At 36.1% G+C, this 144,179-nt stretch overlaps 1 pseudogene; it reads right to left on the minus strand.

Moving 5' to 3' along the window:
- Positions 1-17,904: 17,904 nt before the first annotated feature.
- LOC149183399 (putative methyltransferase At1g29790 pseudogene) lies at positions 17,905-18,417 on the minus strand (annotated as a pseudogene).
- Between the last annotated feature and the right edge of the window lie 125,762 nt (positions 18,418-144,179).

Genomic DNA, 144,179 nt, shown 5'->3' on the forward strand with positions numbered 1-144,179 from the left:
AGGCTCTTGCTAAGAGTCTTGACAGATTATCTTTACAAACAGGGCAGATTGATAAGAAGACCCATGATGCTACCAATGCTAATGGAAAGGAAATAGTAAAGATCAGTAATTCCCTTGATATTGTAAAGAAACAAGTTTGGGAAGTAACTCAAGGGATAGAATCCTTGAAAAAGAAGCCTAAGGTTGAAACCTATAAATCAGCAACTATATTTTCAGAACCTAAGACTTCTGTCCCATATTCTATTACTCCTTCTGTGGAAAGCCTTATCAAAACTCCAAACTCTATAACCTTTCCACCACCCACCTCTTCTCATCCATATTCTCTGTTTGCAAACCCCAGTTTCTTTAGTCCACATCCTGTCATAAAACACTCTAAAGAGACTAGTGAATCCAGCAAACCAGAATCTTCTAATCTGGTGAATGAAGATTCCTATACTAGAGAAGAAGAAGAAAGTTTTGATACAAGTTTTCACAAAACAGAAACATCCTTTGGTGATATGACTCTTCACAAAATAGAGGCAGAACCACAAATGGAAGAGCTTGAAACCTGTATCAATAACTTATCTTTGACAGATCAAGAACAAGATCAACTTGATAATGAAAATCAAGTCAATGCTACATCATCCAGGTCAAGATGGCAAACTACCTGGAATCCTGCTCCTGACAGAAGAGATCTTATGAAGTCTGAATACCATAAGGATTGGTCTGCAAATGCTACTTACTCATGGAATATTGATAATTGCACAGAGGCTGAGATCATGTCTGTTTTACATTCCATGCTTGTATGTTATAGGACTTATCTTGCAGATGACATAGGACCTATCAATGCTACAAGAAGAATAATAGGAGGATTTGAAGGAACATTGGATTCTTGGCTAAAAGCTGAGACAATTAAAGATCCTAATCTCCTTGCAGGATGGGAACAATCAGTTGTTGAAAATGAAGATGGATCTACCCACATAGATCCTGTCACTAGTTTGCCTGTCAATAATATGATAGGAAAACTTCTTTATGCTATCACAGTTAATTTCATTGGATTCCCCCAGATAACCAATGATATTACAACTATCACTCTGCTGGCCATGAGATTGCATAATATGCAACATTTTGATGAATATTTTAATGAATTCCTTCATAGATTGCATACTTTGACTCCAGATCTCATTCTTGAGCCAAAATGGAAGGAAATTTTTGTTGCATCTCTTCCCCAATGGGTCTCTTCAGCAATTGTAAATAAATTACCAGGCAAGATTGGAGACTATAAATTTGGCATAATCAGACAAGCAGTAAAAGCAATCATTGTTGAATTATGTTCACAAATGAAGATTGCAAGAGCTGCCACAAATCCTAAAAAGCCACATGGATATCAACAGCTTTGCAAACAATGGCATCTTGGTAAAGTTGGAAATTCTGAGGGGCATAAGAGGAGAAAACGACAATTCAAGAAGAATACCCAGACCTCCCAAGATAAGCCAAAAGGAAAACATTACAAAGCAAAACCTTACAAGCATACAAAGATGTTTTCTAAGGATAGAGAAATAATTTGTTACAACTGTAACAAAAAAGGTCACACAGCTCCAAATTGTCCAAATAAAAAGAAAGACTCTTCTAAAAAGAAAGTCCAGTATAGAAATAAGAAAGGAAAGATAAATTCATTCGATCTTCCTAGTAGCTGTGATGAATTGGTATCTTCTGATTCAGAATCTGAAAATGAACTTAATTTTGTTGATTCAGATGAATCATCTGATGAAGAATTCTGTAAAGATCCCCATTGTACAGAATGTAAATATTGTGATTGTGATGATCCTGATATTTGTACATGCAATGCAGTCAGGATGATGAAGACTGATTATGATGAAATCAGTAAGAACATTTTTGCACAAATGATGGCTGCTACAGATCCGCAAATGAAAGAAATGTACAGATCTTTGCTGACAGAACATTTGAAGAAAGCACCCTCTACTTCAAAGAATTCTCCAAATAAAGGGTATGTGCCCCCTGCTACTCTTTTCTCTGTTGAAGCCTTAACCAGACAATTTAAGAATGAAGATTTTGGAGAAGACTTGCCACAGACTTTACCTGCAGTGCATCAGGCAATAAAAGAACTGAGGAAAACAATCAAAGAGAATAGAAGATTGTGTGTTGAAAGCCATAATGAGTTAAGCCTAAAGATGCTCAATGCACAAGCTCCTCCTGCTTCTTCATCACAAGGTCCCATTTCAGGAAAGACAGAAAATTGGACCTATCATATGGGGCCAGTTCAACAGCAGCATAACAAAGAAGAAGAAGAAGAAGAAGAAGTAGCAAGAACAGATTTTGGATGCAATAGCATGAATAGAGATGTCATGTATTGTGTAAAAATGAAAGTAAAGATTGGACACCAGTATGAATTTTGGAAGGTACTTATGGACACTGGTTCCAGATTAAACATCGTAAGTGATACAGTAGTTGGCATGCATCACAGAAGGCCAACAACATGTCCAAGGGTGATCACAGCAAGTGGAGACATTCCCACAAAACATGAAGCAGAAATTGATGTTCTGCTCACAGACAAAATAGGAGTTCATCTGGTTTGTCCTGTTGTTCCAGGACTGGATTGTGCAATGTACCTTGGGACACCATTTTTTCAGAATTTCAGCATGCATGGAGCAAAATTTGATGCAAGAACCCAGAGGTATGGATATTTTATTAATTTTGATGATAAGGAAGTCTTTTTCCCATTCATCAATTCTAATTCTCCAATGAGGATTAAGAGAGTTGAAAGAATGGAGAATCTTTTGGCAAAAATGGAAGTGAAAAGGGAAGTATTGAAAACAGAAGAACATCTAGATAATGGAAAGTATGCTTCTGAGATAGCAAATCTCACTTCCCAGTTTAAAGAATGTTGTTCAGATGATCCAAATGCCTTTTGGCATATTAAGAAACAAGAGGTAGAACTTCCTCTCAAGAAGGATTTCAGTGGAAAATTAAGAAGATCTAAAGCAGTAGCAATGAATGAAGAACAAATGAAACTCTGCAGAGAAGAAATTAAATATCTTTTGAAGAAAGGGCTTATCAGGAAAAGTAAAAGCCCCATAGCATGTTTTGCATTCTATGTAAATAAGCATGCTGAAGTTGCCAGAGGTAAACCAAGGTTAGTTGTGAATTATAAACCTCTGAATAAAATTTTGGATTACGATGCATATCCTTTGCCAAAGCCATCTTCCATACTTGCTCAGATATCAAAGTCCAAGATATTTTCCAAGTTTGATCTCAAATCTGGTTTCTGGCAAGTAGGAATTAAAGAAGATGATAAATGGAAGACAGCATTCTCTGTACCAGAAGGGCATTATGAATGGAACATCATGCCATTTGGCCTGATTAATGCTCCTTCGGCTTTCCAGAGAATAATGGATGAAACTTTCGAAGGAATGGAAAGTTTCTTGAAGAAATATATTGATGATTTACTAATTCATTCTGATAATATTGCTGACCATATCAAACATTTGAAAATCTTTCTCCGCAGGGTTAAAGAAATGGGCATAGTATTATCAGAATCTAAGTTGAAATTATTCCGGCCAATGATAGACTTTTTGGGTTATAATATACAGTACGGATCCTATACTGTAATCCAAAGAAGTTTAAATTTTGTTGATCATTTCCCTGATGAAATCAAGGACAAAACTCAACTGCAAAGGTTTTTGGGAAGCCTGAATTACATTTCAAAATTTCTGAAGCATTGTGCACAAGAAAGGAAATTATTGAATAAAAGGCTTCAAAAGAATCCAATTCCATGGAATAATGATTGCACACAAGCAGTCAGGGCAATAAAAGAAAAAGTCAGAAATATTCAACCACTCTCCCCTATCAGAGAAGAATGGGAGAAGATCATCATGACAGATGCCAGTTATGAAGGATGGGGAGCAGTTTTATGTCAGAAAAATCCCAGCAGTAAAAAAGAGATTGAAATTTGCCAATATGCATCTGGATTATGGGCAAAAAATCAATTGAATTGGTCAAGTTTGAAGAAAGAACTCAGAGCAGTTTGCCTAGGAATAGAAAAATTCAGAGATTTTGTTATGTACACCAAATTCACTGTTAAGACAGACTGCCAGGCATTGAAATTTGCAATTCATAAATGTGATTTTGAGGATGCTGCTATGGTCAGGTGGATCATGCAGTTAAGCCAGTACAATTTTGATGTTGAATTTGTTAAAGGCGATAAGAACAATTTCGCAGATATGCTGAGTAGAGAATTTCTGTCAGAACATTCAATTTTGAGCTTGCATTGCAATTTTATCAGGAGAAGGGAAAGCACTGTTGAAATAGAAACACCAAATGGTTGGGTAAGTTATATGCTTGAAACTCCAGTACTTATCCATGATGTAGATTGGTACCCAATCAAAGAAATTAGACATAGGGAGGATATTCCTTACCTATGGACAGAAACAATTCAAGACGAAATGAACCAAGAAGCAGTAGATGCTCTGGACTATTTGGAATACATTGACAACATACACTATACTCTTGAGAGAGATGATGAGGATGATGAACAGATGACAAGCTGCCACATCACACTGAGAAGATTTGATAATCCTCTCCACAGAGAAAATTATGACCCTGACAGACAAAAAGAATGTTTCTATACAGCTATGAATCTTCAAAATTGCTCAGCTAATTTATTTTATTCTATACAGTCCTCATTTTTATTTGAAGGCATGACAACAGAAGCTTTGGAACAAGAAGATCCTACACCAGAATGGTTCATTGAGTGGTGGCAGATATATGGTCTTTCAGCTCTAATCATCAAACCCTATACACTCCAAATGCTTAAAATCCCTGGTTTCAGTGAACCGTTTGCCCATATGAATGGAATTGTATACAAAGATATTGAAAATGTTGCCGACATCAGTGATTTATCTTTTCTACAAGCAATCAGACGCTGTGGTCACATCAGATGGTTTGTTACAAACCAGTACAAGGCAAGGATGATATCTCATAGTACTAATTATGAAGATTTCCACCATCAGGTTGATATCGCATCAAATCCTTTCCAACCTATCAACTTTTTGGAACCTCCCAACCAAAATATTTCACAGATGTGGGAATCAGAGAAAGAAATAAGAGTACAATACTTCAATAATTCTCTGATTGAAAGATTCAGATATCAGCATTATACACATCCGCAGATAGAATACTATACTATGGATTGAGTGACGTCTTTTTGGCCGACTATGGTGCCGGACGAGCTTTCGTGGATTCCCTCGCTCTGGAATCTCCACTTTGTACAAATCATGGATTTTGCAAATCTAATCTTTTATGACATGATAAGTCTTTCGAGGGTTCACTAATGAATTTCCTCTTTGTAAATAGTACGTTTGGTACTAAGATTCGGTCCCCACATGCCTCAGGCTCTCTGATAAAGAGTAGGGACGAGATAACATAGGACGATAGTGTCCTATGCCCGAATCTTACTTTCGGCGATCTATTCAGATCTGTCTAAGTACTTGTGTCTTTGAGTCATCAGTCTGTACATAGCGCACTCATGAATGTTTGTTCCCTTCCAGCTTATAAATAAGAGCTAGCTGCGAAGTAAGACTCATTCGGGTCGAGAGAGTTTAGAGTCATAGACTTTTCCTGCTCTGCATCTGCGCACATTTGTGTCTGATCTGCTTGCATCACAAAGAGTTTTCTAAGTCTTAGAGTCTGGTTTGGAAGCCTGCGCATCAGTGTGTTCGGCACTGGTGAGAACCTAAAGTGGCTGAACCATTAGGAAAGTCTGACAGTTTGTCTGTAATCTCTGAGGCAGAGCCTGTCTATTGCCAGGAGCTTCCGGTAATACTTGTTCCTTGAGAACGGTAGAAAGTCCGGTGAATGCGTAGACAGTCAATCTCTGTAAGGAGATTTTCTTATGTAATATCTGCATCCATATAATAAAAATTCCAGTTCAAAATTCCGCAATCTTGCTGTGTTCATTTGCTTGTTAAAGGTCCTGTGGCTTTTTAGGATTTGTGGCAGCTCTTGCAATCTTCATTTGTGAACATAATTCAACAATGATTGCTTTTACTGCTTGTCTGATTATGCCAAATTTATAGTCTCCAATCTTGCCTGGTAATTTATTTACAATTGCTGAAGAGACCCATTGGGGAAGAGATGCAACAAAAATTTCCTTCCATTTTGGCTCAAGAATGAGATCTGGAGTCAAAGTATGCAATCTATGAAGGAATTCATTAAAATATTCATCAAAATGTTGCATATTATGCAATCTCATGGCCAGCAGAGTGATAGTTGTAATATCATTGGTTATCTGGGGGAATCCAATGAAATTAACTGTGATAGCATAAAGAAGTTTTCCTATCATATTATTGACAGGCAAACTAGTGACAGGATCTATGTGGGTAGATCCATCTTCATTTTCAACAACTGATTGTTCCCATCCTGCAAGGAGATTAGGATCTTTAACTGTCTCAGCTTTTAGCCAAGAATCCAATGTTCCTTCAAATCCTCCTATTATTCTTCTTGTAGCATTGATAGGTCCTATGTCATCTGCAAGATAAGTCCTATAACATACAAGCATGGAATGTAAAACAGACATGATCTCAGCCTCTGTGCAATTATCAATATTCCATGAGTAAGTAGCATTTGCAGACCAATCCTTATGGTATTCAGACTTCATAAGATCTCTTCTGTCAGGAGCAGGATTCCAGGTAGTTTGCCATCTTGACCTGGATGATGTAGCATTGACTTGATTTTCATTATCAAGTTGATCTTGTTCTTGATCTGTCAAAGATAAGTTATTGATACAGGTTTCAAGCTCTTCCATTTGTGGTTCTGCCTCTATTTTGTGAAGAGTCATATCACCAAAGGATGTTTCTGTTTTGTGAAAACTTGTATCAAAACTTTCTTCTTCTTCTCTAGTATAGGAATCTTCATTCACCAGATTAGAAGATTCTGGTTTGCTGGATTCACTAGTCTCTTTAGAGTGTTTTATGACAGGATGTGGACTAAAGAAACTGGGGTTTGCAAACAGAGAATATGGATGAGAAGAGGTGGGTGGTGGAAAGGTTATAGAGTTTGGAGTTTTAATAAGGCTTTCCACAGAAGGAGTAATAGAATATGGGACAGAAGTCTTAGGTTCTGAAAATATAGTTGCTGATTTATAGGTTTCAACCTTAGGCTTCTTTTTCAAGGATTCTATCCCTTGAGTTACTTCCCAAACTTGTTTCTTTACAATATCAAGGGAATTACTGATCTTTACTATTTCCTTTCCATGAGCATTGGTAGCATCATGGGTCTTCTTATCAATCTGCCCTGTTTGTAAAGATAATCTGTCAAGACTCTTAGCAAGAGCCTTATCATTTTCTGCCAAAGTATTAACACTGTTATTCAAACAGACTGTATTATAGTCTTGTTTTCTCAAGATACTTTCAAGCATAATCTTCATTTCAGAATTGGCAGTTTCAATATTTTCAAACTTAGAACTGACAAATTTCTCTAGACTGGATAGAGCTAAATTTGTCCAATTTGTAGCAGCAACAGCATCTCTTGCTACTAGATTAGGATCATCTACATGAGATGGGAGTAATTTATACAATTTCCCATCTTGACTTCTAATCACAAAATTTTTCCAAGGAGGGAACTCTGTGTCTGTTTCTAAAAGATTTCCATCAAGGAGTTCCCACTTGTGTTTATTTGGGGTCCCAGTCCGCATCATATTTACTTGGAACTGAGAACATATTTTCCTTAGTAATTTTTCTCCTTCTATTTGAACAGCAATCAGAGATCTTGGAATGTTTGACTTGCTTAACATACTCTGAATCTTTGGCTGAAAAACATGTGCTTTCAAAGGAGGAGGAATTACTACTGGATTTTCTTTCAGTTTTTCTTCTACAAATTTTTCTGGATCCTTGATTTTTTTCTGTTTAGCCTGGTTCCTGAATTGCTTCATCAAGGATTGTTCTATGATATTTGCAGAAGGGTAATACCATTCATAGAATGATATCCATTGATTTTCTGCCTTCATCCATTCTTTCCATTTTTCAACATTCTGTCTGTTGAAGGCAGGACGATCATTTTTTGGAAGAAGCATTACTTCTTCAAAATACAAGTGTTCTTTTTCATGTGTAAACATATCCCAATTGAACATTTTCTTTTTCCATTGATCATCAGGATCATATGGACTGATTCCTTTAAAGATTTTTAAAAAGGCGATTATCTCTGAATCAGAAGGAATTTCAACATGTCTTGGAATCTTATCAATGGGATTTTTTCTGTATTCAGGAATAGGTGAAGAATCAATATAACCTAAACCGTAAGTAGAAGAACTGGATACAGTATGTACAAGTAGTTCTTCTTGTGGATTAAAAAATACAACCTTTTTGTAATTTTCTTCAGATGAGTCAGATGAAGGAGTAAATCTGATCATATTTATTCTATGCCGATCTGATGACTCACCATGTGGAGTTGGTGGTTCTGAAGAAAATTGACAGAAGGTTTTGGAGCAGTGTGGATGGTCACAGACTGAGCTAAAAGGCTGAGATGAGCTTGGCTGTGAAAACATTCTTCTGATAGAATCATACACTGCTTGGTCTATTACAAACTGTGGGGGTGCAGGAGATTGACCCGGATGTAACTGACTGATTGTAGTAGGAATGGCAAAGATAGAAGTAGAGGGTCCTTCATTGTGAACTCTAGGGAACCTTGTGGTAACTTTCCCATCTATCTCTGTTATTATTGACTGTGCAGCAGCAACAGGTTTCTTCATAGGCTTTCCCCAATTGGTTACCCAATCATCAGGTGGACATAAATCATTTCTGGAGACATAGACTGGGGCTACTGGATTGCAAGATGAATCATACTGGATAAGAGTAACTCGGCCTTCATCTTTATCAGGAGTATGCAGAACAACAGGGATTGTTGTGTTATAAAACCTAACACAAGTAATATAAAATATGGCCAAATTTTTTGATTTTGCTTTGAAATTTTGATACCCAGCAGTTTGGATACCTAAGGTTAGGCATTGCAGGACATTTGGGTCATCAAGTGCAACAGAGAAATCTGGAAAAACATCATACTGTACTGGGCCTTCAACAAGGCTTGTTTCAATGCCACCTATCATAGCCTGGGTGAATGTGGTCCATCGATTGTCGAATAGGGCTGAGAACACATAAGCTTTTTGTCCTTTTCTATGTAATGCATTCAGTCCTATCCTCACCATCCCTAGATGGACATACTGGTAACCAGCTTTGAGGGCTGATTTGATATGTTTAGCTTCCGGGAGAGATAATTTCGCAGATATGCTGAGTAGAGAATTTCTGTCAGAACATTCAATTTTGAGCTTGCATTGCAATTTTATCAGGAGAAGGGAAAGCACTGTTGAAATAGAAACACCAAATGGTTGGGTAAGTTATATGCTTGAAACTCCAGTACTTATCCATGATGTAGATTGGTACCCAATCAAAGAAATTAGACATAGGGAGGATATTCCTTACCTATGGACAGAAACAATGCAAGACGAAATGAACCAAGAAGCAGTAGATGCTCTGGACTATTTGGAATACATTGACAACATACACTATACTCTTGAGAGAGATGATGAGGATGATGAACGGATGACAAGCTGCCACATCACACTGAGAAGATTTGATAATCCTCTCCACAGAGAAAATTATGACCCTGACAGACAAAAAGAATGTTTCTATACAGCTATGAATCTTCAAAATTGCTCAGCTAATTTATTTTATTCTATACAGTCCTCATTTTTATTTGAAGGCATGACAGCAGAAGCTTTGGAACAAGAAGATCCTACACCAGAATGGTTCATTGAGTGGTGGCAGATATATGGTCTTTCAGCTCTAATCATCAAACCCTATACACTCCAAATGCTTAAAATCCCTGGTTTCAGTGAACCGTTTGCCCATATGAATGGAATTGTATACAAAGATATTGAAAATGTTGCCGACATCAGTGATTTATCTTTTCTACAAGCAATCAGACGCTGTGGTCACATCAGATGGTTTGTTACAAACCAGTACAAGGCAAGGATGATATCTCATAGTACTAATTATGAAGATTTCCACCATCAGGTTGATATCGCATCAAATCCTTTCCAACCTATCAACTTTTTGGAACCTCCCAACCAAAATATTTCACAGATGTGGGAATCATGAATATCTTCACTCAGACAATATTGTATGAGGACCAGTTTCCCAAAAATTATAGGTAGATGGGATGGACGAGTGACTTATAGAATATGCTGGCGATAAGCGAATAACTAAAACTATTGGCAAAAATATTATAACTATGATCTATCCGGGGAACTTATCGATTTTGTAAAGTGTAGCGTTTGATGGTCTGAGCTTTTAGACAGGCATATAGATGACTCTGTCTCTAAACATAGATATTAAATTATTCAAGATTGTTGTGCATAAATAGTTACACAAAGCGATAACAGCAAAATTACTACACTTTATCATTTATATCATTGTTACATGCATGATTAAAGGAAAAGGCAAATCGAAAAACATCCAATAGTGGGCTGAGATAAAGATTTGCTGTTACAGCGCAAACATGTATTCAACAATAGCAAGAATATATGACATAACAATTCATATAAAAGGAATGACTTCAGACGTAGATAAAAGTACCATATGAGCTGCGGGACATTCCCAAATATCAATCGCTATTAGCAGTTCTTCCTCCAACACAGAAATCGTCCTCCACAAAGGCAATAGTGCACAATTGCATTAGAAAATTTGATGTCAAATTCAGAACAACTGGTCCAATTTCATAAAAGAATAGCGACTGAAGCACAGTAGTGCAAACTTCAGCCTATTAAGTCTATTACAAAATTTTACGACCCTTTCCAAAACAATGAAAGGGTCTATAAATACTAATCTAATTTAAATATCTACTAAACAGAAATCCTACTAAGCTGGTATCAATAACTCTTGATCCTATTTTGGCTGGCGATCTGGCAAGCGGGAGGGTGACTCATTAAGTCAGCTGCTTTCCTTTGAATCTGAGCTGATTTATTGCAAGCATTGGCTCAACATCCGGGGGTTTGTTGAGGCGCGAACTGAGCTGTGCAGCGTAGGTGGCATCTTGGATATCGGGAATTATACACCCGATTGCGTCTGTAAGGCACTTTAGGGCAGATCTCTCTGTATGTGGCTTGATTAAAAAGAACCAATATGCATCTGAGGTTAAGCTTTTAACTCCAGCGATTAATCTTCCTTTTTCCTCTAATTCAGGGTAGCATGTTTGCTCTAATGTATTTGTAGTTGTCATCTTTCCCGGTTTACATTGAGAAATCATATTGGCCAGGTAAAGAGTGTTATTGACTAGATCCACTAGATTGCTAGCGGTTGATTTACATCTTGAAGCTGCCCTTTCTGCTTTCATCACTTGAGTGTGCCATTCTGTGAAAAGTATATCTTTATGTGTTTCTATGATCCTGGGAAAATTTGCTGCTTTTCCTAAATCAGTATCTTGCCAGTCAAGATATCCAGTAATGGCTTCGTCTACTTGATCTAGTTCAGTCCTGGCCTTTTCTACCTGCTGATTTATTGCTGTAGTTAGCTCACACAGTGGCTCAGCTTGATTGATCTGTTGACATAAGAGTCTGACCTGAGATATCAACGCATTGTTTATCAATAATGCCTCTGATTTAAACTCTTTTACCTGCGACGCGCCCTTCATCTTTTCCAGCTGCGATGACATTTGAGCAATTTGCTCATCTTTGGTCTTTATCATTTGCTCATTCGCCGCTCTCAAATTTTCCAACGCCTCCGACAATTCTTTTTGTTTCTGGATCGCACCCTGATCAATCCTTTGCCTTTCCGCTTGCAATTGCTGAGTCAACTGATTGTTCTCTTGCTGTTGCGCCTTCCACTATTCTTCTGCTTGTGCTGCCCTTTGCTTTGTTTCAACCAATTCTGCCTGTAACGCAAAGATTTCTTGGTCCTTATTCTTCAATAGAAGGCTCACCTCTGATGCTTTGTCAATTGTTGCCGCCGAATAAGCACCCGCATACTGTGATAGCTTTGTTAAGTCATCGGAGGGATCCAATTCCTCCTTCCATACTACATTACCCGTGACCGTTTGTTCTGGGAAGATAGAAGGTTGATCAATCCTTCGTCTCTTCCTTGATCGCTTTACAACTGCCCTGTGTCTTGGGCTGTAGAAAACATCCAATGGCGGAATATCTTCTATCTATAGAATAATCTGGTCAGAGGGGTCTTTTGGAATAATTTCAACTTGCTTAGAACTTGGTGGGCCGCTGGTTCCACTTAGAACCTGAGGAGAGGTAACATCCTGTGTATCAGTTGTTTTGGAGGTGTCCATTTCTTTTGAACCTTCCTTTCCACTGATAATAAAGTCAAATTGCTTCCACTGTTGAAGCAATTCAGGATCAAAGGTGGTTTGTTTCTGTTTTTCGGCATGGGACTCGCTCTGTTCTTTTTCCTGCTCTTTCCTCTGCTGCTCCTCTTTTTCTCTCCTCTGTTTTTCTTCTTGTTCCTTTTTCTGCCTATCTGCCAGTTCTTTTTTCTGTTTCTCTTCTTGTTCCATTTGTGTTCTCTGCTGTTTCTCGGCTTGTTCTTTCTTTAGCCTCTCTGCCTGTCCTTTTCTCTGTCTTTCTGCCTGTTGCTTCTTCTGCCTCTCCTCCTGTTCCTTGAACTGTTCCTGAACAGGTCCGCTTGATGATGTCGTTGGGGTTGTTGCCAGTAAATCCAGAGGCAGAGTTTGCAACCTCTGTTCTCTGAGTTTATTGAACTCAGTTAATCCCTCATCATTATATCGCATCCTAGCGAGTTCTTTAGCATGACCTATTGATTGGGAGGCAACGAACAGGTCATCAAACATATCTTCCTGATGCTCAAACCTTGTTAATTTGGCCTGTTCTAATGCAGTGTAAGCAGTCTTTTTTGGGTCGTATGGTCTGTTTGGGATCGTGGCCAGAGTTAAAGACTGAAGCTTCGTGGCTTCCTTTTCTACATGTTTAAGATCATGCAGAGTATAAACACCACATCTGAAGGGAAAAGATGGCCATCCCTTCTTCTTTTCTCTTTTGAGAGTCTGTGTAGTACTCTCAGCCATGATTTGATATGCAATTTCCCTTGCTAGCAGCTTATCTGGAACATATAGAGGAAGAACATGTGGGTCGGCTTCACTGCCGAAAACTCTGATATAGGTGAAATTTTCTTCTCCAAACCAACTTGCTACTGCTGGTAAATCAATGGAAGCTTGATAGGAAATTTTTGAAATGGGTTTATCAAAAATGGAATAGTAAATGGGTACCATAAAACCATTACAGATTTGATACAGGTGGTGTTTATAAGAAGACTTCCACAATTTTTGATGATATATATGAATGGGTGAAGGGTCCTGTGCAGTCCACCTCCACCCGAGAACAGGAAATTCGGAATTGAAACAAAGGGTGTCTAAGATATATGCACTATAGTAGAATGGGGGCATTTTCCTTTCTGAAACAATAGTCTGAGATCTAAAATCACGAACAGCTACTTCTAATTTATCCGAAAGAATAGTAGCCCAATCCATAATCCAACTGTTTACTGCTGCCTCCATTAAAGGAACCATTTCAATGGTAAAATTGGGAGAATCATGCAATCCCCACAGCCTACACATCATAATCCCCGCATAACAATAAGGAGAAGCCAAAGAATCGACCGAGTACTTACCGGAGGATTCGTGCTTGTGTTTGTTGGGATTTTGCCTCCAATCCTTGATAGGTTCAGATTCGATCTCATTCTCGCTTGCAAACTTCTCCAGGAAGGCCTTGTTATATATTTTCTCTGGCTCGGGCAAATGATACATTTGCCTTAGGTCATCTGGCTTGAATGATCCGAAAATCCTCCCATCTCTGGTATTAAAAGTTCTATCCAAGATGGGGATATCTTCAATCGCCCATCGCACAACGTCTGTATAGGGAAGAATCTGTTCTCTGGCCGCTATCCTGTGAAGGAAAGAGTCGGCCAAATCTTTGAGAGTTGCATCAAACTTCTTGAGTAAGTCCACACTAGCTTCTGTCACTGTCTTTTTTAGTTGCTCAGCTTCAATTAGGTTATAAGTGCCTTGCCAAGTAACTCTGGTGAGCCCCGTGCATGTAGTATCGGATATTAGGCCCTTCTTCTTGTTTGCGGCCGCTTGTCCTGCAATTGGTGTTGCGGAAGCACTTGCAGTCTTCTTGGACTTCTTTCCCATCTTCTCAGGCCTAGCTTCTATGAATGAATTCTGCACAAAGAGGCAATTGGGTGTTTTGGCGGTTGAGCATAGATGAAGGATTGCGTGAGTGATCAAGCTTTTATTACAAATGAATTGTGCCATCCCATCACTTAACGGCTCTTCGTTGAAAACCGCGCTTTATCGGATCGCAATCGGGGGTATGATTAGTGCTCTTTAATGGTGTGTATTGGATATCACCGATCGCCGAATGCGATATCGCATCGCTGAAAAGCTTTGAGCGCAATAAGACTTGGGTGAGATTGTCGCCGATACCCGATTCCCGATTGCGCATCGCATCGGGACAAGTCTTTGGGAACATCACAACTGTTGTAGCGTGTCGCCGATCGCTGAATTCGCCGAATGCCTATCGCGTCGGGACAATTGGCATGGGGCATTATAACATGTACATGGAATATCGCCCGATCGCCGAATGCGTCGAATGCGCATCGGCGGAAAGCTTTGGGGTGCTTAATTATAATTCATGTGTCATTGCGATATGCGATCTCGCGATCGCTTTATCGCAATGACAAATCATTACATGATTTCTTTTTAAGGGTCTGTCCAAAAAGTTTTATAAAGTGCATTTATTCATTTATTGGACTTTTTGGATTATAATAGCATTGATACCAAATTAAATTCTAAAGGGACCCATTTCATACGTTAATATTTATAAGTAAAGATGATATGAAATGGGGGGTTGTTGTAGAGCACAACAGTCACATAAAGAACTGCTATATACTATCATGCGCTGTGAATTTGGCTGACCAGTATAGGTCATTGTAGCTGTGATTTCTTGATCTGCGGGCTATAAAAGAAGAAAGGTGGTGGACTTGTCATTCCACATATTTGTAAGGAAGCGGAGAATCTTTTAAAGGACAGTTCTAAGGCCCTTCATAATTTAAGGAAGTCGAGATTTTGTATGCATATATTTCCAAGCCTTGAAAAGATAATCAGTGGGCATCCTATGTCATCTATATTAGTAAAATCAAGGAACCCTATTTTGTGTATTGAAGAAGAAGCCAAGTCCTTATCACTGTTAGAAAGAGTTTGGACACAGCACACAAATTCTAAATTTCACAGCCATAAAAATAACGCGATTTTACTGTATACCGTATCTGCTTGTTATTCCATTCATAATTCAATCTCAATGAATTCCAGTTAATTTGCAGTTTCGCCATTGCAGTCAAAACCTACTAAACATGGCCATTGAATTTCAGCCCTTGACCATTACAGACGAACCATCCACATTTTTTCAAAAATCAATGAAAACCATGGCACGGTAGAAAATCCAGAAATTCAAATTACAGATCTGTTTTATATATTAATATGAATATGAAAATCTTGGAGCCCTAAATCAAACCCAGATACATGAACCATACACTGAAAGTGGCAAATATCTTAAAAATAGGCAAGGGCATCATATATATTCCCATAATTGAAAATTAAAATACATTACAGAGAGAAATGTCTATTTGTTTTAAGTTAAGGGACCTTAAGCCCATGAAACTTAAAATTGCATCTACAAGTAGCCTGCTCACTGCCTCTTAAGTGGCTTCTCCAAGACAGCAGAGATATACATTTCTTTGAGCTCGGGCCCTCTATCCAACCTAGGGGAAGCAGACCATTTAAGCTTCTTATACCCTAGCTGCTCAATGATGGGCACATAGATCTTCAGCTGATCCTTTGTGCAGAAAAAATGATCTAGCTAGAACAGGCCTCCAGGCCTCAGAATCCTGTAGATATCATAGAGTACAAATTCCAACAGCCGTGAGGGAATCCAATTACTCAAGACATGCATAGAATGAACAATGTCCAAAGTGTTTTCAAAGAATGGCAGCCTCTATGTTATAGTGATATACATGGGAATAACCCCTCTGGAGGCAATGAAACTGTTGAAGGGCCCGTTCAAGTTGATGGAAGTCGTAATAATTGTTACATTCTGCTCCCTCATTCTCACGACGAAAGTTCTTGTTCCTCCTCTGATGTCCAACCCAATTCGAATTGTCTCCTTCTTCAGATTCAAGACCTCATCGACAGAGTAATCCATGGAGCAACCGCCATTAGGGTGGGACAGACTACAGGAAGAACATAATCCTGGTGGACTGCTAGATATCCAATACGCATCATCACCCAGCCTCACCCCTTTGAGACTCTTGCCTTCAGATAGAACACACTACAGCAAGAATGTAACCCTGGGGGACTGCCTGGGATTCAGTATCCACCATCACCCAGCCTCATACCTTCGAGATTTAGTAGACACGCCTGAACTTCTCAAAATACATTATACCCCATCTCCCAGCCTCCTGCCTTTGAGATTTCCTACCATTTGGGTAGGGTCCATTACAATAAGAATGTAATATGGGTGGACTGCAGAGTATCCAATATGCATCGTTACCCCAATCTCATCCCCTTTGAGATTCCTACCATGAGGATAGGGCATACTGCAGTAAGAATGGAATCCTCGTGGACAGTTTATTTTTAGAAAGTAGACACACCCACTAATCAAAATGAATATGCACCATTTCCCATCCTCATTCCTTTGAGACTTCCTGCCGTTAGGGATCAAGACAGGGCACACTACATTATGAACTGAATACTGATGGAATGCTTAGTGTCTGACATGCACCATCGCACAGTCTCATCCCTTTGAAACTCCTACCATTAGTTTAGGGCAGACTACAACAAGAAAGGAATTCAAGATGACTGCATAGTATCTAATATGCACCATCACACATCCTCTGCCCTTTGAGACTCCTGCCATTTGGGTAGGTCACAGTGGACACAACAGTGAAAAATAAAATCCTGGTGGACTGCTTAATATTAGAAAGTGGACACACCTGCACTTCTCAAAATCCAACATGCATGATCGCTGGCCTCATCCCTTTGAGGGTTACTGCCATTAGGGTAGGGTACACTACAGTAAGAATGGCCAGATGACTAATGCCCTTATGATCTTAATTAAACAAATAACTTGTTGAATTAAATTAACCAGAAATTAAATTTCAGGCCATATCACCAATCACACAATAGCTGGAAATTAAATAGTGGAAGCATAAAACAGTTTCACACATACAGAGGTAATTTCTCCTTCAAAATCAGATTTTCATTCTTTCAAAAACACTTACGAAGAAACCTTCACAGTGCGCTAAAATCCAACAGCTCTATGGTCAACAAATCACCCTAAACTGAGCAACATAGTTGGCCCAAGAAGATACGGCATGATATATGTCTGGACTGTGTTGCTTTATGGATTGCACGGCCCTATTTGCATGAACATATGGAACTGTTTTGTAAACTACATGGAACTGCCTAGATCCGTATGAATTTACATATCTACTCTGCATGGTCTCCTCCTGCTGTCATATATTCTCTCTCACTCTTCAATTCAGACAGTGAATCCGACCTATTCATGCCTCTTTCTTCTCTGAGTTATTGAAGAGAAAAAGTTTTGTTAATGTCGATTGTTTTATCTAAGAAGATGCCTACTTATTCCTTGTGCTTGTAATAAGGCCAAGAAGACTATGTCACTGAAAGTGGAAAATATCTTAAAAACAGGCAAGGGCATCATATATATTCCCATAATTGAAAATTTAAATACATTACAGAGAGAAATGTTTATTTATTTTAAGTTAAGGGACCTTAAGCCCATGAAACTTAAAACTGCATCGACAAGTAGCCTGCTCACTGCCTCTTAAGTGGCTTCTCCAAGACAGCAGAGATATACATTTCTTTGAGCTCGGGCCCTCTATCCAACTTAGGGGCAATAGACCATTTCAGCTTCTTATACCCTAGCTGCTCAATCATGGGCACATAGATCTTCAGTTGATCCTTCGTGCAGAAATAATGATCTAGCCAGAACAGGCCTCCAAGCCTCAGAATCCTGGAGATATCATAGAGTACAAATTCCAACAGCTGTGTGGGAATCCAATTGCTCAAGACATGCACAGAATGAACAATGTTCAAAGTATTTTCAAAGAATGGCAACCTGTGTGTTATAGTGATATACATGGGAACAACCACTCTGGAGGCAATGAAACTATTGAAGGGCCCGTTCATGTTCATGGAAGTCATAATAATTGTTTCATTCCACTCCCTCATTCTCACGACAAAAGTTCCTGTTCCTCCTCCGATGTCCAACCCAATTCGAATTGTCTTCTTCTTCAGATTCAAGACCTCGTCGACAGAGTAATCCATGGAGCCACCGCCATTTACCTACCTGGTTTTCTCCCGGCCTTGAAGATCAAATCAGTCTTTGCAGTCATCAAAGCCCTTCTGGTATTTTCTCTGAATGAGGCAAGAGTAATTCTTGCAAGAATATGCAGTCCAGACGACACTGGAATCAGGGGGTTTTCCACATGCTCGGTGCACAGATGTCAAGTGGAAAGTGAAACATTTTTAAAGGTTTTTAAATGTTTTAAAACATTTTTTATTAAATCAGACGGCTGATTTTTGTTCAATCGTCTAACAAAAGATCTAACGGCTACGATTAGGACAGAAAGGCATTTGGGGGAGTTCATTCAGAGGGAAACACCTTATGGCGTAAATATGAAAAGCATGTTGTTGATTGTATGTAGTTCATATATTTTGAAATTAATTGGATATATAATATGGACTATGATTTATGTCATGGATGGCGCAAGCATGACTCTAGATATGATATCGAAAAGGTATGATCACTGATCATAAACGTAGTGGGAAACTGGTGAGTTAGGAGACTCATTTCTTAATTCACTCGATTGTTTTTCACCTTACATAGACATGATATCATAATATTGATTATCTCACTTAAGGAATAGACCAATTAACCTCTAAACGTTCGGGCTTCCATTGTATTCCACAAGAAGGCTTATTATTATTTTATTGGATTCATGTATCTAAGTGATTGGAATTGGATTTATAACGAAACTTCCACAGCTCATACACGTGGAATTATTCAGCTTTATTAGAATGCATTACAATTTTAGTCCATTCTAAAAATTAATATGATTTCTTATGTTTAAATAAATTTTTAATTGAAATTAACTTCATCACCAACCAATAAAACATGATTCATAATCATTTAAATGTTTAAATAACATTAAATATCACAAATATGAATGATGTTCCTCACTCTTAAACCTAGTTTATTTAACAAACCATTAAACTGTCAAAATTATGCAATTATGGTTTTACGAGGACCAAAATTGACCCAAAGATCACCTCATTTGGACAAGCAGAAGTTGGTTTTTGAATTTATGTTCCCACTCATTTATATTGTATCAGGTCAGCCCTATGCATATGTGCAATTGGAGAGGTCTATCTCAACACCAAGTGGATCCTCATGGAAGCCTATAAATAGAAGAGAACTCAAACTCATTTGGACACATTAATCAAGCCATCTTCTCTTCTCTTCTATTGTCCTGGTTCACATAGATCTGATGGAGAAAATTCGCACAAGGATCTGAAACTATAGGGTTGAAGCTTGCACAAATGTAGGGTTTTTTTCTAGGTTGCACACACATAGCTGAGTATTTCTAACACTATACGCATACACAGAGTGGTCGAGGGTGTGACTGGGAAGTCTCAGTTGCTTGCACATAAGTCTGAAGGGAGCTTCTAGGGTTTCTAAAGAAAATTATGTGGTTTGGTCCCTAGATGCATGCACAGAGTAGTCAATGGTGAGTCATGGAATCCTAAATCGCTCATACGATAGATTGAAGGGTGTGACTTGGGGTATGAGACATATTTGAATGTATTTGTACCTAATCGTACATATACAATTTACCAGGTAGCATCCAGGACTGCCATAGTCATTTGAACAACTCCTATGTGTGTTCAGGACTAAGAGATGAAATTTCAGTATTCTGAAGACTTCGCTCAGTGACAACGATGTTCAGAAGTTGACTAAAGACAATGATAGTACATCACAATCCTCATACTCATGGTTTATAGTATAAGCATGATTAAATTCGTTTCATGGATGTCATAGTTGTTTTATTGGTTAGTTACATAGATGAAGACATGGATCATTGTACTCGTTTTTGTTTAATTATTTGATGTTGATCTAAGAATTAGAATAATTTTGAAGGGATTTCCCCATAGTGTGTTTTTCCTTGGTCTCAGACCAATCTAGACGTCTCTATGTGTGCATGCTTTTCTTCTATTGTTCCTTTATGTTTCATTGTATTGATGATAATGATGTTTTTCTTCCTACATAACTCCATATGTTGATGAATAATGATGTAAATATGAATAATTTAATAATGATTTGGGGTGAAATTAATTTGTTAATGAATAAATGAAATTATCTAAGCAAATAACAATAAGTCCCTATGAAAATTTAACATGGTTTTAGAGTTGGGCTGAAGCAAAGCCATGGAGATCACCTTGATGATGACACGATTGATGGAAGCAGGAAGAGGATGGTGGAGACTTAAAATAATTCTAGGGTTTGAAGAAAACCTTAGAAAATTTGTGTATTGGACTTTTATGGAAATTATGAGGATAGGGTTTTAGATAAATCCTAGATTATGAAAAAAAATTATGAGATGTGACACCTAGTATGGTCAATTCGAAAGATTTGATGAATCCCTAGATGAGATATTCCCTAGAAGGCCTGGTTGGTTGATTAAAGGTAACATTTTTATGTGCACTATGGATGGTGATGGCTGGTTCAGGAGGGAGAGGATCACCTCGCATAGAAGATTAGTATTTCTTGACTTATGATGCCTCTTTCTTTTGTTTGGACCTATGGATCTGATTATTATGTTTATTGTTTATACTTCCTGCATATGTATTTGAGTATATGGATGTTTCTAACCTCATTCAAGAGATGTGATGAGTGGATCCTAATTTGTGCAACCTAACTTGGCCTAAATTTTGGTAAATACTCTGCATTTTGAGGAACGAGGTGCGTAGTGTAGAGTGTAGCGAAGTGCAAAGTGGACCACGCAATAGAGCAGTAGAGCATCAAGTGGATCATGCAATGAAGAAGTTGGAATATACCAAACAGTATAAGGGTGTTGGAGTGGGTCGAAGCTCCTCCTTTTTGTAAAGCGTGTAATAATGTAAAATATCAATGGGTTTTGGGACCATAACTGCTTGCTTTAGGGAGTTCATGGTATTTGGACCATGGTACTTTAACAATGTAACCCTTGATGTAATAACATATATAGGGTCAAATAATAAGAAAAAAAATCATCTTCTGATCAATATCTATGTTCTGGTTGAACTTTTTTGATCTTTTGTTTGGGAAAATAAGGTGAGGCTATGTATTTTAGTGCATAGAGGTCTGAGTCTGCACTTGAGTGCATAGACTACTTGCAGCTGAGTGCATAGGTCAACAACTATTTGTCGTACAAAGAATCATTGTATGAGTAAAATTTATTGTGGGCATAGCCCCACATTGGGGTGAACAACTATAATTTGGTGTCTTCATGTGTATATTTGCTTATTATGTATTGTAGCATAGAAATTTCTTACATTTTCACTTTATTTCAGTACAATGATAATTAATGGCTTGATATGGTATGCTTGAATGATTAAATGAAGGCGGTGAAGTGATTAGTGAATGTTAAGAATAAAATATAATATAAAACACCACATCGCATCATCCTTCAAGGCTATCTAAACTTGGTTCTTCATCCTCCCATAATAACTTTGGGTGAGACTAAGATCTTCTTGTAGGGTGTTGCTGAAAGGGACAGTGATTGAGCGTTTGTTGGTTCGCAATATACATCAAACCTGGGTCAGCCCAAATCATAACTAACAAATGGTTTCATTTCCAGAACTGAGATCTGTTGGAGGGATAGGAGGATGTGGCACCCGTTGAAGAAAGAAATTAAAGACTGGATAGAACAAAAAGAGGGAGAATTTGTTTATCAAGAGAACATAAACCCTCGTTTGATGTCTAAAGTTTGGTTAGAGAAGTATATTTTCATACATCAATATGAAATTTTCCTAACACCATTTCCTGTCGAATTATAGGAGTGCATATCAAGGTTGACTGAAACAAAGGCATGTTTTAAAGGTGGAGAACCTATCATGTGGACTCTTGAACTAATGCAACGACTCAAGAGCACTGAAAATAAGATTTCAAGGGTTATTGATTTCTTGATTGATAGCATCGTGGGAGGCTTTATTACTGAGTTCATAGTAGACTCGACTATGTCCTACAATAAAGCAAAATGAGGATTCTTCAAAGGACCACGAGGTAAGTATCTAAAGTCTTTGAAATTTTGGATTAAGATGCTTCTGTGTGAAAATTGAATTTTACAGATGCAATCGTATTGTTAGTTTATTTATGTTTGTAATAAGAGATAATAAATCTGAGTCAAATATCATAGTAGCACGAAGTGGAAACAGATATACAGTAGATACCCAAAAAGAGAGCTCGTGGACAAGACCCGAAGGCCTTTGTAGAGACTGAGTATAGTCCTCTTTTTAGTTAATTTGAAAGTGAAAGAGAAGATAGCCACTTTGATAAACCCCAGGTTACTTTGCAATATTCACCTTCATAGGCTCAGAGTTTGTAGAATCTAGAATCAACAAATAGCCAGGGTGTTTTTTCCTCGCCCCCTACTCTCCCTACGTCCCATTCCCCTCCAATTAAACATCCCCCTCCCCCTCCAAGAAGCAATATGGATGATGATATTAAGCTGTCTAGTTTCAAAGGAACTAGATCAGAGGATCCATGAAGGTTTTGGTTTTTATGTGAAGCTATATGGACCACGAAGCAAATAAATGATGAAAATATAAATAAAGTGCAGCTTATTACGATGCTTAGAGATGGAGCATTGATATGGTATATGAAGTATTAAAATAATCAGATTAGAACATCTGCAGATATTAAATCAGCATTTGTAACAACCCCAAAATTAAAACATGCAACTAATTAGATCAATTATGTGATTTACAATCAACACACCTCTATTCACTTAATTAGCATAGATTTTTTGAGAAATAGGAGTAAAGGAAACTTACTTGTAGCAATGATATTCCTTACTTGTAATTTTGGATTTGAACACTATTTGAATCTCGCTAATCGCAACAATGCTTTAGTGATGACACTCCACCCAACCATAGGCTCAGTTGCATCTAATCTTTTTACAACTGACCACCCCCAAACCCTCAGTCAACGTACTACTGCCAGGGAATCCTTTGTCTCACAACACTTTTCTCCCAAGAGAATGGATGATGGAATGATCTCTCATCTTGCTCATCGTCTATTAAATAGACCAAACATTGGAATGGGAACAACATGTACACATTCTATGTGTCAACATGTAGCTTTTATTTTAAGTTTACTTTTTAATTGAAGTTTACTTTTTATTTTAAGTTTTACTGAAGTTAAATTTTCTCTTAATTTATTTCTTTCTTATTTTATCTATTTTTGCTTTTTGATAGCTTTACTTATTTTTTACTAGTTTTATACTTCTTTTTGTTAACTCTTCCTTATTTCATTTTACTTTTTCTTAACTTTACTTATTGTTACTATTTTATATTTTACTTTTATATATATACTTATTTAGCACTTTAGTATTTTATTTATTTGTTATTATTATATTTCTTCATTATTTATTATCTATTTACTATTATTATCTTTTATTTATTCTTTAAAATAAATTAAACAGAAACCTACTCAGACTCTTTGGGAATTTGATCAAAGATTTAAGGAATTATTGGATCAAGTGAGCTTTCACATACCTCTATAGCAACATCAGGGATGGTTTATAGATGCGTTATTACAGCATATCAGATTACCATTGTCACAACAAAAGATAACCAGTCAAGCTCAACCTTTACATATTGCGATGAAGTTGGAAGCTTCAACTGTAGGAGATACTAATTCAAGTATCCAATAGATTCAAAGTCAGTTGGTCAACCTAGCCCTACAGATACAAGATATCAAGAAAATAAAATAAGTTAGAGAAGAATTATGGTGTACAAAGTGCAGATCCAAGGCCCATTCTAAACAACATTGTGCTATATTTAGGGATTACATGGCTAGTGGGGCACTGAATCCCTTAAATGCAAGATCCATCCTATGGTGTGAGATATGTAAGACTAGAGGGAAACATATCTTAGAAGACTGTTACCCATTATAGAAATATGTGCAAACTCCAAGGAACCTATATTGCAAATTTTGTAAATCACTAGGAAATGATGAGAATAATTGTTTAGATTATGAACTAATGATGGAGCGCGGTGCTAACACTTATAGAATGACAACAAAAGAACATGGACATTAAGGTAGTGGATAGTGAAGTGATCCAGGAGGCTACCAATGAAGAAGTCGAGGTGTTGGAGATGGTTATGGTCGTGGATGTGGAAAGATCATTTGTTATAACTGCAGCCAGGCATGTCATTTTTTGAGAGATTGTCAGAACCCTACAACGACATGTAAGTATTTTAAACCTATTGACCATGTAATTGAGGAATTCCCTATGATTATTGAAATAAAAAAGGAATCAATAGCTGATACAAAATATTCAAATGATGATTGGTGAAAGGAGGAATGACGAACCTCGAATTAGTATTGTCAGTAGAAGTGGAATTACAACTAGAAGTGATAGAGCAGATGATAAGAAAGAACCTGAAAGGACATGAGTGAGAAACATTGTTGAGAAAGTTCCTATTTTTGTTATATTCAGAGGGAAAAAGATATATTTATGGAAGCAAAGAGAATTTTTATGGATGTTGGAGCTTCGAAGTCTAGTACATAGTCAAAACAAAGAACTAGTTGCAACGTGTCATTAGCTTTGACACAGAATCAATCTTCGATGCAGAATCGAGCTTCGATATAAGATCAATCTTCGACACAAGATTGAGCTTCGAAACAAGACCAAGATTCACTAGATAAAGTAGGTATTTTAAAATATTTTTTGTAGGCTTGTATAAAATTATTAAGAGATCAAAAGGTGGTAGAAGGTCCTCAAGAGTTGATAGATTCCTGTGAATCCAAAGAAACGTTGAAGAGCGAGATGTGTACAGTCAATAATTTTCATCGACAGAAAAGAACTGGAAGAGAGAAGAGGTTTAGTGCACAGATAAGAGTATATGAGATGGATCAATCTATCCTAGATCTGGGATTTGAGGCTAATGTCTTAATCAATAAGATATGGGAGTTAATGGGTAAATCAAAGCTACAGTGGTCACGTATTTAGTTAAGGATGGAAAACCAACAAAATATCTCCCCCCAGGAAGAATACCAAGTGGAATAGTGGACATTGAATGAGTTCGCACTACTGCTGATTTTGAAGCAATAGAGATCGTTGATGACAATAACCACTATCCTGCATTACTTGGACTTGATTGGGAATTTGATAATAAGGCTATAATTAATCTAAAAAAGAGACAGATGATAGTTGAAGTGAATAATATTAGAGTAATTGTTCTCTTCGATCCACTAAAAGGGGTAAGATATACAGAACTAGTTAGAGAAGAATACTACACCATTGATATCGATAATATATATCAAATGACAGCAATCAAACGAGATTAGGTTTACACTACTGCATAAGGAAAGTTGACTTGCGAGAACAATAATACTTGTACCTCAGACTCAGAAGAAGAGTTGGAAAACTGAAAAAATAGGCTGCATGAAGTATCCAGAAGGTTCTATGCAAGAATTACAAAATTAGTTCATTGTATGGGATCCAAGATATGTAACCTACCTTCTTATGATGGCTTGGGTGATGTAAATACTTTTCTCAATGATTATGAAGAATAATTTCCAAAGAATAAAAGGTTGTTATCCTTGGATATAGCTATGAAAGCTACACCTACTAGATGGTGGGGTGCACACAAGAAGAAAATAGAAGGGTGGCATTAATGCCGAAGATTTATGTGGATACGGTTTGGAAAGATAGATACATAAATACAGATAAAATAGGATGGTGAAACTAATCCTAGGAAGAAAATCCAATTATTAACTACAACATGGAAAGAGATTCCACAGCAAGAATGGGTACATGGATTCATTCATACATTAGAGACAATCACTAAGAACTGGTTCTTAGAAATAAAACTTTGACATGGTACTGTAAATTGGGAAGACATGGTTAATGGCTTCATATTAACATTTGGCTTTGAGGATGATTTCCCATACATAGATTTGGACTTTCAAACAGTTAAGAATAAGATCTTTGAGAATACAAGCCCATTGACATGGCAACAACCTAATTTGGCTGCACATATATAAAATGCACTAGAATGTTATATCCTTACTGTAGAAAAAAAAGAAGATACTTGCAACATTGACAGAGTAGAATGACAAGGATATCCCCAAGAAACTGGACCTAAGGCAGAAATACTAGATTTAACAAAGCCACTAAAGAATGAGAAGGTGAACATAGGATTAGGGAAGGAACCTAAATTTCTGATAGTAGGACAATATTGGGATGAAGAGACAGTCAGTAAAGTTACAGGGTTACTCCATGAATATCACGAACTGTTTCCCACTAACTTTACAGAGATGAAGGTTATAATAGGAGATATAGGAGTTATGAAGATTCGCCTTAAGCCTGATGTGAAGCTAGTCAAAAAAATACCTTACAAGTTGAACCAAAAATATTAGGAGAAAATGAAGGTAGAGCTTGATAAGATGATACTAGCAGGAATTATTAAACTAGTACAAGAATCTGAATGGGTGAGTCTTATGGTGCTACAATAAAAGACGAATCAAGGAGAGATTATGATCTATGTGGTTTTCAGAAAGTTAAATGATGCATGTTTACATGATCCCTTCCCTACACCTTTCACAGATGAATTGCTAGACAATATAGGAGGTCAGGAAGCTTACTCATTTATAGATGGATTTTTAGGTTATCATCAGAAAAGGATTACACCTAAAGATTGGCATAACACCATATTTTCAATAGAATGGGGCTCATATTAATATAAAGTAATGCCTTTTGGATTAAAGAATTCCATTGCTATATTTTCTAGAGTGGTGGTTGTATCTTTTAAGGAATATATCCAAAAACTTTTAAAGGTATAGTTTGATGATTGGACAATATTTAGATTGTTGAGAAAACATATCAAAAGTTTAAGATGTATGCTTGACACATGCTGTTGGGCTTCCAATTTGTCATAATTTCTTTGATGAAACCATCCATTTTTGTATCGGTCCATTCAACCATTGTCATCATTTTTAACCATATTTCTTCATAAATACACTAGGTTCCTGCATACACATTTACATGGTTTATTATTATTATTTCCATCATTTTTAATCAATTAAGAAGAATTTTGCATGGTTTTACTAATGATCATTTAACATTTTCAAGTTGTTGTAGTTTTGTTAAGTTTTCATAGATATCTCCATGGTTGAGGTAGTAGCACCACTCTAGAAGGAAATCTGACACATGGACATTGTTTCTAGAAGCTCCAATATAGAATTGTATTGGTCAAATTCCACCCAAATCGCACATGTTGACCTCCAGCAAACAATCAAGGGAAAAACATGGCACTTTTGACTAGTGAACTTCAAATGCATTCTTTGAGCAAATGCAACCGAATTACAGAAAATAAAACATGGTCTTTGTTCCAAAACAAGACAAATTAAGTTCTCTATGATCCGTTTTCTCAAATTAGTTACCATTTGAGACATTTTCAAAGTTTTTGGAGTCTTATTTTATAGATTACATGGATATGAAATTTTTCAATTTTTCATTTCATGCATAGTCAACAAAAACACCTAAGCAAGCTATTTGTAAATTCATGGCATAGAGATAAGTTTTGTAGGTTTTAACCCTGTACATAAATTACCTAGATACGAATTCTAAAACATAGAAAATAAACAATGTGAGAGCATAACACATAAAACACATATACATAGAGACTTTCCCCTATATCCAAAAACCGAGACTACTAGCTTGATTTTTCATTATGTTCTTTTCAATGCTATAATACATATTTATACATGTCAAAGCATCCAATACAATGGACCAAAAACCATCGCGTCCAATACCATGGACCGAAAACCATCACGTCCAAAAAACATGTGTGAAAATCATGCACAAAACCATATGTGGGTTCACCCAACCTAACATAGGGTCAGAAACCAAAATTTTCTGGGGCACTACCCTTGACCCCATAAAGTGGGTTACGGGTACGCCTCAAACCCCTTGTGACCCTCCCTGCTACATAATGGATGCAATGAAGGAGGGCTCCGCCCCCCTCTAACCCCCTGGTTAACTACGTGGGCTAGTCATGGAAAGAATATAACACAACCCAACATTCTCCCACTTGTTGTTTTCTTTCCATAGGGGGCCACAAGAGAGCTTAGTCATTTATCTAGCACTGAAATGCCCATTGTCTCTCTACACCAAGAGAACTTCTCATAGCTCACAGATTTTGTCAATGCATCTGCAGTATTATTCAACGTGTCCACCTTTACCACTAACACCTTTTTGTCTTCTATCATATCCCTCACAAAGTGATACTGAACATCAATGTGCTTTGTATTTGAATGATATGCGAGGTTCTCTACCAAAAAAATTGCACTTTGGCTGTCACAATCTATCCTTATAGCTCCCTATACTAACCCCATACTTGAACACAATCTCTACAACCAAACTTCTTACTTGCTTGCATGCGTGGCTGCCATGTATTCTGCCTCTATAGTTGATAGTGCCACTATAGATTGTTTCTTACTCATCCAACTGACTGCGCCTCCAAATAGGTTAAACACATACCCACTTGTAGATCTTCTCTGATCCAGATCTCTAGCCGAGTCTGCATGAACAAAGCCACGAATATCCAACACTCTGTCAAATCTTGGTCTTCCTTGGTAGCACAAACCATAATTACTAGTGCCATGCAAACACCTGAAAACCTGCTTCACTATTTTCCAATGCTCCTTCCCTGATTTTGACATAAACCTGCTCAATACTCCCACTGCATGTGCAATGTCTGGTCTAGTAGTGACCATTGTATACATCAGGCTACTGACTACACTTGCATATAGAACATGGGACATGTCCTCTTCCTCTTCTTGTGTCTTGGGACACTGTTAAGTAGATGACCTCACACCTACAGGAATAGGAACCTTCACCATTTTACTATCCTGCATATTAAACCTCTACAATATTGTCTCGACATACTTCCTCTGGTTAAACCAGAGCTTCCTCTTTGTACGATCTCTTTTAATTTCCATGCCCAAAATATAGTTTGTAGCACCAAGATCTTTCATGTCAAATTTGGAGGAAAATTGGGTCTTCAAATTCTGGATAATTTCTTTTTCATTTCCAACCAGCAACATATCATCCACATACAAGACCAGATAAATAACATGGTCACCAATTAATTTAAAATACACACAGTGATCTGCTTCACTTCTAGTGAAGCCAAGTCCCCGTATAAATGTATCAAATTTGTAATACCACATCCTTGGTGATTGTTTTAATCCATATAGAGACTTCCATAACTTGCGTACTATTTCTTTCTTACCCTTCACCGCAAAACCTTCAGGTTTCTTCATGTAGATCTCCTCTTCCAGATCCCCGTGAAGAAATGTTGTCTTCACATACATCTATTATACCCCAAAATCAAAAGCAACCACAATAGATAAATGTAATTTAACAGAAGTTACCTTGGCAACAGGAGAAAAAATATCACCAAAATCAATTCATGGCACCTGGGAATAACCTTTTGTTACCAACTGAGCTTTGTATTTCTCCACTTTTCCTTCTCCATTTGTTTTCTTTTTGAAGACCCATTTGCTGCCAATGGGTTTCCTTCCAGTTAGCAACTCCACCAGATCCCAAGCCTCATTTTTGTGCAAATATGCCATTTCATCAACCATGGCCTCGTACTAGAGTTTTCCATCCTCTGAATCTACTACTTCCTTCAGAGTTTTGGGATCATCATCAGTAATAGATAAAGCATAATTTGAACAGAAAGCAGATGGACTATACCTTTCTAGCTGCCTTCTTTCTCGAACTGATCTTCTCACACCCAGAGTTTGTGGCTATTCATCATCTGATTCCTCCTCTACTGTAGAGTCTGATTCGTCCTCCTTTAGCTCAAACTCTATATTCTCAGGTTCCTTTGGTTTGATTTCATGTCTAATAAAATCTTTTACCTCTTTGAACACCACATCTTGGCTGTGCACAACCTTCCTTGTTACAAGGTTCCAAAGCTTATAACCCTTTCAACCATCCTTATACCTAATAAAGATGCACTTTTCATATTTACTATCCAACTTGGTTAGTTTCTCCTTTGGAACATGTACATATGCATCACATCCAAATACCCTTAGATGTGAAAGAGAGGGTTTCTTACCAGTCCATACCGCTTGTGGAGTCTTATCCTCCAATACTGATGAAGGTGACCTGTTGACTAGGTAACATGTAGTATCCACTGCCTCTGCCCAGAATTCCTGTCCTAACATGACACCAGTAAGAATGCTTCTTGCCCTTTCCATCAACATCTTGTTCATTATTTCTGCAACTCCATTTTGCTGAGGTGTATATGGAGTAGTCTTCTGCCGTGTTATACCACATTTCTTACAAAATTCTTCAAATTCCTTGTTGCAAAACTCTCCACCATTATCTATCCTCGGCACCTTTATCTTCTTCTCTATCTGATTTTCCACGAGAGCCTTAACTTCTTTAAACCTATCAAAGATTTCAGATTTCTTCTTAAGAAAATATATCCATGTATTCCTTGAGAAGTCATCTATAAATGATACATAGTACACAAACTTACCCAGTGATGGAACCTTCACAGGTCCAAACACATCACTATGCACAAGCTCTAATATCTATTTTGGCCTCTCACTACGAGAGGGGAAACTCACCAGATTCTGCTTCCCATATACACAATTTTCACAGAAATCAAAATCCAAAGAGCTATTACTCATACTTTCTACCATACCTTTACCATGAAGTATTCGAAGGCCCCTCTCTCCAATATTTCCAAGCCTTTCATGCCACATCATGGTCTTCTCTCTAGAGACCACCAGATCTTCAGCTCCACTTTCAGGAACCATAGAACTATTGCACCCATCAATAATAGTGTTACCTTGCAGCTTGTACAGAGTTCCAATCCAAACTCCCTACATCAATACTAGTGCTCCTCGAACCATCTTGCAGGTGTCCTTCTCAAACACTATTTTTACACCTACATCCTCCAGCTTGCTTACAGAAATCAGATTTCTGGCCAATGCAGGAATATGCAAAACACCCGGAAGTGTTCTAAGCCTTCCACCTTGTAACTTCAACTTTAATTTTCCGCGACCAAAAATTCTAGCCTTCCTGTCATACCCCAAGAAGACATCACCACCTTCATATTTCTCATGCTCGTAGAACCACTTTCTTGGGGAGTGAAGTGAAAGGATGCACCTGAGTCAATCAACCATGCCTCATGATCTACATGTGTACTTGAAAAAGCCAAGTACACATCCCCACCTTCATCTGAGGTGGTTTTCGCCTCTGCAGAAGGAGCATCATCAGATCCCTTTCCTTTATCAAGAGCTTTAGATTTACAATCCCTTTTGTAGTGCCCTTCCTTTCTGCATTTCCAGCACACCACCTTTATAGGTTTTCCTAGAGATTTAGATCTCCTTCTAGATTTAGATCTCCCACTCGATGACTTATTTTCATTTCTGTTCTGCGACAGTCCTCGTATAGACAAGGCATCACCATTCTGGCTTTCCATATTTTTTCGTCTCATCTCCTCCATCAGCAAGGATGAGACTATTTCATCAAACTACAAGGCAGTTGCATTGCTACCTATTGCAACAACCAGACTCTCCCACGAATATGGTAGAGAACACAACAAACTGATGCACTTATCTTCTTCTGAAATTTTAATATCAATAGATGCTAACTAACTTACCACAGTATTAAATGCATTTATATGCTTTGTCATCGAGTCTCCATCTTTCATCCTTACGCTATACAATGTTTTCCATAGGAACAATTTATCCACCAGAGACTTAGATTGGTACAAAGTCCCTAACTTGTCTGACAAAGCCTTTGCTGTAGCCTCCCCTGATACATTCAGCAATATTCGATTTGAGACACACAATCATATTGTGCTCTTTGCCTTCCGATCCAACTTCCTCCACTCTTCATCATAAACTCCTGTTGGTTTAGTACCCGGATCTACCACAATCCATTGTTCTTTATCCACCAATAGATCCTCCATCTTGAATTTCTACAACTCAAAACTCTGACCATTAACTTTCTTGATCTCTATCTTTCCATTGCTTGCCATCTTCTTTCACCACCAGAATCAATCTCACAGATCTCCCACTGAACAGGGTCTACCACAGGCCCGAGCGAAACCTCTCAGCAACAAAGGCGTCCCCTGAAGCCAAATCTGGTCTAATAGCAAATGTAGGTTTTAACCCTGTATAGAAATTACCTGCATACGAATTCTAAAACACAAAAAATAAACAATGCGAGAGCATAACACATAAAACACATATACACAGAGATTTTCCTGTGGATCCCAAAACCAGGACTACCAGTTTTATTTTTCATTATGTTCCTTTCAATGTTATAATACATATTTATACATGCCAAAGCATCCAATACCATGGATCGAAAACCATCGCGTCCAATACCATGGATCGAAAACCATCGCATCCAAAAAACATGTGCGAAAATCATGCACAGAGCCATAGGTGGATCTACCCAACCTAACATAGGGTCAAAGTGGGGTTACGAGTATGCCTCAAACCCCCTATGACCCCCCCGCTACACAATGGATGAAACGAAGGGGGTCTTCGCCCCCCCTCTAAGCCCCTGGTTAACTATGTGGGCTACTTGTGGAAACAATACAACACAACCCAACAAGTTTGACCAGATATGGGTTGATCTTTGATGCAAAAATCCATGAAATTTTATTTGATTTGATCTAATGACCAATACTTAAGCAAGAAAATTATTAGTCTGTTAGTTGTCTGAAAAGTCTATAAATTGTAGTCTATTTGACGAGAGGGATCATCAGAGATGTCAAGGATGATCATAATTTGTAATTGTTGTTGTTGATTGAAGGAGAAAAACTCTATTTCTTTTCCATTAAATGTATGTTTTTTTAGTATGGTGCAACTCTGAATGAATGGTTTTCCATTTCTTTTATATTCTCATGAATGGTTATTTTTACATAGATTAATTGTTTATGCTTATCATAAATGAAAAACTAATGCTTTCCATAGATTAAATGTTTATGCTTTCTTAGATTAAAAATGTTCATGATTCCATAGATTAAAGTTTGTAAGTTCTAGAACAAAATCTCCATGCTTTCATAGGATAAAATCTCATGTTTTCTTAGATCAATAATCTTTATGGTTTTTTATCTAGTTTAACATAAATTTCCTTTCCAAAAACTTAATACTTTCACAGTTATATTAAAGAATCTAATGAATCTAAATTCCTCTTGAAGTTTCCAATTCATTTCAGTTTTTCATAAATATTAAAAGATAGTCTCCTAGCACAAACAGTGTAGTGTACCTCACAAACTGACGTACATGGATTGACATATAAATTAAAGTAATTTAACATTCAATTAAATTACCCAACACATATAGACAGTATCAAATCTCTTTGAACGTAAAGAAGTGCATAATTTGTGTACCCTTCGGCATATTGTTGGGACATAATGTTTGAAAGAAAGGATTAATTGTAGACCCTTCTAATATTGCTATCATTGTGAACTCACCCCCAACTAAGATAGTAAGATAGCTTGACACTACGTTGGGACATGCTGCCTATTATAGGAAATTCATCAAGGGGTATATTCAAATCATTGCGTCCATGGAGAAATTGTTAAGGAAGGATGTAACTTTTCAGTGGAATGAAGAATGTAAGAAGAGCCTCGACATGTTAAAAGAGAAAATGGTAGATGCACCTATATTAGTGTTTCCTAATTGGAATAAGGAATTCCATGTCCATGTGGATGCCTCTTGTATATCTTTGGGAATAGTGTTGGCACAACCTAGTGTAGGAGAAATAGATCATCCTATGTTTTTTGCAAGTTAAAAATTATCTAAAACAGAGAACTACACCACTACATAAAGGGAAATACTAGACATGGTGTATGCTTTGAATAAATTTAGACACTATTTGTTGGGATCACACTTTAAAATGTTTACAGATCATTCTTCACTGAAGTATTTGGTTAATGAGCATGTCTTATGAGGAAATATTTCTAGATGGTTACTATTATTCCAGGAATATGACCTTGAAATCATTGTTAAACCAAGAAGACTAAATGCAGGACCTCATCATTTGTCAAGGTTAGAAATATGTGAAGAACCCAACATCCTAGAGGATAATCTCCCTAATCCACAGTTATTTGCAATTAGAGTTGCAGATGACCATTTTGCAGATATCATTCATTTTTTTACCACAGGGATGGCTCCTTCAGAGTATACTATGTAGAAACAGAAAGAATTAGTGGTTAAGGAAACTAACTTTTCATTAAAAGATGGGATCAGATGAAATATTGCATGAATATGTTCCTAAACATGAAAGATAGGTGATTCTAGTAGAAACGCATAGTGGCGCAACTGTGGAAACAATGCATAAAAAGCTACTATGAAGATGATTTTGAGAGAAAAATTGTGGTGGCCTACACTACATAAAGATGCAAAAGACTATTGCAAAAAGTGTGATATGTGTCAAAGAATAGGCAAACCTTTAGGAAGAGATGAGATGTCATTGGTACCTTAAGTTACATTGCAGGCCTTTGATAAGTGGGATATTGATTTTGTTGGACCCATCAACCCACCTAGAAATAGGACATGTGCGAGGTACATAATTACAACAACTGACTACATGACAAGATGAGACGAAGCACAATGAGTAAGGGACTATAGCACATAGATTGCTGCGAATTTTATTTTTGTGTATATGTTGTCTATATTTGGATCTCCAAATGTTTTAATGAGTGACCAAGGTTCCCACATCCTGAATAAAACATTGAAGCACTGACTAAGAAATTCCAAGTTTATCATCAAAAGAGTATCCATTATCACACTCAGGCCAATGGAATAGTAGAATCATTCAATAATATTTTGGAGAATCCACTAACTAAGGTATGCAATGTGAACACAGACTATTGGTACCTTAGAATCTTAACAATTTTATGGGCTTATAGTACCACATGCAAAAAGCTGACAGGTCAGACACCCTTCAAGTTAGTTTATGGGTAGGAAGTTGTGATGCCCATGGAGTATAGCATGCTTAGCTAGAGGATTGAAGCTTTTACAGATATGGAAGACCTTGATACATTGAAGGAAAAAGTGTCACAGTTGATTGCTTTGGACGAAGACAAATATATAGCAGGATTCCATCAGCAGGTACAAAAGGAAAGAGAAAAGGGTTGGCATGAAAGACATATTAAGCATAAGAAGTTTGAGATATGATACCTTTTTCTCCTCTATGACAGTAATTTTATGAAATTTCCAAGAAAATTCAAGATGCATTGGTTGGGCCCCTACATTATCAAGCATATTACTGATGGAGGTGCAATTCAATTAGTAAATTTAAATGAATAACTGTTCCAAGGATGTGTAAATGGTAGGAGGTTGAAGTTGTACAGGGACCACCCTATCCCTACAACCCCACTCTAATGAAGAAAGGAGAAAATTCTTAGTGCCACTTGCAATTGAAAGTGGGCACTAGATTATAAACTACGCTGAAGTGAGCTTTGAAGTAGAAAGTTACTTTGCTATAGTTTGTATTATGCCAAAGTACATAGGAGCTACAACATAACAATTATTGTTCACTGCAATATGATTGTGTCAAAGTTCACTGGAAAAACAAAAATATGACCGTTAAAAGGGAAAGTTAACATTAAAACACATGGAAAGTTGCATTTATGAGGACAGCCTGGCAAGATGTAGGGATAGATATGCAATTAATGAACATAATATGGATAAAATCTAAGCTAATGATCAGGTTAGATATTTATAATTGCTATAAAAAGTCGTGTCCCACCGAGATTTGGAACTATGTTGAATTAAGAGTTCAAGTGTTCATAGTGCGAAGAAATTCTAGAAATTCTTGCTGTTGTGTGTCGTTTGAGCATACTTGGGAAGAAATTATTCACAATTTTCATGAGAAGGGCTTACCTAGAATCATCGAAGCAGTCACAACAATGGTTGGTATGCCTGCAACAACATCAACTGCAGTAGCATCATCAAAGAAACAATGGATATATCCATAGAAGAAACCAACCAAGGAAGAGAGAAAAAACAAGAGATAAGATAAGAAACATGTTGAACCTCAACAAGATGTCGAGAAAGTTAGAGACAATGAGGAAGAAGAGGAGCACACTGAGCAGATCAAAACAAGTGCAACATTTTCATCACCTCTCCCACCATACATTCCACTAACAAAATTGAAGAAGACTTGAAGGATGCAATGTTTGGTACCTTCACACATGTATTGCCAGAGGTAGTAAAATTTATCTGGAAATTACTTTGGAAAATACCACAACTAAAGTTTGCAGATTACAACTTCAACGATAGGAAGAAATACCTACAATTTGCACCAGACTGATATATAAAACAAGTAAACTACCTAGAGAGTGCTGTGACAAGGTTAGAGCCATAGTAGCGAGAAAATGGATTGGTGCAATCTAGATTGATGAACATGCTGAATGTGGCACACTTCATCTAAAGTCCAAGGAACACGACTTGTGTGTAACAGTTCCTTGTGCTGGTGCATGATGGATTCTTATGGATGGGAAATAAAATCCATATAGAAGACTACCATGAGGTACAGGAAAAAGGTACACCATTTAATTATGCATGGTTCATTTTGATTATAGCAATGTTGGCATGGATAGAACCGGAGGATTCGCAGTTCCCTCCAGTAGCTTCAAATGTTTATGAAGCCGCGTGGTATGCCTAATTGTGGTATACTACCCAAATTTCATGAGAAATGGAGAACAAGATTTTTTCCATGCTATATCACATGTACTTACATATGTTAGTGAACCAAAACCCTCACCTATCATCGAGCCTACACGAACATTATATCATTGTTCCAAAGTTCAAGGCCGATTTTCTCAAAGTGTATATCTAGGCATGTAGGGATACGAAGAAGAAATGGCACCGCCTACCATACTTAGTCATAGAAGATGATCTCCTCACACTAGTGCACCAGTGGCCCACATAATGGATGACTGCACCAAAGGGAGAGGGAGAGGCAGAATATAGTTCAACAAATGAGGAAACCTTGTAGCATGGCGAAGAGAGTGGAGAGGATCAACATGACAAGGGTGACCAAGATCCTCCTAAACGAGATGAGTAGAATATGGAGGATGAAAAGATAGAAACCTAACAAGTTTTCATAGAAAAGAGGAGGGCATAGGGTGAAGCTGCCATAGAGATCAAGAAGAAGAAGAAGGTGGATAAGAAAAAGGATATCAAGTCAATGCTTCTTACTAATGGGGACTTGGAGAAAATTCAGGATAGAATTTAGAAGGCAACAATAGAGTCATGGAATAAGGGGGAAGATTGATATGATGCACTTCTCACAGGTGTGCAAGAGAAAACTGTAAAATTAAAGACACTAGCATAGGTAGTAGGATAGCCAACACAGATGGAGGAAAGCATTGGAGATGAAAGGAAAATAGAGCCTACACTTTCCGCGAGGTAAGCACCAATACCCATCGAAGCCCTATAGTTTGAATCCACCAAGGTACAACTATAAGAAAAAGGGTGGAAGCATGTCAACATGAACATCACAATAATATCATTGCAAAGACTACAACAGTTGCACATGGAGATAATAGAAGAGAGGAAACTACCTGAACACCACACGTCGTAGCTAAACATTCAGGTAGAAAAAGAGTGGGCTTCACTACAACAAAAGCTTGATGATCCAGGAAAGCGATGAAGCAGTCTAGAAAAAACAAAAGATCAAGCAGTCGAAGCCACATGTAGAGAAGTTTCAGGCCTAGATGTCTTAGAAGAGAAGCTAATAGAAGACAAGGTCATGAAGATTGAGCTTGCAGTGAAAGGATATAAGCAGAAGATTACATATGTGCAATTTAAATATGAAATGTAGATCAGTGAGTGGCATATGAAGTTGTAGCCAAGCACACCACATAAATTAAGAGAGAAGAAGGAGACTGACCTGAAGAATGCAATGGCTAGCATATCTACAGCAGTGGTAGACTATGAAACACTATTATACAAGAGTTTAAATATTTGTACTTCGCTGCAAGAAAATCCAAATGTAGAGAAACTGCAGGAAGAAATTTAGCTGAAGCAGCAACAGAGGGAAGAGATTTGAGCATCTGCAAAGACATTACCAATCTCATAAAATCTCACCAAAATCAATGAGGGAAAGGCCCTCCAGAATAAGATTGAGGAACTGAAGAAGGAAGAATAGGTTTTAACGTACAGGACTTAGCCATGGAAGGATGAGACTATTCAACTATCATTGGAAGTAGAAGAGAAGTTGCAAGATCTTTTATAGAAGTAGACAATGATGGTGAAAAAGGATGCAGAACATGTGATAGAAGCACTTTTGGAAGATGTATAAAATGAAGAGAAGCAGGTCACATAGATTATGCAAATGTTCAATGAGGCCTACAAAAACATTGCAAAATACATTAGAGGAAAAGTGGCTGAGTGAATTAGGACAAGTCACATGTGAGTGTTGGGGGCTTGTTGGGTGCAACCTAATTTGGCCTAAATTTTAGTAAATACTGTGGATTTTGAGGAATGAAGTGCATAGTAGAGAGTGCTCCGGAGTGTGAAGTGGACCGTGTAGTAGAGGAGTGGAGCGCGAAGTGGAACGCACATCAAAGTATTTGGAATATACCGTGCGGTGTAATGCTATTGGTGCGGGTCGAAGCCCCTCCTTCTTTTAAAAGCATGTAATAATGTAAAAGATCAATGGGTTTTGGGACCATAGTTTCTTGTTTTAGGGAGTCCATTGCAGACCATGGTATTGTGACGATGAAACCCTTGATGTAATAATATCAAATAATAAGAAGAAAATCATCTTTTGATCTAGATCCATGTTATGGTTGAGCTTCCATGATTTGTTCTTTAGGAAACAAAGGTGGGGCTCTACACCTAAGGTTGTAGAGCCATGATTCTACAGCTGGGTGCACAGACGTCCTATAGCTGAGTGCAAAGATGACTCGAAACTTAGTGTGCGGGTCAAGAAATGTTTTTCGTATAAAGAATCATTATATTAGCAATGATTATTATCGATGTATCCCCAAATTGGGGTGAACCATGGTAGTTTGGTGTCTTCATGTGTATATTTTCTTATTATTTGTTATAGTGTAGCAATTGGTTATAGTTGCACTTTAGTTTAGTATAGTGATAATTTATGGCATTATATAGTATGTTTAAATGATTAAATCAGTGCAGCAAAGTGATTAGTGAATGTTAAGAATAGAAGATAATATAAAACACCACATCACATCATCATTCAAGGCTGCAGAAACCTGGTACTGTAGCTTCCCAGAGTCACTTCAGGAGAGACTGTGATTTGCTTTCAGGCTGTTACAGAAAGGGCCAGTGATAGAGGGTTTCTTGGTGCATAGTATAGATCAAACCCAGGTTAGCCTAAATCATAAGCAAAACATACTTCTTGAGGATAATTTGAAATGCAAGAAGGATGAATAGAACTAGAAAAGGTAAAGGGGCACTATATGAATAGGTGACACAAGTTGCCTATTTTCTAACGAGAAGGTGCACATGTATTTGAACACTAGAAGGTATTGTTTCAATGTTATTTTTCAGCTATTAAGCCCCTAAGGTATGATGAGATGTCTCCTTCTCAAACGGTCCATATATATGAAAGTGACTTGGATTTGTGTTTCCTATGATGAAATGGTGCACCTGGTGTTGAACATTTTGATCATCTTAAATTTAATGAGGCTACCTAATGTTGATATATTAATATACTTGATGTTTGGCAAAGATATATCTGTTGGATATCTTGATCCTATAAATAAGGCTAGCAACTTGCCTCTAGTAGAAGATATTCTTGACAATTGTCATACTTAAGACATGATATATTTCATATAAAACGATAGCTCATTGACTCTTTATAATTTTTGTGATAAACATGATGAAAGTATGGGAAGAAGAGTTGAAAATCTTGTTATGTTGATGAAGTTCTCTTGAATGACCTTACTTAATCATATTGATAATGAAAAGCATGGTAACCTTGAAGATAGAGGTATAAATATGAGGTTGATATTCTAGATCATGTCTTTTAATGATGAGTAACTATGAAACTGAATTCCCTAAATTGATGGATTGACTTGATAGAAAGTATGAATCTTTGAGATATGATGTTACATTTGTCTATTTACTTGAGTATAATCACTTGATAAAAGATTGATGTCATGGATATATGTTTGATTTGATGATATAACAAACCTGATATTACATGACATTAGTATAGAGAAGTTGATGACATGAATGAAGAGGAATGAAGTGGATTCCCATTTAGAGGGAGAATCTCTCCTCAATATTCTTACTCATATTACCATTTTCATTATATATTATGTATTGTTGAAGTAATATTTATATGCATTTGACATTGTTGAATTGCAGCAAATTTCTGATATGAGATAAGAAGAGTTTTATCTGACTCAAAGCCTCAATCGCATGAATAAAAGGCTACAGGTGTGACTATAGCCTCCTAGTTGCACGGATGCAAGCTCAATGATGTGACAAAGGCCCTGAGATAATTTCTGGGTTGATTCGACCATAGTAGCTCACATAACATCTTAAAGAGTGTGACTCTGGGTCCCAGTCGCATAGAGGAAGGCCTATGGGTGCAACTATACTTGGAGAACACAGAAAAATTAAGTCATGTGCATGAAATCATATGTTCACCTCGAAGATGTCAGTACCACCGATGTGTTGCAGATGACAAAAATATTTGAAAGAAGGAAAAGATTTAATGTTTTCTATAATATTAATATGTACACTGAACTTGTTTTTACAGGTGACTGGGATACATATATGACATTATGTTCATAGTTTGTGTTACAAGAGTTTGACTATATTTTGTTGAGTTATATGGATGAGAAATGTTCAGACTTCTGACATGATTCTTGATAATGACTTAGAACTTGGTCTTGATGATTAATATATCCTTTGGATTTTCATATGATAATTAGTGCTTCGATTTGAAGACTGATGATTCTCCTTGATGAGAATGATATATGAGCATAATGACTTCCAATGACTTATATGGGTATTCGAAAAATGGTTTGGTATTGGCCTCCTTCTTCCTTGCAAAATTGACAACTGTGATTCAGTATAAAGATGGAACTTCCATATGCCTTTGTATCTAGTGACATAAATGACTTTTATTATGATTATGAGAATGACTTGATAATGTTTGAATTGGTATTGTGTGATAGATGATAACTTTTTGGCATGATAATAATTGAAGTCAAAACATGATATGAGCCCTACCTGTCACTAGTTGAAAGAATTAATACTATGATACTAATGACTTAGATAATAGTTTTGATCTAGCTTCTAAAATTCGATGAGTTGATGGTACAATAGTGAGTTATGAAATGCTAAATAATTTATTTTGGTAAATTGTTATGTTTGCAGAGAGCATTTCATGCAACAATCTCCTTGATCCAGATATGTCCATATTTGACTATTATCTGATGAAGCCTAGATGATGAGTTGCAAGGTATGGTTTTGATTTTGATTATGGTTTGTGTTTTATATACTGATGGTCTACTCCTAACATGTGATGAGCCTCTCATGATCTAAGTAAGAGAGAAATGGCTTCTGAAGCTTGAAATGATGTATCATGGCATGATGAATTGATTTCTAGAATTTTGGAACGAAATTCTATATTTCAAATCTATTGAAGGATGTTCTTGAATAATGGAAATGAAATTCCTTGGATACTCCGATTAAATTACAATATGTTGTGAAGAGATACTATTAAACTTGACTTGCAAATTGATAGTTGATTGAAGCATTGGTGTTCTATTTTTAAACATTCGTCCATATACATGATGTGCAAAAAAAAAAAAAAAAATTCATGATTGAGCCGCTTCATTCACATAGAGTAACCACCAAGCATCCTTTGAAATATTTGCATAAGATGTTCTATTTTTTAGTCTGAGATATTTCTCCACTGATATGTCACTGCATGGATGTATTGTTTTTGATAGAGATGAATTTTAATGAGCACATATGTGTGCTTCCTTAATATGAGATATGTCATGATATTATTAATGAAAGGTCCATAGATTTACAGTTAACCGACATTGAGTATGATGTTCCTAGAATGGATAAATGTGGGGCAAGATGAAGAAGCTCCTTAGAGATCTGTATGATCAAGATCTAAATATGACATGGATACATTGCGATGACAAATAATCCCATATATATAGTTGGGACTAAGATACCTTCATATATTGAGATAGTGCAGTTTTCTGAGACAAGCTTAGGCTTGTGATTGACACATCCTTCAGAGGGAGGATGATTATGGTATCCTTTTGTGATTTATATGATTATTTATGATCTAGCATGATATTTGATTTGATTTCTTTTATGAACAAGAAACAACTCACATAGAAAATTCTAGCGGCTAATATTCGCATGTGGGCTAATTTTCCATGATTTTTCCAAAAAAAAGTTTCACCAATTTTCATTTCTTCGAAAAGCGATTCACCCAAATTTTACAGTATAAAATTAGTTTACCCTAAAAATTGCCAAAATTATATGGAATCTACCTTTAAAATAATTAGAAATTTGGATATTTTTGTAAAGGTATCAACAAACATTATATAGTTTTCATATTAGACTTTAGTGAGATTTGGTGAGATTTGTAAACTTTAAAATACATTTCCATCAAACTTTTCTCTCACAACTGCTATTGAGACAACAAGACACCATATTTATGATGATAAGAGAAGTGTTGATCAAGGACACTGAACCAACTCTTCCACCCTTTCTAATCTCCCAAGATGAGAAATTGAGATAGAGGGCTCCTGCGGTTGAAGGAACTCTAGACAATAGGGTATCACCCATATCTATTACCCATTGGGTTGGAGAAGTTTCTCCCCTCTCTTCATATGTTCAAAGAATGTTTCTCCCGTGTCTAGTCTTTATAGAGTATACCACAGTTGGCATCATACCCAAAAGCATGGCTTATCGGGAATATTGCTCCCCTTTTGGCCAATGGGTTGAGAGTGCACTTGGGGTGTATAACCCAAATCGATTATGATGTAGGTGTTGTAATAAACGATTATCTAGGGTCATTGATGGGAAGATCAGTAGGAAATAGGACGGGTTGAGATAACCCTATGCATTTCTGAGTTGTGATTGAGCTCCTCAATGTGATCCAAGGGTCGACATGTGCTCACCTATATGTTTGGAAATCCTATTGCTCGACATGCAGTGAGAGTGTCCCTTAAGACCTTCCCCACTGTCATGCGCATGAGGTAAGAGTGTCCATTAGGACCTTCCTCATTTTCATTAGTTTGGATGTGATGATACACTCCTTGATGATGATTGAAGATGGGATTTCGTGTAGTAGCCCACTGAAAAAGATTTAGGACCATAGTCCAGATAAAAAAAGTTCTTTTAGATTTGAGAATGTTCAACATATGAGCAGGAAGAATAAAGAGATAAGTAGGAATAAGCAAGTGATAGATCGAGGTATACATTGATGATATGTGATAGTAAGATACTTGAGATAGTCATGGCAGGATGATTACATGACATAGATGATTAGTGACAATACGTGATGACACTTTAATGGAATATTGATTGAAGAACAAATATTAGTAGGCACAATTCTCCCTGGTTGAGAGGGTGTTAAAATTATGCAACCGTGGTCAAATTCCACTTTGGATAACTCATATGATGAAGATAATAACTTCAATATATCATGTTTTCCGAGAGGACCAAATCTACCTAAGGATTACATTGTTTGGACAAGATGAACTAACTTTTTTGTATTTATGTTCCCACTCATGTATATTAGATTACGTTGGCCCTATGCATACGTACAATTGGAAAGGTCAGTCTCAAGATCAAGTGGACCTGCGTGGAAGCCTAGAAATAGAAGAGACCTTAAGATCATTTGGACATATTGATCAAGCCATCTTCTCTTCTCTTCTATTTTCTTGGTTCACGTGGGTCTGGTGGAGAAAGTTTGCACAAGGGTCCAAAACTACAAGATTGAAGCTCTCACAAATCTAGGGTTTCTTTTTCTTGGTCGCACATACATAACTGAGTATATTTTAACATAGGCCCATGCACATAGTGGACAAGGTTGCAACTGGGAAGTCTCATTCACTCACACATAAGCCTGAGGGGAGTGTCTAGGGTTTTCAAAGTAGATCGGACAATTTTGTCCTTGGACACATGCACAAAGTGGTCAAGGGTGTGACTGGGGAGCCTTAGCCACTCACATAGTAGCCTAAAGGGCGAGACTAGGCATTTGAGAGAGATTTGAGTGTATTTGTCCTCAGTCGCACACATATAGTTCACCAGGGAGCATCCAGGATTACCATAGTCATTCGCACCCAAGACTAAAAGATGAAAATTTAGTATTCTAAAGACTTTGATTAGTGACAACAGCGTTCAACAGTTGACTACAGATAGTGATAGTAAATCACAGTCCTCAAAATCAAGGTTTTGAGTAGAAGCATGATTAGGTTCATTTCATGGATGTCATAGTTGTTCTACTAGTTAGTTGTATAGATGAAGACATGGATCATTATACTCTTTTTTGTTGAATCATTTGATAGCGATCCAAGAATAGAAGAGTTTGCAAGGGTTTTCCCCATAGTGGGTTTTGCCGTGGTGTCGAACCAATCCTGGTGTCTTTATATTTGTATGCTTTCCTTCTATTGTTCCTTTATGTTCTAATGCATTCATGGTAATCATGTTGTTCTTTCAACATAGTTACATATGCTAATGAATAATAATGTAAATCTAAAAAATATAATAATGATATGAGATGAACTTAATGTGTTAATGAAGAAATGCAATTATCTAAACAAAGAACAATATAAACAAAAAAAAAACATAAACATTATAAACACAAATAAACAATTAAACATTAAAATAATTAAAACTAACCTCTAAACTATTATATATATCACCATAAAATACTTTTATGTGAAATTAAAAAAAAATGAGATTCTTTTATCTAATTAAAATCATCTTTGACATGCCTAAGCTTAACTTCTCTAAACAAACCATTAAACACTACAAACGTTACGATGAAGATCTAAAATAATTATATATTCAATATTAGAGAACATTTAAGACAATTATATAAAATTGATGTAAGTCTTAAATTTTTTACCTTTATTCTTTAATTTAATTATATATTATTCGAATAAATTTAATAAATTGAATAATTTTACCAAAGAAAATTGATCATCTCGTTTACTACATTTCTCATTAAAAAGTTATATATCTCATCTTCTCGAGATTAAAATTTACCATATTTCCGTCCAGATAATTGCGGAGGAGAGATGGCTATCCATCAATTGTTCTCCATTAATCATAGCCAATAATCATTAATACCACATAATCTCGGATTACGTTCAACTGAGAGAGTGAGCGAGTGAGTCCATGTTTGGAAGATGATAAATCCTTGTAAAAACTACTTGACCTCTCCATCTAGAGGGAGAACTTTTAATTGTAGAGCTAGGTGACTGTGTACGCGTAAAAAAAATATATTATTAACCATTAAAATAATTAGTTAGGAATATTTTAAATATTAAAATTTTAAGTTTTAAATAAAATTACAATTATTAGTTATTATTATATTGGTTTTAAGTTAAGTATTTAGTTCGTTTTTTTATTATGTATTAAATTGTTGACTAAAAATTTATGTGGTTTATCTTTGAGAATTTGTTTTTTATTATTTTTTATTGTTATTTTTTTTTTTTTTTTTAAAGTGATTGGTTGAGGTTTTAGTATATGTTATTTAGTAACTTCTATTTATATAAGTTGCTAATGTTTTATTTTTTGTTTTATTTCATTTTTATAATTTTTTCTTCACATTTTCAATTTAAAATGACTTACTATTATATTAAAAATATATTTTAATAAATTTAATAATAAAAACTATATATATTAATAAAAAAAAAAAAAATACACATATACACAGGTTAATATAAACAATATTACTCAATGATATTTTTCAATTTTATTTTATGACATTTAATAATATAATATTTTATTAATTATTTTATTTTTGTGATAAAATTTGTTTTTATTTAATTAAATTATATTTTAACTTATTATATATATATATCCAAATTTATATATTTTTAAAATATTTTATCTTAATAGAATTTGTGTTAATATGAATTTTATAAAATTATTCATAAATAATTACTGACTATTATGCTTTCCTATTTCACATGGAGCATTCCTTATGATAAGCTTAGCGTCATTATGCTTTTCTATTTCACATGGAATTATCTTAGCGCCATTATATTTTTCTATTTCGCATGGAGCATTCCTTATGATAAGCTTACCATAGTGCAGCATTTTCAATGATAAACATTGCATAGTGTTTACCAGTTTTAGATGTTATGATAATTGTCATGAAATAATTTTTAATATCTATTAGTTAAATAATTTTTTTATAATGTTTTAAATATTAATTATTTAATTTTAACCATTTAATTAGATAATTATTAAATTATAATAATGTTTTTTATTTTAATATTTTCTACAAATATAAGAAAGGTCATTACTGATATTGATTTTAATCTTTTAAATATTAAATATTATATTAATTATTTATTTATTTTAATATATTAAAAAAAAATGATTATAAATTTCTTCATTCTTATATAATTTTTTTTATTAATCTATAATAATATTTTCTATCACTATAATAATAATTAAGTTGAAGACTTATATAAGATGTGAGGATTATTTATTAAATTGGTAGGATTTGTACCATTTAAATAAAGTAAAATTGTGTGGTCATAAAACTATAAATAAAATAATCTTCATAGAAAAGAAGAAATGGATCCTTAGCTAGTATATGATTCTAAGACTAAAAATATATTTTCCAACAAATTTATTTTCAAATATAGTTTTGCTTTCTTAATTCATTGGTTCAATTTTTATTTTGAAATCATTATTTATGATGGTTTTATTTTCATTTTGAAATGATTGTCTATATTGAAATTAGGATGTATATTGATGTTGAGTTTTAAATATTAATAAATTTGCACAAAATTTCCTTTTATTGTTTGATTTTTAGTATATTTTATAAGGTTAATTATTAAAATCTTGATCTATATTAATTTTAATTTCAAGGATCAAGAAGATTGCCTCACTTATTTTTTATATTAATATATTTCATATTAATATATATTTTATAGAAATTATTTTCAAAATGTTATTTTTTTTTGAAATGAAGAGTGTTAGTCTTATTTTGTCTTTGAATTTCTTCTTAATTAAATGATTTTTTTGTCTTTGATTTTTTTTAATCAAATTGGATGTTAAGCTTATTTTCCAATTTCGCCAAACTTTTATCATTCAAACTAAATCAAATATTCTAGTCATAAAATTATAAATGAAATGATATTCACAAAAGAGTAAAAGATGAGTGCTTGGCTTTTATAAGAATGTGAAAAGCTTTCCCTAAAATGTCGTTCAAAGTATGTTTTTCTAACAAATTCATTTTCAAATTCATCCATTATCTATTATGACAAAATTGATTCCAATTCAACAACACTGTAATTGTCACAATTGTGTACATTGATTTGGAAAAGGATCTTACATTTCTATTTGGTTAAGAAAGTATTTAGAAGTACCTTTATAGATACATAGAAACATCTTAATTTCATATCTCTCATGTACAAAGAGGGATCAAATCGTTTAAGGTATAAATTTTTTCTTAAAGTACAAAAATTTATATGTTCTTTGTATCTAGAGCGATTTGATTTCTCTCAATGCATAATAGATGTACATTGGTTCCAATCATGGGTGGCCAATTGGAAAAAATTATGCATAGATAAAACATGTTCAATTATTATTTTTCTACAAAAACTAATACAATACACTTATATAAGTGTTTGTTGGATCCAACTTATTCCAAACTTTGAGATAGAGGTTGAGAGAATATCTCAACAATATCCAAAAAATCCCAACTAACTATAAAGTAAGCATTAATTATGATGCTCTCTCTTAATTATTACATGACAAAGAACAGTACAAAATTCACATAAAAATAATTTTGGACTTTGATCACTATCTAATATGTTCTCCCTCAATGTTTATATCCACTTCTCAACTCTTGTAGAATATGCCCCTCAACTATTCACTTTAGGTTTCCAATTCATTCATTGAAGATATATTTGCTTCGAACCATCAAACGCATATTGTTAATCACTAAAAGTTCTTTACATACTTCAAAAAATAGTATAGATGTCAAATCAGTCTATGACACACTTCGATCTATCATAACATAGTGAACTACTATTTTTACAATTATATAGGAAATTGGAATAGATATTGAATGTGTCCAATCGTCAATAGCTAGATTCCAGAAAACTATGAGAGGTCATATAGATTTCATTATCATTGTATGAACTCAATGTCTTCAAAGATGTTATTTAGAGAATATTCACACATTGTTGTGTTGGATGATTCTTTTTCTTTTCCATTTGTAAGGTCTTTGGTGTTAATTTATAAATTCAATATTGTATGTCCATGTATTTAGTAGTATAAGCATTCAATTGATCTCCTATTTGTATTCATCCTTCCCATGGAAAATAGTGTAATTTCATCTTGTGAACTACTTATATGTGTTTTTCTTTCATCCTTTTGTATTTTAGTAAGGGGGTTACTATCATTTCATCTAGTGTGAGAGAGGATAATTGACCTAAATTAAAAATAGTATTTTCCTAGTTTGAAGATATACTATTTAATAAAATTTCCTTTGCATCCTTTTCATCTATGTTAGTCTCAATTTTTGGAAAAATACATTATAAGAGACTATAATTTTTTTAAGTGAGTAGAAAAGGATGTCTCATATTGAATTTTAATTTTTAACTGTTGGACTTTTAATTAAAACTTTGCATTTATAGATTTTTCACTAAATATATTACTCAATTATTCCCATTTTTTCTAGTAGAATATTTTTCTAAATCTATAAGATGTAATTCAGAATCTAAAAGAGATAATCCAAGGATAGACATAGCTCTTTCCTTCCATTTCTCCCATTCAATTAATTGTTTGAAATTTGTACATATATTTCTTGCATTTTACTATACCCCAAAAACTCTTATGCATCATCTGCAGTTGAATCTTTACCTTCCAGCTATGGAAATTAACCATTAAAATTTTCCATTCTTATATATTACACGTTCACAGAAATTAATTGAAAACTATTATCTCATGCAACAAATAGAGAGGCAATGACTTCTCCACATAAGTGACTCTTTTATAGCATATCAGAAAAGATATTAGTGCCAACAATGAAACCAATGGTGATGGGATCAATGGTTCCCAATTCACCCTCTCTTATCTAGCAGAATCAACTCATGCCTTAATATTCCCTCAATAAATGGAAAATGCAGACAACAAATGTAAATAGAAAATAACATATGAATAACTTGTTTGAATGGGATAATTGAGTACCAATAGGGTCATCCACAGAGAAACACAACAATTTCACACTACTTTTGCTTCACACGTAAGCACAATTGTGATTAGTCATGCATGCAATATAAGTTGTCATAGATTTGAGCCTTATTAAATGAACTAGACACAAATTCATTGAACGTTGATCACTACCATCAAGTTACTATGAAGAACCTCCAAACATTAATATCGTTTCCCAACAACATAGGGTTTATCACTGACATAACAAACCCCTCAAGTCAAAAATAGTGCTAAATGAGGCCAGAGATGCAACACATAAAATATTTAAAAAATTGCATAAAATGATACACATACAAGTCTATCTCCATGCAATATCCACAACACTATGTCACTAAGTCTCTAGAAAAAATCAACTCTAGTTTACACTGCCAGAAAAATAAAAACATTGTAAACTATTATTTTTACACATGCTGCATATTCATGGGCCCCCCATTACATGAGTTACACCTAGAGCTACCTACTCTAACACCAAATTGGAAAAAATTATACATAGAGAAAACACTTTCAAGTATTTTCTAAATGCAATACATTTATATAAGTTTTTTTTTGAATCCAACTTATTGATGTATTTTGATGTTGAGAATTGAATATTAATAAATTTGCACAATATTTCTTTTTAATGTTTGATTTTTAGTATATTTTATAAGTTTAATCATTAAAATATTGACCTATATTAATCTTAATTTGAGGGGTCAAAAAGATTGCATAACCTTATTTTTATATTTGTTTTAAAGAATTTCTTTTCAAAATGTCATTTTCCTTTCCAAATGAAGAGTGTTAGTCTTATATTGTCTTTGATTTTATTCTTAATCAAATGATTTTTTTGTCTTTGATAATTTTTTTATCAAATGGGATGTAGAGCCATTTTTCTAAATTGGCAAAACTTTTACCATTAAAACTAAATAAAATATTCTAGTAATGAAATTCTAAATGAAATAATCCTCATAAAAGAGTAAAAACTGAATTCTTTTCTTTTACAAGTTTGTGAGAAGTTTTCCCTAAAATGAAATCCAAAATGTGTTTTTTTCACAAATTCATTTTCATTTTTTTTACCGTTTCCTAATTAACATCCATCTATTATTTATTATGACATAATTGATTCCAATTCAACAACTATGTAATTGTCACAATAGTGTACTTTAATGTAACAACCCCAGGTTAAAATTTCATCTAATAAAATTTAATAAGGGGAAAATCAAAACAAGGTCATGGGACACGTATTGCAAGATGAATGTTGGGCAAAACATCCTACTGGGTGTTCAGTTGGTGCATTATGGCTAAGGGAAATTGGCAAAGGCTTTGAAAAGGCAAGAGGAATTAATTGGCATTTATTTTATGAAACAATTGAAATTAGGAGAAAAAGAAGGTGGACATTCACAAGTTGCATGTGAGGATGAAAATTAAGGAAAAATATTGGAAATTCAAGAAAATAGAGGCCTAATTGATAAAAAGGCTTTTGAGGATCAGTTCACATCTTTTTGTCGGTTTAGTTTTGGAGCTCTCTCTCCACTCTCGCATACTCTTACACACTTAGAGTGTTCTTGGAGCACTCAAGTATTTGTGAAAGGAAAGAAAATAAAGGGAAAGAAATAAAATAAAATTAAAGATCATGTAAGGAAGAGTTGGACCAAGCAGTGACAACATGATTACTTGTAGGTATCGAGTCGCATGTATGATTTTCTTACTACTTTTGGCATGCATGGTACATCCATGTGTCTATTTGGTTCTCTTGCTATCATTGGCATGGGTTTTGCAAGGTGTGAGAGTGGTTTTTAGCCTTTCCTTTCCATTTCTAGATAGTCATGGTGTGATGTATTTCTTCTACTTGGTTAAGATGGATTGTCGGATGGTCTTGAACTAAGTGGGGTGGTCTCAAGAAAATTCCCAATGGCCTAGGAATACCTTGAACGGTAAATGGGGGAATACATAGTAAATACTAAGGGTGGGGACAGGAAAATTCGTCATGGCTTAGGTGGAGAGATACAAAGGAAACTATGCTTGTATAGGGCCTAGTGATCCCTTGACCAGTATATGGTGGATTGAGTTAAATCCTGGTAGTGTATGGTTATTGTTTGGGCCTAGGAATCCCTTCACCAATATATAGCGGGATAGATAGTAAAGCATGGTTGTATAGATGATGTTTTTGAGGCTATGAATCCCTTGACCAGTGATGGAGAGGTACATAGTAAAGCTTGAGAAGCCTTGATTGGTTTTTTTGTGACTCCCACATTTATATTTGGAATATGACATAGGGTGATTGGCTGAAAGAAAGATTTGGTTCAGCCAAATATATGGTCAGGTGGTATGTGGATGTCACTGATAGGTTGGTTTTTTCATATGTTAATAAGGGCCATTTTCCCTTGTATTTCACGAGTAAATATATTTTTTATTATGTGGCTTTGATGGTTGTTCTATCATTGTTATTATTATGGTTATATGTTGGCTATAAGCATTATTTTATGACATACTTGAGTTATGACTATCATAATGTTTTGATTATTAGATGAAATGTTAATGAATGTATGATGTAATAGATGATAATGCAGCTATTGTGAGAGGACATCAGAACTTCTTTGAAAATATAAGATAAGTATGAGGCCCTTATGTTCATGTGTGTATTTATGGCATGTACGTTAGATTTTTATGACGTGTTTTAAAAAATGCATGTCATGGTTAGGATGATTCAAGTCAGGTAATTGTTTATATTTTACATTAGAGGCCTTGTATTCTTATTATCTATCATTTCTTAGAGTTTCATTAAGTTCTGGGCAGAGCCTTAGGTCCTACCCCTAAAAAAGTGGGTTAAATCATGCGATCGAATTCACAAAACTTGCTTAAAAAGTCTACAGTCACATGGAGACCTTGTTTTGGGAGTTACTGGAGGGTTTTAGTCACATGGAGGGCTTTTCATGGGAGCGACTAGTGGTTAGTTCAGTTAAAATTAAAGTTAACTCAGGGGTTGGGCACCTCAAGTAGTTGCTTAAACTTTGGGGGTCTTGTAGCTCCTAAGGAAGACTAATTTTGTTTTGGTTTGTAAATTCCACTTCTTTACCTATACTTGGGGAGTTTAATCACATCATAGTAAATATCCATCACATGTTTACCCCAACACACCCATTAGCTTGGGTAAATGTGGCAGGAGTGTGTTAGAGAGTGGTATTAGAGCATGGTTCATTCGTTGGACTAGATGGGCAGAATGTGGTTGTTGTATATGCATGTAGGTTGCATATGTGTTTGTTATGTATGCATTGTGGTGGTTATTTTTACAATTATGTTGTCATGTAGAAGTGGATGAATTGTTGTTGGGAAGTGTTGTCATGAATTCATGACGATTGTATATGAATTTTTTATGCATGTCGGCCTTTGCATGTTCTTATGCATGCATTTTGTCTCATTGGTGTTATAGTTTGTGGCACCATGCCTGGTAACTAGATGATGATTGAGATGATGTCTATATATTGTTACAATTATTATTATTATACATGTATTGTGCTAATCTGGATTGATGTTGCAGATGAGATATCCTCCCCTGAGCTAACTAAGGTATGTTGGTTATGTTTATATTTTGGTTTATCTCACATGATATACTGGAAGGAAGAAGAAGATCAAAATGACTAGAAAAATCGTGGATTATAATTCATTTGATTCTCCCTATAGATTAGATGACTAGCATTGTGATGAGTATTCCCCTCACATAGTAAACACTTTGATAAGCTTGAAGGAAAAAATAAGAAGTTGCAAAGAAGCTAACGATAGAATCATTCAATCACAAGATAGACTTTCCAGGGCATAAGAGAAAGAAGACAAGGTCAATGAAGTTATCCTTCATAGTTTGTCATACTTCCAGAGATAGGGACTACTTACGATTAGTCATGGACAGGAGGATAGGACTAATGGAGCCTATGGTAGCATATATAATGATGGACACATGTTGGATAGGGTTGATACTATCAGAGATGACATATTATTGGACACACCTGATAGGAGTAGTAGCGGACATGGGAAATATTCTAGTTTTGGTTCCGACATGTACCATGGTCATCATCACTATAATATTGACACTAGGAATGATAGGGAATATTTTCTAGATGAGTTCAAGAAAGATAAGCCACCTACATTTGATGGAGAAATAAATAATTCAAGGGATGTATAAGCTTGGTTGCTTGGGATGAATAAGTTCTTCCAATTGCATGACTATTTAAAGAACGTGAAAGTCGGGATAGCTACCTTCAATATTAAAGGTAGATCAAACATTTGGTGGGGAGACATGAAGAAGGTTAGAGGCATTCGTGAAGAGGAGTTGACTTGCAAGGAGTTTGAAATAATTTTTAAGAAGAATAATTTATCTCATGGATACTATGATGAGAGGGAAAATGAGTTCTATGAGTTGAAGATGGGATTTATGACCGATGAGGAGTATACAAAAAAATTCTTGGATTTGTTTAGGTATGTGCCTTATTTGGAGGAGAAGGTGAACATTCAGAGATTCATAAGTAGGTTGATAGTAGAATTCAATGAAAAGATTTAGATTGATGAGCCTAAATCATTGGAGGAAGACATTAAAAGGTTGAAACATTGTTATGAGAAATCGAAGCATAAAATAGTGTCTCGGCAAGGTTGGAAACGAAAGACAAAGATAAGTGCAAGTGGCCACCAAAGAGAACAAAACATGAGGATGCAGGTGAGAAAGATAAATTTGTTCCTTACAAGAAGTTTAATGTTCTTGGAAAGGGACATAGATCATAGCCTGGAGGGTAGAAGAATAAAGGTGAGGGTAAGGGAGAGTTGTAGTGTTGGATATTTGGCAAGGATCATCTCAAGAAGGATTTTCCATCGTATCATAGTGGTAGGACTCATATCTATAGTGCAGAGGAAGTGCAAACAATTGTTTATGTTGGATAGAGCATTCCTCAGATCTATGCAACATTAGATAACAAGGAGGTGGATAACAAAGAATCTATTGTTGAGATGGATGGTAAGATTTGTGATCAAGTTGTTTCTATTTTTATTCACCCTAGATCTAATTATAGTTATGTTAACTATGACCTGATGGATAAGTGTGGTTTCAGTAAAGAAGTACATGCAGAATATTGGTTAGTGCAGTTCGTTACAGGTACAAAGAAGTGAGTTCATCATTGGGTAAGATCTTATGAATTTAAGATGAATGGTATGCCTAGATCAATGCATCTGAATGTACTTCCATTGGGATCATACAGTATGATTTTCTGTATGGATTGGCTATACCTTCACAGGACCAAAGTAGATTGTTATCACAAGGCTATTAAATGCTTGGATGCCAATGTAGAACATAGAAGCTTGCATGGTAAGAAGAAGGATACATAGTCAAAATGGTTACAACAATGGAAGCAAAGAACAATCGTCAGAAAGGGTGTGTGTTATTTGCAGTGCATATCACTAATGATAAAGGTAAGGATGTTCAAGATGAAAATGTATTCAACACGTACCCAATTTTACAGCAGTTTCAGGATATGTTCGTAGTAGAGATTTCAGAGTCTCTACCTCACAGGGAAGTGGAATTTTCTATTGAGTTAGTAGAGGTGGTAGCACCAACATAAAAGGCACCTTATAGAATGAGCACTTCAAAGCTAGTGGAATTTAAGTTTCAGTTGAAGGAAATTCTTGACGACCGATACATTATGCCAACAGTATCACCTTGGGGTGCACTAGTATTGTTTGTAAAGAAGAAGGATGGTACTATATAAATTTAATGTGTACAATCAAAACTGCTTATGAAATTGACTAGATCAAAGGACTTGATGCTAATCTACTTATCGATGGAAATAAAATCATGATCAAGAACTCAAATCATTAACATGCATCAACATTCGACACACATAAACAAAGATTTATATAGGGGAAACCAACTGCTCAAAACCCCTTACCATATGTACTCCATCAATCAAAGAATATAGAAGAAATACAATGATTTCTCAAGCCTGAGCAACCTCTCCACTAGTATAATTTATCTCATTGCATCACGGACTAGCTAAAGCTAACACTTAGCTAATGTTTCAGCTTGCCAAGCTCCTATTTCCGTGGGATTTTTTATTAGGAACTAGCCCGCTATAAATTAGGTGAATTACTCATTAATAATTGTGCAATTTCTTTAGGCCCTTCTTTGGCTGCATGCACCACTTGTACAAGTTGGAAAATTATACAACTTATAGTAGAGTGCCCTTGAACTCCAATCTCAGTTGGGTAACTTGAATTCTTTGCACGCATGAGTTAATTTAGGATGATTTATCAGTTTAATTGGATGATCACTTAGTGTGAAAAAAGTTACACACCCTTGACTGAACCTCCACTAGTTCTACTAATAGTGAGAACTAGTTATGTTGACAATAACTCAAATAAAGTGAAATAGGTTGCTACATATTAGCATTCAATCATGTAGAACTGAACTCAAGTTCCTTCAACTTGAATTTATTGAGTTAACTTAGTGAAAAGACCCATGTCACTCACTTAACTACCTCCAAGTATTCTGCTGAAATTGAAATTCGAATTTGTCCTAATCTAAACAAGGAAAAATAAAATTAGGATTTTTTTGCTACATTTTCAATGCTCCCTCTCAGCAAGAAAGGGATTCACATATACCTCGACATATCACCTTTTGAATGTACTACATGAAACACTTATTTTTGTTGCTAATTCTACTGCAACATTTGCAGCTGAGAAGGATAAAAAAAAACATTGAATCAATATGCAACTATCTACTAGGAAAATTGTGTTTCTATTGATTCTGCTACTGAGCCTGCTTCCTTACTTTCAACACTCCTCTTCACTCCTTAGTATCTAACTCAAATTTATCCTCCTCATAATAAATATCGTGGACCCCTTTAACAAGGGTAATGATCGATCAGACAAACATACTTTCGTAGACCCTGCCCAAATTTGCAACTCTTGGACTAAGGATCTGCATCACTCGACCTTACTCATAGAGGTATATCTACATGTGTTCCCTCTTCCCACTTGGCTCAAATAATCCTCATACAGGAGTTCTCCGACTCGTCCTCTTGGTCATCATCGTCCTAGTCAAATTGACTACCAACTAGATGAGGCTTCCTCTTGAAAGGTAAATAACGTTCCCTCTCAACCACAACATCTCTAATTGCTCCCTTACTCCTCAACGATGTGCATTCATATTCTTGTAATGTATATAAGCTCTCGATCTTAACACCAAATTTCTTGATTTGAAATGAGGAAATATGCTTGAGGTAGGTCTTCCCATCTCTGAAGTCTTCCTCGTACCCTTTGTCTTCAATCCTCAATTTCTTCATCAGTTCAAGTTTCTTTCCTTCATTTCTATTTCTAAATAGCTCATTGAATGTCTTCCACATATAAAAGGGACTCTCTTTTCCATTTAGTTTGAAGACTATGTGGTCTCGCACACCTTCCAGGACGATCCTCTTGGCTCTAGCTACACACTTCTTCTAATCTGTTAGATTCTAAGCACGAATTGATGTCGGTTTGGTTAAGAAAACATTTATAAGTATCTCTATGCATACATCGAACCATCTTAATTTCATATCAATCATTTACAAAGAGGGATTAAATCCTTTAATGTAAAATATTTTTCGTAAAGTACAAAACTTCATAAGTTATTTGTATCTAGAGGGATTTGATCTCTCTCAATGCATAATAGATGACATTGATTCTAATTTTGGGTGGCAAATTGGAAAAATTTATGCATAGACAAATTATGTCCAACTATTATTTTTCTACAAAAACTAATACAATACACTTATATATGTTTTGCTGGATCCAACTTATTCCAAACTTAGAGATAGAGGTTGAGAGAATATCTCAACAATCTCCAACAAACCCCAAACAACTATAAAGTAAGCATTAATTATAATACTCTCTCTTGATTCTTACATGGCAAACAAAAACATTGAACTCATATAAATATATTTTTGGACTTTGACCACTATCTAATATGTTATTCATCAAAATTTATTTCAACTTTTGAACTCTTGTAGACTATGCTCCCTAAATATTCACTTTAGGTTTCCAGTTCATTCATTAAAGATACGATTGCATCTAACCATCAACCACATATTTGTAGTGACTAACAGTTCTTGACATACTTTGAAACGTAACGTAGATATCAAATCATTATATGACACACTTCCATCTATCATAACATAATGAGCTACTGTTTTTATAGTTATATATGAAACTGGTCTAAATACTGAATGTATCCAATAGTCAAATATATAACTTGACCTTTTTCACAGTTATAAGCTTGTATGGGGGCTTCACTGGGGGTGCAATACCATACCACATCCATTCATATTCGGGTATGTATATTGTCGAAAAATTGAAATAATATATTGAGCATATAATGGTGGGTAAATGGTTTCTATATTGGAAACTATAAAAAAAAAGAGCTCAAAGTTAATGAAAAAATATAAAAGGCTATAAAAAAATGTTAATGAAAAAATGGATACGTATAATATCTAATGAGAGTAGGTTTTTTCTAAATGGGGAAGGCATATTGCGTTTGTTTTGGTAGGTGGTTAAATAATGTTATTTTTAGAAGAATTTTTCAATATGGAGTCAAATTAAGGGTATTATTTAGTATGTCATGAATGCACGTGATATGTCAAAGGTGCATTGAGTGAAGCCCCGATGGAAGGTTGTGAACATATAATCATAGACACTAACTATTGTTCTTGGAGAATTGAATTATAATAGGAACCACATAATTTAGTAGATTGTAAGCATAATTAAACCCGTGATGCCTTCTTGTGGCACTGAAGAATATCATAAACCATTATCTAAAATTATGTTAATATGTTCTATGATTGGTTCTTCATCATATAAGTTTAAAATATATATATATATATATATATATATATATCTATATATATATATATATATATATATATATATATATATATATATATATATATATATATATATATATATATATATATATATATATATTTGTGTGTGTTTGTGTGAGTGTGTGTCCAATAGCTAGTTTCTAGAAAACTATGAGAGATTGTATTGATTTCATTATCATTCTATGAACTTGAAGTCTTCAAAGATGTTATTTGGAAAATATTGAAAGATAGTTGTGTTGGATTATTCTTTACCTTTTCCATTCAAAAGATATTTGGCATGGATTTCTCAACTCAATTTTCTATGTCCATGTATTTAGTAGTATAAGCATTCAATTGAACTCCTATTTGTATTCATCCTTCCCATGGAAAAAAGTGTAATTTCATCTTGTTAACTCTCATATGTGTGTTTTTCTCTCATCCTCTTTTATTCTAATAAGGTTTTACTATCATTTCATCTAGTGTGAGAGAGGATAATTGACTTAAAGTAAAACTAACATTGTCATAGTTTGAAGATAGATTATTTAATAAAATTTCCTTTGAATCATTTTCATCTACATTAGTCTCAATTTTTGGTAAACTATATTATAATATACTTTAGTTTGTTTAAGTGACTAAACAATGATGTCTCATCATGCATTTTAATTTTGAACAATTTCAATTTTAATGAAAAATTTGCATTTATAGCCTTTTCACTAAATATGTTACTCAATTATTCCCATATTTTTTGCAAATTATTTTTCTAAATCAATAAGATGTAGTTGAGAATATGAAAGAGATAATCCAAGCATAGAGATAGCTATTTCCTTCCCTTTCTCCCATTCAATTAATTGCTTGAGATTTGTAGGTGCTACTTTTATGCATTTTACTATACCCCATAAATTCTTATGCATCATCTGCAGTTGAATCTTTACCTTCCATGTATGGAAATTAACCATAAAAATTTTCCATTGTTATATGTCCCATGTTCAAAGAAATTAATTTAAAACTACTATCTCATTCAACAACTAGAGAGGCATTGACTTCTCCCCATAAATGACACTCCTATAGAATGTCGGAAAACATATTAGAACCAACAATGAAATTGATATTGATGGAATCAATGGTTCTCAAGTCACCCTCTTCTGACTAGTAGAATCAACTCATGCCTTAATATTCCCTCAATTAATGGAAAATACAAATAAAAAATGTAAATAAAAAATAATATATGGATACCTTGTTTATATGGGATAATTAAGTACCAATAGAGTCATCCGCGCAATAACACAACAATTTTGAACAAGTTTTGCATCACATGTAACTAGAATTGTGATTACTTGATTTGAAAATGAGATCTTAAATCAATATTAAGGTATTATAGACTCATGTGCAGGAATGCCTATATTATTTAGTGCAACCGATCGAAAATATCGTGAATAATATAGACAATGAACAGTTAGAAGACATAACAAACACACACATCAACACAACAAATAATCAAGGAGTTCACCAGACATCCTTGCTACGTCTCCTGGTCCACTTTTCAATGTCGACCTCTATATTAAGTATTTAAGAACATATTATTACAAGAGTGAGCTCAGAAACAGAGTCTCAACTACAGTGACATCAAAGAGGGATTTGCTTGAAAACCTCGAGTCTAAAAGAGTGCACAGACTCTTCCTTTGTCCTATTCTTCTATTCAATCTGCCTCAATCTGACTAACTAACTACCTTTCTGGGACTGTCTTCCATTGACCTCCTCTTTATGTGCTGCCATTCAATCATTTTTAAGCCTATCGGTGATGTCGGTTTGCATTCCTTTTCGGGCTCTCTGGCTCCCAGCCACTATCCGTTCGAATCCCTATTGAGCGTTAAATAATCTTTGCAAAAGTGCTCTAAGGTATGCTGGCCACTTGTTTTCAAATGGAAAGACTGGCATGGTGAAAAATCCCAAAGAATACGTTTCTCCTTAAAAAATGGAAATACACTAAAAACAATGGAAAATCTAACGAATAGACCAAAGCCCAAACTCAAAAGATATTGAATTCAACCTATAATCCTATTGGGTCCATGTTATATCATTGTCGCAAGCCCACCATTGATCTGCGACCTTCCAATTCAACGGCTGACAGCCATTTCGGGCAGCCCACTTGCACGGAGATTACCCACCTGAAAAGGCAGTTTTCTCTCTTCTACAGTTTGCTACGTGACGGTTGGTGCATGGAATCGGGTAGAGCCTCTCCAATACCTCTTACCACATAAAGTCTGCCCTAAATCCCACTTACCACAGAACTTAAATAACATAAAGCCACATCTATAAACATTTTGGGACTAGCTTTATCGCTTCTGGTCATTTCCCTTTGTATTTCGGTTTTATGATGGAAATGCACCAATACACAGAAAAAGGCCGACAAACACTTTTATCTCGGAACTGCAAATTTATAGAGCGGCATTTATAAACCTCATTGGGTCTACCTTGATCGTAATTGCATGCATCAACTATGGGTCTTCACTCATTTGTATTGTTGTGGTCCTATATATTGCAATCGCATATCGCATGGTCTTCGGGCCTTTGGTAAATCCTTCCCTTGGAAACCTACGATGTGATAATGTAATCTTGGCCATTGATCTGCGCACTCGATCAATGGTCCACGTTGTGTCACTGGATCGCGATTGCAACTTCCATAGGGCTACCTCTGATACACTCTACCGACTACGATATCGCTGAAACCTCTGATGCAATCCGCCGATTTGATCTGGCCCGTTGATTTGTCCGATCCAATGGATCTTGTGCAATGTTACTTCATCCTTCACTTAACTCTGTTTTCCACGTTTCCTTCAATGTTTCCGCTGCGATAATGTTTTCCAAAAGTATTAAAGGCTTAGAATTAGAGGTTTTAGGATCCATTTTGGATCACACCTTCCCACTGAAAAGCTTTTGGACTACCAAAAGCTGGTTTCTAGGCATTGATCAAGTGAGGATATAGCTCCCTCACTTGTTTAACTTCTATCCATCGTGCTTTGCTTGGATTTGAACCTTTGAGTCCTAATCTCAAGTACTCAACATCCCCTCAACATGTAGCTCTTACCTTCATGTCCATAACTCTGTCTTCCTGTAACTCATTAAGATATTCAGGAAACAATTCCTCAATAGAAGGCAACTGACCTTGATCTTTAGGATCTTCAATCATTGAACGTTCATAAAATCTCAAGTTTTCTACATTAACAACTGAATATATTTGCATATAAGCTAGCAAATCAAGGCAAAAAGCATTTTCACCAATTTTATCAAGTATCTTGAAAGGTCCATATGTTATTAGTTTTAGCTTCTTACCTTCACCTTGCATTTTATATTTGTTGATGTACAACCAGACTTGATCACCAACTTGAAAACTATGCTTGACTCGATGCTTATCGTGTCTTTCCTTATACTTGGCTTGACCTCTTTCCAGTTGTTCCTGTACTACCTAGTGAATTTCCTGGATTTGTTCAATGAACTTGGTTGCTTTGTCCACATCATTGTGTCTATCAACTGCTATGTCTTTACCAAAGACAAAATCCAAGGGAGACTTTGGTATAAAACCAAAACAAGTCTCAAAAGGAGATCTTTGAGTAGAAGAGTGCTTGGCACAGTTGTAAGCGTGTTTCACATAACACAAATGCTCATCCCAAAGCTTGGGATGCTTGCTACAATACCCTCTGAGCAATTGGATCATTGTCCTGTTAACCACTTCTATCTGACCATCTGTTTGTGGATGAAATGTTGTGCTCTTCTTCAACTTGGTGTCTATCAACTCCCATAGATTTGACCCAAACTTCCCAACAAATTGATAATCTCGATCATATACAATAGAAGTGGGTAACCCAAAATGAACCCATACATTCTAAGAGAACAACTTGGTTCTTTTTTCAGTTGTAACCTGCTTGTTACAAGGTATCCAAATACACATTTTACTGAACCTATCCACAACAACATACAAATAATCATGACTTTTTCTAGATTTTGGCAATCCCCCAACAAATTCCATGGAAACACTTTCCCAAGGATGAGAAGGAATTGGAAGTGGAGTGTACAAGTCTAATTTTCTATAACTGGGTTTGCTTGTAGCACACATAGTACACCCTTTGATATATCTGGAAACTGTCTCATGCATTCTTGGCCAATAACAGAACCTTTGCAATTGTGCAACTATTTTACTTACACCAAAATGACTTGATATGAGAGAAGTATGTGCTTCTTGGATTATGTTAACTCTTTTAGTTTGTGGAATGCATAACTTTCCCAAATGATATAAGAGTTGTTCCTTGACATAGTAATCCAATTCTTCTACTTTCTTACCATGACTTAAAGTTGCATATACATCTTTAAAATCTACATGTTGAGCATATTGCTCAATGTAACTTTCATGCATTACTGAGTTATGCTTAAGTATAGTAGATGCATTTATGATTGGTCTTGATAACATGTCTGCAACCTTATTGTGTATGTCTTTCTTATATCTAATGACACAAGATGAATTTGCTGTAGAAAACCCATCCACCTATAATTTCTTGATTGTTGCAATTTAGTTTGTGAGTGAAAATATTGAAGTGTTTGATGATATGTATGTATGATTGTTTCCTTACCCATTAGATAATGTTTCCACTTTTTCACACTTTGTACTAATGCATAAAATTCTTTATCATATGCGGGATAATTAACTACTGCAGAAGTAAATGTCTTAGAATGATAGAATATGGGTTTTCCGTGTTGCATCAACACTGCTCCCATGGCATAGTCACTAGCATCTATCTCAATCTCAAATGGATGTTTAAGATCTAGTAGTGTTAGTATTGGTGTTGTACTAATTTTCTATGTTAAGGTGTCGAAGGCTTTCTACTATTTTCCTCCCCAATGAAAAACCCGTTTCAATCCTGTTAAAGCATGTAATGGAGCTGCAATCAAAGAAAAGTTAGCAATAAACTTTCTCCAGTATTGTGCTGCCCCTAGGAAACTCCTACCCTCTGTAGCAGATTTGGGTTTAGGCTAGTTCACAATGACTTCAACCTTAGAGGGATCTATCTTCAATTCACCACCCCCTATAATATAACCCAAATAATTTAAAGATGTTCTTCCAAATTCACATTTTGATAGTTTTACATAGATATTTTCTCTTTTTAAAACATCTAAAGTCCACTTTACATGCTTTACATGGTCTTCCCATGTCTTACTAAAAACAAGAATGTCATCTAAATAAAAAATTACAAAATCATCAATAAAAGGTCTGAGTACATCATTCATAACTCTCATAAATGTAGCAAGAGCATTAGTTAAGCCAAAAGGCATAACCAACCATTCATACAGTCCTTCCTTTATCTTGAAAGAAATCTTCTATGCATCCTATTCTGCAACTCTGACCTGATGATAACCATTTCGCAAGTCTAACTTAGAAAAGTAAACTGCTTCTTTCAATTGATCTAATAAATCATCAATACGAGGAAGAGGATAACGATTCTTGATCGTTATTTTATTTAGTGCTCTATAATCAATGCACATTCTCCACGATCCATCTTTCTTTCTCACTAGCACAATTAGAGATCCACATGGTGATGTACTTGGTCATATAAAGCCTTTATCAAGCAACTCCTATACTTGCTTCTTTATCTCTGCATTCTCTAAAGCTGACAACCTGTACATTCCAGTGTTAGGTAATGGAACATCTTGCTGCAAACAAATATAATGTACTAATTCTCGCTTGGGTGGCAAACCTTTGGTTCTTGAAGTAGAACATCATATCCTGAAACAACTTTAACTAAATTAGCTTTCTGTTTAGAATCACAACCTTCAAATGCATTGGATTTTTCAGGATCCTTTGCCTTTACAGCCATTAGTAAAAACTACTTACTTGAATTCACAATTCTTTTCATATGTCCTAAATTTATGAGAGAATAGCTATCCTTGAGTTTATGAGCTCTTACAATATATTCTATTCCATCTTTAGTGAGTTGATACTTATTCTCAGTTCTATAGAAAATAGCTTTTCTATCATACAAGTATGGACTTTCCAAAACAATACCACATATATCCAATGGAACTATATCTAACTCAATCTCATCTACAAATGTAAATCCAATAGCAAACCTAAGTTTACATTGTCTCGTTACTTGTAGCTTTGTTTTATCACAAACCCAACCTAATGGATATGGCTTCTCATGAGGTTTTGTCTGTAATCCCAACTTCTTTACAATGTTTCAGAAATCAAATTTACTTGTGATCCACTATCAAACAAAGTATTGATCTTACTGTGCTTGGAAATTACTCTAATACAAAAAAGCTCATTTCTTTCCCTCTCTTTACTTTCATTATCAACAGATTGTGCAGAATACTTATGGATACTTCAGAATCTTTACGTTTAATACTTGTGGTTGTAACTATTGTTTCATCGCTTGAATCTGATCCCAAGTCCTTTGGAATAGCAGCAACATTCTTTTTCTTCCTTCCATCGAACTTCTTAGGTCTATGTTTTGGATGCGAAAGCCGACAGTGTGCCTCATCATGTCCTTCTTTCTTGCAATGAGTGCATGAAGGTTTATCCTTTTGTACAGTGTTTGTTTTCCTCTCCTTCCATTTTAGTTTCTTCTTTTTCATTGTTCTTGCTTACAGAATATTTAGATGTTCCCCCAACTTATGGGTTTACATTCTTACCTCTAGCTTCTATATGTATTGCCTAAACTGATACATCTTCTAGGCTAGTGGGATTAAACATGAGAATAGTATGCTTTAAATAGCCATGAAGACCACCTATATACTTTAATAAAGTCTCAAGTGAATCTAATGATATTCCTAGAGTTAAAACTCTCCTTCTGAATTCCTAAGTATAAATTTGTACACTTTGACCCTTCAACTGATGAAGAGTGTGCCAACTCATCATTGATTGTTGCATGTAAGCTAAAGGACAGAATTGCTTTTTGATAGCAGAAACAAACTCATTCTAGGTAGAAATGATTTTACCATATTTTTGCAAATTAGCTTGTATCTTGCCTTCCCACCATACTAGTGCAGTTCCTCCAAGTCAAAGGCTAGCCAGCTGAATCTTCTTCCTTTCTGAATCAACGTTCTGTACCCTGCAATATCCATCAATTTGTCTTATAAAATTATCTAGCTTTTCTACATTGAGTTCTCCATCCTAAATTAGCAAATCAAACTTCACATCTAATTTGATCAAAGAAGTTTTCTTCTTTTTCTTATCAAGGCTAGTCTTATGCGAAAAAGATGATGAGGGTGATGAAGGTTATGATGAAGGAGATGGTGGAGAAGGAATTTCTCCTTTTCCTTTGCCTTCTGGAGGGGCAACTAGAAAAGGTTCCTCCACTCCTTTGTCTCGTTTGGGTGTTGAAGTGCTTTCACCTCGACCCTTCTTAAACTCCAGATACATCTCTTCCACCATGGCTCGCATGGCCATAAAATTGTCCATGAACTGAGATTCTGATCCTAGTGGAGCTTCTTCTGCCATTCTTCTTTGAGAAAAGACTCTTCCAATCACTAGATTAGCCTCAACAAGTTCTCCTTCTCCTAATCTGATCTTTAATCTAGTTAGCATTCAAAATCCAACACAAGCTTGTCTAACCTTAACAAAACCAAAATATCTGATACCACTTGATCTGGAAATGAGATCTTAAATCAATATTAAGGTATTATAGACTCATGTGCAGGAATGCCTATATTATTTAGTGCAACGGATCGAAAAGATTGCGAAATAATATAGACAATGAACAGTTAGAAAACATAACAGACACAGACATCAACACAACAAATAATCAAGGAGTTCACCATACATCTTGGCTATGTCTCCTGGTCTAGTTTTCAGTGTCAACCTTTATATTAGGTCTTTAAAAATAGATTATTACAAGAGTTAGCTCAAAAATAGAGTCTCAACTACAATGACACCAAAGAGGGATTTGCTCAAAAACCTCGAGTCTAAAGGAGTGCACAGACTCTTCCTCTATCCTATTCCTTTATTTAATCTGCCTCAATCTAACTGACTGACTGTATTTCTGGGACTGTCTTCCACTGACCTCATCTTTTTGTGCTGCCATTGAATGGTTCTTAAGCCTATCGGTGCTGTCAGTTTGCATTCCTTTTCAGGCTCTCTGGCTCCGGGCCACTGTCTATTCGAATCCTTGTTGAGTGTTAAACAAACATTGCAAAAAAGCTCTAAGGTATGGTGGGCACCTGTTTTCAAATGGAGAGACTGGCATAGTGAAAAATCGCAAAGAATACGTTTCTCCTTCAAAAACAGAAATACACTAAAAACAATGGAAAATTCGACCAACAGACCGAAGTCGGAACTTAAAAGATATTGAATCTGACCTATAATCCTATCGGATCCATGTTATATCACTATCGTAAGCCCACTATTGATTTGCAACCTTCCAATCCAATGACTGACAACCATTTTGAGCGGCCCACTTGCATGAAGATTACCCACCTGAAAAGGCAGTTTTCTCTCTCCTGCGGTGTGCTACGTGTCAGTCGGTGTATGGAATCGAGAGGAGCCTCTCCATTACCGCTTACCACCCGAAGTCCACTCGAAATCCCGCTTACCATGGAACTTAAATAACATAAAGCTGCATCTATAAACCTTTCGAGTCCGACTTTATCGTTTTCAATCATTTCCCTTTGTATTTCGGTTTTATGATAGAAATGCACCAATTCACAGAAAAAGCTTGAAAAACACTTTTATATTGAAACTCAAAATTTATAGAGCGACATTTATAAACCCCATCGGGTCCACCTTGATTGCAATCGCAAGTCACATCGGCTATGGGTCTTTGCCCCTTTGTATTGTTGCAATGTGATATAGCGATGTGATATATCACAATCGCATATCGCATGGTCTTCGGGCCTTTGGTAAGTCCCTCCCTTGGAAGCCTATCACATGATAATGCAATCTCAGTCATTGATCTACGCGCTTGATTAATGGTCCACGTTGTGTCACTGGATCGCGATCGCAAGTTCCATAGGGCCGCCTCTGACACACTCTGCCGACTACGATATCGCCGATCCCTTCGATGCGATTCACTGATTTGATATGGACCATTGATCTGTCCAATCTGACGGCTCTTGTGCAATGTTACTTCATCCTTCGCTCAGTTCTGTTTTTCATCTTTCCTTCAATGCTTCCACTGCGATAATGTTTTCCGCTAGTGTTAAATACTTAGACTTAGAGGTTTTAGGATCCATTTTGGATCATTACTCATGCATTCAATAAAGTTTATCAAAGATGTGAGTGTTATTAAATGAAATAGCCAAAAGTTCATTGAATTTTTTTCCCCACCATCAAGTTAACTGTGAAGCTTCTCCAAACAATAATATCATTTCCTTACAACATAGGGTTGATCGTCGAGATAGCCACATTGCTCAAGTCAAAATTAGTGCTAAATGGGGCCATACAGGAAATACATGAAATATTAAAAAAAAATAGAACGACACACATGATGGTCTATCTCCATGCAATATCGACAACACTATCTCACTAAGTCTCTAGAAAAACTGCACTCAAGTTTATACTCCAAGAAAAATAAATACATTGCAAACTATTATTTTCACACGCCTTACATATTCATGGGCCCTCCCTTACATGAGTTCCATCCAGAGATACCTTCTCTGATACGTAACTGGAAAAATTTATACATAGAGAAAAAATTTCAATTATTGTCTAGATATAATACACTTATATAAATATTTGTTGAATCCAACTTATTCCAAACTTAAAGATATAAGTTGAGAGGATATGTCAACAATCTCCAACAAACCTCAACCGATCCTAAAAATAAACACTAAATTTAACGTGATCATGTCAAATAGATTATTCTACATCAATTTTCGTTGTATAATCACTCAAGTCATTGCATTTTATTGCTTTTCATCGTATCATTATTGAAATAAATGTAGGCACATGTTCCAAGTTATTTTTCAATATAATTTCTCTCAAACAAATATGTGTTCTTTTACTATATCATTATTGTAATCGACTCAAATACCTAATTCTTATATGTTTTCTTCTTTCTGACCATCATTACAATTTTCTACCATCTAAACCATTTTTTATTATATTACTATTAAAATCTATATATATCTCATTATTTTGCATTATATCATAACTAAAATTAATTTATATAATCAATCATGATTATATCCGTATTCTTTCATTGCTTTTATATGTAAAATATATAAAAATGTATAATAATAGAACTTAAACTCTCTTGATTTTAATAGCCTATTATAATATAACTTATCGTATTTTAAATCTTTTTACATTGAAGGATTACCTCCCTAATAAATGTATTATTTAATTCTATTTTCTAGTTGGAAATAAATAATAAAATGTCAACAATTTTCTATTGGAAAATGAATAAGAAAATATCATAATGTGACCATGAAAAAAATAAGATAATGTTAATTTTTTAAAATTTATTTATATAAATTAAAAAAATGATTTATGGAAATGAAAAATGATAGCAATTACAAAAGAATGAAAACATATCTAAAAGCATGATCAACCTACCCAGGTCCGTGATGATCACCGTGCACCATTTCCTTGTCATGTTTTAAGATAATTGTAATGAAATATTTCTAATATTTGTTATTTGAATTTATAAATTGAAATAAAATTATTATAAAATTATAAATATTATTTCTATATAAATATAATATAACGATTAAAATCTGAATTTATATATAAAAGTGATGTTACTCGAATATATATAGAAAAACATTTACAAAAACTTATACCTATTGGAATTTTCTATCTTAAAGGGAGAACTCCCTATGGTAAATTATAAAAAATTCCCATGTTATGTGATAGGTAATTAATTGATCTTAATTAAAAATGCTATGTTTTCCATATAAATGGTTAAAATAGTTTCCTTAAAATATTTTAAATGTTAATTATTTTAGAAAATCTGTAGAAATTATGCGATTATAATTTTAAAGTAAGAATTCCTAATGATAACTTGGTAACTTTTGGTTATATATGTGATAGGTAATTTATTGGTCTTAATAAAAAGATATTTTCAATATGAAATGTTAAGTAAAAGTAAGTGATGCAGGAGCATCCAGCACCCTTGTACGAAGGGAGGAATCCAAGCGGAGCGAAGAGGAGCGCATGGACCAGCGGAGCTGAAAGAAAGGAGTAAAACAGAGGAAAATTTGCTTTAAAGCAGAAAAACAGAATTAAAATGGGAAAAGATGGATAAGTCTCGAAGACTTATAATGTAATCTGCCATGTGTATGTGCATGCATTCATGTACCGAGAGCTTTAGTGCCTTTGTAAGAGGAAAGTATGGAAAATCTGATCAGATCACTTCAAGGATCCGATCCAATACTTCTTATATATATGAGTGTGTCGAACCTGCGTGTTCAAGGAGAGAATAGAGAGAAGAATGTGAGAACCGTGTGTTCACAATGTAGTCGAGTGGGAACTTGTCGCTAAGGCTGAAATGCCTTAGTCTCTAATCTTCCTGTATATAATAATACTTACATGTGTTTAAGTGTTGAAACTGTGTCTCCATGTGTCTTTGGATTCCTGCGTATCTGTGTATTTGTTCTCTTCTCTATTCTCTTAAGTATATACGCGCTGATGGTTTAAATCCCAATTGTAATTGCATGTTGCTCGACCATCGACCACTGTAGGGTCGATGGTGACCCAGAAATATATATTTTAACTGTTATATGTGTTAACAGAGTGTGAACGCAGGTGTGGCAGAGGAATTGGCTTTAAAGCCCAAATCCCGTCGAAATGGCGAGAACATACAGGGACCGTTGGATTTGAAATATCAACGGTCCAGATCCCTTATCACTTCAGTGGCGGAACTGAAATTTTATAGAGATTAATCCATGAGATATCGGGTCCGACCCAAATATCACATCGGAGAAGTGGGAGGCTTTGAGACTGCCGAACTGTAAGCTCCGACAGCCGGAGCCGAAATATTATAAAACTCAGTATAAGGGAGCGTTGGGTCTGAAAGACCTTTAGCTTTGGTAAGCTTCGATATTTGGAGCCAAAATATTATGAATGGCAGTTTGAAGTGGCATCGGGTCCGCAGACCCTTTGTGTTACAAAACCGCTAATGCGAACCTGCCGAAATGACAGAGCTGAAATCATTATAGGCCGGGTCATAAAGGGCATTGGGTCCATCGCATCAGAGGAGGGGAGGCTATTTTTTATGGTTAGCGCCGATAACCGGACCCGCCGATAATTATAAAGGCGGATATATAAAGTTTGAGATCCGGCATTTGGATTGGAGCGGGTTTATATAATGTTTTCCCGTATAATTATATATATCTGGCCGCGGTTCAAAAGGGTGTTTATAATGTTTTTCCATATATAGTTGGCTGCGGGGTTCTAAATACTCAAGGCATATATTGTAATGCTTGTGGGCCCTAAAGCTCATGGGTGGTGGCCTCTGATAGTAATAAAAGCGCCGATAAAAAAGTAGCTCTGATTCTGAAGTGTGGTCCATTGTTAAAGGCTTAAAGCTTTAGGCGCTTCCGATAGGCTTTGTGGGCCATAACCCACAGGCCTTAGATTCGATTTATTTGCGAATTGGGATTTTGGTTTAACCCCCAAAATCTCACCCCATCATTTTGGTATCAGAGCAGAAGAAGATTCTGCGGAAGGAGGTACAGTTGGTTAAGCTGGAGAGTTTGTGGTCTTACTGTCGCACAGAGAACGACAGCCGAAGGTGAGAAGATTTGCAGCAAACCTAGAGCATGGAGTGCTCATATGGTTCCAGAAGAGAGGACCTGAAGGATGCCAAAAGACTAAGCTCAGGAGGAAGCTTGGTGAGGTATCGTGTAGCAGAAGAAGACTATTACTACAGAGGTTGGTTGCAGCTCACAGAAGACCATGAAGGCAATTCCACTGAAGATATCCAGTGGGTAGAATTGCTAAGGACAAGGAGAAGCATATGACCAGGAGGTCATAAATTTTTGTGCCTCGGGAGTCTGATGCAGGAGCATCCAACACCCTTGTATGAAGGGAGGAATCCAAGCGGAGCGAAGAGGAGCGCATGGACCAGCGGAGCTGAAAGAATGGAGTAAAACAGAGGAAAGTCTGCTTTAAAGAAGAAAAACAAAATTAAAGTGGGAAAGGATGGATAAGTCTCGAAGACTTATAATGTAATCTGCCATGTGTATGTGCATGCATTCATGTACCAAGAGCTTTAGTGCCTTTGTAAGAGGAAAGCATGGAAAATCTGATCGGATCACTTCAAGGATCCGATCCAATACTTCTTATATATATGAGTGTGTCGCACCTGTGTGTTCAAGGAGAGAATAGAGAGAAGAATGTGAGAACCGTGTGTTCACAATGTAGTCGAGTGGGAACTTGTCGCTAAGGCTGAAATGCCTTAGTCTTTTATCATCCTATATATAATAATACTTACATGTGTTTAAGTGTTGAAACTGTGTCTCCATCTGTCTTTGGATTCCTGCGTATCTGTGTATTTGTTCTCTTCTCTATTCTCTTAAGTATATACGTGCTGATGGTTTAAATCCCAATTGTAATTGCATGTTGCTCGACCACCGACCACTGTAGGGTTGATGGTGACCCAGAAATATATATTTTAACTGTTATATGTGTTAACAAAGTGTGAACACAGGTGTGGCAGAGGAATTGGCTTTAAAGCCCAAATCCCGTCGAAATGGCGAGAACATACAGGGACCGTTGGATTTGAAATATCAACGGTCCACATCCCTTATCACTTCAGCGGTGGAACTGAAATTTTATAGAGATTGAACCATGCGATATCGGGTCTGACGCAAATATCGCATCGGAGAAGTGGGAGGCTTTGAGACTGCCGAACTATAAGCTCCGACAGCCGGAGCTGAAATATTATAAAACTCAGTATAAGGGAGCGTCGAGTCCGAAAGACCTTTAGCTTTGGTAAGCTTCGATATTCGGAGCCGAAATATTATGAACGGCAATTTGAAGTGGCGTCGGGTCTGCAGACCCTTTGTGTTACAAAACCGCCGATGCGAACCTGTCGAAATGACGGATCCGAAATCATTATAGGCCGGGTCATAAAGGGCATCGGGTCCGTCGCATCGGAGGAGGGGAGGCTATTGTTTATGGTTAGCACCGATAACCGGACCCACCGATAATTATAAAGGCGGACATATAAAGTTTGAGATCCGACATTTGGATTGGAGCAGGTTTATATAATGTTTTCCCGTATAATTATATATATGTGGCCGCGGTTCAAAAGGGTGTTTATAATGTTTTTCCATATATAGTTGGCTGCGGGGTTTTAAATACTCAAGGCATATATTGTAATGCTTGTGGGCATTAAAGCTCACGGGTGGTGGCTTCCGATAGTAATAAAAGCGCCGATAAAAAGGTGGCTCCGATTCTAAAGTGTGGTCCATGGTTAAAGGCTTAAAGCCTTAGGCGCTTCCAATAGGCTTTGTGGGCCATAACCCACAGGCCTCAGGATCGATTTATTTGGGAATTGGGATTTTGGGTTAACCCCAAAATTCTCATCCCATCAGTAAGTATATCTATATATCTATATATATATATATAAAGAGTTAAGGGAGAATTCCTATTGGTAACTTGGTAAACATTGGTTAGTGTGTGTGTGTATATATATATATATATATATATATATGAGAGATAGGTAATTTATTGATTTTAATAAAAAATGTTTTCAATATAAATGTTTTTTTTTTTTTTTAAATAATGATTATTTTAGCAAATGTTTACAAAGAGTTATATCTATTAGAATTTTCCAATTTAATGGGAGAACTCTTAATAGATATTTTGTAAGTATATGTTAAATAATTTGTTGGTTTTAATTAAAAAAAAATGTTTTTACTATAATTTGTTAGAATATTTTTTTAAAATATTTAAAATATTAATTATTTTATTTCATGAATTTAGATAGAATATTATCAATTCATTAGACTATTTTGCATGTAAATATAATAATATAAAATATAATTATCTATATTAAGTTTTATTTTTAAAATATTTTGAAATTTTGTTATTATTATATATATATATCTGAAAAAAGGAAATGGAGGCTTTGGTTCTGAGCATAAAGGAAATAGTGAGGTTGGTGGCACCAAGCTAACTCAAAATCATATTGATTGACCAATATTTATCAAATCTTTTGAAACTAATCATGTTGATATAATGGATTTGAAGTTTGGAGAGAAGGATAATAGTCATTCTTCCCAACCACCTTACATAACTCCAATTCACATTTATAATTTACTTTATAATATTATAAATATTATCTTAATCTAAATTTTATAAATATCATTAAAAAAAATATATTATTAATTTATTTTTATTTTAATCTTTTCTATAAATATAATTATCAAATTCATAAGCTTAATTAATTATATTAATATTGATTGACTAAGTGTGAGAAAAACATTGCACTTTTTATTTAAATATGTTTTATATTAATAAATAAATCTCTTACAATTGTCAATATTGTATTAATGATGTTATTAAGAAGGAGGTGATGATTGGGGGGGGGGGGAAGGGAGTGTTTCTAGTTCTCTTCACTATTTCGACCATGAAGTGAAATGACTTTGTGGGACCTCCTCATCTCTGTGAGATCACTGTGCCCCTCCTCATTTCACATGAGTATTGTCTTGCAGGAACATATACCCCTTCTTCTCATCATCTGAATTGACACTCCAAGTCATGACGGCCTCTTTTCCATATTGGTTTTACAAGAGTCTTTGACATATCGATGGTGGATTGGATGAGATCATGGATTACAAACTTAGTCCTACATGTGGGGAAATATTCAAGCTACAAATTATCTATCTCCTTCCTTACACTTTCTTATCAATCTTTATTGTGTTGGACCTCTAGAACTTTCTTAGTTTTCTCAACTGGTGACAGGTATTGTTTCTCATGGCAAAACCAAGTTCCTTTATCACTAGATCCATGCCATCATCCTTTGTAATTCCCCCTCCTACCTCCTTTTCCACCCCTTATGGTTTTGGAGCACTTTTGGTGGTCTCTTCTCCTCCTTGTGAGATAGCCCCCCCACCCCCCCCAGCCAATATGCTCTAAGTTGTTTCACAAGAGGGGAAAGTGCATTCAAAAATGTAGTGAGGATGACTATCATAGACTCCGAAAGGACACATAGGTTGCTAGGGTGATGGATTTCTAGAGAGAAATGATGCTTATTACGTTTAGTGTAGAATCTTTTTCAGGTGCTTCTCTGAAGCATTGGGTTTCCTCTTCATGGCATACTCTCTTAGGCTATGCTCCTATGTTTCATAGAAGAATGAGGGGATGGTTAGCTTTTGTATTCTGGTAAAAATAAGATTGTGGGTGCATTAATTCTCTTAGTAGGATTTGGAGGCGTGACATCTTACTTAATTTTGGCATGATACGAGATTATATGTTTTGTTATGATGTATGAAAACTATGTGCTACATATATACATATGTGTTATAGTTTTTATTTATCGATGTGTTATAATAATGATGCAAGTGGTCTCAGGTGATTGATGTAGATGAATGTTTAGGTTCCTTAATTGTATATGTGTGATAGACGTGATTGTAACACATAGTTAGCGAACAAACTAGCCAATGCATTAGAACTTCTATGGACATGTTGATAAATGATAATTTCAATTAAACACTAAAGAAGATATACCCTCAGATAAAAATGAAATAACATAGATTTTTGGACATACTAGATGTAATTTAGTCCCAATACAAGAATTTGAGAGTCTATATTAACCACCAACTAGGGATAACCTAGAGTTATGGCCTTAAGTAAGATTCTAATGACAGTAGTATATTCCAACACATCGTTAGTGGTAGGGCCTATAATGATGCCTCATGAACTCAAAAGTTGATTAGTGGCTAAAAATAACATGCAAGTGACGTAAGAAATGTTATGGGAAATATGGCTAGTGCCACTGACATAACATGTATAAATCAAAGGGAGTATTGATAGATGAAAAGAAAGTCCTAAACATGATAAGAAATGAATTGAAGCATAATAGAGATGTAGGAAAGAGTAACAATATACTCTAAATAGATATGTATTGGTAGATATCATTATAGGGTTGATTGAGATTATTCCCATTGTAATCGATGCCCACATATTCCCCCTTATTTAACGCATTTTTAACATTGTAGAGACAAATAAAAGGGGTTAAAGCTTTCCTACTTTGAGTTGATAACATTTCCTATCATACACTAGGACCAAGTCACCCTCAGAAAATATGCAGGGTTGATAAAACTTTTCGTATTGAAGATTTATATATTTTTTATGTGCCTTATTGGCCCACAGAGCATCATGGCATTGCTCATTGATTCATGTCAAATAAAGGACGAATTTTTCCTCAACTCATGTTTTGGGGAGAAGTTCAATGACAAGTTTGAATAATCATTTCTCACCTTTAATTGGTGACATAATTTCCATGCCATGCACAGCTAGGAAAGGGAAAAATCATGTGGAGGTCTTGGTGAAGGTTTGACAACAAAAAAACGCATGAAAAGAGCATTAAGTGCTACTTTTTTTTATGGTTCTTGAGCCTACATTGGATCATAGTCTTCAAGATGCAATCAATGGCCTTGACTTGCATGTTATCTTCAGGGTGGTAGGGGGATGACTTATCATAGTAGAACCCCAACTCCAATGCCAATTTAGTCATTATATAACTACAAAAGTGAGATCCGGCATTAGTCATAATCTCTTTGGTGACACCAAACCTATTGATGATGTGGTTGAAAAGGAATAAAGCTAGGGTGGCATCATAATTTGAATATGTAGGCATAACCACATCCCATTCAGTGGAGTAATCTATGACCACAATGAAAAAATCATGATCATCGAATGAGATAGGATTACACTACATGATATCAATGCCCCATTTTGTTAAGGGGCCAACAAAAACTATAGGATGAAGGGGAGCATGATGGGCAGACGTTTTAAGGATAGATATTTGACATGGATGGAACCTTTGGACGATAGTCACACAATCCTTAAAGATTGATGACAAATTTTAATAAATATTAAATTAATAAATATTATCTTAATATAAATATTATAAATATTATTTACAAAAAAAAATTGAAAATTGACATATTATTAATTTCTTTTTATTTTAATATTTTATACAATTGTAATGATCAAAATCATGATACTAGCCGATTATATTAATCTTGATTGATCAGTTATTACGAAAAAATTGCACCTTTTATTTAAATATGTTATATATTAATATATAAATATTTTATAATTATCAATATTGCATTAATGATGTTATTAAGAAGGATACTAGGGAATGGGGGCTCAAAACGTTTTTTGGTTTAGTTCACTAGTTCAACCATAAAGTAAAATTCCTTTGTGGGAGCTCCTCATCCTTGTCATATAATCAGGCTCTCCTCATTGCACATGAGTATTCTCTCACAACAACATACACCATGTAATTATGTCATCCAGATTGACATTGTAGCTTTGGGCCACCTCTTTGACAAATGGATGGAGTTTTTGATGAGGTTGTAGAATTTTCCACTGTAGATCACCTGATAATGTAACATACTAAACCAAAATACAATATCTACTTCTACAATCAAACTTTGCGGAAGCTTAATCGAGTATGAGCAAGATCAACAGAACACATATAACTGAGAATGAGAAAGCAATCACACATGAACACAAAAGAATACTTTGGGGAAAGCCTTAGCCCAAAACCCCGATCCCTATAATATCATACAAGTGGAAATAATGTTTGGATTACACAAAGCCTTATCTCAGAAGCTATCCAGCTCTTAGTACAATCCCTCTGCTGCTCATAAGCAGTCAAATGCTTCTCTCAAACATTCTACTCTGCCCTCCAAGCCTCCTATTTCTTTGTACAGTTTCTCCTTGGTCCTCAAGCTACCACCTGTGTGTAATAATCCCTCACACACTACTCTGACCTCTGAAATAATTGCACAAACTTGAAGGAGATAACTCCTTATGCATGGATGAGTCTCCTATATAGGAAAAATCCTCCAACTGATAGTACATTGTCCCTTCCTCTGATCTCAACTGGGTCTCTGAGTGAACTGACATGCATGAGTTATTTATCAAAGAATATTCAGTTATGTGGTGAGCAACAATTACATGCATGCAAACATTAACCAACTAAACTCACAATTAATTCTACAAACTGTTAGAACTAATATAACTAGACTTAACTCAGTTAACCGAGCTAACTAATTACAACTCAAATTACAACTCATCCTTATCTCTTTAACCAAGGGATAAATTCCTCAATCAATGGAGAAATTGTTGCATGTCTTCACATAGACTTCATGTTTGATTTTCTACAACAAATTAACTCAAGATGAATTAATTAATTATTTTAAAAATAGCTACTAAGATCAAATTCGCATTTTACTTCTCAATTTTAGTTCAGGGACTAAATAAAATAGGAATCTATCCCGAAATGCTATTTATAGCAAAGCTATTTTTAGCACTTCCATTTTTCATTCCTTGTTGCTATGTCCAACACAGGTATCTGAACTGCTATTTATAGCAGTGCTGTTTTTAGCACTTCTATTTTTAGCATTTCTTGTTGCTATTTTCAACACACCCTCTGAACAAGAAAGGAATTCAACGTCAACCCGATCCTGAACCTTTGGAATGTTTTTCATGCAACATTTCTCCCAAGTGTTGTTGCTCTAGCAACTCTAGAAACAAAATTTCTCTCAACTGACCTCTCTACTGGGGTAGAAACATCCTCTGATGTTGAAGCTCCATCTCCTGCTGATAAGTGCTCCCTCTGTGACCTCTAAGCTACTACAACACTCCATGCATCTCGCACCATTGCACACCTCTCTATGCCATCCTGCACTGGTGCAACACTCCTGTGCCTCTCGCATTGTTGCAGCCTGCTAGTTCTGTGATGTCTTCGGATTCCTGCACTGTAGCTCTCTCTGCCACTCAATCCACATCTATCTCTACCCACTCAGTCAGTCCTACTACTCCTCGTTGGGGCTCCCGTAGCAAGGTCTAATAAAAGAGATTGGGTACCTCAATGATCTTGCCCCTATTACAGCCTTCCTGGGACTCTCACTCCACATCGCACCACCTCCTACCTGGAGGTATGGATGCATTTGATCCCTCTGCCCACTTGGCTCGAAATTTCCCACTACTGGAGGTCTCTGCATGAGTGGATGCCTCCACTCGGTCTCCTCTTAGCTTCTCTAGTTTTGGTTGCTCCACAACTTCCTGAAGCTGCTTCTCCAATTGTGGCTCCTCCACAATTGTCTGATACTTCTTCTGTGGCTGCATGTTGAGAGGTAATTTACTCTCCCTCTCAACCACCAAGTATCTAACCTTTACCTTGATCCTCAAGGTTTTGCATGCATCTTGTACCTCAAGTGCATTCAGGTTCTTGGCTAGCACACCAATCTGTTTCACCTTTCCTGTCGTCACGAAATTTTCTGGAACAAGAGCTGATTTTATATCAGCGATATATCCCTGATCTGCTATTTCTTTCTAAAAAATTTGCACAAAAATACTCATATCTGATCTGCAAACTCGCGGCCCAAATTTTTTTCTTTGAATTCTCTTCTTCGTATACTGTTCACAGCTCCGAAAACCTCAGCTCTGATACCATGAATAATTTCCCACTGTAGATCACCTAACAATGCAATATACTAAAGAAAAATACAAGATCTACTTCTACAATCAAACTTTGCGGAATCTTAATCCAATATGAGCAAGATCAATAGAACACATATAACTGAGAATTAGAAAGAAGGCACACATGAACACAAAAGAATACTCTGGGGAAAACCTCAGCCTAAAACCCTGATCTCTATAATATCATACAAGTGGAAATAATGTCTGGATTACTTAAAGCCTTAGCTCAAAAGCTATCAAGCTCTCAATAAAATCCCTCTGCTGCTCATAGACAGTCAAAGGCTTCTCACAAACCTACTCGTCTACACTCCAAGCCTCATATTTCCTTGCATAGTTTCTCCTCAGTTCTCAAGCTACCACCTATGTGTAATAATCCCTCACACAGTACTCGAACCTCTGAAATAACTACACAAACCTGAAGGAGATAATTCCTTATGCATGGATTAGTTTCCTATATAGGAAAAATCCTCCAACTAACAGTACATTGTCACTTCCTCCGATCTCAACTGGTTCTCTGACTGAACTGACACACATGAGTTATTTACGAGAGAATATTCAGTTATCTCTAGAGAAATAGTTACATGCATGCAAGCATTAACTAACTAAACTCACAATTAATTCTACAAACTGTTAGAACAAATCTAACTGGACTTAACTCAGTTAACTAAGCTAACTAATTACAACTCAAATTACAACTCATCCTTATCATTTTAACTAAGGGATAAATTCCTCAATCAATGGAGAAACTGTTGCATGTCTTCACTTAGACTTCATGTTTGATTTTCTACAACTAATTAACTCAAGATGAATTAATTAATTATTTTCCAAACAACTGCTAAGATCAAATTCGAATTTTACTTCTCAATTTTAGTTCATGGACTAACTAAAATTGGAATCTATCCCGAAATGCTATTTATAACAAAGCTATTTTTAGCACTTCCATTTTTCGTTACTTGTTGCTATGTCCAACAATGGTATCTAAACTATTATTTATAGCAGTGCTATTTTTAACACTTCTATTTTTAGCATTCCTTGTTGCTATTTTCAACAAAGTTCATGTATTGCAAACACAATCTTACATGTCAAAAACTATTCTAGTTTCAAACTAACTATCGCCTTACACTTCTTTTTTGAGTCCCTATTATTGTTATACTTCTAGAACTTTCTTACTTTCCTCAACCTATGATAGGTCCTTATTCTCATGTCAGAACTCATTTAATTTTTCACTAGATTTGTGCCCTCATCCTCTTCCAGTCCTCTTCCAACCTCATTTTCCTCCCGTTGTGGTTTTGGAGCACTTATGGTGGTCCCTTCTCCTCCCTCTGAGCTAGTGACCCCCTCCTCGTTGATATGAAATGACCTATGTTGTTACAGAAGAGGGGAAAGTACATCTACAAATGTAGTGAGGTAATTTGTCTTAGAGTTGGAAAGAACACATAGGTTGATAAGGTGATGGAGTTCTAGAAAAAAACTATGGTCAATAAGTTAGGTGTAAAACCTTGTTCAAGTGCTTCTCTAAATCATTGGGTCTCCTCACCGTGGAGTCCTCTTGGGCTATCTTCCTATGTGACATAAACTAGAAAAGGGATGGTTGGATTTTTGTTCTAGCTTGTACCAAATTGTGCATGCATTTCTTCTCTTAGTTGGACTTAAGGGAATCAGAGTTGATATCCTTTTCCTTTGCTCTAGTTAGGGATCCAATAGATCAGTGTTTGGGGAATATTTTTAGGGACACCTCTCCACTTCTAGAGTAAGGATATATTTCCCTATATAGTAAGTATGCTTATCTCTTTTGTCATCATCAAGGAAGGTTGGAAAGAAAACGAGGATCATTCATAAGCATGGTTATAGGTCATTTTTAACATCAAGAGTGATTTAGTAGCCAAAGTAGAGTTCTGTATTAATGGCATGGCATCAATGCAAAAGGCATACCGTTGGGAAATTTTATTTAGGTGTAATGAGTTATATTTACCTATTGAGGGCCCCCTCAGACCATCTTATGGTCCCTTCCAACATGAAAATGGGACTTCTGTCAAATAGTCTCTTGGCATAGGAATAGAGGATCTACATCTTGGGTCATAAGCTGAGGTCCCTTCCAAGGTCATGCATTCAACTATATAATATTTATTGTGTAAGTATTTGTCACCTCCACCCTCTTCTGCTAGTTTTTTGTATACATTTTCATTTTCCGTAGCCCTATTTCTATTATTGGACCATCCCTTAGGCTTCTTGTGATAGCTTCCTCACACATCAATTATTTAATCCTAGTCTATGATGAACCTTAGTATTTCAACAAGAATGTTGCAACTCCCAAGGCTACCGACTTTAATTATCAACCCGAGGTTTGTAAAAACTTAAGAGTTATCGACACTATATGTGCAACATACAATGTCTCCTTCGTTTGATGTCATGATGTAATGGCTTGCATGTACTAAAGTCAAATCCTAAACTAATTGCAGAAAATGAACTGCTTGAAATGGAAACCCTGACCTATTGCAAGAAATAGAGTACAAGGAAAGAAACATATTCTAATTGCATAAAATCATGAACTAAATGTAAGAGAAACCTAGCTCAAACCTATTTATCACATGTGATGATTTAAACTAACTGAGCATGGAATCTAGTCTAGGGAGTATTAACTGTTGCATGCATGTTCTAATTAAGAAATAAAAAGAACTATTTTTCTTTATATTTTCATTTTATAAATGCAAATGCTAATCTTTCCTTGATCTTTGGCATGGGAGACAAGTGTGGAGGAATAGGGGTACAAAGGTTTTGATGGATTAAAGTTCAATTAGAGGCGTAATCCCAGTTTCAATGATAATTTTTCTCAATTCGGGCTCAAAATAGGCCACTACAGAATCCCTATAGGATGTCTACATGATGTATTAGTTCCTAGAGGATCCCCTGTTTTATTACAAAACCAAGCTGAAAGCTTAGGAAGTGGTCTAGAAGGTGGAATGAAGCTTGGGAAAGGTTGATAATGGAAGAATAAGGAATGTAGGTGGTGGAAACTACCAAGGAATCTAGCAAGGGCTTCAATATGGGTGGATTTGCTCAATGGAAATGGAAATTTTTTTCTTACAAAACAAGAATTTGGATTCAGATTTTAGTGGATTTTGGTGACATGGGTGCATGAGGTTTGGATGAGGCAAATGAGATGAGGTCTATGTGGAATGTATAAGCTCCTACAACAACAAATATGATTATATGCCTCTATCCACAAATTCATATATACATGGAAAAGATTTATTAAATAATAGAAAATTACTAGTTTAAAATCCAGAAATTCGAGAACTAGTGAGCTAGTAAATCTATCAAATGCCTAACCTAATCAAGTGAAGATGCAATGGGGTAAATTCTGTTATTAACTAAAATGTTTTTTTGATCTAATTCAAGCGGAATCAACTTGACTGAAGCTCATTAGCATGCTCTAAGAAATAGCATAAATTTACTATTTTTTGCTACAAAGGAGTTCCAGACATCTATATTTGTGAATAAGAAAACTAATCCAAGTAGCTCAATGATTACTATGACCTTCCAAAGCTTTTCCAAGGATGAAATTATGATTTTGATCCTATAAAAGAACTTACATCAACCACTTAACCTAATCCTACAACAAGAAATCGTTAATACTAAACGTAGAAATAGAAAGAAACAAGAAGAAGAGATGCATGTGAATAAAAAGTGAAAAGAATAAAAACAAATGATAGAAAAGGGCTCTAAGGCTCTTGGGATGGCCAAGCCCAAGGAAACTCAGAGACCTATGGAGGAGAACAAGATTTAGAAGCTAAACATGACGCCAATCTTCATTATTTCACTAATACAATTACATCCCTACAAGAAAATACTATGCACCTATAAAAATACGAGTTCTATCTGCAAGAAGACTAATAAAAATCCCCCTAGAGGCAAATTCGATTTGGTACTTATATAAAATGACTAGGAATGATTTCCCATGAACGCAGAAAGCTTTCCCCACCAAAATCCCTTGATTAGTGGATCTGGTTCCCAATACTAGGAATCCGCATTAAACGACAGGGAACACATTCCTAGATTTTCTCAATCATTGTATTTCCACAATCTGTGCCATATTTTCATATTATCTTGTTGATTTATTATTTAATATTGATCCTCCTGTATTAGGGAGAAAGTCCCTAAATTATCTCGTCCTCCAAATCTTCATAAACTGCCCAATATTCTCATAATATTCCACAAAAATAAATAATATTAGGCACAAATATGCAATTATTCATAAACTTTCCTAGTGAACATATTAAAGTTAAAAACACATTAGCTAACATTAAAACAGAGGTTTAATATGATGAAGGATGGTTAGATGGGCCTTAATTTATGTTTAATTTAGAGGCATGGGCCTTAATTTATGTCTAATTTACAAGTCCGTCATACCCCCTCCTGAAAGTGTTGCTCATCCTATGAGAAACTTAGTGACCTCATTCTGCCTCATTCACGGCCCTAGTGGCCTCTCTCTTGTTCATTTCTCAGTCCTTAGTTTTAAGAATATTGGTTGTAAGTTCTGCAAGGACAAGCCCAAAAATATATTTGTCGATAGAAAAATCATTGTTTCTTGAGACCATTAGTTTGCCTTCTTCTTTTATTTTGTGGCCTAGATGATTGCCTAATGGCCTTGGAGTTTTCTGTTTTGATTAGGTCTCTCTTAGGCACAACCCTTTTTTTTTTTCGTTTTAGCACCATTTGTTCCTTTCTTCCCTCCTGTAGCAACATTCTGTCTTCCTATAGCAGTCATTCCTTCTCTTTCAGAGTCTTTTAACATTATGGGATTCATGGGAAATGATGTAGAGGGTTTGGAGGATGATGTCAGGGCTCAGAGTGAGTAGTGTAGGTTTGTGAAAATGGAGAGGATTCTCTGTTTGTTCTTTTTTTTTCAAAAAAAAATTAGGGTGAGATAGAGTGCATGGTTGTTTCTTGAAATTATGAAATGGGATGGATGAATGATGGATAGATAGTGAGCATGAAGTGGATGGAGGGTTTGGAGTGTTGTGGTGACTTGGATTTTACAAAAAAATATTCTTTTAACTGTTGTCCTCCTTCCTTGAAATCATCACCCTTCATAATTTGACTTTTGCACATTGCATAAGTGAATAAGTAAGCTAAAATTAACTAGTTGAAGATGTATGAGACTGTTGACCCATCCTTAGCTTATAAACCCTCATCTCTCATGCATTGACAAAAAATTGCTAACTCTTAAATGCTTAAGAGAAGAGGTCAAGAACATTGCATATCTGTACCTACCTGATGGTAATTGGAGAGACATGCATGCTGCTGCTGAGTAGATGTTGTTGTACTGCTAATGACTTAGGTACATATTCTTGACTGGCTTTTGCATTTTGCTTGATCTCATTTTGTGAATGGGTCATCTTCTCGTTGATGTGCGGGTGTTGGGGGACCTATATCAACCTTCCCTAAATAATACCTAACCTTTTGACCCATTTCTCCATCATATTGCCTCTTGTAGCTTCTTCTCGGCCTTCTTGTAGAGATCATATAGTAATTCAGGACATCCTCTTGTAGAACACTTCCTTTGTCCATATCTCCCAAACAGTAGAAGGGATTGATCTAAAATTTTATGAGCATGTTTCCATCATCATTATGCACCTCTCCATTAAATTTTTTTTTCCAATGGATGCACCAATCTCGAGAAAAACTAAAAATGACTGAACGTGATGGAGGCCAATTTATTGGAATCTGCACATTGTAGTTTTTTGAAGTTTCTTGGGAATGTTACAGTCAGACATATGCATCTCCCCATGAAACATATTTTTAAATGGATGCACAGATATTAAGAAAATTCAAAAATGGTTGTAGGTGATGGAGGTTGATTCCTTGAAAACTCTGCACTAGAATTTGCTGAAATTTCTTGAGAATGTTACCATCATCCATATGAATCTCCCCCTGGAACAACTTGGAAACTCGATGCATGGTTTGCAAGATATGGAAAAAATATTTTTCTTCTCTATGTATTTTTGTTTCTTATAGTAAAATAGAGCACTCCTGTAGTTTTTCACGATGACAAGGAAAATGAGTGGTAGAAGCTTGGAAATGATGAGTGGATAGTGGAAATAGATGAGGGTGATGTATTTGCATGGACTTGGTCATGTTTGAGAATTTGAGCAAAGGAGGAGAAAGTCAAAATTTGACTTTTTTTGACTAGGTTTGACCTATTTTTTCTTTTGTTGGTGCCAACTTGATTTTGTTGCTTGCAGATGTTGGAGGGCACCTACCTTTATCAAAGAGATACATGGAGCACATATTTTTTATTTCTTTCTCTTTTTTTATTCTAGGCCTACTAGCCACCTCAATGACATTTTCAACTAGTAGGTCTGCCTAGGCACCTCAAAGGATGTTTTCACCTAGGATCTTTTCCTTTTCTCTCTTTTTTTCTATTTTTCCCTACCCATTGAATGCCTCTTGGAGGGTTTCAATCAATGAGCAAATCTCAGGTGCCTCAAAGGAGATTTTCACTTGAGATTTTATATTTTTCCTCTTATTTTTTTATTTTTTTATTTTTTCTACCCTACCCTAGTTGAAAAACAAAATTACTTTCAAGTATAAGAATACTTCCAATGGATCCATGTACACATTAAGATGATAGATAAATTGATGTGTAGGATTGCAATATATGATTTGACATATACCTAGATTTCAGAGGCCAAATGATTTGACCTTCAAAGAATTAAGCACAGTTGAAGAAGAGAGTGTTGCCACAACTTAATGATTGTTTGGAACCACATTTCAATATAGTTGTGATGCCCCTAGTCAACTTGCTGATTTGGATCATCTTGGATTTCTTCTTCTTCCGTTTCCTTCAAATCTTCCTCTTTTTGTTGATTTCTCTCTTGAACACATGGAGGATTTGATGGTAACCATGAGGGAGCTTTCTCAATCTCTGCTTTTTTTGTTTGTTCTACATCAAGTGCAGCCCATTAATCTTTGATCTTCTCTTTTGAATCATCTTTTCCTACATGTTGTCATTCAATGGCATCAAGATCCCCTGTAACAGTGCCAAAAAGTGATGAGCTTCGGTATTGCAACAAGAATGTTGCGACTCCCAAGGCTACTAAATTTAATTATCAACTTGGGGTTCGTACAAACTTAAGAGGTATCATCACTATATGTGCAACTTACAATGTGTCCTTCCTTTTCTATCATGATTTCATTGAGTGCATTTACTAAAATCAAATCCTAAACTAATTGCAAAAAATGAACTTCTCGAAATGGAAACCCTAACCCATTGCAAGAAATAAAGTATAAGGAAATAAACATATTCTAATTGCATAAAGATCATGAACTAAATGTAAAAGAAACTTAACTCAACCCAATTTATCACATGTGATTATTTAAACTAATTGATAATGGAATCTAATCTAGGTAGTATTAACTACTACATGCATGTGCTAAATAAGAAATAAAAAGAACTATTTTTCTTTATCTTTTCATTTTATAAATGCAAACGTTAATCTTTCCTTGATCTTTGGTAGGGGAGGCAGGTGTGGAGGAAGAGGGGTAAAATGGTTTTGATGGCTTGGAGGTCAAGTAGAAGCCTAACCCTAGCTTCAATGATGATTTTTCTCAATTTGGTCTCAAAGCAGACTGCTACAGGATTTCCTATAGGATGTCTATAGGATGTACTACTTCCTATAGGATCCCTTGTTTTATTACTAAAAGAGGCTGAAAGCTTAGGAAGTGGTGTAGAAGGTCGAACAAATCTTCGTAAAGGTGGATAATGGAAGAATAAGGGATGGAGGTGGTGGAAACTACCAAGAAATCAAGCAAGGGCTTCAAGATGGGTGGATTTGCTTAATGGAAATGGCAATTTTTGCTTATAAAACAAGAATTGGAATTGAGATTTTAGTGGATTTCGATGACATGGGTGGATGAGGCTTGGATGAGGTGAGCAAGATGAGGTCTCCCTGAAATTTAGAATCTCCTACAACAACATCCATTATTTTCTGCATCTATCCACAAATTCATCTATACATGGGAAAGATTTATTAAGTAACCAAAAATTACTAGTCTAAAATCTAGAAATTCGAGAACTAGTGAGCTAGTAAATGTATCAAATGCCTAACCTAATCAAGTTAAAATGAAATGGGGTATATTTTGTTATTAACTAGAATGTTTTTTTGATCTAATGCTAGTGGAATTAACTTGATTTAAACTCATTAGCATGCTCTAAAAAATAGCAGAATTTTATTATTCTTTGCTACAAAGGAGTTCTAGAAATCTAGATTTGGGAATAAGAAGACTAATCCAAGTAGCTCAATGATTAATATGACCTTCCGAATATTTTATAGTGATTAAATGATGCTCTTGATCCTACAAAAATAAATTACATCAACCATTTAACCCAATCCTATAACAAGAAATCATAAATACTAAATGCGGAAATAGAAAGAAATAAAAACAAGAGATGCATGTGAATAAAAAGTGAAAAGAATAAAAACAAATGATACCAAAGGGATCTGAGGCTCTTGGGATGTCCAAGCCCAAGGAAACTCAGAGACCTATGGATGAGAACAGGATTTAGAATATGAACATGACACCAATCTTCATTATTTTCATCAATACAATTACATCCGTGCAACAAAATACAATGGAGCTGCAAAAATACGAGTTCTCTCCCCAAGAAGACTAATAAAAATCCCCCTAGAGGAAAATTTGACTTGGTACTTATATAAAATGATTAGGATTCATTCCCCATGAAAGGAGGAAGATTTCCTCACTAAAATCCCTTGATTAGTGGATCTGGTTCCCAATACTAGGAATTTGCATTAAATGGCAGAGAACACATTCCTAGATTTTCTCAATCATTGGAGTTCCAAATTTTGTGCCATAATTCTGTAATATCTTGTTGATTTATTATTTAATATTTATTCTCTTGTATTAGTGAGAAAGTCCCTAAATTATCTCCTTTTCCAAGTCATCATAATCTACCCAATATTCCCATAATACTCCACAAAAATAAATAATATTAGGCACAAATATGCAATTATTTATAAACCTTCCTAATGAACATATTAAAGTTAAAAATACATTATCTAATGAAAAAAAAGAGGTTCAATATTCTGAAGGATGGTTAGATGGGCCTTAATTTATGTTTAGTTTAGAGGCATGGGCCTTTAAAATTTGTGTCTAATTTAGAGGCCCATCAGTCTCTTTCTATCCCTCGTCTTTTCCCCTCCCACTCGCCTCCCTAGGACCCTCAACCTCTTCTTCCCTATCCTACTCTAGGGAATGAAAAATATAGTTACACTTTATTCCCTAGGAGGGATATCAAAGAGAATCCTCCTTCTAATGGATGGATTGCTCCAAATGCTTCCTTCACCAATTTTCTTATTTGGAAATAAAAATTCCATAAAGCACGAGATAAACCTAAGTTAGATATAAAGAAAGGAAATAATTTATCTATAGTTATGGACCTGAGGGAAAATTCAACCTTGTCAAATGGGTCCTATTGATTCCAGTATCTTTCAATGCTAAGGGAATTGGGGGTATCTATACAAAATGGCCCTTAAGGCATTGGTGACATTCCATAAACTTGACATTATTATGATTCAAAAGACTATGTTCTCTCATCAGAAATCTTGAAATATTCTTGAGGGTTTGTTTAAAGATTGGTCTTTTATCCAAGCATGTTCTGATGGTTTTCTTGGGGGGTTGATCATTGGGTGGAGCTGGGATTGCAAGGTTCTCCCTTCTTCTCCTTTCCCTTCTTCTATTATAGCTAGGTTTCCTTTTAAGGATCACGTGTTTCCAATTTCCTTACTAAATATATATCGCTATTACATTGGTAGATAATTATATTAAGAAGGATTCATATCTATAGGTTCCTTTAGAGATCAACACATCAATATTGATGGGGATCCTAATTTTACTTTGGGTGTTCAGGAAGTTCGGCCTTTTAGTCCTCATCTAGACCCTATTCATACATTTTCTTGGATTTTTTTTAATTAATAATCACCTCTCATATCTGAATTTAGTTAGAATTTTTCCATCCTTAATGAATGGTCGCTCAAGAGGAAGTGAAATATCCTAGTGGATGGAAAGATTCTTAATCTTTAAATCAGTTATCTCCTTTAGTTTTTGCTTCAAATCTATATTGGTGACTATTTTGTAGAATTTCATTTGCAATGGAAATGTATTTTAACCCCATAAGCATTCCTAGGACTTGTCATAGACAACAAGTTCCCAACCTATTTAACTCCATGACGCACACATGGATTGCAAAAAATAATTAAATTATGCACCTTGTTTTGGAAGGTTGATATTTGGTGAAGCCATCAAGGGTTACTTTACAAACCTTTGCTCCTATACTCCCTACACTTTATACCTACACATAACTAACATAAGCCACAAAATCTATCCTCATGCAACACCCATTAGAAATAGTGCAATAAAACCAAATACAGACACACTAATCGCTAAAGAAAATAGGTTTCATGGGGGGGTGAGTGGATTGTATTTGCTATACCATAACCAAGTACATAATTTCCTCCTTCAAAATCATTTTTCCATGTCCCTCCTCTCGTTATAGCTTAGTTTCAAGGCGCATTATATTTGTAGATTATTTCAAGAAGGTACTCAAATCTCCAATACAATAACACTTTCTTATAATGAAATTTTCTCCCTTTATTCCATGGAGGGCATTTCTTTTATAGATGGATTAGAGGAATGACCACAATATAACTAGACAATTTGTTTATCATCTTCAATATGGTACCTTCATCACCATCCTCTAAAAGTGATCAACTTTGATCTTTTACCCTCTTATCTAGTCACCTTGCCACTTCACTCTCTTTTTATGAATAATTAGTGAGTTCTTGATCCCTTGAACTCTTTTAATCAAATCATAAAAAGAATTGATAGGCCTAACAATACTATTTGCTAGTGATTTAGGTGAATTGAAGTAGAAAAAATTCATTTTTTGTAGAGTTTACATGGACCGTTTTCTGCATTCCATTATTCATAGTGACGTATTTCCCTAATGAACCAAATAGGTTGTCACTTTGAACTATGGAGGACATAGATGGGGGAATTTTGAGCTAAAATTGTTGTAGCCTAATGTCTGACGTCAGAAGAGAATTTTATGGCTGAAATATATAACAATAACATGAATGAGCTAGGAAGATGGAAGAAATCAAGGATGCATAACCTAAAAAGGGATACAAATTTCATAATTAGATACATAGAGAATACATCCCCGAGGTGAGCATACCCATAATTGGGATTGAAATAATTGATCATGGTCACCCACACAAAATATTACAGACTCATGTCATTAAGGACTATTCTTGATATAATGTAGATTTCTATCATAGTAAGTATCAATAATTTTGTGGACACTAAGAGGAGTATCGAAATGATGGCCCTCAAAGTACATAATACATTATCCAATGTATCTTCAAGGAGACATTGTGTTTTATTAAGGTAGCCTCATGCCTTAAGGTATTCAACTCATCTTGATGGTACGACTTCAATAAAATTAAATGAATGAGCTATTGTCGAACATGTAGGGAGATCGTCTCATTATTATCAATTAAGGGATCTTGTTAACGAATGCAATGGAGGCCACCAATGATGAAAATGGATCCTAATGTAGATAGCACAATATATCAAGCATGAATTAATGAGTTGATGTAGATAATTGATACGAACTTAAAAAAAAATGCTACAACTTATATATATAATCATAAACATAGAGATTCAACAAAAAAACACTTCGTTTCATTAATAGAAAAATATTGAACTATGCTTACAAACATAATGGAAATAAGATAGCTCGGGCAATGGTAGCTCATCTCTGAGAAGATATATGGCGGCTACATGCCTCTTAAGTAAGTTACAATGAGGCCTAGGGGCCTTTTTATTATTGAAAAATAAGAGAAGTCCATAAACAACCAAAACCCTAGCCCGAGGAGATGTAACACCAAGAGTTTATGGGCCCCGTTCGGGTTAGTAGGGCAACCAACTTCCCGGGGTCATAACTTGGTCATATTATTTTTGTTTGACGTGTATGATACCTTTTTGGAAATATATCTCTAAGCTCCAGGGACTACAACTATGGACGTGATCACCATAGAAATAACTGAAGGAATTTTTCCAAAAAAAATGTCGTTTAGGGCCTCAAAACAGCTCCGGAAGTTCAGGGCCCAAAAACTGCCAAAAATAGTAAATTGTGCTACAATTAAGGAAACTAAAATATTGAAAGAAACAATGGTGATGGTCCAAGTGGAATAGGTGGGTGGCCACCAATATCCACCTAGATCAGTCCTCCCCCTTTAGGAAGCAATGGTCGCCATTGCTTTGAGTTCCTGCATGAGATGTGGAAACTTCTACTAAACATGGTTCCTCGTGAGCCATTTGCCTTAGTGAAAGAGTTGACCTTCTTTGATAACTCGATATTGGTGTCTCCTTTGCTTTTGAGTTTTCTTGATCTGTCTGTCCATGATTTAATTAGTTGTTCTTGTTCCATGTAGTCCAGGTTGAGCTCTGTTAGTGTGAGTTATTTTGTAATGTCAGATGTGTCCAACAATGGTGGAAAGTATGGTTGAAGGCGATCCACATTGAACACTACGTGAAAAACACGTAACGGTGGGATGTTGAGCTCGAAGGAATTGTCACTGATGGCCTTGGTGATGGTGTATGACCCATATCGGAGTGCGCAAAGCTTGTGGTGGTGTCCAGCAAGGTGCTCCTTCTACAAGTGCAGCCAAACTTTATTGCCCACCTAGAACTTGTGCGGCACTCGATGTTGATCATGGTGTTGCTTATACTTAGCATTAGCTCTGTCCAATATATCATGGACCTATTCGTAGATGTGTTGAATGTGTTCAATGAAGTTGTTAGCCGTTTCAGCTTCAAACTGCACGTGAGCTAAATCTATAATATTGGTTGCAAATGGTATGATCACATCAATGGGGCATAATGGCTAAAATCCCAACCCTACCTGAAAAGGGCAGTGGCCTATTGAGTTGTGGAGAGCTCTTTTGTAGTTGTGTTTGAGATAGGGGATACTTTCATCCCATGTGCATGGGTGCTTTGAGTTGTACATGCATAGAATGTGTATGATCATCTTGTTGACAACCTTTGTCTGGCCATCAGTTTGGGTATGGGAAGCCATGGAATTAGTAAGTTTTCTATCCAACATTGACCAGAGACTTGATCAAAATGCACTCACAAATTTTCTATCTCGATCTAAGATAATGGACTATGGGATCCCAAAGTGTACCCACACTCTCTCAAAGAAGAGCCTAGCAGTGGCATCTGATGTGATACTCTTTTTGCAAGCCACCATGATGGCCATCTTAGAGAATCTGTCGATGCCCACAAAAATACAATCGTTTTCATGCTTAGTAGAAGGAATTTCTAATATATAATCCATGGAGACAGATTCCCAAGGCCAACTAGGAGTAGGTAGAGGTGTATACATGCCTTACTTCTTGATGGCTAGTTCAGAAATGGTGCAGGCAGTGCAGGATCTAATGTACTTCCCAACATTCTAACGAAGTTTTGGCCAATGAAAATACTTTTGTAATACTGCCACTATTTTCCCTACTCCGAAATGTCTAGCAACCCGACTGTAGTGTGCCTCCAAAATAATGTTGGCACGCTCACTTGACGGAACACAGATGTGTCCCAAGTGGCATAACAATACATCCTGAAGGTGAAAATTTGGAACTTTCTTCCCTTCCATGAGTGTCTGGTATATGCTGCCGAATTCTAGATTACTATTGTAAAGATGCAGCCACCCCAATGTCTCATGCCCACAGGAGTTGATCACAGTGATTAGCACCATGGCTGGTGGTCAGTTGAGGAAATAAGAAACATTATTGGTGCTACGCTTCTTATACTTAATGTCCAAATAGAATTGTTGCAGATAGGTGGACCATTTTTTATTACGATCATTTTGCAACTTCCCTTGTGTCTGTATGAACTATAGAGGCCACTTTTCTGTGTGGATGAATGTTTCCTTCCCCATAATGTAATTGTTTCATTGACGACAAGCTTGCACAATCGAATACATTTCTTTTTCGTAAGTGGGGTACTTTTAGACTGTGTCAGAAAGTGTCTCATTGTGGTAAGACACTAGATGCCCACGCTGAGTAAGAACCACACCAATAGCATAGTTGAAGGAACTTGTCTCAATCTCAAATGGTTCTTGTAGATCTGGTAATGTGAGCACTGGTGCCGAATAAAGGTGATTCCTCAACTCAGAGAACGCTCATTGTTGGGTTTCCAACCAAAAGAACTTTTCTTGCACTCTACCCTTGGTGACTTGACTTAAAGGCCAAGTGATATGAGAGAACCCCAACAAAAAATTATGGTAGAAATTCAAAAGACCCAAAAACTTGTGGTGCTCTGTGAGAATGGTTGGGGCTGGCCAATCCTGAATGATTTTTATCTTGGATAGGTCCACATGTACACCCTGCTCATCAATGATGTACCCCAAATATTGAAACTGGGTTGGACCAAAGGTGTATTTCTCCAAGTTTGCACACAACCTGTGTTGTCAAAGGATTTGAAGGACCTGTCAAATATGGTGGAGGTGCTCTTCCCAAATCTGGCTGAAGATCAAGATGTCATCTAAATACACCACCATGAATGCATTGGTGAAGGGTTGCAAGATGTCACAAATCAATCTCATGAAGGTTGCAACGGTGTTCCTTAATCTGAACGGCATGACCAACCATTCGAAAAGGCCCTCCTTGTGTTTGAAGGTAGTCTTCCACACATCGGAGGGTTTGATAGGCACCTGGTAATAACCTGACTCCAAGTCAATATTGCTGAAATATTTTACCCAATTGAGTTGGTCCAAAAGGTCATCAATTCATGAGATTGGGTACCTATTCTAGAAAATGATCTTTTTCAGTGCCCTATAGTCAATACATAGCCTCTAGGTTTGATCCTTCTTCTATATGAATACAATCAGATTCCCACAAGGTGATGAGCTTGGCCTGATGTGCCCTTTCTACAGTAGTTCCTAAATTTGCCTCTTGATCTCATCGTTTTCCAGAATAGAGCATCAATATATCAGTCCATTGGGTAGTGATGCACACAGGGTTAGATCAATGGAGTGCTTGACCTAACAGTATAAAGGTTCCCCTGTGAGTGAGGCAAAAATATCCTTGTACTCCTCCACGACCTTGCCCATCTGCTACTGCTATGAGAGGAGCGCTGCCTAGAATATGTGGCCACAACCTTCTTCTTGCCTTGGGGGTGAATCATAATAAAAACAAATTTCCTGGTCTGGGAAATGATCTTACTACTTTGCTTTGCAGTGATCAAACAGATGGCAGTAGGTGGGGCTGCCTTCTGTATCCTATACAACTTATTATCCAAAGTAATAATCATAGAACGAGGTCTAGAATCATATACAACATGTCGCTTCCATAACTATGGTTGTCCTAATAATACATCAGAAACTTCAAGAGGATCAAGGTCACATAGTACGACATCCATGAAGGGCTTGATGCTGTAGGGAAGGTGGCACTGCTGGTTGACACGCTAATCTCATCCTTGGTGAAGCTACCCGATGGTGTATGGTTATGGATGTGTTGTAGTATTTAGGGTCAACTGCTTCATGACCTCTACTGAAATGAGGTCCTTTTGGCTCCCGCTGTCGACAATGAACTGCAGTGGAGAACCCTTTACCCACATCTATAAATGGAAGATGCGTTCCCCCTCCTCTGGATCTTTAGGCTCAATTTTATGGATATTTTTGGTAGCCATGGTGGCATTGGCCTCCGCATCAATGATATGCTTCCATTTGTAAGTTCCCTTATCAAGCTCTAATTTAGAGTCACAACATGCATCTGATTTGGAAGCCTTCAACTCGACCACTAGTGATAGCTTGACCCGACACTCACTTATGTTGTGAGTGGAGCTCTTATGGAACTCACACCATTTTCCCATGCCCTTCTTTGTCTTCATGTTGTTCTTCTTTTCTTGCGACTTCAGCGGGTTGTACTTGGTAGCCCCGCCTTGGCTTGGTCCTTTGTTTTGTGGTTTGGGGGCACCTTTTCCTTGCTTTGGATTCATAGATCCAAAGTCCTGCTTACTCTATTTAAACTTCTGCTCAATCTTTATAGTGTACCGATACATCGTGTTGAGTGAGGAGATGTCCAGAAACTCCATCTCATCCTAGATGTACTTGTGTAGACAATTTTGGTACTTCAGCACCCAATGTCGCTCAATATCCCTGATACCCAACTTCATCCGAAGGATATGAAAAGTATTTTTGAACTCTAGCACATCTTGGTCCCTTCCCTGTCGTAGTGTGGTCCACTTTATGTATTTATATTAGTAGCTCCCGACAGGGTAATACTATTTGTTGATGGCATCTTTGAATGAATTCCAAGTGGGTGTAGCTGAAAACCATGAGGGTTCACTCTCATCCTTTTGTTCACTGTAGGTTTCCCACTAGTCCTTGACGTGTGGGGCATCTTTGAGAAGCGAAAAAGTAATATTCTCCCAATTGGAAAAGTCATGAACAGAAAAATATCCTTCCAACAGATTTAAACATTTATCTACAACATCTACAGCTATCATGCCTTCAAACATGGGAATATCGAAGTTAACTTGTACCTTAAAAGTAGTAGAGCCTCCAGAGTGGCTGGTGGATGAAGATGCATTGCCTGTGGGTAGTTGTCGAAGGATTTGAGAAAATTTATCCATCATTGCATCCCTCTATCACTCTAGGGCTTCCTCGAGCCACATTTTGAAAGGATCTCCTACCCCCTCATCTTTCTTTTCTTTTTCCATGGGAGGTTGTTGGGTTTTGCGAGGCTGATCCTACAATGGTTCAACTAGATTGAGCCCTAACTCCATATACCCTGCCCTCGTTGGGGACATGCAAAGAAAAACTAAGAAAGAGAAGATCACTTAGATACCACTGATCCAAACTTAAACAGGATTGCTACAACTTATAGATATAATCATAAAAACATTGATGCAATAGAAAAACACTTCATTTCATTAATAGAAAAATATTGAACTATGCTCACAAATAGAATAAAAATAAGATAGCTCGGGTGATGGTAGCTTATCTTTGAGAAGAGATGTGGCAACTACATGCCTCTTAAATGAGTTAAAATGATGCTCAAGGGCCTTCTTATTATTTAACACTAAGAGAAAACCCTAAACAACAAAAAGCCTAACCCGAGGAGATGTAACACCAAGAGTTTATGGGCCCTATTGGGGTTAGTTGGGCAACCAACTTCCGATGGTCATAACTTGGTCATATTATCTCCATTTGACGTGTATGATACATTGTTACAAATATATATCTAAGGAATACAACATTGGATACAATTTCCAGAGCAAGGGACTCAAAATGGTCTTTGGAAGTTCAAGACCAGAAAAATTGCCAAAAGTAGTAAATTGTGCTACAATTAAAGAAACTGAAAAACTTAAAGAAACAATGGTGAGGGACCAAGTGTAACATGCAGGTGGCCACCAATATCCAGCTAGACCAATAACTCATAGAATTAATCAACATGGGAAAATGAGGAAAAACCATTATCAATCGCATGGGAGCCTGTCACTCGGTGCTACAAGTTGCAAGGTAATCAATCATTTCTACGTATTCATCCTAGATAAGGTGTTAACATTAATGTGAAGACATCCATTGAAGGAGGTCCTTGATGTACCCGACATCATCTGATGTCAAATTGACAAAAGAAGGAGGTCTCAAATGAGATAATATGAATAAATTATGCATAACTAATACAGTGATGGAAAGCAAAAAGGGTGGGATGATACTCTAGATGGCTAATTCTAAATAAGGCTCCCCTTGAACATATAGTGGTATGAAACAAATTTTAACATGGAAGTTTTGATTTAAGAATATCATACAAACACAATGGGGACACAAGAGGCATCACCACAACCCAGTGACTGGAAGAGAAACCAATAAGGTGAGATATTGAGTTTATAACTAAGTGACTCAACTCATGATGATAGTGTGGTTCTAAAACTATGGAAATAACAATTATAATAGGATGAATCAAAACAAGCACCGTCTTTGAGGGAGAATGATAAATTCCATCATAAAACAAAGAACAATAGGTTATTCTACCCATTCCCTCTCTTTATAGATGGTCCCTTCCATATTTTAACAAGCATAAAAGAGAAGACAAGTGAGGTCAATAGATCCTTCTTCATTTAGTTTTAACAATCTTGAAAAAGAGATAAGAGAATACTTAGATTGGTGATTTTTTTGTGAGTTTTGTAGAGAAGCCAAAAAAGAGATAGAAGCACACTCATTTTTTGCTCATGCCTTACAAATCATGATAATATATAAGAGTTTTCTCGCCATCTTTCGTCTTAGTTAAAAAGTTCGAAAGAACGAAAATAACTCAGTTTTTTCAAGTTGTTTTAAGAATAATGAATATATGGCAAAATAAACTTGGAATTTCATTTCTTAATGAGCATGAAAGGAGGACCAAAAAAAATCTTCTTCTATGGATATGCATGGTATAACACTATGAATTTTGTTTCGATGTTGATAGAATTATCCTAAGCAAAGCAAGAGGCAATTGTAAATTATCCGGAAATGGAAATACACTCCTCAAAACAGTGTTTTTGAAAGGGTGAAATAGGTTGCAAGGTTAAGGTAAGGTTGGTGAAAAGGAAACAGGTCAAGCACATTTATGATATTTCCAAGCTGTATCAAGAAAAGAAACATTATGACAACATCTAACATGACATTGAAGAATATTAGCATAGGAAGCCAAAAAGAAATGATAAAATGAGTGGGGACCCCCTATAAGGCTGACAGATGACAAGAAATAATAGACAAACGGAGGCAAGAGTTTCAATTTTTATGTCATGTAAAGATATAAATATTATCATTGAACCTAAAAATGAACACAAAATTGGCACCAAAATGACAATTAGGCTCTATTCTAGGGCACCCATAAAGAGTAGGCTCTATCACACAAGTTATAACATGCAAAAAGGAATGGTTAATGCCACAACCTGATGTGGTGGACCCTAAGACATAGTAAAGTGGTGTGCAAAAGCTCAAAAATATAGTGTTAGGATTGATATATGTCTTAATCCTATATTCCATTTTCAACAATATACCTCAAGGTGGCAATAAATGTGATTAAATATCCATGTTTTTGTGCAGGAGATGGCTAAAAAATCCTTACAAAATCATGTTTAGCATGACAAAAGAATAAAAATACATTAATAAGACCCCCAATAATGAAAATTTTGACATAAATAGGTATGCCCAATGTGAAAGGAGACTTTCTAACCCATTCACCCATAGAAAAGGGTACATTTTTACGAATGTGTTATTTTGTCACCCACAAGGAGACATTTTTGAAAAACAGTCTTGCAATTAGATTTTTTTCCTTTACATATATCGAGACCATTAGACCAAAAAATTATATTTCATCACCATTAGACTAGAGATCTTAAATTCCTATTTCATTTGATATAAGTTTTGTCTTATTTTCCCCTAAAAATTGTGTGTTGGGGACACCCTATCCAAGTCGAATGTGCTCCAACACATTGTCATGGAGTAAAGGGAGAGTTGTTGATCCCTTAAACACTCCCCTATGAGGTAGATAAAGAATTTTCAGGCCCTTGGATTCCCCCTTGTTGTAGTGGTAGACTGTTGATGGGTTTTTTTCTTTGATATAACATAGGGAAAGTAGGTATTGTACCCATTTTTTTCATATGGATGTATTCTAATGTTTTTTATGATGGGTTTGAAAACATTACAAGATGTTGGAGTGGATATAAATATAACATGAGTGTGATCAATTTCCCATTGCGGAACTTGGAAAATTAACAACCTTTCCAATTGTGATCTCATAAAGCTCTTTGGGACATAAAACATGAGAGAAAATCCCAGGCTATTGGAAGGGATCATCCAATGCTAGGATCCTGCAAATTAGTTGTTTGAAGTATATCGACTAGAGTTAAATATAGAGATAAAGGAAATCTATTCTCTCATGGATTTTCAAGGAAAGTGCCCCCTATTAAGGCACCTAAAAGAAGATTAGTGGGGGGGAAGACCATGGAGGATGTGATGGTAAAGTACTACACTCCTAATGCATGGAACGCAAGTGGAAAGATCTCGATCAAATATATAGTGGAACTATGTTGTCACAATATCATATATATGATGGTCCAAGTGGTGAGTACAACCAATCCACACTTGTCATCCAAAATGAAGAACATTGTGGTTTATTACATACCCCAAAAATATTTAACCAATGTTAGGGATTGTTGGTAAACTTAAAGGGGAAACTGACTAAATGGAGGATATGAGAATATAACATGTTTTTGTATGTTAACATAAAATTCCATTTCTTCTTCACACAAGTACAAACATTATGGCCATAGATTTTGAAATCATGGCCAAGGAAGACAACGCACCAAATGGATCGATGGACAAAATTGATGTTTAGTCTCTGGGGTAAGGCATAGAATTGGGTATATGATATTAACTCGTCTAACTTATTTGAGGAACATATCATTATGTTTAATGAGTGTGTGTGCACGGGGACTAATGTCCACTAAGGCCCTAACACAATTTTCCCCCTTTACGTATCATGGTGACGCTTGGGTAAGTGAAGTGTTTTCTTGAGTTTCATATTTTTCTACTTTCTTGGTGGTATAGTGCATTAATCACTAACATTTTTGATGACACAAATGAAATTGCATAGAGACCAAAGGGAGAGTCTCCAAATGTCCACATAGGAGAATACGGGGAGATCTGTCCACTAAGTACTCGAGAATATTTAAATGAGCTCAAGGATAATGACCCAAGTGATCTTATGAAGGTTGAACAAAAGTTGTAGGGGTCGCCGATCGGTGAAAAATTCACCTAAATAGTGGACGTCTTACAGTACATGTACCATGACACTTCAGGTGTGTTAAGAGGGATGGGTTGTCTTCTACGTCACATGGGTGGGATAGATGTGTTTTTATAGGTGCATAGAGACTCAAATGATTAGTAGTTATATGGTACATTTAGTGATTTATGATACATTCGAGAAAATTTTGAAATTAGTGTAGTAGTCATGGGTTTATGAGCCTAGGCTTGCAAGATCAATTTTCACTCTATAATAGATTATATATTTCTATAACAGCCTCGGGTTAAACTCTCATGTAGTAAAGGATAATAAAAGAAAAATAAGGCCAACATCATGGGACATATATTCGAAGTTGAATGTTGGGAGAACACTATAGTAGGCATCACTTGTGGTTTAATAATGGCTATGGAAATTGACAAAGGTATTGGCAAAGGAAAGAGGCAATAATTGGCATTTAATTATGAAAACAAAGGAAAATAAGATAAAAGGAAGGTAAAGATACACAAATTTGAATGGAAGGGAAATTACAGGGAAAATGAAGGAAAATGAAGAAAAAAGAGACATCAATGATAAAAAGGCATCAAAGAAACAATTCATAGCTTTTGCGAAGCTTTTGTCAATTCAATTTTGGCTCTCTCCTTTCATTCTCTCTCTCTCTCTCATACACTCTTGCACACTTAGAGTATTCTTGGAGCATTTTGGCACTCACTTGGAAATCGATAAGGAAGGAAAAGGACAACCAAAGGAAAGTAAGGAGAGCATAAGGAAAAGGTTGGATTAGTAGCTTCAATAGGATGATTTTGTAGGTAATAGATGTATGTGTGATTTCCTAGTTTGGATGTGAATGCGTGGTACATGCATTTGTTTATTTTGTTCATTCTCTATCATTAACATGGGCTTTTCCTAGTTTGACAATGGTTTCAGCCTTGCCTTTCCATTTCCTAGACAACCATGGTGTGATGGGATTCATTGCTGGTCGAGATTTAGATTTCAAAAGGTTTTTGAAATATGTAAGGTGGTATCAAAAAAATTGCAAGGGTTCGACATGGAGATGGTTTTCTTTGGGAAGCCCTCGATAAGTGGGTGGAGATAGGAAAATTCTAGAAGGTATGATGAAGAAATTTTGAGGCATCCAATCTTAGTTTGGATTTGTGATCTTCAAATTAGTTTAGGTGAGATCACAATAGCTTGAGCGTGTAGGTGGTGTTAGTGTTGATATCTTCATCCCTCCATCAGCGATCGAAATTCTCTTGTTGCATGCATTTTTAGGTGTCTCATCTGATCAGTTGCATTCCATTAGGTCATGGATCATCTGATGATAGTGGCATATTATCAAATTTCCCTCATGGTATTTACCTGCTAGCCTATTTTTACAAGATTAGGTCATTTATAGTCATCTTTTGTCATTACATTTGCAAAGGCCGTTTTTAGGGTTTTAGGTCTCATTAGGTCTAGGGATTGTCATCATAGTCTTGTAAAAGCTCAATAATGGTCAGTAGACACATGAGGAGGTCTAATAAGGTCTCAACATCAAAATTTCAATAATGATATACTCAGTACTTGATTTTTCTTCAAAACCCTGTTTTGAGGAAAAATAGAGTTTTATGTTCTATGTATAAAAATTTCATGTAATTTTAATTTTCCTATATGTAATAAGTTTGGAAATGCAGCCCTGGGTCACCTTGCCAAACTCTTGCACTGCAGCCCCCGCAAAAGAGACAATAAATCCAAGAATTATTCCATCAAATGTCAAAAAGAGAGCCAAACTGCAAAACAGAGTCTTTAAAGAACAAAGTGAAAAAGAAAACTTTAGAAAGTGGGTTTTCTAAATGAAAAATTAAATTCACTTGTATATAATGTGCTAATTGTGTTTAAGACTTCATCTTTTGTGCTAAAGTGAGAGAACAAGACAAAATCACGATTTGAGGTGAAGAAAGGAAAAATCACAACAACGTTTGAAATTTCCCTTGGCACGGCACACCTAGGTATTGGTCCAGTACACCAGGCACAGAAATTGCACACAAAGTTGAACTAGTGTGGCGCACCTGGGTATTGGCACGGTGCACCAGTCTGCCAAGCTAAAAATCCATTCAAACGACCTTCTCAAGCTCCCAAATCTTGCAAATATCATTCCTCAAGTAAGTAAAACCTCCCATTTTACCATTCCAAGAGATTTAGTCCTCCTCGATGATGTCTTGATAGGTGAAAAATCAAACCCTAATTTGTTGCACAGTTGCATTGTAAAATTGTCTAGGATTTTGTAATTTTGTCATAGTTTTTGTTTTTACTCCTCTGCATCATTTTCACATATCCCATTCCTCTCCACTGATTTCCCTAATTTCATTTCCCTTTTCCTCTCTCATTTACACTCATCCTACCCCCTATCCCCAAAACCCTAAAACCCTAACACCTAATTCCCACTATTTCCAAACCCTGTAACTCCGTAATAACCCTACATCCAGCATCAAAATCCTCCATTCATCAGTCATACTCATCAGTCCCACTAATAAAACAGTAGTCACCTATTCTTGAAATAAGATCTCTTCATACTCATCATTCTACACCATACAGTGGCAAATATGGAAATAGATTCAGCTTATGAAAGGGATGAGGAAACTATAAGTGATTCCTCCCAAGAGATTCATGCACCAAGAAAACCAGATAAGGAAGGAAAACACATCCAAGAGGAGCCAACTACACTCAAAGAGTTAGTAGCTTTCCCTCTTGTAGTAACATGCTTTAAACATCAGTCTTGCTACCAGTTTTGTGAGATGGTGGAAAGGGTGAAATATCACCATGAACTTGCTAGACTATTTATTCTTCATCTTCACAATGGCCAGGTCAATTTAGCAGGTGTTACCTTCACTTTGACACCTAAAACTATAGCTGAAGCAACAGGTATTCCTAATGTGGGTGAACAGTGGAACAAAGGACAGCTTGTGGGCAAAGAGCATTATGAGCCTTATATCAAGGCTAGTTATCAAAAGAAAATCAGTAGGGTCTTTCCTTTCAGATACCTACAGGACACTTATGCTCCACTCATGAAGCTCATTATCAAATACTTCAGCTGTGAAGGGAGATTTTCTCGCTTGTACACTTATCATGTTAGATTATTGATGCATTTCACTAGAGTGAGGATGATGAACCTCCCCTATTTCATATGCAGAAATATTGAGAAAATGACCACATTGGTGCAAAGAAAACCTCCTCATCAACAATACAACAACATTTATCACTTTTCATTGATCAAGATTGTTGTTTTGCATCAGCTGAGCTTGTTGAATGTTTCATGGGATGCTTTCATTTCACATGAGGTTTTCAAAAGCCCTCAAGTGACCCCATCAGTATTTCAAGAGGCAGGAGGGCCTTCAAATCAGCAAGAAGTTCATGAGACTCAAACTACAGGTGTGCCAGTATTTATCACTTATGAAAAGGGAACAAAGATATTATTTGCATCTGCCAAACGAGTACTATCTCCACTTTGGGTGGAATGGGTCTCGTTTCCTTCATCAAACCATAGGAAAATGCTATCTTCACCCGGGGTGAAAGGGGCTTTATCTTCTTCTTCAGCAAAGCAGATACAAGATAAAGGGAAACAACCATTTCATGATGAAGGGCCTCCTGAAGGTCAGGGGAGAGATTTCACTTTGATTTCGGATGAGGATACTAATTTGGGCTCCCAAAGCTCAAAACTCAAGGAGAACATAAAAGAACAAGAAGCTTACATCCATGAATTATCTCTTAACCTTGAAAGAGGTAAATGAATCATAAATTAGCTTGAGTGACTGAACAAGCAGTTGGAGGATAAGCAAACAATCATGGAGTTGCAAACCATGAGGGAAAACAAGCAAGCAACAAAAAAAAGGAAAGTCAAATTGACACTACTTGAGCAAGACATTGATGCTGACTGGGAATCTTGGATAGAGAGGGAAAATATGCACTTGGAAAAGCTACTTGAGAAATCCAAAAAGGAGAAAAATATGTTGCGGCACATGACTTATCAATGTTTGGCACGAAACAAGATTTGCAAAGCAAGAATAAGGAGCCTAAAAGCCAAGTTGAGGAAAACTTTGAGGAGCAAGAAAGAGCACGATAAGCTCAAGATCTTGGTTGAAGCTTCATTGGCCCAACATAGTACTTGATGCAAATCACTATGCCAAATTTCAAGAAATTTGGCAAACTTTTTGGCAATTTTGAATTTTTCAAGGAAAAAACAAGTTTTTCTGGTATGTGTGTAGCGCTACCTAGAGCTCACTTTTGATAGGGACCTCCTCTAGAGAAAACTTTTACATTTCTGGATTCCTATTGAAAAATTATGCATACTGAGAAATTACTAGGAATGTTTGACAAGTTTTGGGCCTCCAAAAAGGTCAAAAACACCTCAAAAATGCCCTCTTTGCCACCTTTTGGCCACACATGAAGCAGTGTTAGGAGAATTGATTTTTGGACGGGCAAATCGACACAAAATTAAAAAATTCCACTTTTCGTAGAAGGTAGATAGACATACCTTTCCAAAAAGCCCACTTGGAGAAAATTTGGTGAAGGGGAAGGCCTCCAAAATGAACTGGGGAAAGCACTATGGACAGAAAAAGTGGTGCTATGCACAGGATGAAAAAGTGCCAATTTTGCTCAAAACTCTGTTTTTCGCCTAGTTTTTTCTCAGTTTGACTTTCTCTCTCTCATGGTCAAACTTGTGATGTAAATTGATGTACTTTGATGTGAAAATGATGAAAATTGACTCAAGGAGGTAGATACATCATGTATAGGTGGTTTAAAGTTGAATGAATCAATTTCCTAGGTTTTATAGGCAAGTTGTTCCACTACCTATTTTTCAGTTCTTAGTTTAGATCTTGTTGAAACAGCTCATAAACTCATGATTTCAACTCCTAAAGGCTAGCATGGGTGGTTTGTTGCCTATATCTAGTACTTTTTCAGTCATTTGTAAAGGTTGGACTCTTGTGAATGCTTTGAGCATTATTGTACATTCATCTCTATAGTTTGGCAAGGAAATAGACCAGGGTTTGCAGCATTTTGTGGGATTCTTGTGGCAAGGTGATTTAGTATTATTTTTCGTTCTTTGTTTCAAGTTTACATGTGTTTATGTGTGCCATCATCTCTTTCTTTTCAGCTTAACTAAATGAATCAAGTATAAAGGTGGAATTCATTGACGTTGCAATGCTCTACCTTAAGGTTTATCTAGTTTTACATGTTTTCTACTATTTGAAGAGGACTCATGACACTTTCGTGCCCTCCCCAACTCCTCACCAGTATTAAGACTCTCCATCTCACTTAATTCAAAGTACTAAATCATTTTCCTTTCTCGCCCCACAAAAACCTCTGCAAGACTGAGTCCATTCCCTGGACCCAAAACGACCTTTCACATCTGATCCAGCAAACCATCATAAAACTCAATAAAAATCCTCTGCGCACATACCTAGCCTAAAATTAGTCTTTATATTAGTCATCTCAAGCTTTATTGGCAATATTTTCCTGAGAATGACAAGGAGAGAGTGCTCTCCCGACCTAGTAGGTCTAGCTACCAGGTTAAGCGTGGTTTGATGTTACCCTAGACCTACCTTTCTCAGCCTGAGTTAGATTTAGGCTATAACAGGTGGTTTAACCTCTGGAGTTATCAATTGATTATGTATTGGTTTATCCCATGAGATCTCACATTCATGCTTGGAATATGGCATGGGGATGGTTGGCTAAAAGAAAGATTTTGTTCAAACCCATCTATAGTTGGGTGATAAGTGGAAGTCTCTGACATGGTTGGATTTTCCATAAGTTAATATGGGTGAATCTTCCAATGTAATTAATGAGCATATGTGCTTGTTATTACATGGACTTTATGGCTGATTTTTCATTCTTCCTATTTTGGTTATATGATAGTTATAAGTGTGGTTCTATCATGAGCTCTAGCTATGGCTCTTGTTTACAATTTGATTATTTATTGAATGGTTGATGAATGCATGGGCTAACAAGTGTTGTTGTAGTTAGCTTGTGAGGGTGTTGAGAATTTTTGGTGATTCTTAGATCAAGTTTAAAATTTTATGATCATATATGCATTCATGACCAATAGCTTTCATGTTTACCATATGTTTGACAAGATTCATATCATGCACTAGGCATGTTATGGTTAAGATATTGCTCAAGTATTGATTGTTTAGCATTATTATAATCATTGTCATGGCTTTGGAAAGTTATAGGCAGTTTTGGGCAATGGTCTCAAGGCTATCATCAAAAAGTGGCATAGATCTCGTGACCGCATGCACAAATCAAGGGATTTTGGGTCAAAAATGTTGTCAGACAGGCCTATGGGTGTGTTTATAGCCACATAATTGTAGGTATACCATGTCAAGGGTGTGGGTGGGGTATTAAGCTGTTTAAAAAGAGTTCCAACTTGAGGATTGATCACCTAGGTTGGTTGTTATGCTCATGTGTGATCTATAGTCGCTGAGGGTGTAATGACACCACCCAAAATTTACCTACTTTTACAATCCCTTCAAGTAAATGTGAACTAGAGTTCCATTATGAAGTGAACCAACATCCTATTTCCAATTAAGGAACTGGGGCATACCACTCAGACTTACTAACCACAACTGACATCCTGCATGGACTATGTATCACCTAGGAGCTAAAGAAACACTCCTTGTGCTCAATCCCTAAGTTGTAACCTTGTTTCACTGACCTAGACCCCCAAATTCATGCATGAGAAGGAATGGGTGCAATTATAGGCCTCCAACTACATACACAACACTACCTCCATGTGGTTGTCACCCAACTTGCCAAGTTTAGAGGGCGTAGTCTCGAGATTTGAACCACAATTCTAGGACAGCCTCTAGACAACTACCCATAATTGCCTCAGACTCTCCAGAATCATAATAGACATGAAAACAAAGCTAAAATTCAAAATTTAGAGTATTGAACTATAATAGCCAAAACATATTAGACATTTCATCAAACACATGGTGAACATGTAAGCTACAGGTCATGAATTCATATTTGAGTGTAAATCTTTGTTCTTTAGTTGTGAATCACCGAGAAGGTATAATTCCCTTTCAATCAGCCACAACCACAGTTTTTAGCCCATGCATTGATCAACCATTCATTAACTTATCAAACACAACAAGAGCCATAACTAGAACATATTATATAACCATGCTTATAACCAACATATAATCAAAATATTAACAATGATAGAACAACCATTAAATCCACATAATAACAAGTATGAATGCTCATGAATCACAAAAGGAAAATAACTCTTATTAACAAATTCAAAAGCCAACCAAGTTAGGGACTTCCACATGCCACTTGACTATAGATTAAGCTAAACCAAATATTTCTTTCAGCAAATCACTATTGTTTCATATTCGAAGCATGAATGTGGGATATCAAGGGATAAACCAAGATATAAACAACCAAGGGAATATAAAATTTAAACCAACTATACCCTCAAACTACCACAATCTTGCCAAAACTGGTTAAGAGATCACAAAACCAAAACAACTAGGATGCCTAAGAATGACTTCACCATACCCTACGGAATTTGTCTATCTCCATCGATGTGTAGAGGGCTTCCTGAAGAAAACCATATCCACCCCAAACCCTTAGGAACTTTATTAATACCACCTCACCTGGTTCCAAAACCTTTTGTAAATTCAAATCTCAAACAATAAATGAATCCCATCACACCATGGCTAGCCAGGAAATTGAAAAGAAAGACTAAAACCGCTTTGAAACCTGGAAAACCCATGTCAATGACAACAAATGAACCAAATAAACAAATTAATGTACCATGCATTCACATCTTAGCTATGAAATCACACATGCAATCTATTACCTGCAAAATCTTCCTACTAAAGATTTTGATCTGACCTTCTCCTTTCTTCCTTTGCTTTCCTTTCTTTCTCTTGCTTGTCCTTTCCCTTCCTTTGCTTTCTTTCTTTCTTTCTCCTCTGGGTGCTCTTTCTCTCTTTCTCACTAAATCAAAATCAAAATTTACAAAAGGTTAACCTGAAAAAGTTGTGAATTGATCCTCATAAGCCTTTTTATTACCAGGGCCTCTCTTTTCTTCATTTTCCTTATTTTTCCTTCTAATTTCCCTCTCATGCAAACTTGTATCTCTTCACCTTCCTTTTCTCCTATTTTCCTTTATTTCATAAATAAAATGCAAATCAACGCCTCTTTTCCTTTTCCAATGCCTTTGCAAATTTCCTTAGCCATTAATAAACCGAATGTGATGTCCCATGACCTTGGTCTTATTTTTCCTTTACTATTTGTCATTACATGAACTTTAACCTAAGCTTGTTACAAAGAGATGGAAATAAGATTTCAATTTGTAGGCCCCACTTCCATAAATTGAACTTGGAGGTCCAGTCACATCATAGTAGCACTCAACACATGTTCACCTTAGAGAGATTATAAAAGCAGGTAAATGTGTGAGGGGCAGATTACATATTGGTATTAGAGTTTTCAAGTTCAAACATTTGGACTAGATGGCATAGATGTGATTTTTATCCATACATGTCAGTTGTATGTGTGTCTACTATGCATGCATTACATTGGCTATGGTTGTCATGTATAGAGTCAGTGTCAAAGTTTTGTGTTATCATGCATGATGCTCATATGTTAATATATTGATTTCGTTATATATATACATGTATATCATGCTAATATAGACTAATTTGTGCAAATGAGATAACCTCCTCTTAAATGCATTGAGGTATGATTTTGATTTTGATTCTATTTGGCTTGTTTAACATGGGATCTTTGCGGGAAAGATAAGGTCAAACTTTAATATCATAATGGTGGACTACAGTTCCTATGAGTCCCCTTATAGGCCTTATGTGAATTCCATCGAATGCGAAAATCTAGTTGAGCAGAAAGAAGATGACTACTCTCCTGATATATAAAATACATTGAGGAGTCTCAAGGAAGAGATCAGAAGTTGCAAAGTAGACAATAAGAGGCTGATTGAGGCATCTGAGATACTTCCCAAATCTTAGGAAAAGTAGAAAGTAGTTAATGCAATGATTCTATATAGTCTTTCAAATTTGCAGAAATAAGGACCAATGGGGATCAGTCATGGAGATAGGCTGGAGGAGAAGAGTAATGGGGTGGATGGTAGCAGGCCTTAGAGGAGACATGGGATGGATAGGGAGGATATAGGGAAGAGTGTTTGATTCTTGGATACCCCTGATAGGAGGACTAGTACTTATTGTTTTTATTCTAGTTCTTCTTCAATGAGACATAATTGTTATCACTTCTGGCACCATAGGAGTAGTGAGTACTTTTCTTAGGAGTTTAAGATAGACAAGCCTCCTACTTTTGATGGAGATATGAAGAAATAAGAATTCATAGAAGAATTTCTTCTTCAGATGAAGATGTTCTTCAAGTTGCATAACTACTCAAAAAAATGAAATCTAAGATAACTACTTTTAGTATCAAAAGGAAACCACATATCTAGTGGGAAGATGTGAAAAATTCGAGAAGCATTAAATAAGAGGAGTTGATTTGGGATGAGATTGAGAGACTCTTCAAGAAGAAGTACTTATCCCATAAATACTATGATGATAGGTCCAAGGCATTCTATGAGTTGAAGATGGGTTCTATGATAGATGAAGAGTACACTAGAAAGTTCCTGGAGTTTTTGAGGTATGTGCCTTACCTCAAAGATGAGAAAGTGGAAAATTCGAAGGTTCAATAGTGGGTTTCTAGTAGAATTCTGAGAATGTATTGACTTTGACGAGCCTTGATCATTGGATAAATCAATAAGGAAATTGAAGCTTTCTTATAAGCATTCAAATTCTAAGGTTGAGAATAAATGTGACTAGAAAGGGAATGAGAATGCTAAATGAAAATGGCCTCAGAAGCAAGGAAGATATTAGGATGCATGTGAGAAAGAGATTGTGGATCCTTACAAGAATTTTAATGTAGCTGAGAAAGAACATGGGTATCAGCCTAGAGTGAAGTAGTCTAAAGGTAATAGTAGGGGATCATTGTAGTGTTGGATTTGTGGCAAGGATCATTGAAAGAAAGATTTTCCATTTCACCAGGGTGGTAGGCCTCAAATCCTTAGTGCCTAGAAGGCACATATAGTTGGGGATGTTGGTTAGATAATTCCTCAGATATATGTATCACTTGATAACAAGGAGGTGGATCATTAGGAATCCATTATTAAGATGGAAGGTAAGATCTATGGTCAAGTTGTTTCCATTTTGATTGATCTTGTATATAATTATAGTTATGTTAGTCCTAACTTGGTGGATAAGTGTGGCATGAGTAAAGAAGTGCATGCAAAATATTGGTTGGTATAGTTAGCTACAAGGACCAAGAGAAGAGTTCATCATTGGTTGAGATCTTGGGAATTTGAGTTGAATGGAGTGCCTACGTCAAAACATCTAAATGTGATTCCTTTGGGTTCATATAGCATGTTTTTTTATATGGATTGGTTGTTTACTCATAGGACCAAGGTATATTTTCATGAGAAGGCCATTGAGTGCCTTGATGATGATGGAGAAAGGAGAATCTTGTAGGGAAGGAAGAAGCCTACATCAGTGAGAATGGCTACCACTATGCAAGCTAAGAAGGAAGGGGTGTGTATTGATTACAGTGCATATCTATAGTGACAAAAGGAAGGATGTTTAGGATGATGAAGTTTCGAAGAATTATCCTGTCCTACAGTAGATTTGAGATGTGTTTCAAGCGAATATTTTAGAGTTACCACCTTATAGGGAAGTGGATTTCTCTATTGATTTGGTACCAGGAGTAGCGCCGGCTTCAAAGGCACCTTATAAGATGAAAACTCAAGAGTTGGTGGAATGCAAGTTGTAGTTTAAATAAATCCTTTATACAGGATGCATAATACCAAGTGTTTTGCATTGGAGTGCACACATGTTTTTTGTAAATAAGAAGGATGGTACTCTCATATTGTGGATCGATTACAGGCAGTTGAACAAGGTGACGATGAAGAACAGGTATCCATTGTCATAAATTGATGAGTTGTTTGATCAACTAAAAGGAACAACGAAATTCTAAAATATTGATGCAAGATTAGGATATCATCAAGCATGCATCAAAGAGGAAGATATCTACAAGACTACATTCCATATGAGGTATGGGGATTTTTAGTTTGTGGTGGTTCCTTTCAGTCTTACTAATGCTCCATCCACATTTATGTATTTAATGACCAATGTGTTACATCGTTACCTAGACAAGTTTTTGATAATGTTTATTTTTGATATATTGATATACTCCAAGAATGAGGAGGAGCATGTAGAACACCTCACGATAGTGTTGATATTGTTCAGAGAGCATCAGTTGTATGTCGAGCTCAGCAAGTGCAATTTCATTCAGTCTCAGATTCATTATTCACAACATGTTGTTTCCAAGAAATGCTTAATAGTAGATCCAGAAAAGATTATAGCTATCATGTAGTTCTTACTTCCCAGGAATGTGGATGAGGTCAGATTATTCATAGGACTAGTAGGTTATTACAAGCAGTTCATAAAAAACTTCTCAAGGATTGGTTACATTAGGGGAATTTTGAGGTCTAAAATGAGCCCCCTAAGAAAAATGTACAACCAAAATAAACTTTATAAGAACCAATAGGATTTAAGATGATGATGTCAACCATGGGGGATGATTCACCATTTTTGGAGTAATAAAGTAAAAATATTAAAAAATAATAAAATAATAAAACTGCTTTTTCGACTCTTATTTTCAACTTATCTTCTAAATTGTTTACTACAATTTTGAGTGAGAATACTCGTTGGATGCAAAATTTAATTCTTCATCCAAGGAGTTCCCATGTTGCATACTTTCGATGGACCGTACTACATGAAAAAATGTTATTGCAATCACACTTTTTCATATATTTCTCATTTTTCGTGTAGTAGGGTTCATCTAAAGTATGTGACATGGTCAATCCTTGGATGAGGAATCAAATTTTTCATCCAACGAGTGTTGTTGCTCGAAATTTGAGTAAACCCATAGGGAGATAAGTTGAAAATATCAGCCAAAAATTTCGTGTTTCCTTTTTCCCTCTAAAATTTGATGACGTAATCTAATCTTATTTTATTATTTCCACAATTATTTTATCATTTCCTTAGGAGGCCCATTTTATACCTCAAAACTCCCCTAATTCCTATCACTTCTTTGTATAAAAAGGGAAAGTAGTTTGAATGGTCTGAGTATGACACTAGTTTTGATTAGTTGAATAAATTGATTACAAATGCTCCAGCCTTGAATATTGAAGATCCTGATAAGGAGTTTGTGGCATGTGTATATGCTTGCTAAAAATGACTTAGTGGGGTATTGATGGAGGAAGGACAGGTGGTATGCTATGAGTCAAGAAATCTGAATGAGCATGAGTAGAACTATGTGACTCGTGATGTTGAGTTAGCAATTATCATTCATCCATTGAAGATGTGGAGACATTATCCTATTGGAAGGAGTTTTATTTTGATGAGTTATCATAGTGTACTAAGGTACTTGTTTGACCAACCTAATTTGAATGCCAAGAAAGATAGATGGTTGGCTATCCTCAGTGAGTTTGACTCCGAGATCAGATACATTAAGGGAAAGGAGAATCGAGTTGCAAATGCTCTTGGTAGTGGAGTGGAGGTGAATCATATTTAGGTTGTGAGATCTTATGATATATATTTGCAAGAAAGTATCTTGAGAAGTGAAACATGATGATTGGTACTAGTAGCTGAAGTAGAAGTTGCAACAGTAGGGATGAGGAGTATCACCTCACGACAAATGGCTTGGTTAGATTTAGGAACAAGATTATGTGTCAGATAGCAGCAAGTTAAAGAAACTCATCTTGAGAGAGTTTCATGTCAAGCCATATTCAGGTCACCTGAGAAATAATAATACTTTGACAGCTATTAAGAAGTTCTTCCATTGGCCGAACTTGAAAGGGAAAGTGGATGAGTTTCTTGCCAAACGTTTAGACTATCAGCAGGTGAATGCTGAGTGTAAGAACCCACTTGGTCTATTACATCCTGTTCTAACTCCAGAATGGAAATGGGAGGTCATTTCCATTCACTTCATTATAGGATTTTAGAGGACATCAAGTCAGAATGATTATGTCATGGTTATGGTTGACAGGTTGAGTAAGGTAGTTCATTTCATTTTACTGAAGTCTATAAATTTGGCTAGTGAGGTAGCTTAGATCTTCATCAGGGAGATAGTGAGCTTGCATAGTGATCGAAAGAAGATAATATTAGACAAAGATATAAAGTTCACTTCCAAGTTTTGGAAAGAGTTATTTTCAGGCTTGGGGACAATGTTAGATTTCAATACAACTTATCATTTGCAAACGAATGGACAAACAGAGAGGGTCAACATGATTCTTTAGGAAATGTTGAGGATTTATGTCTTGCATAAATAGAGGAAGTGGGAGGAGTGTCTTCCACTAGTGGAGTTTTCATATAATAATGGGTATCATTAATCCTTGAAGATGAGTCCATTTGAGCCTCTCTATAGGTCAAGTTGAAATACTCCTATTAGCTAGAGTGATTGAGTGAACATGGTGTTGATTGGACCAGATATTTTGATTGAGATGGAATAGGAGATGTAGGTTATCAGAAAGAATTTAAAGGTAGCACATGACATGTAGAATAGTTATGTAGATTAGGACAAATAATTCAAGGAGTTTGAGGTTTTGGAGCATGTTTACTTATGCATCAAGCCCAAGAGGATTTCCTTGAGGATTGGATCATGCACCAAGATGGAACCTCGATACTCTTGGAATTTTGAGATCCTTGAGAGGATTGCACCATTGGCATACAAACTTTCACTTCCTCGAATAATTAAATTCCATGATTTTGTCCATATTCCATTGCTTAAGAGATATGTGCAAGATGTTGATGATGTGATTGATTGGTCTATGTTGTACATGGAACTAGAAGGAGATTTCTAACCATAGCTAGAATGCATTCTGTAGGGAAAATAACTCATGCTCTGGAACCAAGCAATAGAGTAACTCAAAGTGTAGTGAAAGCACTTTTGGCCCGATGAAGTTAAATGGGAGATGGTTGATCAACCATTGGATTTGTATCCTCCATTATTTGTTGGATCAAGAAAATGAGTTTTTAGTATATATATCTTCATGTGCGTATGTGTATTCTTTTCAATATTGCAATGATTTTTGTTTTAAAGCTCCAATAAGAAGCATGTTTGTTTTATTTTTCAACAGGATGTCATTGTAAATACTACATTGCGCTATGTTATATAGCTCCATCAACATTATGTTTTCTTTTCAACGGTTTGTTGGTCATAGGTGTCATAGAACATTGAGGATTATATTCTACCAAGGGGGAGGGGTTTGTAACAACCATGGGTTAACATTTCATGTAATAAAGGATAAAAAGGTAAAAACAAGACCAAGGTCATGGGATAAATATTCCAAGATGAATGTTGAGAAAACACTATAGTGGGCATCACTTATGGTTTAATAATGGCTATGAAAATTGAAAAACGCATTAGCGAAGGCAAGAGGTAATAATTGGCATTTAATTATGAAAATAAAGGAAAATAGGAGAAAAGGAAGGCAAAGGGACACAAATTTTCATGAAAGGGAAATTAGAGAAAGAATGAAGTAAAATGAAAAAAATGAGACATCAATGAGAAAAATGCATCAGAGCAACAATTCAAAAATTTTGCACAACTTTTGTTAGTTCAATTTTGGCTCTCTCCTTTCGTTCTCTCTCTCTCGTACACTCTTGCACACTTATAGTACTCTAGGAGAATTTTACCATTCACTTGGAATTGGAGAAGGAAGGCAGAAGATAATAATAGGAAAGTAAGGGAGAGCGAGGAAAAGGTTGGATTAAAAATTTCAATAATAGGATTTTGCAGGTAACAGGTTCCATGTGGGATTTCCTTGTTGGGATGTGAATTCATGGTACATGCATTTTTTTATTTGGTTCGTTTGATGTCATTGGAATTGGTTTTTCCTAGTTTGATATTTATTCCAGCCTTGAATTTTCGTTTCTTGGATAGACAAGGTGTGCTGGGATTCATTCTTGGTAATGCTTTGGATCTCCATAAGGTTTCGGAACCATGTGAGGTGGTCTTAGGAAAATCCCAAAGGTTGGGGGTGAAGATGGTCTTCTATGGGAAGCCCTCGATAGGTGGGTGGAGACATGAAAACTGCTCAAGGTATGGTGAAGAAATTCTGAAGCATCTAAGCTTGGTTTGATTTTCTGATCTAGGGACCAGTTTAGGTGAGATCATGGTAGCTTTAGGTTGGAGGTGGTTTAACCTATAAATTCCTCGATTTACTATCTCTTCATTTGTCCCTTCAGATTCCAGATTCATGCTTAGAATATGACACAAAGGTGGTTGGTTCAAAGAAATATTTGGTTCAACCCTATCTATGGTCAGGTGGTACGTGGAAGTCCCTGACTTCGTTGGATTTTTCATAAGGTAATATAAGATAATATTATAGTGTAATTAATAAGCACATGTACTTGTTATTATGTGGATTTTATAGCTTATTTTTCATGTTTTCTATTCTAGTTATATGCTAGTAATAATCATGGTTCTATAATGCGCTCTAGCTATGTATCTTGTTCATATGATTTGATGGTTTATTGAATGGATGATGAATGCATCGGCTAACAAGCACTGTTGCAGCTAGCTTGAGAGTGAATTGAGCCTTCTTGGTCATTTTCAGATGCATTTCATAAGTTTATGATCAAATATACATTCATGACCTGTAGTTTTCATGTTTACCATATGTTTAACCAAATTCCTATCTTGTACTACGCATGTTTTAGTAAATATCTTACTCAAGCATTAATTTTTAGCATTATTATCATCATTTTCATTATTATTGAATGTTACATGTTGTTCTAGGCAATGGTCTTGAGGCTATCCTAAAAATTTGTCATAGATCTCATGACCACATGAAAAGAGCATGGGATTTTGGGTCAAAATCACTGACAGGTGGGCTTATGTGTGTAACTATAGCCTGATAACTGCATGCACAATATGTGAAGGGTGAGATTGAGGCATTAAGCTAGTGAAAAAGAGTTCCATCTTAGGGATTGATCACCAGTGGTGCTTGTCAGGCTATTGTGTGATCTGTAGTCCCTGAGGGATGGTAATAAGATTTCAATTTATAGTCCCCGCTTCCATAATTGGAACTTGGAGGTTGGGTCATGTCATAGTAACACTCAGCTCATGTTTATCCTAGAGATCTTGTAAAATCAAGTAAATGTGGGAGGGGTTCGTTAAAGTTTCATTATCATGTATGCAAACTATGTTCTACGTATATACATGTGTTCTATTTGTTATTTATGGATGTTTTATAATGATGATGCAAGTGGTCTCATGTTATTGATGTACATGTATGTTCATTTTTCTTAATATTGTATGTCTAAAAAATGTCATTGTAACACATAGTTAGCCAATAAATCAACCAATACATTATAACCTCTATGGACATGTTTATAAATGATAATTTGAAATGGATACTGAAGCAAACATACCCTAAGATAATGAAGAAAAAACATAGAATGTTGGAAACGGTAAACACGAGTTCAGGGTGTAGATTAACCACCAACTAATAGGAACCAAGATTTATGGCCTCAATTAAGATTTCAATGACAACAATATATTCTAATACATTGTTAGTGGTAGGGTCTAGAAGGGTGAATCCTAAGCTCAAAAGTTCATAAGTGGGTGAAAATATCACTAACGTAGTAGAACCAAAGCTCCAGGAGCTACATCTACTGTCATGGTCATATTCTATATAGATGGAATGGAGTACTAACATATGAAAAGAAAGTACCAAACATGATAAACAATGAACTAAAATGTAACACACATGTAGAAAAGACTAAGATCATGTACCAAATAATATTTATAGGTGTCACGCCTAGTGGTATAGGCATAGTACTTCTTCAAATAGTTCTCATTATAGGGCTCAACAAGATTAATCCCATCATAGTCGATGACCACATATGCCACTTTTTTTAGCACATGTTTAACAATATAGGGATGAATAAAAAGGGATTATAACTTTCCCACACCTAGTTGATTATATTTTTTATCATAAATAAGGACTAACTCCCTTGGGAAAATATGTGAAGTCAAACATACTTGTCATATTGAAGTTTGCTAGATTTTTGATACGCTGCATTAGCTAAGAGAGGATGACAAAAATGTTCATCATGCTGGGAAAAGTAATGGAGGCATTCTTCCTTGGTCAATTTGTTGGGGAGAAGTTCAATGGTAAGTTTTAACAATGGTATATCACATTCAATTAGAAACAACTTTTCCATGCCATATATCAGTTGGAATGCAATAAACCTCATGAGGTCTTAGAAGAGATTTGATAAGCATAAAGGCATGAAAGAGAATTAACTACCAATTTTGTTTATGTTTCCCAACCCTTGATTGGATCATAGTCTTTATGTTGAAATTAATAGTGTTTACTTGACTCTTAGATTAAGGGTAGTAGGGAGAAGAGTTCTCATGGAAGAACCCCAACCTGGTTTACAATTTAATGTGAAATTTAGATCCATGGTGAGTCACAATCTCTTTAGGGACACCTACCCTAGCAATGATGAGGATGAAAAGAATGTAGCCAGGGTGGTACCATGATTTGATTATGTAAGAATAGCCTCAACCCACTTGTTCAAGTAATATATGTTCACATTGACATAATTATTACCCTTAGAGGAGGTAGGTTTACACTGCATGAAATCAATGTCCCCACTTACAAAAGGGCCAATAAGAACCATAGGATAAAATGAAGCATGGTGGGCATGAATTTTACTGGTATATATTTGACAAGGACAACACCTTTGTATTATAGTCGTACAATCCTTGAAGATAGATGAAGAAAAGTACTCAACACATAAGGTTTTATAGGAAGTGCCTAACTGAGAGTGATAACTACCCCATACCCCAACATGGCAGTAATTCAAAATGTGTTCAGCCTTTTCATGAGTTAAACACCAATGTATTACCAAGTCAAACATGTGGTGATAAAGGGTATCATCTATGATGAGGTATTATTTAATGAGATAGTGTACGGACTAATGATCATCACACGATAACTGAGGCTTAAACCTTTGAGTCTAGAAATAGAGCAACATACCACCATACCATGGATTAGAAGAGCTAATGATGGACAAAGACTCCTCGTGGAATGAAGAAAACATTGTTCAATTAATAAGATGAGGAATAATATAAAAATTGTATGTTATTTGTTATTTTCTATTTCAACTTTTAGATAATTTTAAAAATCATTATTCAATGATAATATAATAATTATAAAATATCAAATTAATTTAAATCTATTTTATTAATGGTGATTATATCCATTAATTATTGATAAACATGTTTTTATCTAAATTAAGGATTTATATTTTAGAGTTTTTTTTATATAAATATTCAATGTATTTTAAGATTTAATTAAAAAAATATCATTAGTCATTATAATTTAATGGAACCAAGTGATTAAATTAATTCAATGGTGATTTTTTATTATTTACATTTAAAAAATATAAATCTAATTTTAAACATTGAATATTATCAATAGCATTGTTATAATTGTGTAACATTAACTATATGAAATATTCATCAACCATTTGATTTATATAACTTGACTAATCATATTCTTAAACTAATGTGTATAAAATTTAATTTTAAAATTCAAACTTTGGCCTTATGGTAAAATAGAGGGAGCTATGACAAAAACTCACTTGAGTTTACAAGGATCGAGGAAAGTAATTTCTCACAATTAATTGAAACTAAATCTATCTCCATATTGCCTGACATGATACAAAGTAATATTCACTGTGAATTACATAACTTCCTCTGAAGTTTATGACAGAGAATGGAAAGAAAAAAAGTGGAGTAGAGATTGTTATTCTCAACATTCAAACTAGCTAAATAGATTACATTGTAAACATCAATAATAAATGACTGAAGCACAAACCATTCAAATCTTTCTTCAATCTCTATACATTATGCTCCTATTCTGGAACTTCAAAGCTAGGAGGTTTCTCTACATAAACTTCTTCTTGCAACATATCATTTAGAAAGGCAATTTTTACATCAAGTTGATACAATTTCCATTTGTGTTGAGATGTTATGGATAAAATGGTTCTAATAGTGTCTAACCTTGCTACTAGAGGAAAGGTTTCACCATAATTGACACCAGACTATTGTGAGAATCCTTTGCAAACCAACCTTGCCTTATGTTTCTCAATCTCTCATTTTGCATTCAGCTTGGTCGTATATACCCATTTTACACCAGTTATGGTTTCCTCTCTTGAGATATTAGCTAATCCCTAAGTCTGATTCTTCTCTATAGAAACAATTTCTTGTTTCATTGCATCTACCCAATGCTTTTGTTTAACTACTTATTCAAAATGATTTTTTGAGATGAAAGAAATGCAAACATATTCTGTTGGTCAAACTCATACCCATGCCCATAGACTTCTTTGATGTTTCTTTTTTTCTGGTTATCTTCTGAAGATGTTGAATCACTGGTGGGTTCACTATTTCAAGATGTACCATCTTCAGACTCAAGTGTTGTCCTTGACGGCAACTCACTCAGATGTCAGATCATAGATCAGACTCACGGAATGAAGAAAGAAAGGTATATAGAGGTTCACTATATACCAAGTCGCGTATATACGCAGGTTCACTATATACCAAGTCGTGTACACACGCAGGTTCACTATATACCAAGTCACATATATATGTAGGTTCACTATATACAAAGGTGAAAATAATGTACACATGCACTTTCACAGAAGGAAAGGCACATACATGCCGGAAAACTAAGTTTTGGTCTGTGGTATTTGGTCCATGGTATTTTGTCTGAGGTATTGACCCAAGGTATTGGGTCCAAGGTATTGGTCCTACATGTTTTTGGACCATAGTATTGAGAGAGTCCTAAACCTATATAAGGAGAAGAAGATCATTAGGCCAAAGGGCAAGTATTCAAGTAATGAATATCTGATGAAGTGTGATATCTAGTATGCTGGTTATGGGTTTGTGATGCTCTGCTTGATCTGAACTGACAGTGCATCTATGTGGTTGATGAAGGTTAATGGATCGGGATCATGAAGACTAAGATGCATTATCATTATATTGTATGATCGTGAATAGATCTGAATATTGACGCATGTCTTATCCTTTATATCTTATGTTCTGGTTATATTTGAACTTGAAAGTTGTAGCAAAGGTATAACTAATTATTTTCAGATCTTTACGCAGTGTCCCTTTGGTGAAAGAGCATATACATGCCAGTCCGACATAGTCAAGTAGTGTATACTTTATGATATTTGATATTTGAGGTTGTTGTTGGTTCTAATGGTTGTTACAGAGTTCTGTGCTCTGCTCTATGTTATGGTGATTGTGTTTTGATGACAAGGTTTCAGTGACTTAGTTGTAGGGTGATTCAGAGTTGATGGTTATATTGTAGTAGTGATTGTTTTGTATTTATGGATCCAGTCTAAAAATTTACGAAACGTGGTCCCTGGAAGAGAAGAGAAGGTTGTAGCCTTCTATAGGTGAGCACCTACGTACTAGTACATCAACTAGTACAAGAGCGAGGGGGTTGTAGCTCCCTTCTAGTAGTAGCTGGAGAACAAGAAAAGGTTGTAGCCTTCTGTACATGGGTACCTGCGGACAGGTATGAGTCTGCACCAGTAAAAAATTGTAAAAGGAAGTTTCTGATTAAAAGGAAGATAGAGACGATTGTAGCAGGTGGTTTTCACCCACATTGGGTTTCCACCTTATATCATGGTGTTCATGTGTGCTTCTTATTTATGATGATCTATTCTATTTTAATGCACCTGTTTACTATTTATATGGTTAATAATGTTCTGATGCACTCATTAAATATCAAATAACTGAATCATAAGTTTACTGGATATACGCTAGTTGCATTAAACAAAGTTGCATATACACGCAGGTTGCCTTAACTAAAGTAGCATATATGAATCTGATAATGGAAATGAAAAGATTATTGTTTTTCTAATACTGATACACCACCCCCCCCCCAAATATTATTTCCAACAATTTGAATCATAGTGGGTCCTTCAAAAGAAGCTTGATCGCTTGGAGGAAGATCCATCAGGATGAGTAATCAAGAAAGAGAGGGATCCATCAGACTACCAATCTTCGATGGGAGCAATTTTGTCTACTGGAAGATAAGAACCACAGTATATCTACAATCACTTGGAATGGATGTTTGGGGAAACGTGGAAGGAGGATATACATATCCATCAGCAATTCCTACAGATATATCGGATAGAAAGCAATATGAACTCAATGCCACAGTTGCTACTATCTTATTGGCAAGTTTGTCAAAATCAGAGTTTTTCAAGGTCATGCAGCTCAAATCAGCCAAAGAAATATGGGAAAAAATCATTCTAAGCTATGAAGGAGATGATTAGGTAAAACGTGCTAAGCTTCAAACTCTCAGAATACGATATGAAGCTCTTAAGATGCACAGTAATGAAAGCATAGCTAATTACTTCCTACGTATAGATGAGATTGTCAATTGTATGAAGAATATGGGTGAAGAAATTAAGGATGTTGTCTTAGATGAGAAAGTTTTGAGATCCTTGTCTGCTAAATTTGAATCTAAAGTGTCTGCCATAGAAGAAAAGGAGGATCTGCAGAAAATCACTATGACACAGCTTCACAAAATCATAACTACTTTTGAAATGAGAAAAGGAGGACCATCAGATATAAGAGAAGCTGCATTTAAATTATCAGCAAAGGGGAAAGAAAAACTCAGTGAATCAAGATACATTTCAGAAGAAGAATATGAGGTAAATTTTGTCAAGAATCTTCAACGGGGATCTGGAAGGTTCAAAGTTAAGCTACCTTTCAAATGTTTTTGTTGTTGTAGAGTTGGTCACTACGCTGCTAGATGCCCTCAAAGCAAAGGAAAGATGTTTGAAGAAGGTAATAGAATTTATTATACTCATGATAAAAGTAATGACTCATCCAATAGTGATGAAGACATTGGACTTGTCATGGCATATGAAAATAAGGACGTAGAAACATAAGAAGTTACCAGATTAAAAGATTAGCTGGAGATAGTAACCAGAGTAAGGGAACAGCTGCAGGATGTAGTAAAAGATCACAACATAACAATTCAGAGACATGAATCTAAGATCCTCTCTCTAAAAGAAGATTTTAAAGAATCAAAGAAGAAGAATAAAGAAGCTCTTGAAGAACAAGAACATGAAGTGCTCGAATTAAGGAAACAAGTGGAAGAAGGAAGAAAAGCTGAAGAAAACATAAAGAAGAAATATCTAGAAAAGGAAGAACAACATTAGGTTGAGGTAAATATCTTAAAAGGTAAATTAGAAGAAAAGGATAAACTCTTACGATTTCAGGATAGTACTAAGATTTTGGATGATATTCTTAGTAGTCAAAGATCCCCTACTATCAAAACTGGTATTGGCTTTTATGAAACTGTCGAAGGTGAATCTAGCTCATAGGGTAAGGAAAGGAATTCTAATGAAAAATCTAAAATGGTCAACAAAGAGATAAGTGGTCAACCCTAGAAACAACGAAGGAAAGAAATTCTTCAAAGAAGATCTTTTTCTCCTAACTATGAAAGTGATAGTCAGTTATTTCCTCAAATGAATAATGTTGAATGTTATGTATGTCATAATTTTGGACATATTGCAGCTAGATGCAGAAGAAGAATGGTTCAATACCATCACATAGAAAGATCATCGCGTTCCAGGTACTTTAAGGGATATTGTTTTGCTTGCAATATGTCTTGTCACAAAGCTATTGATTGCAATAAAAAGGAATATGAAACATGTAAGATGTTATGCATGTAACAAGTTTGGACATAAAGTAAAGTAATGTAGCAGAAAAATTCGGACACCAAAGAAAAAGGATCATACATCATCGCAATTCCAAGCATTGAAGAAGACAAAATTAGAATCAGAAAAATGTGGCATAACTCAATTAGTAGACATAATAGATACATGGGAAACTGAAAGTGAAGACCTTCAGTATTCCAATTTACATATGCATATGTTATAAAAGAAATAGTGTATATACACAATTTAAAGGCTGTAGAGTCATGTATATAGAGCTCTGAAGGAAAAGCAGCAGGACAGACTCAGGGAAAGAAGTCTGATATGGTTTAGTCATGGTATGTGTTGGTTGGCATAGGTTCAGGGGGAGCATAAGGTTTGAATAATTGTTGGCATTGTTGGCATTATGGTTAGAAGACTTTGGTGATAATGCTTATGTGGCTAAATGATACATCTTGCTACTTATTGTTGGTTGGTCAAGAGAATGATATTGCAGGTTACAAGTTACTGATGTTGATGAGAGATGCTTATAGTGCAGATCATATGGTGTATGATAGTTGCTGATGACTATCATGGTCTTGTTTAGACTCGACATGTGCTCAGGGGGAGCATGGATGGGTTCATACATCTTAGCATATACAAAGGGGGAGCTCAATTAGAGATTTCAGCATGTACTTAGGGGGAGTATGGGCAGCAGAATGTATATCAAGGGAGAAAATGTCTTCGTCTGCCCTTTGCCCTTGATGTCAAAGGGGGAGAGTGACTTGGTGTGGTTTTTGTTGTTAGCTATATTATAACTATGATCTTTTAAAGGCCGAATATAAGCCTGGTCGTATTGATTGTGCTCAAAAGAAGCTCATGGCAGTCACCTTCCTTTTTCTCCTTCGTTCCGCTTACTCTCTCTTAACCCCGCTATCTCTGTTTTTCCTCCAAAACCCGGCATAAACCCTTGTTTCTCTGAGCCCCGAGCGCAAAGCTTAAGCCCCGTAAGTCCGTATTCACGTGACCCCACTCTCCCATAATCCATCACCGCCTTTAATCTCAGCCATTGATTACTGCATGACCGATCCAACGGTAGTCGCTCTCCTCATGCCCTCAAACTGCTAGGATGATAATGCACGATGGAGAGCGGTTTCCACTACCACGCGTCACGCCCTGAGGAGATCATGCACCATTGTACTTTTACCACCTTATGCCCTGAGGTGGTGTGATCAATACTGCCTACCACCAAAACCTCCATTCCCGCCCAATAAACTTCACGCATCTTCGACGCCCAATGACCGTTGGATCTATTCGCATGAGATCCAACAGCCCGCGCTCACTCCGCTTCCATATCTCCCGATACCCTCAGCCAAGCAATCCCCGCCGTCTATCCCTTTAATCCGACGGCCAGTCTCGCTCCTCCATCCAGCTCGTACATTTGCCATGCAGTCCACTTGCCCTGACCATTCCGTGCACCCGAAGAATAAAGACAACTACCTATCAGTACCCGATGCATTTTTCCTCAACAACCGCATTCAACAAACAATATGGCCGAGAAGGAAAAGGATGAAGCATGAGCAGATGACTGCATTTAACAGTTATGGAACTTCATCCTATACGATACTCCACCTGCTGGAGAGGACAAGAAAGCGCAGGAAAGGATCAGATTTATCCATTGAAGTAAGAAAATGCACCAGAGACTCCATGAAGTAGTTAAATACGGGTGGTGGCCAATTATGGCCCCACCATACTTAGAATGGCCTAGTGCCTTTGTATTGAAACTCTATATATACCCAGAAACAAAATGTAATTAGGGTTGATGGTTGATGTTTTGATGTGAGGTTCAACTTCTTGAGACTGTAGCTATTTTGATACTTGTAGTGTCTCGTCTTCATTTTCAGCTAATACAAGCTTCTTTTGTTGTTAATTACTCACTTTTCATCCTTCTTCTACTCTAAGCTGTGCCTAATATGTTGTATTTCTGAGCTCTTGATGTTTAGCATTAGAGAAGTTGTCATCCTATCTCTGTGTTAAAGTCTTGTATGTATCAGTGGATAAGCTATTCAGGTTTCTTTTCACCTAGTGCCAGAGAGTTGTCATCCTGTCTGTGCATAGGGAATTAGATTTGTAGACTTCTTTACTGGTTGCAGCTGGCCATCACATGGTCTTGTGCATCTGCTAGTGTGGTCAGTATTCTACATATTCACCCAATACTTAAACTATGAGTAATTGGTGGTCTAAAGACTTGTAGTCTAGGGGTGTTCACGCATGTTTGGAGTTAAACAAAGTAGGAGTGGTTATCTGGCCTGAACAAGCATCATTCTCCCCATTCATCCATTTGCAACAATAAGTTGAATTCATATGTTCCCAGGCATCTCCGAGCTACAACCTAGAAGAGTTTCTTGGGGTGATATCATTAATTGGTGCCGTTGCCAGGGAGAGGAGATTGAAGCTCAGCTTCCCTAGGGAAACAACACAGTTCTAGCCTTGATGATAAACAAAACCTAGACACATTTTTGGTTGTAATCATCTATCTGGCAACTCTACTAGGGGATCAACCTAGTGGTGACTCCATATTACAGTTCTAGCTCAGTTTGTGAGGCATACCTAGAGAAATCTTCAGAAATCACCAGCTAGCCCAATGCCTGACCCTGAGAAGATTGCTAAGCAAAGGAAAAAATCACAGAAAGGAGCATCAGGATCAGGTAAGCCTAAGAAATCATATTCATCTCTACAAGAGAAGATTATAGCTAAGAATATATAGTTTGAAGATTTAGAGCCTAGCATTGTTAGTGAAGAAATACCTTCAGAGATTCATAAAGCTCCTTGTTCATCTAGTTCCACTTTGGATCTCAGTCTAAAGAAAGTCTCCCATACAGTCCCTCATACCCCTTTGTTTATGTCATCCATTTCATTGCTCCCTACTGTTCAAACTACAAGTATCCTCCCACCCATCCCAGTCATGGCAGGCCAATAGGCACCCACGAAGATGGAGAGAATCATAACTGCTAGGTATGGACCCCTGGTCTTGCCTGTTCCTTTGAATGTCATGCCTGCTGGAGAGTATCAGAATTATATGCCCATGTTCACTCATACAGAGGGAGCAACAGCTGAAGAACACCTTGAATCTTTTTATAGTTATGGTGATAACCTAGATATTAGTGAGGATGATGTGTGGATGAGAGTGTTTGTCTAGAGTCTTGATGGAGAGGCTAGAAAGTTGTTCAAAGAATTGAACCCTAGGTCTATAGTAGACATTGAAGCATTAGATGATGTATTTTTGAAGCATTGGGGAGATAAAAAGGACCTGCTCTATTATCGTACAGAGTTTGGAAACCTCAAGAGGGAGAATGGGGAATCATTGCCTGATTTTAGTAAAAGATTTAACTGTATGCATAGTAAGATACCAGTTGAAGTAAAGCCTACCCCCACCTCTGTCAAACTCACTTATGCCAATGCTTTTGACTCTAATTTTTGCCTACTTTTTAGAGAAAGAAGATGTGCCACTCTAGCTGAAATGCAGGATGCAGCTTTAGAGTTAGAATCTAATATCATGGCTGCAAAAAAGCTCAAAAGTTAGGCTGATAGAAGGAGGCAGAGACGTGAGGCTTCTTCTTCCTCTGCTTCATCCTTAGAACCTAAGTTAGACAAAATGACTAAAATGATAGAATCATTGGCTACTGAGATATCTAAGCTGAAGGTTGAGCAAAGCTCTGGAAAAGCAAGAATTCCAAACACATTTGCTCCAAGAAACCCAAATTCATTCAGAAGAGCAAATGAGCAATTGCAGATCATTCCGAAGGGTAAAGAAGTAAATGAACAGCAAAGAGTGAAGGCTGCCTTCCAGAACGTAGTCATGGAAGAGGAGCAGTTTGAAGAAGATGATGAAATTCATTACATGGAAGATAAAGGCAGTGCTACCCTTTTGACATTGACTGCCTATGAAGAATCATTGCTACAGGAGCAAACTAGTCAAAAGTCAGATAGAGAGGCTTTCTACAGACTGATGAGTAGAAAAGATATAATCTGAGGTCAAAAGCAAACAATGTCAAGGAGAATCCTGCCCAAAGAGCTGTTGTCCCAAGAGAGTAACAAAATAACAGACAGGAAAGACCACCAACTAATCCTGTCATCTTCAAAGCACCAGATCAAGAGGTAAGAGGTGCTGATAAGTCTCCTTCCCCTATCAACATTGAATCGGAAGTCCATAAGTTAAAAATATTTGTGCCTCTGATAGAACTTGTAAAGAGTGAAGTTTTTAGAAATCCTATCCTTGATGCTCTTGAGCTAAAGGCCTCATCGACCTCTACTGACTACAGCAATTTGTAAGATGATAAGCTTGCAGTTGTGCTTAGCCCAACGACTAAACCTGCTAATGATAGTTCACCATCATTTTATGTCTCCCTGACCATTCATGACAAAACTCTCCATAACTGCCTGCTAGACACAGGGGCCAGCCACAATCTGATGCCTAAAGCTGTCATGGAAGAGTTAGGCCTTGATATTACTAGACCATATCATGATTTATTCTCATTGGATTCAAGGAAGGTAAAATGCCTAAGATTAATCAAAGACCTAGCCATTACCCTAACTCAACTGCCCATGAAGAGCATGGTGATGGACATTTTGGTAGCATATGTCCCTCCCAAGTTTGGCATGCTGCTATCTAGAGGGTGGATTAAGAGACTAGGTGGGACATTACAAAATGATTTGTCTTATGCCACTATCCCAGTTTTTGGAGGGGAAAGCAGGAGATTGTATAGAGAAGCACAGCTGGCCTATATCATTAGTGATGAGAAGAATCCTTCTAATCATCCTATTTATGCTATGGATACTAATTTTGAAGCATGTATCCTCCAAATTGAAGAATCCCAGAAGGCCTCATTGCAACTCAAGAAACCAATAGTTCAGGCCGAGGGAAAGCAAGGACGTCAGGTTTGGGAAATGTTATTCAATGGAGCATGTTCTAGGGAGACTGCGGGAGTAGGGATGGTGCTGGTATCTCTAGAACAAGAAAGCACACATCTGTCTTTTAAGCTGACTTTCCAAGTCACCAACGATATAGCAGAGTATGAGGCTCTGATATTGGGCCTTAATGCAACTAAAGACAGAGAAATCAGAAACAGAAAGGTGTTCGGAGATGCTAGTCTTATCATTCAGCAAGTGAACAAAACATTTCAGGCAAAGCATTCAAGGCTGAAGGCATATAGAGATGAGGTATGGAGACTCAAAGATTCTTTTGATAATTTTTGTGTCTCATATATCCCTAGAGTTAGAAATTAGCTTGCTGATTCCCTTGTTGTATCTACTAGCATGTTTACTCGTCCCATGCCTCCCAGACTAGTTTATGAGGTTCAGATGAAATATAGACCATCCTTGCCTGATAATGTCTAGCATTGGAAAGTTTTTGAGGATGATGATGAGGTAAATAGGTCCCTTCAAGTCATTGATGAATTCTATGAAATGCAAATTGATCAAGAAAATGAAGCTTTGGTAGAAAACCCCCAGTCCCAGTTTGGAAACAGAATTGGCAAAAACAGCATTGTCCAACTGCCCAACAATCACATACCTAAAGCTCTAGTCCCCTTAGAAAAGTTGTTTGACTAGAATGATCTACCTTATAAGGCTGCCCAAAAAGAAGACCAATCTGCAGTCCATAGGCATAATACAAGGAGTCCAGATCATTGAAGATACGTAAATCTGTCCACCCATCTATCTACTACCCAAAGTTCTGAGTACTGCAATTTAATGAAGCAATTTGCTGATGTTTTTGCCTGGGAATATTGTGACCTAAGAACATATGACAAAAAGAGCATCCAGCACAAAATCCCTTTAGAGAAAGACACCATTCCCTTCAAGCAGAAACTGAGACCAATAAATTTTTTGCTCCTCCCACTGATTGAAAAAGAAATCAAGACGTTACTAGCTGCCAAAATCATAGTCCCTCTCAGATATTCAAAATGGGTAGCCAACCTGGTGGTGGTGAGGAAGAAAAGTGGAGAAATCAGGCTTTGCATTGATTTTAGAAACTTAAACAAATGCTCTAAGAAAGATAAGTATCCTCTGCCCAGGATGGAGCATTTGCTGCAGAAGGTCTCAGGAGCCAAAGTACTATCTTTCTTGGATGGATTTTCAGGATATAACCAGGTTTTTGTACATTCAGATGACTAAGAGACTACTGCATTCACCACTCCTTGGGGAAATTTTATGTATTCCAAGATGCCTTTTGGGTTGATGAATGCTGGAACCACCTTTCAGAGAGTTATGGATATAGCATTTGTTGGAGAGAAGGACAAATTTGTCCTTGTGTACCTTGATGATATAATAGTGTACTCCAGCAGCCATCATGATCATTTGTAGCATTTGAAGAAAGTGTTCCTAAAGTGCAGAAGGTTTGGGACTTTAGTCAATCCTAAAAAGTCACAGTTTGCTTTAGAAGAAGGCAAGCTATTAGGACATGTTGTTTCTGCTGCAGGTGTCCAGATTGAACCAGAAAGAGTAAGAGCAATACAGACCTTGTCTTTCCCAAGATCAAAGAAGGATATCCAGTCCTTTCTAGGCAAGATAAATTTTGTAAGGAGGTTTATCCCAAATTTTCCAAAGCTTGTGAAAAACATCACCTCCATGTTGAAAAAGGGGTCAGAAGTCAAATGGACCGATGCAGCAAGAAAATCTTTTGAATCCATCAAAAGGGATATTATGGAAGCTCCTACTTTAATGAGCCCAGATTACAGCAAGGAGTTCCATATATTTTCATTTGCCTCTGATGACACCCTTGCAGTAGTTTTGATGCAAGCAGATGAGGAAGCCTCAGAACATCCAGTGGCATTTTTCACCAAAATCTTAAGGGATTCCAAGCTGAGGTATGATATCATTGAGAAACAAGCATATGCTCTGATCAAATCTTTGAAAGCTTTCAGAAGGGCTAAATTAAAGATGTCCTAACGCAGCCTGATGCTGATGGAAGAAGGGCTAAATGGATTGCAAAACTTATTGAATTTAACAAAGAACTGAAGCCCACCAAGCTTGTCAGAGGACAAGGCCTTGCTAGACTAATGGCAGAAGAAAACTACATAATGTTAGATATGAATTTGATAAGCATAAATTCAGAAGATAGTGAGGCAGTAGAAGAAACAACTGAACTAGGGAAAGATTAGTCATTGGTAGAGAATCTAACTTCTTGTGATTGGTACTCTGCAATAGCTCAATACTTGTTGAAGCTAGAAGTTCGTCTAGGCCAAGCCAAAACTGTCAAGCTCAAGGCAGCTAGATACTGCATTCATGAAAATATGCTCTACTGGAGGGACCCCTCTGGAATTCTTCTGAGGTGTCTAGACAAAGAACAATCCATGGAAGTGATGCAGCAGTTTCATTCCAGGATTTGTGTGGGACATCATTATTGGAAAACTATAGCCCATAAGATCCTCAGAACTGGGTACTATTGGCCCGCCTTATTTTCTGATGTCTTTCCATTTGTTAAATCTTGTGACAAGTGCCACATATTTTAAGGGAAGCAGTACTTGAAGTCTCTGCCCTTAAAACCCATACATGCTAGTGGCCCTTTTCAGCAGTGGGGCTTGGATTTCATTGGAGAAATCAATCCACATTCCAGTGGCCAGCACAGATGGATACTAGTAGCCACAGATTACTTCACTAAATGGATTGAGGCCATCCCTACCAGAAAGGTTGATCATCAGGTGGTCATGAAGTTCTTAACAGAGAGTATCTTCATTAGGTTTGCCTGTCCTCATAAACTAGTTACATACAATGCAGCAACCTTTAGGGCAAAAGAATTAGTGGACATGTGCGACTCAATGGGCATTAAGTTAGTTCATTCCACCTCATACTACCCTCAAGAGAATGGTGTAGCAAAATCTTCCAACAAGAGCCTGATAAGGATAATTAAAAAGTTGTTGGAACACAACAAAAAGAATTTGGATTCTAAGCTCAAGTATGCACTATGGGCTGACAGAGTAACCACCAAGAAATCCACAGGGAATTCTCCATTCAAGCTGGTACATGGCACTGAGGTTGTTTTCCCAATTCAGTTAACCGTCCCTGTGGCAAAGTTCTTGTAAGAATAACATAATGAGGAAGAAGACATGGCAAAAAGAATCACTGACTTAGAAGAGGTACATCAAATCAGAGAACAACTGGTTGAGAAGTCTGCAGCACATCAAAAGAAGATCAAGGAAGCTTTTGATAGGAGGACAAAAACAGATAATTTTCAGGTTGGAGACTTGGTTCTTAAGTGGGATGCACTGAAAGAGAAGAAGGGCAACCATGGGAAGTTTGATGCTTTATGGACAAGGCCTTTTATCATTTCTCAGATCCAAGGGAACAATACTTTCATGCTGCAAAGTATGGGAGGAGAAACAGCTTTTGATGGCCCAATCAATGGGTGGTTTCTGAAAGTTTATGTTATTTAAGATCTTTGGCCTTAAATTTGTAAATATGTTATTTTATCAGTCTTAGTGTAAACTCAGTTAGACTCCATGCCCAATAGAACACTAGGAAATCTTGCCGATATGGTTTTTATAGGAAAGGCATTGGTCTACAATTCTTGAGACCTCACAGGGAGGATCTCATCCACCAAAAGGAGATAGTGTTAGCTCTGCTATAACTATGATCTTTTAAGGGCCAAATATAAGCCTGGTTGTATTGATTGTGCTCAAAAGAAGCTTATGGTAGTCTTCTTCCTTTTTCTCCTTCATACTACTTACTCTCTCTTAACCCCGCTATCTCTGTTTTTCCTCCAAAACCCAGCATAAAACCTTGTTTCTCCGAGCCCTGAGTGCAAAGCTTAAACCTCGTAAGTCCCTATTCACGTGACCCTACTCTCCCATAATCCATCGCCGCCTTTAATCTCAGCCATTGATTACTGCATGAGCGATCCAACGATAGTCGCTCTCCCCACGCCCTCAAACTGCTAGGACAATAATGCTGGATCGAGAGAAGTTTTCAGTGCCATGCGTCATGCCCTGAGGAGATCGAGCACCATTTTAATTTTACTACCTTATGCCTTGAGGCGGTGCGATCAATACTGCCTACCGCCAAAACCTCCATTCCTGCCTGATAAACGTTGTGCATCTTCGACGCCCGATGATTGTTGGATTTGTCCACCCGAAATCCAATGGCCCACACTCACTCTGCTTCCATATCTCCCCCTTAGCCAAGCAATCCCTGCCATCTATCCCCTTAATCCGATAGCCAGTCTCGCTCCTCCATCCGGCTCGTACATTCGCCATGCGGTCCACTTGCTCTGACCATTCCGTGCACCCAAAGGATGAAGACAACCGCCTACCAGTACCCGATGCATTTTTCCTCAACAACCGCATTCAACAAATAGTACGACCGAGAAGGAAAAGGACGAAGCATGAGTAGATGAATGCATTTAATAGTTATGGAACTTCATCCTATATGATACTCCACCTGCTCGAGAGGATAGTAGAGCACAGGAAAGGATCAGATTTATCCACTGAAGCAAGCAAATGCACTAGAGACTCCATGAAGTAGTTAAATATGGTTGGTGGCCAATTATGACCCCTCCATACTTAGAATGGTTGAGTGCCTTTGTATTGAAACTCTATATATACCAAGAAACAAGATGTAATCAGGGTTGATGGTTGATGTTTTGATGTGAGGTTCAACTTTTGGGGACTGTAACTATTTTGATACTTGCAACATCTCGTCTTCATTTTCAGCTAATACAAGCTTCTTTTTCTGTTAATTACTCACTTTTCATCTTTCTTCTGCTCTAGGCTGTGCCTGATATGTTGTATTTCTAAGCTCTTGATGTTTAGCATTAGAGAAGTTGTCATCCTATCTCTACGTTAAAGTCTTGTATGTATCAGTGGATAAGCTATTTAGGTTTGTTTTCACCTAATGCCAGAGAGTTGTCATCCTGTCTGTGCATAGGGAATTAGATTTGCAAACTTCTTTACTGGTTGCAGCTAAGCATCACATGGTATTGTGCATCCACTAGTGTGATCAGTATTATCCATATTCACCCAATCCTTAAACTGTGAGTAATTGGTGGTCTAAAGCCTTGTAGTCTAGGGGTGTTCACGCATGTCTGGAGTTAAACAATGTAGGAGTGGTTATCTAGCTTGAACAAGCATCATTCTCCCCATTCATCCATTTGCAACAATAAGTTGAATTTGTATGTTGCCAGGCATCTCCGAGTTACAACCTAGGAGAGTTTCTTGGGGTGATAATAGTTGCCATCAAGTCCAAAGGGGGAGATTGTTGGCATTATGATATAGGTATGACTCAAGTGTTTTCCTTGATGGCAACTCACTAAGATGTCAGATCATAGATTAGACTCACAAAATGTAGAAAGAAAGGTATATGTAGGTTCACTATATACCAACTCGTGTACACACGTAGGTTCACTATATACCAAGTCGCGTATATATGCAGGTTCACTATATACCAAGTAGTGTATACACAGAGGTTCACTATATACAAAGGCGTGTATAACATACACATACACATTCATAGAAGGAAAGGCGTGTACATGTTCAAAAACTAATTTTTGGTCCATGGTATTTGGTCCGAGGTATTGACCCCAGGTATTGGGTCCAAGGTATTGGTCCTACGTGGTTTTGGACCATGGTATTGAGAGAGGCCTAAACCTATATAAGGAGAAGAAGATCATTAGGCCAAACGGAAAGTATTCAAGTAATGAATATCTGATGAAGTGTGAGATCTAGTATGTTGGTTATGGGTTTGTGATGCTTTGCTTGATCTGAACCAAGGGTGCACCTATGCGGTTGATCAAGGTTGATGGATCGGGATCATGAAGACTAAGAAGCATTATCATTATATGGTATGATCATAAATAGATCTGAATACTGATGCATGTCTTATCCTTTATATTTTATGTTCTAGATATATATGAAGTTGAAAATTGTAGCGAAGGTATAAGTAATTATCTTCAGATCTGTACACAGTTTCCCTTTGGTGAAAGAGCATATACACACTAGTCCGACATAGTCAAGTAGCGTATACTTTATGAGATTTGATATTCGAAGTTGTTGTTGGTTCTAATGGTTGTTGCAGAGTTCTATGCTCTACTCTGTGTTATGGTGACTGTGTTTTGATGGCAGGGTTTCAGTGATTCAGTTTTAGGGTGATTCAGAGTTGATGGTTATATTGTAGTAGTGATTGTTTTGTATTGATGGATCCAGTCTAAAAATTTATGAAACGTGGTCCCTGGAAGAAAAGAGAAGGTTGTAGCCTTTTGTAGGTCAACACCTACGTACTAGTACATCAACTAGTACAAGAGCTAGGGGGTTGTAGCTCCCTTCTAGTAGTAGTTGGAGAATGAGAGAAGGTTGTAGCCTTCTGCAGGTGGGTTCATGCGTACTCGTATGAGTCTGCGTTAGTAAAAAAATGTAGAAAGAAGTTTCTTATTAAAAGGAAGATAGAGACAATTGCAGTAGGTGGTTTTCACCCACATTGGGTTTCCACCTTATATCATGGTGTTCATGTGTGCTTCTTATGTGTGATAATCTATTATGTTTTACTGCACCTATTTACTATTTATATGGTTAATAATGTTTTGATGCACTCATTAAAGATCAACTAACTGAATCATAAGTTTACTGGATATACGCTAGTTGCATTAAACACAGTTGTGTATACACGCAGGTTGCCTTAACTGAAGTAGCGTATATGAATCTAATAATGGAATTGAAAAGATTATTGATTTGCTAATACTGATTCACCGCCCGCCCCTCTCAGTATTATTTCCGACACCTGACACGATACAAAGTAATATTCACTGTGAATTACACAACTTCCTCTGAATTTTATGACAAAGAATGGAAAGAAAAAAAGTGGAGTAGAGATTGTTATTCTCAACATTCAAAATAGCTAAATATATTACATTGTAAACATCAATAATAAATGACTGAAGCATAAACCATACAAATCTTTCTTCAATCTCTATACCTTATGCTCCTATTCTGGAACTTCAAAGGTAGGAGGCTACTCTACATAAACTTCTTCCTACAACATACCATTTAGAAAGGCAAGTTTTACATCAAGCTGATACAATTTCCATTTGTGTTGAGATGTTATGGAAAAATGGTTTTGATAGTGTCTAACCTTGCTATTGGAGAAAAGGTTTCACCATAATTAACACCAGACTACTGTGAGAATCCTTTGCAACCAACCTTGCCTTATGTTTCTCAATCTCTCATTTTTCATTCAGCTTGGTCCTATATACCCATTTTACACCAATTATGGTTTCCTCTCTTGAGATACTAGCTAATCCCTAAGTCTGATTCTTCTCTATAGAAACAATTTCTTGTTTCATTGCATCTACTGAATGCTTTTGTTTAGCTACTTCTTCAAAATGATTTTTTAAGATGAAAGAAATGCAAACATATTCTACTGGTCAAACTCATGCCCGTTCCCATATATTTCTTCGATGCTTCTTGTTTTCTGGTTATCTTCTGAACATGTTGAATCACTGGTGGGTTCTCTATTTCAAGATGTACCATCTTCAGAATAGTATGGTTCTTCTTGAACCTGTAATCTTGGTGGTTGTGGTGGATAAAAATTCTGGTTTGAGGATTCATCAACATTATCTCACCAAGATTTATTTTCAACAAATTTGACATCTATGCTTAAAACAAACATCTTGGTAATTGGATTATAAAATCTGTAGGCCTTTGGCTATCACTATAGCCTATGAAAATACATCTTTCACTCCTATCATCAAGCTTCTTTCTCAGCTGCTCAGGGACATCTGAAATGTTGTTGATCCAAAAATTCTAATGTGAAATACATTTACAATTTTACCACCCAATGCTTCTTGAGGTACTATATCTTGGAGACTAGTTGTCGGATATATGTTGAGCACATACACTATTCTTGAAAATAATTCAGCCAAATAATTATTTGGCAACTTCTTCTCGCAAAGCATATATCAAGCCATGTTCATGATTGGCTATTTTTTCTTTTCAGCTACTCCATTATGTTGTGGAGTATATCCTGTTGTGTTCTACATTATGATTCCTTGCTGTTGACAAAAATATTTGAAGTCATTGGAGTTGTACTCTCCTCCTTTGTCGAATTTGAGTACTTTCAAAGGATCTCCACTTTTCTTTTCCTCTTCTGCATTGAACTCTTTAAATCTTGAGAAAGTATCTTATTTATTTTTGAGAAAATGCATCCATATCTTGATTTTATAATCATCAATTAATGTCAAAAAAAAAAATACTACCACCAATGGACTATGTCTGCATTGGACCATAGAAATTTGTATGAATAAGCTCTAAAGGATATTTTTCTCTAGAGGAATGTGTTGGAAATCTATCTCTTTTATGCTTGGAAAGAACACAAATTTCACAATTACAATATTTTTCATTCATAGTAGGGAGACCAATGACGATTGACTATTTCTAAAGCTGACTTAGAGTCTTGAATGGGATATGGAAATATCTAGAATTCCCTAGCTAAGACTAATCTATTATTGACACATTGTGGACTAAAGACTGTGAGATATTTCGACTTGTAAGAGTCAAAGGAAACATCCTACTCTTGTTTTTTTCAACCTTTTCTATGAGTCTTACATTGGGAAATTTGTGATAGATATAGCATGTGTTCCCTTTTAATATTACATCATAACAATGTTCCCTCAGTTGTCCTACACTAATGAGGTTACGATTCAGATGTGGAGCATAATAAACATCACATATGTATTTCTGCCATTTTTGTTTGGTAAGAATAGGGACAATATCTTTTCCTTCAGCTTTCATGCAAAAATAGCCTATATGAGTAATTTTTGATGTTTTGGAAGCATTAAAATATGAAATCATATTTTTGTTACCTATCATATGATTGCTGCAGCCACTTTCCAATAGCCAAAGATCCTTGTTGTGAGTGTCTTCAGAAACATGGCATGAAAGAAACATTGTTTCATAGCATTCTCCTTTATCGTTGGAGAGATGGGCATTACCTATTTTCTAATCTGATTGTTTCTTTCTACATTCATATTCATAATGCCAAAATTTCTTGTAGTAATAACATTGGACATTAGATTTACTCCATGGTCTGCTTCCTTGAGGTTGGTTTTGTGGAGGTCTTCGCTTCTCTGTTGCACGATGATGTTCTGATTTTCCTTTTCTTCAGCCTCTACCTCGCTTGTTGCTACCACTATATCCTTTGCATCTACCTCTGCCTTTGCCAAAAAAGAGTTGTGCTTTGAAATCTTGTTCCATGGAATCTTATGTCAAGTTGAGTCTTGTTTTATGTGCCAGAAGTCACCTAGTCAATTGTTCTATTGAGAAATTTGTAAAATCTTTGGATTCCAGAATGGCTATCACAATCATGTCATATTTCTTGGGCAGGCTTCGAAGGACCTTTGGAAAAATTTTCTGATTTGAAATGGTTTCACCAATGAGTTTGACCTTATTGACTATTCCCATGACTCTAATTATGAAGTGATCCACATTTTCCATGTGAGTCATATTTAGGTTTTCAAACTATGATCTTAGTGTATGTAATTTAATTGTCTTCACTGTATCATTACCTTGATATGCAGTGTTCAAGATTTTCCAAGCTTCATGTGTTGTTGATGTGCTAGTTATCTTGTCAAAAATAGAGTTATCCACTGAGTTTTGTATCCAACATTTGGCTATGTGTTCTTTATTTCTGAGTTCAATAGTTACATCCCTCTGATTATTGGACATGACCACCCATGCTTCTTGGGTCGACTCTACATAGGAGGTATGATGTGTATCCCAAGACTCTTGAGCTTGCAGTAATGTCTTCATTCTTAAAAACCAGTGGCAAAGTGTTGGAGAAAGCCATTTCTTCAAATACAAATGTCTACTACATTTCTTTTAAAAAAACTCCTTTTATGTTTTTTTTAAAGAGAAAATTAAAAGAAAGTGTTCAAATAAAAAAATGCAGGTCCCCTTTTTTTATATATATAACCACTTCAACCGTTTTTTAGACTTTAAAAAATTACAAACCCATTTTAAAGACTCAAACCCTTTTAAAATAATATTATTTTTTTAACAAAAGAATTTTAAATAATGTGGGTTTATAATACAATGACTCCTTTTTAAAAGCTTGTGGAGGCTCTAACTTTAAAAATGAACCTCTTAAGACTTTTGAAAACTCGGAGAATTTTGTTAAGATTTCAAAGCTTCTCATAAGTATTACTTTCTTTGCTTTGTCTCTTTAACCAAAAATAATGACTTATGAAACATCTTTACCTTAAAATTCCTGGATGAACTTCGTGTGCACAGCTCTAACGGAATTTGCTGCACATCTCTGGGCAATCCTTCAATGCACTCTGTGCGTATATTTTAATTTTTCGATGATTTGCCCATTTTATTCTTCATTAAGCTGACAATTCACACAGTTTATTCTTGTCTAAGCTACGAATCCGAGCCACTTAGCCTTTTTTACAGGTGGGTAATTGCCTTTTTTACATATGGGAAATTGCTCTTTTCTTCTCGGCCTCTCAAGACCTTTGTTTCTTATTTGCAAGACCAAAAAGAATTGAAGAACTTCTCTCTCTAGAATTTTATGCTACTTGGTGCTCTCATATCATGACAAATAATAGAAAGAAAAAAAGTAGAGCAAAACTTGTTCTTATTAATATTTAAAATAGCTAAATAGATTACATTGTAAACAAATGACTTAAGTAGAACTCGAGACCTCTTGGAAAATGTAATTCCTACTTGTCTCAGTTGTGATTCTTGCTATGTAATGGAATTTGTTCATATTAGTTAGGATTTGTTTCCTATATTGGAGTGTGGTTGAGATATTCTCTCAATCAAGTGATTGTGTGTCCAAGATAGTTTCCCTATCTTGAGATAACACTTCATATATTTATTTGTAACATTATATGATTAATGATGATATAGATTTTCTTATGGAGATTTAACATGGTATCAGAACCCGTGAGGGCCTAGCCTTGGCCCCTCTTGGGCCAAGGGAAATAGAGAGTAAGTGTGTTTGTTGAGAGTGTATATGTTTGTCCATCATTTGAATTTGCAGGGTAAACTAGGATCTGCACGCAGGAGGGAAAGTTGTTCAATCTTGAAGAGCATAGATGAATGTTTGAAAACGCCTAAGCTGATTGATCGCGAAGTTAGAGAGATAGAGTCAACCTTAACGATGTGGGCATCATGGGTGGAATGGTTTTGAAGCCCACCTATGATTGATTATGAAGTTTACTGATTGAAGCCACTAAGTGAGCCACTATTGCAGCATGTCTATAAAATCAACGCTCTGAGGTAAGGATTCGGTTTGCTAGCCATAAAGTGAGAAGAGGGATGCAACTGAGTTGATCTTGGTAGATATCGACAGAAGCGAGTTGTGACTGACTAAAAATGTCTGCAGATCTATTTTACTGATTAAGTAGACCTGCGACTGTGTTAAGCAAGATGGACTCGGCTCAGCTCCACTAAGATTGTCGGCTCAGCTCATCGGCTCATGAAGATTGTGGTGACCCATTGGAGGGAATTCATGACAAGTTTCATGGGAGAAGTCGATCTAGGCAGATCTATCTCATTGGGTCATGTTGGTATCGCTTGTGTGGGCCGTGTGAGTTTGGGAGAAGCAATTAGATATTTGGGCATTGAATTGAGCGAAAAGAGCCTTCCTGTTAAAACCAATGTCATTCGATATAATTTCAATTGTAAATGAGGATTCTTCGGTGCGATGATGAAGATGAGAGGAAAAAGAAATTGGTGGAAACATTCAAACATTGTTCGCGAGGGGTAGTGATGCTTCTTTCTAGATAACAATGATGCAATGTAGATTGCCCTTAGCACTAATGATGGGGCTACTTCAATGATGGCTACATTGTTATAATAATTTATTTACTAGAAAAATTAACGAAAGTTTTTGTTTTTTATCTGGATTATGCAATAAAGCCATCTAGGAGATTCGTAGTTGGGGACCTTGCTGGTCAGCTATACTTGTTCCATATCTAGTGGGAAGGATGATGACTTTAGTGTTGTTTTGTGAGAGATGGCAAGCTCCTAGTCATTTGAGTTGATAAATCTGTGGTCGTTGTGCCCAGCCCCACATTGGTGCAGTTTTACAGGCTGCGTTATTGTCTCGACGGTGTTTGAGTAGGTTGACCGTGGAATTTTGTAATATGTGTAGCTCATGTTTTGAGTCAAGGCCTGTTGGTGTAGCCATTGTTTTCTCTTGGTTGCAACACTAAAGATCAACATAGTAGGCAGTTTTGTGTCACTCTCCTTAGATAAGGCACTTTAAAAGCATCGCTTTGATTTGGGTCGACTACACTTGATTGTGTGACCACCGTGTTTAGAACTCCCTCAATGGTCTAAATCATGCATCTCTAAATCGTTCATCCACTGAATTGTGCAGATACATAGAAACACATCGACAAGGAAGACAAAGGAAAGCTCAACCCACATGGGTGAAGATCTTGAAACCAATTTTTTTTTCACAATCCCGCAAATTAGTGTATGTGTTCTTGGCTTCTATTTTTGAGTTTTGTAAACGAAACATGTTAAGTCTGATCAACTCGACATGTAAATGAAATTTGTTAGAATTGATCACTCTAGCAATTTCTAATTGAGGTTGGAAAGATTCAAGAGGAAAGCACTTTTTAGAAGAAGTTGGTATTGTGTAAATGTTGATGAACGTTGACATTAATTAGTTGAAGTATAGTTGATGGTGGATGGTGCAACAACAACATTGAAAATTAGGCAACGATGGACAACCAAGTTTGTGTTGGTCTGTAGAATAGACTCATGATGTTGTAGTATGTGTCACATACATTTATTAGTAAGCAAGTCTAGGATGTTTTTTAGTGGTCTTTATAATGTATGTACCTCGTAACTCCAAGAATTGGAGTGTGTAATGTAAGCGTGATGAGGCATGTGTACCCCCATAAAGTTCGTGGTAATCTTAAAACCACTTTGTAGTTGCAGATTTGTGGTTAGCTGGAAACCACTGTGTATTGTTGGTTTGTGGATAGAGATAGTTGTAGGCATGATTTAGGGCCAGCTAAAAAAAACCTTGGCATGGTTGATGGTGAGCCGAGAAAACCATGGGCCTTCTTAAGTTGGGTCTGTGGTGAGCCTTGATGGCTGAATTGAGTGCCATTGTGGCTTTGTTGAGCCTTCATGGCTGAATTGAGTGCCTTGGTGGCAGATTTGAGCCATGGTGGTTGTGTTCAGTTGTGGAGGTTGTGTTGAGCCTTGGTGGCTGAGAGTCCTTGTTAGCATGGTTGAGGGTAATTCGATAAAACCGAGAGCATGGTTATGGGTAATCTGATAAAAACCACAATGGTGATGATGGAGGGGGATTTACATGTAAAGGTACATGTGTGCAGTTATAATGGTTGACAGAATCATATATGCGAAGGACATCCTACTAAACTAGCGGTTGCAGTGGTTGGGCACCCATGCATTCCGGTGGATGGTTGTTCTTATATATGGATGTCAACATATTCTCTTTTATGTTTGACTACAACTAGATTTCTTGATTGATATCAGGACAAGTAGTCATTAAGGGGGAGCGTTGGAAAATATAATTCCTACTTGTCTCAGTTGTGATTCTTGCTATGTAAAAGAGTCTGTTACTATTAGTTAGGAGTTGTTTACTACATTGGAATGTGGTTGAGATATTCTCTCAACCAAGTTATTGTGTGCGCAAGATAGTTTCCCTATCATGAGAGAACACTTCATATATTTATTTGTAACATTATTTGATTAATGATGATATGGATTTCCTTATGGAAATTTAACACTATAGAGTAGAAATGAAATAAAAATAAATTGTCTATGATACTTATTAGAGAAGAGCATCAATAAAATAACTCTTAAAAGGCAGTTAGATTAATCTCTCAACATTTTAAATGTTATCAAAACTACCTCTAGGAATACATACCCTAGCTACCAAACCTAAACCTACATACCAAAACTAGCTAAATTTAGAGGTGCATACCGTAGATACCAAACCTAGACATACAGACCAAAACGGAATTTAGAAATCTCTGCGGTCCATATTTACAGTTTAATTCATCTCTCCTTTCCGTATGCGACTGCCCTTCCACGGCACATGCGCTCAGCATGTACGACCATCGGAAGGATAAAAGCACCTAAAACTTTAACGTTCTACCCTACACAGATTTTAGCAAGGAATCGGGGATTGGCGTTTAGATGCTCCGCAAGTTTTGTTTCTCTAATTAAAAGATATTGTTTAATTAGAGATTAGGGATTTTCTAAAATAGGTTTTAAAATGTGTAAATAGATGTAGCTTTCTTAGGAAAAATCCTAAAACAAATTATTTAAATAGCAGAATTCAAACTGAGCATACGAACCGTTTTAAAAAAAAAAAAAAAAATTTAAAGAATACAATATTATTTTTAAAAAAATAAAAAATTTAAAGAATACAATATTATTTTTTAGATTGTTTTCGGGATTAATTATACAAGTACTCTTATTTATTTTCCAACCAATTACTGTGATTGGAAAAATAAGGGCACAAACACAGTAATTATTTGATTAATCCATAAATTTCAAAATCAAGATGAATCTTAAAGCAACGTTTCTTGCTTAAATATCTACTAAGTTAATAAGCCTACCTAAAACACATTTTCGTTATTTCATGTTTGAACGATTACGTATGTTTCGATGGGAGATGTCGTCATGAAGAAATTACCTTACTGCGATTGCAAAGCTGGAGTGTTGTATCACTGGTAGTAAGTAAGATTTAGGCAACTTCTAAATTGTTGAAATATTATAGTTTTTTTATTCAAATCATAGTTTTGGCTATTTAGCCATGTCGAGATATGCAAATGCAGATTTTGGTTTGAAGAGTAGGTTTTACAGTTTCTTTCACCTTGTATTCCGCTTATGTTTTGAAAATTTCTGGACATTTTCAATTCTTACACATTGGAGCTTTTTGTTTTTTAATTCTGACGGATATTAATAATTGTTTATCAAAGTGAAATGTTTGACTTCGGTTTGAGATTTTCAAAATATTGTGAAATATGTGATTTAAATATTTTTTGACTCGCCTAAAATAACTCACATCCACACACATTTAACTGAGTTAATTCACACTCTAAGTTTATATGGAGTGCACTTAATTTTTTATCTATCACTCGATTTGACTCAACTCTTTATGTTTAGCCAACTCTGGCATGCACAGTGATTACAATTTTTAACACTCCCCTTTAATTATGACCGTGTGACTCAACATGACTCAACTATGTCTGCTAAGCTTACAATAGAAATTGACTAAATTTCCACTGAAACATGCTTGCTGGTCTATGTTTCAGGTAGGCTTAAAATGGCTCAAGTGTTTCACAATTTTTTTTTCTTTTTTTTTTTCTCTTCTTCCAAATTTTAAATCCTCGAAAGTGCCTCATTCTCTACTGCGGGTTTTTGTTGTAGATTCCACATTCCTTTACTTGATGTTGCTGCATTTTTTCTTTAAATTTTCCTAAATTTGTGATGAAACACAATATGATCTTGTCTATTACACTTTCATCTTCAAATATTTGGTCAACCATGGACTGCTGCCACAACATTGCATCTTCACACTGTCTTCTTTGCTCTTCTTTTTACACTTCATATTCATGACTTTCTTTCTGCCATATTTCTTGATAGCAGAATCTTATCTCTTATTGACTCGATTGTTGAAAAATGGTTTCAATGCATTCATCTTTGTCTTCAGAAACATCCATATCATTCCTTTCACTTTCATCGCCAGGTACTACTACTTTTTTCCTATAATTTGCACACTCAAGATCCTTATTCACCATTTCATTCAATTCTTTTATTCCAACTGCTACTTTAAGATGTGCATCAATTTGTTCTATTAGTTTCTAAATCCATTCTTCAATGAGCTTCAAATTTGCATGAAATATATTAACAACCTTGTTTTCAACTTTTTTCCCATGCTATTCTGAATCCCTGCATATTTAAAAAAAGTGTTAAAATCATATTTATTATGCTCTTCAGTGAGAGGTTCATTCTCTACATCTTCGTTCTCTACCTTCTTTTCAACTTCACCGAAACTATCTTCCACCATTTTGTGGTAAGTGGATATTATCATTAAATACTCTTCAATCACTTTATCTTGTTCTTGATCATCAACTCCTGCTAGATGACATACTGCATCATG

The sequence above is a fragment of the Pinus tabuliformis genome, chromosome 3_2, assembly GCF_031772625.1.
Source record: "Pinus tabuliformis cultivar Carrire ecotype Pingquan chromosome 3_2, CPIR1, whole genome shotgun sequence".
NCBI classification, from domain to species: Eukaryota; Viridiplantae; Streptophyta; class Pinopsida; order Pinales; family Pinaceae; genus Pinus; species Pinus tabuliformis.